Source organism: Centroberyx gerrardi, chromosome 16 (assembly GCF_048128805.1).
Source record: "Centroberyx gerrardi isolate f3 chromosome 16, fCenGer3.hap1.cur.20231027, whole genome shotgun sequence".
NCBI lineage: Eukaryota > Metazoa > Chordata > Actinopteri > Beryciformes > Berycidae > Centroberyx > Centroberyx gerrardi.
In genome coordinates, this window is record NC_136012.1 from 19,907,751 (window position 1) to 20,050,174 (window position 142,424).

At 42.1% G+C, this 142,424-nt stretch overlaps 9 protein-coding genes across 15 annotated transcripts in view; 4 read left to right on the forward strand and 5 right to left on the reverse strand.

The window, feature by feature from the left end:
- Nucleotides 1–15,985: 15,985 nt before the first annotated feature.
- Nucleotides 15,986–20,927, forward strand: gla (galactosidase, alpha). The gene is made up of 7 exons (XM_071908902.2): nt 15,986–16,230; nt 17,130–17,304; nt 18,353–18,527; nt 18,903–18,994; nt 19,192–19,353; nt 19,850–20,047; nt 20,362–20,927. Exons 1-7 carry the CDS (start codon nt 16,070–16,072, stop codon nt 20,692–20,694), a joined length of 1,296 nt encoding a protein of 431 aa, XP_071765003.2. The 5' UTR covers nt 15,986–16,069; the 3' UTR covers nt 20,695–20,927.
- Nucleotides 20,928–21,115: 188 nt separating this feature from the next.
- rpl36a (ribosomal protein L36A) lies at nt 21,116–24,560 on the reverse strand. The gene is made up of 5 exons (XM_071908894.2): nt 24,441–24,560; nt 23,568–23,673; nt 23,412–23,479; nt 23,195–23,317; nt 21,116–21,193 (listed from the first exon to the last, which is right to left on the reverse strand). The coding sequence occupies exons 1-5, from the start codon at nt 24,441–24,443 to the stop codon at nt 21,173–21,175; spliced, it is 321 nt and encodes a 106-aa protein (XP_071764995.1). The 5' UTR covers nt 24,444–24,560; the 3' UTR covers nt 21,116–21,172.
- A 434-nt stretch (nt 24,561–24,994) lies between these two features.
- On the forward strand, nt 24,995–36,670 carry btk (Bruton agammaglobulinemia tyrosine kinase). 3 transcript variants are annotated; one of them, XM_071908892.2, is made up of 19 exons: nt 24,995–25,083; nt 29,146–29,197; nt 29,537–29,696; nt 29,898–30,002; nt 30,970–31,051; nt 31,318–31,443; nt 31,557–31,621; nt 31,711–31,898; nt 32,703–32,765; nt 33,050–33,104; nt 33,278–33,357; nt 33,712–33,839; nt 34,064–34,135; nt 34,478–34,649; nt 35,087–35,306; nt 35,471–35,535; nt 35,629–35,747; nt 35,863–36,020; nt 36,240–36,670. In XM_071908892.2, exons 3-19 carry the CDS (start codon nt 29,556–29,558, stop codon nt 36,309–36,311), a joined length of 1,911 nt encoding a protein of 636 aa, XP_071764993.2. In that variant the 5' UTR covers nt 24,995–25,083; nt 29,146–29,197; nt 29,537–29,555; the 3' UTR covers nt 36,312–36,670. The 3 variants fall into 3 exon arrangements, with proteins under 3 accessions (XP_071764993.2, XP_071764994.2, XP_078145077.1); XM_071908893.2 differs by having other exon boundaries at nt 31,318–31,434; XM_078288951.1 differs by lacking the exon at nt 24,995–25,083 and adding an exon at nt 27,603–27,684.
- A 410-nt stretch (nt 36,671–37,080) lies between these two features.
- Nucleotides 37,081–38,442, forward strand: timm8a (translocase of inner mitochondrial membrane 8 homolog A (yeast)). The gene is made up of 2 exons (XM_071908900.2): nt 37,081–37,275; nt 37,697–38,442. Exons 1-2 carry the CDS (start codon nt 37,165–37,167, stop codon nt 37,856–37,858), a joined length of 273 nt encoding a protein of 90 aa, XP_071765001.1. The 5' UTR covers nt 37,081–37,164; the 3' UTR covers nt 37,859–38,442.
- A 14-nt stretch (nt 38,443–38,456) lies between these two features.
- Nucleotides 38,457–41,977, reverse strand: LOC139919231 (magnesium transporter NIPA2). 2 transcript variants are annotated; one of them, XM_071908898.2, is made up of 6 exons: nt 41,724–41,977; nt 41,314–41,446; nt 40,883–40,939; nt 40,425–40,515; nt 40,054–40,214; nt 38,457–39,933 (listed from the first exon to the last, which is right to left on the reverse strand). In XM_071908898.2, the coding sequence occupies exons 2-6, from the start codon at nt 41,444–41,446 to the stop codon at nt 39,275–39,277; spliced, it is 1,101 nt and encodes a 366-aa protein (XP_071764999.1). In that variant the 5' UTR covers nt 41,724–41,977; the 3' UTR covers nt 38,457–39,274. The 2 variants fall into 2 exon arrangements, with proteins under 2 accessions (XP_071764999.1, XP_071765000.1); XM_071908899.2 differs by lacking the exon at nt 41,724–41,977 and adding an exon at nt 41,547–41,564.
- A 268-nt stretch (nt 41,978–42,245) lies between these two features.
- Nucleotides 42,246–45,899, forward strand: mars2 (methionyl-tRNA synthetase 2, mitochondrial). Its single transcript, XM_071908896.2, has 3 exons — nt 42,246–42,646; nt 43,253–43,587; nt 44,273–45,899. The coding sequence occupies exons 1-3, from the start codon at nt 42,361–42,363 to the stop codon at nt 45,449–45,451; spliced, it is 1,800 nt and encodes a 599-aa protein (XP_071764997.2). The 5' UTR covers nt 42,246–42,360; the 3' UTR covers nt 45,452–45,899.
- A 652-nt stretch (nt 45,900–46,551) lies between these two features.
- med12 (mediator complex subunit 12) lies at nt 46,552–73,463 on the reverse strand. 2 transcript variants are annotated; one of them, XM_078289121.1, is made up of 43 exons: nt 73,332–73,463; nt 72,377–72,481; nt 72,060–72,251; nt 69,931–70,090; nt 69,544–69,719; nt 69,176–69,286; nt 68,224–68,496; nt 67,873–68,019; nt 67,594–67,693; nt 67,303–67,439; nt 66,761–66,892; nt 65,192–65,318; nt 64,500–64,729; nt 64,116–64,175; nt 63,740–63,913; nt 62,822–62,966; nt 61,715–61,833; nt 60,258–60,401; nt 59,895–60,058; nt 58,882–59,013; nt 58,177–58,404; nt 57,883–58,027; nt 56,794–56,914; nt 55,914–56,024; nt 55,696–55,809; nt 55,236–55,372; nt 54,248–54,427; nt 53,779–53,850; nt 53,442–53,611; nt 52,842–53,003; nt 52,461–52,662; nt 51,913–52,022; nt 51,632–51,767; nt 51,206–51,355; nt 50,646–51,011; nt 50,347–50,497; nt 49,961–50,166; nt 49,644–49,718; nt 49,035–49,264; nt 48,597–48,777; nt 47,450–47,659; nt 47,124–47,205; nt 46,552–47,000 (listed from the first exon to the last, which is right to left on the reverse strand). In XM_078289121.1, the coding sequence occupies exons 1-43, from the start codon at nt 73,431–73,433 to the stop codon at nt 46,963–46,965; spliced, it is 6,507 nt and encodes a 2,168-aa protein (XP_078145247.1). In that variant the 5' UTR covers nt 73,434–73,463; the 3' UTR covers nt 46,552–46,962. The 2 variants fall into 2 exon arrangements, with proteins under 2 accessions (XP_078145247.1, XP_078145246.1); XM_078289120.1 differs by having other exon boundaries at nt 49,952–50,166.
- Nucleotides 73,464–74,989: 1,526 nt separating this feature from the next.
- LOC139912556 (ATP-binding cassette sub-family C member 5) lies at nt 74,990–104,837 on the reverse strand. Of its 2 annotated transcripts, none has more exons than XM_071900392.2 (29): nt 104,687–104,837; nt 102,719–102,907; nt 101,664–101,819; nt 97,721–97,868; nt 96,364–96,597; nt 95,858–96,031; nt 94,880–95,027; nt 93,559–93,707; nt 92,527–92,634; nt 91,952–92,314; nt 91,520–91,591; nt 90,916–91,040; nt 90,754–90,826; nt 90,368–90,571; nt 89,915–90,040; nt 89,483–89,597; nt 89,128–89,312; nt 88,578–88,724; nt 86,625–86,754; nt 85,982–86,135; nt 82,779–82,907; nt 82,025–82,211; nt 80,628–80,717; nt 79,941–80,133; nt 79,430–79,589; nt 78,473–78,551; nt 78,233–78,346; nt 77,514–77,678; nt 74,990–76,334 (listed from the first exon to the last, which is right to left on the reverse strand). In XM_071900392.2, coding segments are annotated over exons 1-29 (4,218 nt in total). In that variant the 5' UTR covers nt 104,689–104,837; the 3' UTR covers nt 74,990–76,235. The 2 variants fall into 2 exon arrangements, with proteins under 2 accessions (XP_071756493.1, XP_071756494.1); XM_071900393.2 differs by having other exon boundaries at nt 102,719–102,910; nt 104,687–104,831.
- A 13,537-nt stretch (nt 104,838–118,374) lies between these two features.
- Nucleotides 118,375–142,424, reverse strand: part of enox2 (ecto-NOX disulfide-thiol exchanger 2) — a 168,888-nt gene continuing 144,838 nt past the window's right edge. For both annotated transcript variants that reach the window (XM_071900279.2, XM_071900280.2), the window contains 10 exons: nt 141,720–141,953; nt 139,586–139,798; nt 135,775–135,881; nt 131,990–132,110; nt 129,461–129,648; nt 127,228–127,368; nt 124,438–124,494; nt 123,414–123,519; nt 121,950–122,035; nt 118,375–119,214 (listed from right to left, as the gene is read on the reverse strand). In XM_071900279.2, coding sequence (XP_071756380.1) covers nt 119,083–119,214; nt 121,950–122,035; nt 123,414–123,519; nt 124,438–124,494; nt 127,228–127,368; nt 129,461–129,648; nt 131,990–132,110; nt 135,775–135,881; nt 139,586–139,798; nt 141,720–141,953 — 1,385 coding nt within the window. In that variant the 3' untranslated portion in view covers nt 118,375–119,082. The remainder of the gene's footprint in view (nt 119,215–121,949; nt 122,036–123,413; nt 123,520–124,437; nt 124,495–127,227; nt 127,369–129,460; nt 129,649–131,989; nt 132,111–135,774; nt 135,882–139,585; nt 139,799–141,719; nt 141,954–142,424) is intronic.

The window sequence follows — 142,424 nt, forward strand, 5'->3', positions numbered from 1 at the left end:
TTGTCAGAGACTAGGCAATCCTAATCAACTCCTCTGTAGTCTATGGTTCCCCAGGTAATGAAGTGTGTGTGTGTGTGTGTGTGTGTGTGTGTGGGGGGGGGGGGGGGGTGGGGGGTGGGGGGGTGGGGTGGTCACGCCTATGTCTCCATTCTTTCCGTCATTCTCTCTGTTGCTCTCTCGTACATTTTTAAAACTTGTCCAGTATTGTTTATTGGTTTAGAATAAAAAACTCAGTGGGGGAAAAAAGCTGAAATAAGAGATATCTGTTGTTGGAGAGCTCTATAAAGGCTGATGACATTTGTATCTTTAGGGCATGAACACAGGCAAACAAGAGGAGACGGCACATTGCTTCAGATAGCTGATGGTTTCTCAACACGAGTAAGGATAGAGTGGGTTGACATATTCACATAAGTCCTTCATATTTGCCCCTGACAGCTTAAGTAGACTTCTGAAAAAGAATCTGAGGGCAATAGACAAATGTCAAAAAGATTGGCTATTGCGTGTCACTGGAGCTGCTTTCCTCAGAAAGGCCTCATAGTTTAAAGTCCCAATCCTTAATAAAAACATAAACAAAAAGGTAGCGCTGCTCCAGAAATCCAAAATTGGGTTAGATGTTTTTTTATTCTGAAAATTAATAAAAGAGCCCTTAATAAAAGGACTGACCATATGTACCAGTTAAACATGAGTTCACATTGAATTTTAAAGCTCCAAAAGGTGTGTTTACCTTTGTGTTGCTTGTGAAACTTTCTATCCACAGGTAACTCTTCTACAAGAATCTATAGATGTAAATGTATAATTATAATATACTCCAGTATACAGTGTTAACAGTAATATCAAGATATCTCTCCTCCAGTTTCTCTACAGCTATTATTTGTAAAGGCAACTGCAACACAAAAAACATCCCTAACCCAAAGCTAAAAAAGGTATAATTTTCCTTAACTACTCGCCCTTTACTCTAGCGCTAGCATGTTATAACATGAGATGGTATTGTTTCATTTATGGTGGAGAAAACCAGCACGTTTGTGTCAATGTAAGAGGCTTTTCTAAATCTTCAATCCCTGACTGACACATGCAAAATAGGCCCATGAGGCCCATGATTTCTGGCACATTGCTCACACTGCGCTCCATCTCCACCTCCAGAAAGAAGCGCATGTCTCCTCAGAACGTATCATGGTACGAAGACATGTGAAGACTGATGGACTCCCAACATGGCAGAATCTCTCAGATGCCCCGATAGCGGCTCTGTGTGGACCGGCCGCTTGACAAGCCGTCGGGACTCATGAGCTATTGCGCAGTAAATCCCAAGAGTGTGACAACTTCACCCAAATTCACCCCCACACCCATCGCATGCCACCAACTCTTTCCTGCTCAAGAAAAAGAGAACCATAACTATCAAACTGTCTGATCTATAAAGTAATCTTCCACTGCAATGGTGGAGCCGAATGAGAACATTAAATATTCATTATTCCAGCAGCCTTTTAACACCTCTGATGCAGCGTTAGTCAAGTCAAGTTTATTTTTTATATCTCTTAATCACTGCTACAGTCTCAAAGGGCTTCACAATGGGCGCATTATGAAAACAATGAATGAAAACAACACTCCCACCCTCAGACTCTCAACAGAGGACAAGGCAAAACTCCCACGAAAACCTCATTAAGAAAATAAAATGGGAGAAGCCTTTGATTAGGGCTATTTAGAGAGGGATGCTCCCTACCAGGACAGCCAGGTGTGCAATGGGTGCAGAGAGTAGGCAAAGTGTTGTGCTTTTTTCCCTTATATTCATCCTCAAGAAATGTTTGACGCTGATCGATTGTACATACATGTTTAAGTCATGCGATTGTCTACGAATGAATACACAATATGGCAAGGAGAGAGGGAGCGTGCATTTGGTATAGCTGTTGTTCATCATGTCCATGGCATGCCCTTGCTGTCTCCCTTGGGGATAATCAACATGCTTTCCCCCTCCTCATCTCAGCTGAATGTCAATGGTGCCAAAGCTAAAACTGATGTGTGAGCTTTGAGAGAGCAGCCTAGGACCGGCAATCAATACTGCTGTCCCTTTGAGCACCAGCCTTTCACCCTCTCACACACATAAAAACAGAAAACAGAAACACATGGCGTAGACACAAAATTAATGATGCTATGTGTAGCATTTTCACTGCAAGTATCACAATTAATGAAATCTTATAACAACAATCAGCACTATGTTCTATGAGCTGCTTTCTGTCAGCAGTTTTGTTTTTCTCCCCCTCTGTTGCTTTTGAAACATTTTTCTTACCAGTCTTCAGTAAAAGGGATTATTATGATTTTTTTGTGGAAAGGTTGACCCAAAACGCCCCTTATTGTCTTAATTAAAAGTAAGACACTCATCATTAGGGCTGCTGCTGTAATAGCAACAGTCAAGTTTTTGTTGGAATATATTTTCACCTCTAATTTAAATTTACATTTTAGGCATTTAAATGACTGAATGTCTTATCCAGAGCAACTTAGTAGAATTATCTTAAGTCTTTAGATCAGCATCATTAGAAGCTGCCAGTGGTAAGGAGTACAAGCAAAGCCTTAGCGCCCAGACATTAGATCTAAGAAATATTCCTGCATCTCTAGGAAATCTGTGTATAATAGAGAAGTGCTAGGCGAAGAAATAACAGCCGGGGAGAAAATATTGGTTTCTTGTGACAGTGATATATTAATGAGAAAATGCTACACATGTCACCTTTAAATATATGAGTGTAAACAGAAGGAACTGCTTGCTCCACACAGTATTATGAATGCGAACCTTGAGACTGTCACCCAGTGCATGGATACAGATATCCCTGCATGGTAAATGTACCGTTCCTATGTGGCCACATCAGTATAGACTGTACTGCTGAGTGGAGCGATCCAGGTTTTCCTTAGAAGTCCCTTGACCAGCTTTTAAAGGAGCATACTATGTCTCCCTCAAAACAATCACATTTACATAAAAAATGTTGGTGACCCCTCTGCTCTGTACGTTGCCTCTTGAGCCATTGAAAGGCCAAAGACTTAAAGAATCTGATGTTAGCGAAAATGGTAATGATCTAATGATCTAATTTCATAATGATGGGACAAAACATATAGCAGTCTCTTTGTGTTTGTGTGTAGTTTCCAGTAATATCATGGAACTTCAAGCGAAGATCTGTTAAATAAAATGCAGCTTTTTGCAGGATTTTGGAATTTTTAATGTACATTTTCAACAAGTAAAGTTTTTCTTGGTCTTAGGTCACTTTGCTTGATTAGACTGTAATCTGCTGATTCTTTATTCTTCACATATTTTCTAATGGCTGTGCTCTCAGTTGCCATTAAATTTTTTAGATAATTATCTTTGAGTTGATTTGTTCATTAGTTGATTGTTTTTGTTTGTTTACCTTTGAGCATACGGTTGCAGCCATATTTAAGAGATACTGTACTTTCAAATTGAATATGATGGGTCAGTTTACCATTAAAACTGAGCAAAACAACAAAAGAGTGTATTGTGTTATGGATATATTAAGGGTTGATACACATATTTCTTATACTTGTTGTTAAGTATCCATATTATTGCTGTTACTAGATGTTTTATTAGAAAATAAGGAAGCCTAATGTAAAGAAAAACACCTTGGATGTCAAAGTATGGCTCCTTCCTTTTTTCTCCATTCTCTTTCACTGCCTATGGTTTCCTTCAGCACAAAAACTCAATATGCCACAACACGTAACCGATACAGAGGCAGAAACTTCTTTTGGACAGCTCCGTGTGCGCTACAGGTTCTTTCCGGAATATTTTAAAACGGAGAGGAGAAGCCATTTCCCTGGTGTCAACCGCCTCATCTGTCAAACCCGAAACCCCAAGGTTGGTGGCTCAAAAGCCCAGATAATGGATGGTGCCTTGAGGTAATGAAGAAACAATATTTGTAACCGGATTCCTGAAGCTCACTGCAGCGGGTTGAGAGAGACAGTAGAAAGGCGGGGAGAGGATGTTGTGGCTATAGTGAGTAATGCAAGGAAGACAGCCATCAGCAATCATTTCTCCTGTTCCTCTCACACCTATACTGCAGAGGTTTAAATTATTCCACTAGATTTACTCTCCGGATTGAAGCTCTGTTGACACCCAGCTCCCATACAACGCACCTCTCACAGACAACCTTTTAACATCAGCCAGGTACAAATGTAAACAAACACGTGATGCTGAGAAGAGTCGACAAGTTGCTCGCTGTCCGCCTTCTCTGCATGAGTCAAAGGGAAGGTTGATGCAAAGACACACTGGCTGTTCGATATTTTTATAACCTTTTTTCCAATTTGAACGATGAAATTAATAAAATATGTATCTTCCAGTGACATGCTTTCAAGGATACATAGGGGGAAAACATACATTTCCAGGCAGCGCTGCAAAACTCTCCATTCTCTCTATGCCTATACAGAAAATCCAATGTGGATTAATTTCCATTAATCTCCTGCTGCGCTTCCACATTTCCACAACTCCAACATCTGAGCGAAGCCCCTACAGCGTGGTGTTTACGTAGATAATGGTTATAGACATGCACACACGCTGCACTTTCTTTTGTGTGCGAACAGGAGAAACAAGGAATTAGCACCAATCCCTCCGCATAGTGAATAGGCAGCAACAGGAATTCTGTCAACCCCCTTTTCAAAATTCCCTCGCTCTATAAGATTTTCTGAATTCCTTGGGGAGAGCTTAGACCAAAATTGAATTAAGTATGACAGCAATTTTTCATACAAGATAATACCATGGAATCTGTAATGGCTCCACTCCAGTGCGATAGCAACTACGTTAAGAACAGTGTCAAGAGCAAACACCCTTTAATTAAACACGTGCGTAACACCTTCAAGTCGTTCGCAGGTTTGGAAGAGCATGGAAAATCACAAGTCTAACGTCTTAATCTCGCCTCAAACCGAGCTACATTCGGCTCACACCTCTCTTCCAACCAAAACTTTCCACTTTCTCAGGAAAGCAGGAGATGAATGCGGTGCTGCAATTTTAAAAGAAAGAGAGAGATATACTCTTTTAGTAATAACAAACGTCTGGGGGTCTGCCCGCGCTGACCTGTGCTGGCACGGCTTGAGCAGCACTCCGTTATTCCCTCCTTCCTTGGCACCTTCACTTCACCCTTGACTTCATTGCCTTTCTCTTCTTCACTCCCTCTGTCCAGACTGAGCAGAAGGGAGAAGCCTTTAGGTAAGTAGCTATAGACCTAGGGACTGACATCTTGCGGAGGAGAGGAGATAGCTGCTACGGTACTCTGTGTGTGTGTGTGCGTGTGTGTGTGTGCGTCTCTGTATGGGTGGGCATGTTCGTTGCTCGCTGCCTTGCTGACTTCCTCAACAGTGTGTCCATCCCTCATCCGCCCTGTTCTGAGGCCTCTGCTCCTCTCTCTCTCCTGCTGCTATTTAAGTAAACAGAGGATTTTCTCCACCTCCCTTTCTCCCCTGTCCATCAGACAGCACTCACACTGGTGTTAATGCCCAAGAGAGCAGGCGAGTGAGACAGCTCACTGCCGTTTTCCACCGTTGCTCTGACACTGATTCAGTGCTGTAGGTTGGCTGGGAGAGGCGAGCCAAGAGGGAAATAATTATTTCCCTGGGAGACGGTGTGTGTGTGTGCTTGCGTGCGTGTGTGTGTGTGTGTGTGTGCGTGTCTCAGTCAGTGCTCCCAGTGCTCATACACACAGGGTTAAGTTGAGACAGTTAAATGTCTCCTTGCATTCCTGCAGAAGAGAGAAGGAAAAGAGCAAAGCAGAGGGAGAGAGAGAAATGTTGTTTTTACTGCTCTAGACAACTGTCTCCAAGTCAGAGTGATGACCAACTTTGCTTCCCTTTTGACTGTCAGTCAGCCTCATACCACACACTTCTGTACTTCATTCTGATTGGTAATGCTTCTAATTCCATTTTTATAGACTGGACACAGCAAACACACACATATAGTTGCTGGTTGATGCTTTTATATATAAGTTTGTGCATTTCTGTTACTGAAAGAAAATCTCACCATTTGACAATAAAGACTTTGAGATGAATTTCAGAAGAAAAGAAAACAGACTCTGAGGTCTTGCATGGAGTAGCTGTGTATGTGGAGCTTATCAGCCTGGATGATGCAACTCTTAAAACTATTCTTCCCTCTTAGAAACACTCTTAACTGAGTGCTGAGTTCACTCTAGCTCAGTAGTGCATCAGAGATGTAAAAAGCCGGAGCCAAAGGCTACGGTTACATTTTTCATTACAACGTGATTTTTAGATCCAATTCTAAAGACTGGATCACCTGAAAATGGATTTTACTTTTCACTGCTCTCCCTCTCCATGTCTTTACATTGAGCGTATGCACATTATGTCCTAACTATGTAGAATTCCAATCACAATGTGAGCCTGACCCCTTCCATATCTGGCAGAGCTGGACCGACCCATTACAGTAAGCAATACTAGAAGGAACTCAGTTTACTCTGCAGCCTCCATAATGGCCTGCGTTTGTTGTTATTGTTTGTCTTCTGGGTTTGATTTTCTGAGAAAGTAGCATGTGAATACAGTGCTGTTTAGCAGCCAACTTGGAAGACCCAGATGTCTGACTTTCCCACCAGAACACAAACGCAGCATAATAGTTATGGCTTAAAAGAGTAATCGCCTAATGGTGGAAGTCCCAGATCCAGATCATCACAAAAATCGAATCAGCTGATCGTTGGGCCAAGGGCTATCTGTCCACCAAATTTCAACCAAATCCATTTCTTACTTTTTGAGATATCTTGCTGACAGACAGACAGACAGACAGACAGACAGACAGCTGAAAAAAATTCCCTTCAGCTTTACAGTGGAATACCACTCAATGTAAGTGTTTTTTCTGTGGTCAAGGACGCAGCTCAATTAATATTTTTGAACATGAATAACTCTCCTGGAGTTAGAAACCAGAGAGCTAAAACTCTAAGCTGCAATGCTCAGCTTGAATCTGCCCCATAGACAACAAATACAGGGCTGACAGTGTAAACTCATTGTCAGTGGACCCCTTATCAAAATCCCCCAAAAAGTGCAGCAACTGATTTCTGGGTTTGACAATCCCTTAGCAATGTCAGCAAAATGTGATTTTTATGCATCTACGGCACTTAATGTGTCCAGGCATGATCAGGTGAAAAAAGTCACAGTCGCTATCAGATCCTCAAAATCAGATATTGAAGTAGTCAGACTCGCAGTGTGATCAGAATTCAACGTACTGTAATCTGAACACAATCCAGCCACAGTGGCACAAAACAGATGTAATTCCGATGACCCCAAACGTCTTCCACGGTGACAGAGGCTGTGACAATTCAAAAAGGTCATTTCTTCTGTGCTAATTAAAAGTGGGGTAAAAAAGTCCCTTCGTTAAATATCACGTATCCCTGAGAATGCCAAAGCCAGCATGATAATGAATGCTTGTGATGTCTCTTAAGGTTAGCCTTTCCATCTTCATTGCTTGTTTTCCCTGGCAGGTCAAAGGCAACAATGAGCCAGCAGGATCCTGTCAGTCTCCTCATTCTTCTGCCTCTGTTTTTGCTCAAAATCAATATGCAAGAAAGATGCGATAGGTAAAAGTCATCCAAACGAACTAAAAATATCTTTGCATGATATTAAGAAGTTGAGAAATATGATGGGACACACACACACACACACACACACACACACAACCAATATGACACAGTTTGACCTCATCCGTCCCAAGAGATTTTTATCAGAAATTAAGGTTTTAATTCAAAAATGCTGGAACAATTTAGAAAAAAATTGATACCTGAAATTCATTTATTTAACAAACGTTTCATAAATGAAGTTTAAGTCCTCAAAAGTGTTACAATTTTTTGTAATCAAAGGTCTCTGGCTAATAACTTCAATAGTTTTCAATGAGTTGTTGATGATGGATATTTCATTTAGGAATGTCACTCAGATAGATAGATAGATAGATAGATAGATAGATAGATAGATTGATAGATCAAGCGCCTACTAAAATGTCCAGTGTGGAATCTTAAAGTCCTAAATTTCAGACATGACGGGAGGATTTTTAAGAGGAAAATAGTTTGACAGGTGATGTCTTATCACATTGACCTGAAATTAATCATTTATCAAACTTCTCTGTAAGTCAGCCACACACACTGGGATGTTTTTTTTTTTTGTGTCTGTACCGAGGAAGTGTGAAACATTTCCCAGCCACTGTCAGGTACTATAGTGCTTTTATGTTGTTGTCACGCTGTTCAAGATACTGTACTTTGCTATCAATAATAGACACAAGGCATTAATTACAAAAGGCAATTAAAAGGATTCTTACTTTCTCTCAGAGATGATAGAAGCCATGTGTTAGTTTGCTCTGTCAGTTAGAAATAATATAAAAAAATTGTTCTTTCTAATAAACATTTTACCATTAATTTCTTCCCATCAAGCTGTGGAACCATAATAATGATGATTGTCTAGACTAGAGTGAATCCAACACACCCAGCAAGTCTTGTTGCCTTGGAAACAAGGGCATGCTGAGAAGCCAAGAGCTAATAATTCTGTGTGAGGTGGAGATGGGATGGGAGGGGAGGGGAGGGGAGGCAACCAGCCTGCGAGGGTTAGAGCATGAAGGTGTGTATGTGTGTTTGTTTTTGTTTGTGTGTGTGTGTGTGTGTGTGTGTGTGTGTGTGTGTGTGTGTGTGTGTGAGTGAGCACGATGCATGCTTGTGTTGGAGGGTAGGGACTTTGGTGTTTGAAGAAGGTGCGCTAGGAGCAGCGCCGGTGAGTTGATTTCTTATACCGTTTTCTCACCTTTCCCTCTCCCTATCTACTCTAAAACTCCCAACGCTCTCATCGCAATGAACAAGCTCTGCAGGAGACTCCCATAATAAAACTCAATAAAACAACATCTTTCTTTATTACCTTCGTGTTGAGCTTTGCATCACTACACTTGGTGTGTAGTGGAGTGTTTTGGGTGCAAAACTATTCAACGTGCTGATATGTGAAAGACGAGACCCAGGAGGAAAAGCTCTGCAGGTGCTCATGTTGTCCTACACCCCTTTATTTACTGTCCACTGCCTGCTGAGTGCTGTTCTGTCCCATCCAGTTACCCCCCACTACACACACCTCATCCAGTAATGTGTCATTTTAACTACATGGGCATAAAAACTGCTGCACAAACTCAAATTTTCCTGAGGCCTGCCATTGTTCATGATATATATATATATATATATATATATATATAAATAGAAATAAATGTGTAGTTGATACATAAAATGTCCCCTCCCAATGCCATTTGTCAAGCACTCAACCCTGCTGTGAGTGCTGAAAGCTACAACTTTTCCCCATTGTCACCTACACATCTTGTTTTATTTTGGAGAAGTCGAGCTAAACAAAAAGCAACACATTTGAGAAAGCCACAATTCAGAGTAAGTAGTTGATGCTGACATACTTCATTTAACAAGACATGAATATTTCAGCGACCTCACAAAAGAATAACAATCTCTTTCAAAACTACTTGTGATTTAATTAATTCATGTCAAGACCTGAGGCATCAGCCTCAGATAGCTGTCCTTGATTTTTAGTAAAACTTGTAGAAAATTGGTTAATTTTTCACTGACTTCCAGGTACAACTCGCATAGGCATTTCAGTTTCTTTAGTAAACATTTCATAAAAACAGTCTGCTAGCAGAAAATGATTTGCTGAATGAAAAAATATTCAGTAAAATGTAAAATGTATCTGTAACCGGAGGGTCTCTTACCAGAAGAAAGCAGGACTATAAATTACTTGTAAGGATAATACATTTTAAACTCCTTTTCTGTTTCACCTTCAATGTTATAAAATGTAGGTTTTGATTCATGAAATTCATTTTGAAATCCAGATGGAGAAAGTGTTGTGAAGCAATGCAGATGGGTTTTTCAACCTTAAAGAAGGCCAACATCTTTGTGCATGTCTTTTCCCTGTATTGAAAAATAATTTAAAGGCATTAAATGAAATATGATGTTGCACTGGTTCTACACACCGAAACAGTCTCCCAATCTTCAAAACCAGGTCGGAATGTTAATTCTTCTCCCAATTTTTAAAATGACATTTTGCTGCAAGTAATAGCAGTCACAACCTTTAAACTCTGTATCAGATAATTAAAGACCTGTGAATAGGCTTGCTCTGACCAATCTATTCCTCATTAGCATTTACTGAAAAACTGAGCATTAAAATTTTGGAACATCTTCCAGCACACAGAAAATATGTTTTTTTAATGGGTTGAAAACAAAGGTAAAGGCATGAATCCAATCATGCCTCTGCCTTTTGATTCAAGTGTAACAAAGCTTTCCAGTCAAGTGTAACATAATGAATTGAACCCTCCATTTTAGCACGATAGAGATTTCATAGCTCGGTAAACAATGGGGGGATGTTTTGAGACTGGAAATTGAATCTCTTGGTACTTGGACATGGAATTGCAACCACGGGATCTCCTAGTGATAGTGATCCCGTCTTGTTGCCATGGTGATACTGTTTATAAACCAATCGTGTAGCCTTCTCATCGACCATGATTTCTTGTGTAGGTCTTGTTCCATTATAAATTCATGAGGAACCTACGTCTTCTTGCTCACACACAAAAGATAATGCAGCTCATTAAACAAAGACAATAAATAGGATCTCACTGCTTTCCCTTAAACCTTTTCTTTTGGCTCTTCTGCATTCTACGTAACCAGGGGGGATTTGGCTTGATAACCTGCTCCCCTTAGGCTATCACCTGTTTCCATCACCAAATAGAGCAATATAAACCATACATTTGATGTGATAACAAAGAAGTAGAACAGCATGCCTGACATTATTTGTTTTCCTCTCAGAGCAAAGAGAATAAAAAAACCTGCTCCAGGCTGCATACCCACCCAGAGAAATCAATTTGCAGGTTGGTAGTAACCTGAGACATATTGAACTTCTTTACAGAATAATCTCTTCAGGTAATACAGAGGCAACGTCTCCAGGAGCTGAATTTATTTTTCAACCTCAAACGAAAAAAATTTAACAGAAAGTACAGCTCAAAAAAAGGCTAAATTGATTCTATTCTTTTGACATCAGTGGGAGGTACTTGACTACAAAACAGAACATATTAAGAGCTTTAGGGTTCAGGTACAATGTAAAGCGTCATCTTTTCAAGGTCTAGGTACAAGCTTTCAAGCTGCAAACTGCTTGGTACATGGTTGATTTCTCTTATCAAAACTTCGGGGGCCATTTCTGGCATCACAGTTTATCTCTACGTGAAAAGGTCAGTCCTGCATCCATTACACGGATGCAACATGTGAACCATGAAAAATGAGTTTGAACTGGTAAAAAGGTTGACTTCATCCTGACTTTATGTATGGGAAGAAGCCTTGCTGTGTACAGTCCAGGTTTGTCATTCTGTTTAGGTGTTTGCTTGCTTACAGAGTCATTAATATCTGCCCAAGTATAAAAATGACCTGCAATCAAAAATAACCTGCAGATATTAATGACTCTGTAAGCAAGCAAACACCTAAACAAAGGTCAGTCTGGGACTTACGCAGCAAAACTGGTGAAGAACAGTGAGTGGCATTGATGGAGGGCTAAAAGCCTTTCCTCAGCTGTCCAGTTCAGTTGAGCAAACAATCCTCTAATAGTCTGGAATAACAGCTCTTGACAAGATCGATGTGTTGTCAAATCAGATTTTTAAAATTGAATGTGTAGGTTCCCAGTAACATCCACTAATGAACTGTAATTCATCCCAGTAAACAATTAAGTGGTACACTGCAAAACATGTCTGTCTTAACAAGTCATTTAGTCTAGTACTGAGCCAGAAAAGCTTGTTTTCCTTACAAAGTGAAAATGGGATGGGATAATATCACTTGTTTCAAAAGCAGTTTAATCTATTTCAAGAATTTTCAACAATGTCAGTATGTTTAAATAAGTTGCATCACTGTACTAGTAGCAACAAAATTCTTGAAACAACTTGATATGCAATGGAAATAAGTTAAATGATCTCACCCCATTGAGACATTTTTTCACTTGCTTTAAGAAAAATCAATGAATACTATACTCAATCAATACGATAATCAATAAAATATTACTCCATACTAAATTACTAAATTAAATTACTAAATTACTTTAGCTTACTTTAGCTAAATTACTTTAGCTGCTACATTAGGTGAAAAACTTTCAGATGAGTTCCAATCGGAAGCTCTCAAAAGAGGTTTTTAAATAAATGAAAGACGACTTTGAGCAAAAACGGGAAAAATATTATTTGAAGCACTGTACTGTCCATCTGCTTTGCTTCAAATATAATAGACATGACAAACAAGACTGAAACAGAAACCAAGTAGACAGACTGAAAATATCCTTGAGTAAATCTCCTGCATACTGAGCAGGAAAAATCATAGATTTTATTAAAAATGCACTGCCTTCTCTTTGCCTGTTATTGATTTTGCAATGCACTTAGTTTACCAGCTCCGCCACACCAACAGGCAATGCACTGTTCTATCTAATTATTATAGGGAACATGGGATCGTCAAGTCTGCACAAAGGCAGGATTAGTCGTGGCAGGCCGGGCCCACAGAGCTTTTGTAATAACAGCCAGAGCGAAGGTCAGTCTTTGTGTACTCCCTGACTTCTTAAAGGACTACAAACTGAATCATGTATCGATTACACTATTAAAATTGATTTTCTCAAAATATACTGCACTACCCTCTGCTGAGGCCCTGTAACTCTCCCTGCTGGGGTACTTGGCCCTAAGATCATTACTAATAACATTTTCCATGTAATCACCAGGAAACCATTATTGAACACCATTTTCGCATTGGCGACAGAGTAAAATTGTAATTAGGGACATCATTTCCAGGTTAGAAATGACTGTTTGATGCAGTGTCTGGGCACCAGTTCTTATTGCCTCTTTTCGGATGTGGCATCAAAAAAAAAATCACTCTACAATATGACAGTGCTGAAATAGAGAGCATGTTTGAAAAGAACAAACAGGAGGGAAGGGCTTGCTTCTGTCTATTAAACCCTTTATCTAGGGGGCGGTGAATAATGTATTTGGTGAATAATTTATAAAGGTTTATTGATAAAAATGACTTGCCTCCAGTGCAGCGCCTAAACATCTGCAGGGCAGCTGCAGAGACGCACAGACCGAAGTGACGCCGATTCCTACATCAGAAAGCTAATTAATTCCCTGCATGTTTATGTGTCCGATATAAAGTTGATGAATGAATTCATCACTCAGACAGAGCATCATTATTGAGAAAAAATATTCAACTCTCTAAAGAGCTGGCTAAATATATTATAAAGAATTCATATCTTTATAATATGATGCATGTTCCTCTTCATTGCCCAGAATGTCTTCATCTGTTGGAATGGGTGGCTGCTCTTGCTACATGAACACTGGTGTCGATGCAACACATTGTGGTCCCCATCTGTGAGATGAAATGTAATCTATCTCACAAACAAACACGTTAAAACTGGCTTAGCATTAGTTACATGCTTCCCAACTGTTAGCATCTTGGCAAATGAAGATATACCAATTAAAAATTAAATCACATCACCAATAACAACCCTAACCCTAACCTTAACCCTAACCCTACTACAACTACTACTAACCCTAACCCAAACTATAACTAACGTCACCCCTTAGCAAGGCCTACTATGGTAATTTTACATCCTCAACAAAGGATTAATCCTGCTGAGAATGAAGAGGTCCAACAAACAACATGCAAAACCCAAATCAACAATCTAACATTGTAAAGTAACATCAGGAAACGAGATAAATTAATCTTCTACTAGTTAGCAAAATGCTTCACAAGCAATTTGAATTGTAGAGAAATGTGAAATGGAAAAAGCAATCTTTCAATGCAACTGCACTGAAAAAATTGCCATAGAAGAAGTAACTTACAGGTCATCAGTTGGCCTATAAAGGCCAAAGACATTTCAGATGTGCAGTTCAACAAGGACTAAATGAAAATGCTACAGTCTATTAGCAACATCAGCACATGGAGGCACCTTCCCCTCTGCCAATCATACAAACAACGTATATAGCTAATCACAAGACACTAAATGATTTACCATTGGGGTATGTGTGCCATATTGTGTTAGATACTGTATTAAAAGAGGCAGATCTGTTTGATGACATTTGATGGTGTGGCCACCTGTCCCTATAGATCAATACAATAATGTAACTCCTTGGCAAGAAGGCACACCATATCACAGCTTTCTTTTTCATTTCGTCCCTGTCCACTTCATAACAAAGTTGCCAGCATAAGTCAGCCATGACAGTCTCTTCAATTATGTGACACTGGCGAAGAAAGGAAGATGATGGATTGGTGTCAAAGCTCTGGGGAGCAAGGAGCCAGACAGCAACCATCGGCTGCCCATCTGTCAACAATCCCAATTAACCACTGTTCAGATAGAGGTGCACCCCTCTTTCATGTTCTGCTGCAAAAAACAAAACAGGAGTATCTATCACGATGGTGAGCGAGATCCCATTTTTACAATGAGGAAACTAGATTTGTATCCAAGTGAGTTGGATTGGTCCATCCATCAGGAGGGGGGGTGAGTCAAATTGAAATCTGACATTTAGAGCCTCAACGCCTTTGCTCACTGGCACCGATATGAACTACAGCAAGTGACAAATTGTTTGTATCAGGCCTGTCCCTGGGTGAAGCCTCTGATAATGTTTAGGGTTGAAATACACACCCTTGACATTTGCTGAAAGGTCAGTTTTTGTGTTCATTAATGCTCCCTTTTTATATACAGGCAGCAGTGGAGATGAGGATTATTGTCATAATCTGGGGTTATGCCAAGTCACGATGAATGCTCCCTCATTTGTCTAGTCTCAATATCGGGACAGTCAGGTCTTGGTAAGGCGGTCTGCTTATTCAAATATGAGGTGTCACCTTGGATAAAGCTTCAGGTCTTTTGTACTTTAACCTAGCTCTGCACAAATTCTCAGAGTTGACTTAATAACCAAATAAGCATTTTGCAACTGTGTCCTCCCTGCAATGTCTGCAAAAACAGTAAAGCATTTCATAGCATCACAATACATGCAGAATTCAACTCTTTTAATTCTCACTCTCCTTGTGTGAGAAGATCTCTGACAAGGGGAAAAAGTCCAGGGTTATTTTGGTTCAATAGCAGGGTGTCCCTTTATGACTGGATTAAGAAATGGATCTTTAATTCATATAATGTCTGCACCAAACAAATTAGTGGCTTGGATCCGGAGCCAATAAACAGCTTGAAGCTGGTTCGATATGCACGTAGTCCTACATTGTTGCTGACAGCGTGTGTGGCATTTTTGATTAGCTAGTCTCCTCAGGGATGAGTGGGGTAACTTGGGCCACTTCCTGCATTGTGAGTTTCTGTGGAAAAGGAAATACAAACAATGCAGGCTGTCTACCAAGGTTTCTACTTATAGTTTATGCTCTTGTATACATACGAAAACCTTGCTTTCTTTTGGACACTGTCCCAACAAACAGAGGATGGTGCACTGGCTCAATTTACCCTAGGTAAATTCACCACAATATTCCCATAAGGATTTATAGTGTATCTCAATAGCAGCCTAAGTTTAAAGTGATTTTATGGTAATTTATGGTTGCTTTGGTATCACTATAATATTCCTATAATATTCCAGCAGCAACTTGTAGTTTTGCTGTGATGTGATGTTTATGCAGTATCTTATAAAATGTATGACAGGATTACTTTTTTTTTTTTTGCCCTAGGGGTGAATATGCCAGAATCTTTATGAATATCACCAACAACAAAAAAAACCCCAGCTTTTTGTTGTTGTTGTTTTTGTCGTCAGTTTCGATGGAGGCATAATAAAGGGTTAATTATTGTGTCATGTCATGTGCTTGACTTCCTCCTCTCGTAATTATTCACCTGCCTGAACCTTGGCGCTTCCTTGTTTATATGGGAAAGCAGTTGGCACGCTATTGGACAGTTGCAGACGCGCTTTGACTTTAGTGGTCCAGATTTACGTCAATCATCCAGGGGGGCGGGCTGCTCGCGTTTTGCACGAGGAAATAGATCATCCCTCTCAAAAACACAGTCGTTAACTGTCCCAGTGTGCGCGAAAAGAGTTGAATAAGACCGTGTTTGCTAAAGTGTTCCTGCTAAAATGTACACAGCTGTGTTTGTGCTCACGCTTGTCGTTTTAGTCAGTCATGTTGCGCAAGGCTTGGACAATGGTCTAGCGCTAAATCCCACTATGGGCTGGCTGCACTGGGAGAGATTTATGTGTAATATCGACTGTGACACGGACCCCGACAATTGCATAAGGTAAGACATCACTGCTCTGTTCAGATGATAATGACCCAGGACAGTCCGACGTCTCTGTGAGTAAAACACAAGAGAAACAGTCCTAGTCTACTACCCATGGCCTTTATGAGAAATAACTGAAGCCCTGGAGACTTAAAGTAATAATCCGCGTCAGTCTCATATAAATAAACGTCTGTTTTGCTAATGTATATCACAGATTGATAAAAGACAATAGTGATTCAACCTGTACTCAGCTCTTTTACATTTGCTGTTATAAACATCCAGTGTCAGGTCTTCCTGCATCCACCATGCACAGGAAGTGATGCATTATACAAAAAAAAACAATATCTTGCAGATAACAAGTATTTTTATTTTATTGTATTTTGGCTACCAAGTGCTATACGCTCATTGCTGTGGTGTTTTTGCACCGCCCTTCCCAGAAATCACCTGTCAATCAAACAGTGTTTCCAGTACTGTTTTTCCTTGGATTGTTTCTGTTGATGAAGTTTGAGTTTCTGTAGGTGGCGCTCTCTTCTTTATCTGTTCAGCCATGATGGCTATCGCTGCTCATTATAATAATCCAGTTCTTCTATTGAATATCAAACAAACCGCTGCTGCTGCTGTTGAAACATAAAACATCACTTACTGTGCGCAGTGGATTTTTCCCGGGAAAGACCTACCAGACACTGAGAGTTTAAAACAGCAAATGCAAAAGGTTTCATGCACTGGGTATAGGTTGAATCATATTGTGTTATATTAATCGGCGATGTAGAGTAGCAAAACAGACATTTATTTGTAAGAGAATGTTGCAGATTATCCTACTTTAACATGTATTTGGTCCTGCAGTCTTGGCATGACACTGAAGACTGGCATCTAACTGATACTATCGCCCCCGTCTGTCTCCTCCTGCGCGCTGGCAGTGAGCGTTTGTACATGCAGATGGCAGATGTGATGGTGAAGGAGGGCTGGCAAGACGCTGGCTATGAGTACGTCTGCATCGATGACTGCTGGCCCTCCCACCAGCGCGACACCCAGGGCCGCCTGCAGGCCGACCCCAAGAGATTCCCAGGAGGCATCAAGAAACTGGCCGACTATGTGAGTAGGTAGAAGAGCCGCATGAAAACTCTGCAACTCTCTTACATACACTAAGAATGCACTTATACGCCTCCGTAGACATCAAACCAATCTGAGGTTTGAGGTATTGCGTTTATCATTGAAGCACCTTTTAGTTGGTACTGTGTTGCATCACCTGGATTTTGTATGCTCTTTTATTTTATTTATATTGTTTGTTTTTATCATGTGAAGTTTTTGACTGAAATTTTTTTTTTTTTTTACTTATTTACTTAGTTTTAAGTAACAATTTAACATTCCCAAAGTGGGGTCTTTGGATAAACAGGGTCCTCGGAAAAAAGAGTAATAGTTTAATTTCATGATTATTTCACTCCCTGGAAGATAGCAAAATGACAGTATGCATTAAGGATGACCGTTTTGATCATTGTTTCCAATCTTACCACTTATCTACAGTAAAGATAGTTATATAATTCTGCACCTAACAACGAACGTCTTGACAGAATATGTTAGGGGGTCCTTGACAAAAAAAAAAAACTTTAGGAAACCCCTGGTCTAATAACTCTAGAAGGAAATGTGATTACACAGACAGGTTTTGCATTCATTATAAATCCATCTAAACAGACCTGCAACTATTTGCATAATGAAGTGAAAAGGACCAGCTGTGGAACCCAGGTCTCAGATTACACACCCGCAGAAATCCTGCACCCCCCGGCCCAGGGAGATATTTTGGCATATATTGTCTCAGGCAGGAGTATGCTGCCATCCAACCACCCTACACACACACAACCCTTTGACTTCCTCAGTGAAGAGGCCATTCTGAGTTGAACACCAGTACGACAGGCTGACTTCAAACCCAGGTTTCACATACAGGAGGCACACATCAGGCAGGGATATATTTAGGCCTATAAGGTCTAAGGCAGAGACTGTCTCCTGTGACAGAAGCACCGTTAAGTTTTCAGCTGTGTAACACCGCCATCTACTGGTAAAAGTGTGTCACTTGCCCAGCAAAACACTATAAGTGAGTTAATACTTCACTAAATTAATATTTGACGAATGAATTTGCTATGTTTAGATCCATTCTAAGGGTTTGAAGCTGGGTATCTATGGTGATGTCGGGACAAATACCTGTGCTGGATACCCCGGCAGTCTGGGCCACTATGAGACAGATGCTCAGACCTTTGCTGACTGGGGTGTGGATCTGCTCAAATTTGACGGCTGCTACATGAACTGGACCTTACTGGGAGAAGGTGAGCTTTTAAAATCGGAATGGTTAGAATAATCATAGCCAGGGATTTGTCATAACAAGATAAGCAGAGGGTGAGCTGTAAGTTTTCTAACAGAGGAATGCCATTCCCTTCATAAGCTGGTAACTTACCCCCTGGTTACTGCTAGGTAGTTGAAGGAAATCTTTGTATAGTGCAACCTGTGGTAAAAGAAAATGTGAATTCATGTTAATAGTCTTGGAAACATGATTTTGGCTGGATCAAACCTTTTAAAGACATCCTCATCCATGTTCTATGTCCATTTTCTGGTTCTCATCATCAGTGAGAACCCTTGTGGACTCAATAGACCTGTTCTAATGTGGGCCTTATTCTAACACCTTCTGATTTGTTCTGGTCAAGGCTATGTGAATATGTCAAACGCACTGAACAGAACAGGAAGAAGTATCCTGTACTCCTGTGAGTGGCCATTATATGAGTGGCCCTTCCATAAGGTAAGAGGGAAGTTATCATGCGTATATATATGACTTTGACCCACTTTAAAAATCAGCACATAACACATTATCAGTGTGTGATTTATAATCCAAGATATACTACAGCACATAACACAATAAACAAGAAATAGAAAGTGATCAATTGCATAATGACACCATAGACCATCTGTTATAATATAGTAATTCTGCACCTCCAGCCTAACTACACAGCCATCCGTGAGACGTGTAACCACTGGCGCAACTTTGCTGACGTATACGACTCCTGGAGCAGTGTCAAGTCCATCTTGGACTGGACCGCTTCTCATCAGGACATCATTGTCCCCTCGGCCGGACCTGGGGGCTGGAACGACCCCGATATGGTACTCTGCTCTACTCAGATACTCCTCTCTTCTTCACTGTGACCGCAAACCGAACCCAGTACCAGTAACCTTTGTTACCCACTACTGTGGGTTTTCTATTAGTCATGGGAAGCTCACTGAATAGAAATGTTGAAGACAATACAGAGCTGAGAGGTTTCTGAACTGGAGGTCCACAGGCACTGCACACATTTTCAACACCTTACATCAGGCTTTTGTGATGACACCATCCTATTTTTCCTTATAGCTTAGAGGTTTAAAATATCACAACTCTGAGTTGTCTGAATTCTGAATTATTAATTCCCTTAAGGTTCTTCTGAGGTAGTGTTAGCAAATGTATGTGTGAGTAAAGTATGAACAGCAACACAGAGATTAAAAATAGCCAAGACTTCAGTCAAGGATGTTGATAAAATATCTATGAGGCAACTGTCTGTAAACCTAAATGGTACTCTGTTACTCACATGCCTTTGTATGAAATTGGCTCGATTCTGCCCTCCAGCTGGTGATTGGGAACTTTGGCCTGAGTCATGATCAGCAGGAGTCTCAGATGGCCTTTTGGGCCATCATGGCTGCCCCTTTGCTCATGTCTAATGACCTGAGGGACATATGCCCCCGCTCCAAGGAGCTGCTGCAGAACAGACACATCATAGCCATCAGCCAGGACCCACTGGGCAAGCAGGGATACCGCACTGCCAAGGTAGGCTTGAGGTTACTGGGTTGTACACATAAAGTATGATTGTTTCCAGGATTGGCAATTGGCAAAGCAACACCAAGCATTTGTGGTGCAGTCATTTTGTCTGATTTGGAAATGCTGGATACTGTGGGATGGGCTTGGGAGGGTTTACATGAACTTTAGTCCAGTAATTTTGGATAAAACATGTGCACCTTAATGAAATGGATAAATGTACTTGTTACGATGCAAACAAAGCATGGGCTACATCGACTTGATTATGGCTGTAATGTACTAAGCATTTTATGACCGATTGTGGTGAACCATTTGTTGTCCCACAGGTGAATAGTTTTGAAGTGTGGGAGAGGCCGCTGTCCAAGAAAAGGCTGGCTGTTGCCGTGCTGAACAAGCAGGAGATAGGTGGCCCACGAGGGCTGGCTATCAGCTCAGTACCTGGCTGGAAGTTCTGCGACCCCCAGTGTAATGTCACCCAGATCCTGCCTCAATACAAAGAGATGGGTGTTCAGCCTCTACACAGCAAACTGGTTGTACGAGTGAACCCTTCAGGCACCGTTCTGTTGACGGTCAGTCCCATCAGTAGTAACTTCAAGAGCCATCACAACCTGCACTGGCAGGACACATCTATCAAAGACAAGCACAGCACCATTTTGTAGTCCATGGGTGGTTGACAAAAATGGTGGTTACGCACTTTATTTCCCTGTATTGGTTCTGTCTTGCCTGAAAGGGCAGCTACTGTGACTGGTATGATTTTTTAAAATTATTTTAACTAAGGATCTTGTTGGCATTAAATGCTTGGATTTTAAAAGAATTGTAAAATACAATGCTCATGTGTCAACTGGGACCCAAAAAGGTTTACAGTACCTCTGTTATGGTTGATCATTGAGTAAATTGCTACTGAATCTTGTTTGCAGTTTTGAATTTTTGAAGTGATTATCCACACCATGCAGTGAATTGAGCACACAAAGTGAAAACATCATCTCAAAATAAGTAAAACTAGCATAACCATCAAGCTCTAGTCTTGTTCATCTAAAAAGCAGGGTGACAATTAAGGTGAAAGAAGGACTGAACTCAGAGTATATTTCAATCAATTTATTGAAAACAGTGACAACATCCAGAAGACTGGGCCACAGTTTAGAACTGGATGACCTGGCCCTGAAAGAGAACAGATGAAAAGCATGGTTAAAAAAATAATTCAACTCAATGAGAACTACAAAGCATACAATGTGAGATGTCTTAATAGAAATACAGTTCATTTTAAATCCTGTTGACAACAACCATGCATTTATAATCCACAATGAGGTCAATTATTAATCAAGGCATTCAAGCGCTGTTACTGAAATGGAATGTCACTTTCTGAACCAGTAAGAAATGCTTTATAAATCAACGTTTCCTGCACATTGACTAAACCCCACAGCTATTGAATGGCATAGAGTGAAATTGCCATAATGTAGAGCATCTGTATTGAAATGTTGATTTTATTTACCCCCTTGAACAGCCAATTCTAACATCCCAAATAATGTTTTGGCTAGCTACAACTACCACTTTGGACTTAAAAAATTCATTAGCTCTACCAACAGCAAAGCAAGACATTTAACACTTGAACAGTGTAAGTTGAGACAATTTTCAAATTGTGACTGACCACGGGAAAAGGGAAAAAAAAACATTTCAACCTCTTGGGTTGACAGTCTATTGAACCCACCCACTGTGCAACACACCTAGCATGTATTTCAACCTTCTTACTCTGACCCATTGATTTAGAGCGAGTGTTGCACTGTGAGATGGGCAGAAAGGAATGAATGATGTAAACCATGAGGCTGACAAGCTACTGTATTTACACACGGCCCATTCACCCTGAAACAGATGAACCGAAACTGACAAGCACTAATTTGATTAGATTGTTTTACTGAGTTATACGGCATTGAACAATTTGTTTGTGGTCAGTGGATCAAGGCACACAATTTTGTGTTTAGGGATTAAATGTAGCATCTTTTGTTTCTCACAACTAAGACCACATTTCCCAAAAAATGTGTTGCTTCCTGTTGTAAAGAGGATGTTGCTACTTGACCCTCTCTCCCTCCCAGGCGTTGCTCCCCATATGTTTATTTTGAAGAGCAAGGAGAAGGATAAGAGCTGATAAAAGCCCTTGATAACACCAAACATGCCTTGCGACGAGGTAAGCCAACGTGCAGTAGAAGCTACGCTGTTAGAATAGTGGAATTGGAATAAAGTTGTGCTTTACTTATTAAGTAAAAATGCCCCATTTTGTGTCATAAAGCAAAACAGCAGATTTCCTTCCAAATCTGGCCTGGTGGCACAGAACGTAAAATGAAGCATCGGGCAGGAAGAGGAAGCAAATCTCAGCAGTGGTTTTTCATTTATGGCAATAACACTCATGTTTAGGAATTAACGTGGTACTGCTTTATTGATGTTAAAATGTTACCATTACTACATCCCTATTTTGAAGTATCAAAACCTCATGTGCACAACAAAGAGTTTAAAAAGGGTAAGCAGATCATTTTAGCTACCTCCACTATATACAGTAGACTAAACACTAATTGGACCATGCAATTAGTTCCAGAAAAATTGTATGTGTGATTTGAGCGCAATCCAACTTCTGAATACAAATCTTAACTATGTGCCACAACATGTTCACTTTTGATTCAGCCTAAATATGTTGAAAAACTGAGAATAGGATAATTTCTTGGGTCTTTATCCTTTAATTACGATTAAAGGCCAACCCAGATCATGTTCTCGGGACACGTTTTGGACAAGCGAGAATTTTTCAGGGTGCCAATGCATTTTAATTTAAGAACTGCATAGACTTTATAGCCTTTTGGCACTTCCTGCACAATATACGTCGCTTTTGCCTCCATGTCTGTTATCAAGATTGCCACTCTGACCTCAACAGTGCTTCATCATTTCAGTTGATCTTTGAGTGTTATTTTGTGTTGCTTAAATGAGATCCATCTAAGCTTTTACTGGGTGACGTCTTTTGGGAAAATATTTTAATCTGGAGATGCCAATTCCCCAGTAAGTGCCGTGATAGCGCTAAATCTACTGTACAACTACCAGAGGACTCCCACAAAATACCCACTTAACTGTGGACCACATGGTGGGAATGCACACACAGACATTAAGTTTGATGACTCTTACCTTTCTCTTCTTGTCCCCACCCAACTCAAAGTGCTTGCATCTCTTGATGGCCAGCATTCTCTTGGATCTGCAGTTGGGCTCCACACACTCTAGCCTCAACACAATCTTCTTTGTAGTCTTAGCCTGTGGAGAGTGTGCATTGGTGTACGATTACATACACTATACCAGTACAATATTGGACAGCCCAAGTCAGAAACCATCAGAAGGTGATGCTTACCTTTTTACGGAAAATAGGCTTTGTCTGTCCACCGTACCCACTCTGCTTTCTGTCGTATCTCCTCTTACCTGCAGAACATTAGTAGTTTAGCCACAGTTCATGGCACACCTCATTTACACCCAATATCAAGTTAGCAGTGAACCAGACTTAGCTTACCCTGTGCGTAAAGAGAATCCTTTCCCTTCTTGTACTGGGTAACTTTGTGGGGCTGGTGCTTTTTGCACTTTTTGCAGTAGGTCCTGCGGGTCTTCGGGACGTTCACCTTAACACCACACAAGAGAAACGTTTAGGCCGATATAACATGAACCTGGCAGCAGGCTATATAAGTAACTTATACCCAGTCTGACTGGCAGTTCAGAGAACATAGGATGCAGTGAATGAGAATTGCAAGCATCTTTCACCAGGTGACAGTGGCAAGCTGCTTTGGCTAATGTGTTACAGCTAGCAAGCTAGCTAGCCAACAAGTGACCAAGCCGAGAACTGACACAAACACTAAAGTTCCCTTATGTATGCCATTTCGCAGAGTAATTAAAAGGCAGGCGTTTAAACAACTAAAATCAAAGAACCAAAACACAACCGTCCTTCCGTACCTGACTTTGAGAATTAGCTAATGGACAGAAAGCTAACGTTAAGCAGCACGGTGAGAGACGTGTGCATGTAGCAACAAGCTAACATTTGGCATGGAAAACATTAAGGTCCTTTCAGTGCGGATGTATGGTATTTAATGATACGCTAAAAGGCAGTTATTTGTCATAATGTCTAATGTGAATGACATTTATTTAATCTTAAAACATGGGCCAGGTAGGGTGGAACCATGACTAGCAACGGCCATTTGATAGGAACATTTACTAGAGTAGTGTTTATGGACAATTAAATGGCATAAACTGAACAAATGACGGCTAATAATACCCTGAATGTGTGTATCGAAAGAAGGTTTACACAGATGGATTAACAAAATGAAATAAAATGTCTCAAATCGCTAGGATTGAGGTTGATTTTGCAAAGTGTATTCGAGTAATTATTTCATACCATGGCTGCGTCCCGATGCAGAGGAAAAGAGGGAGGCTGAAGCCGGAACCAGTTTAATAAAGACCTCGGCGGACGACTTTTGTGGTGCACAGTTTTTTATAGTCTGCCCCCTAGTGGCTTGTCGAAATAAAAACTGTAATCATAAGAGAGGGCAAAAACTGTACACATCTCTTGTATTTAACAATTACCAGACAGCAGAGGTCTCTTTAAATTTTTAATTCACATGCACTCACTAGTCTGCTTAAAAACACAATAAAGACCTACTTATACCTGTAAGTCATAGTAAAGAAAATAGATTATTAATGCCTTGCCCCTGCAAAATTCAATTTGGCAGTAGATTGAATAGAATTCCCCCAAGAAAAGTAGAATAGTGGAACTACATTCAGTAACTGACTGTGTTAATGTTTAGCCCTCTTTCACTTATCACCAAAACTGTCCAGAGAGCTGATATGAAAATGAGCAGGAAGAAAAAGGGGAAGTAAGTGGAGTCAATTCCTCTCTATGGGTGGGGTTTAGTTTCTTGCATCACAGACTAACACACATTTTATGGAAGACAAGCCACTAAGGCAGAGGTCCATGCCATCGCCTGAACCCTCAGCATCTGTGGTCATTCGTCTGATGCTTGACTGTTTTTGGTGTCTGGGTAAGTAGTGAGGCTGTTGGATTGAAGGCTATTAAAGGTCAAGAAGTATTTTTGGAGTAAATACTTTGTTCACTTGAATCTATATGATGGAAGCAGTTTCATAACTAAAATACATTTGGAAGACAAAGCATTTAGCTGAATAGTCACCATTGGCTTATTTCTACCACTCAAAATATATTAATTCAAAGTAATTTCTATAGCTCTGTAAGTTTGGTGGAGACACTGAAGTGTGATGGAAGTCCATCAATATGCATAGAGTTTGCATGCAAATACTAAGTTTGGTGGGACCCCTCCCCCACTGAAAAACAGAAAGATAGATAAATGATATAAGCCAAATTGATGTGGCATTACCCACTAAAAGGCAATGATGTTATATTTGTTACAGTATGTTTTGATAATTGTTATGCACTATGATTTGTTATGCTGTGCCATGCAATGATGGAGAGTTGTTACAAGCACTTGTATAACTATGTCCTGCAGTAGTACAGTGGTTTAGATTTATGGTGGATATAAATTCAAATATTAATAGTTTTATGTGGTTAACTATTTTTAACTTTGGCATTACAAACTACATGTTTTTGCATGTTTTACATTATTTCAGTGTCCTATTCCTCCCCTAACTCTCACTTCATTTTCCTGTCAAATTATAGGGCTGTAAGCCTATGGGTAATTCATTGTCCTCATGTAAAATAGACTTTCTAAACTGGACATTAGTGTTTGGTGTTTTGTTCTCAGTCAGTAAAAAACACTTTCATTTGATGTTGAGGCACACCTTGACGGGATGCAAAGACAAAGAAATAATTTGGTGGTAACCTGGATATGGCTTCATTGTATTCCCCTTATCCAAATCCAAATAGTATGTTGTGGAACTAACTGTACAGGCCTGTAGAACAGGCTTAACAGACTTTTAACAAACAGGAAAAGAAAAGATGCATAATAATGCGGAAAGGATTAATCATATTTGATGTTAGTATCCCATGTGCCATAATCCAAGGTGAGCATTCATATAGAGGCCCAATTCAGAGTTTAACAGAATGATACACTACCATACAAATGAGTACCATAGAAAACATCATGCTATACTGCCATGAATCTACAGCACCGTATGTTTTTAACTTCACATTTAATTGTGAAGTAGTTTCCCCAAAACTGGCTTCACGTGCACGCGGTAGCTCTCTGAAAATGATCGGCACGTGTTTTATCCTGTTTGTGTATTCTGAAGTGAATAAGTGAATAGTAGAAAGCTTAATTGATGTGGTATCTTAATATGGATAGAGAGTATTCCTGTGTGGTTAGATAACCTTTGAAGACTTGTGACCCTTTCAGCATTGAACATCTCCATAACTTTGCTCTCTCTCTTTCTCTCTCTCTCTCACTCTCTCTCGTTCACTCACCCACACACACACACACACTTGCACACACGCCGCACACTTATCTGTCAGGAAACGTCCAAAGAGAGCATCTTACGAGTTTCCTGTTAGACTAGTATTAGTACTAAGTATTTCATCGGACATGCTGAGCTTTGCTGTGTCATACATAGTGGACAAAGTGCAACGCAAGACACAATTGCATTCCAACTTAAAACACACTTTCATTAGACTTTTGGACTTTTAAATTTAAACATGTCGTGTTTTGACACAATAGGCAGTTTTTTGGGGGGGCATATAGATGGGGAACACGCTGAGCGACAGGCAACCAAATGAGGCAAAAATATATTCAGATGTTCTCCTGCAAAAAGATGTTCCTGTGAGATTAAAGCAGCAATGTTGAGGATACTCTCTGGGCGTTGTTGCCCAACCGAGTTGCCTTAAAGATTGCCCTGCGTAATTTCCCTCGAAAGGCACATCAAATGACACATTGTAGCTAGATGTTTGTTGTTGTGGAATTAAGTTGTTAAATGCCACTAGTAAATCCATACATTTTGCCATGCAAATGCTAGATAACCAAATACACATAACAGTGTCAGGCTGAAGTGCTGCAGGGCCGCTGAGTTTCTTCTCCCTTCATGTTGCAGTACAACACTGATGCAACTTCCCTATGAGAGTGTCCGTGTCAGCCGCCGTGAGTCACAACCCTTCAAATAAAAAAGCAGTCCTTCTGGTAGCCATGATAAAATGGAATATGGAAATACATGCAGTTATAGATAGTGGACAGATAAGGCATTTGCACCACCAGGTCAAGGAGACAGAGAGGGAGACAGACAGAGAGACAGAGAGAGAGAAAGAGAGAAGGGGAATGGCACGACGATGTTCATTATCCTCAGGGTTAGTTCTACTCCACTAATGACCGCTAATGTGAAAAAACGACGTGTTTGTTTTGTTTAACCTTTCGGCGAATGAGAAATGAGTAAACAAGTGTTTCAGGGAATGGGGAACATTGGTGTCTGTATGTGACAGTACAAAACAAAAACCAAATAACCATTGTCACTCTAGTGTGAAGAAATGTCACAGTCCTGGTTAGCGGGGAGTGACTGAAGCCTCTGGTGGTGTTACAGTTCAGATGATAGAAGGAAGTGCTCACAAGCTGAAAATAGGCCGAGCTGAACTACAAACACTTCTGACAGAGAGTAATAGACAATAAGGATTCAGCTGCGTGACCAGGGTGAGTTTGAGCCACTGACTTACAGTCCTTGTTTGAACCGGCACTGCGGCCTTCAGTGCACTATGCATCTTTATTGTATCTTAGAGTCATATTCCATGTATGCAAAGCGTTATTTAGATGTTAAAGCGTTGTTGTATTTGATGGAAGTGTGTCTGATTCTATATGTAGCAGTGCTTCCTCTACAAATGTTGGTAGGAGAGGTGGTTATGACTGATCCTGGTTTTAGTTCTACATCTGTCTTCTGTTTGGCCCAGGTTTTGGCTCTAGTGCAGGTTGCAGTGCTAAAGCTGTTCTTGTTTGTCCATTTTACTCACATAAAAAGTTAAAGTAAAAAATTCTACACACTGGCCCTTTACTGGTGTATCTTGTGAGATTAAAATGTGATAAACTATAATACATCACTCTGAATTTTTCATTTTCTCTAGCAGTGGTGATATTTTTTTTTTCCTGTGGTGGCCCCATTCCTGCTGGATGTACAAAGGCAAAACACTGATCTGATCCAAAATGACAAGATACTGAGAGTTTCTGTTTTTGTTGTTGTTTCTGTTTTTTGATGCTCAGCAGTAAACAATGGTTTTAGCCCTTTGGGTGCTGTTAAGGTGACACCACAGAGGGTATATTATCCTCATCCCTAAATATATAACAGACATGAATAATTCTCTGCCAAACTCTCTCACACTCCCACCTATCTGTGGTATCAATAGAGGCCTCTATTGACTCATGTGGTTGGCAGGTACTGAAACCATGGTACAATAAGCCTGTCATAAAAGTCAAAGGAGATAGAGGGTTATTCATTTGCCTCTGTATCTTATAATGCAGGTAAAATGCAATTGAGTGTGTGTGTGTGTGTGTGTGTGTGTGTGTGTGTGTGTGTGTGTGTGTGTGTGTGTGTGTGTGTGTGGCATGTGATGACGAAGTGGTCTGATATTCCATATGATGTGTTTTCCAATGTACCCAACACCTTTTTTAAACAAAGGCCTATGAGAAGCCCTGATTCTGGAAAAAGCCTGCAAAAGCGTGTTCATATAAAGTATTTCAAGTGTGTGTGTGTGTGTGTGTGTGTGTGTGTAACTGTGCTGTCATTAATTACTGTGATGAAATTAACTGCTGTGATGGGGGCTACATACATACATATGGAATTTGGTGAATACTTTTATCCGAATCTCCTTACACCCAAATCATCTAATACAAATGCATACTTTTCCAGTATGGGCGGCCCCAGGGGGAATTGACTTCCTAACCCTGGCAGTGTTAGTGCCATGCTCGGCCCATTGTGCAGGACCACAGGACCTCTGGGTCACTGAGCAGGGTGCAGACAGAAGATATAGCTGAAGGAAACAGATGTGCCAAGGGAGGAAACTCTGGAAACAAAGGGTGTTATTGACGTGAAAAGGAGGGCTTATGCAAACCACTGTTAATCTCACACTGATACCTGTTCACACTCTCTTCATCTCTTTCCAGATCTACACTCGCACCTGTTGTAGTGGCATCGCTCCGAGTCTATGAAGAGTGGGTAAGTAAAGACAACTAGTAACTGACCTGAATTCAGTCAAAGAACCCCTTAAATCCACACTTAACTTTTGCAAAGGAAATGAATAAACTGATTAATTCAGTGTGAAGGGCAACATAACCCAAGGCTGCCTAATTTGCCAGGCTAAGCATTGTGTTATTGGCTGAGTCAGTCACTGCTCTGAGCAATGTGAATACTGCCTGGGCAGAGGTGAAACGATCCGTTTATGTGTGAATGGGTTGACTAATGTAGCTCTAAACAGCAGGGCAGGCTCTGTTGCTGTTTGCTTTAATTTTACCGTTATGCTTTACAAAATATTCATTATGCCTTGTTCCCACGTAGGATTCACACGGACTGAATCATGTCAGACAATATACTGGAAGAAATCTTCATAAAACGATCTCAGCAGAAGAAGAAGACCTCCCCCTTGAACTACAAGGAGAGATTGTTTGTTCTCACGCAGGAGAAAATAGCCTACTATGATTACGATCCCGACAAAGGGGTACGTATATGTAACTGCAGAATTCATGTACATTCTAACGGCATGTAATAGATCTTTTACACAAAATCATCACACACTTTCAATTTACCTGCGAAGCGCTTAGTCTTGGACTAATGTCTGCTGGCAATTTTCAAGAACAATGCAGCCCCATGCATCTGTTTACCCCCGAGGTACTTGATTGTTTTCTCCTCTGTTGAGCAGAAAAGGAAAGGACTGAGGGGAACAGTTGACCTAGAGAAGATCAAGTGTGTGGAGTTGGTCCAGCCAGAGCCCACCGCTCCACCAGAGCGCCTGTATGCATTCCAGGTAGACGCCATTTAATTTACTTCTTTAACCTTGTAAAGTCCCACTGAGATTAAAAATATCTTTTTAAAGGGAGACAATTATATAATGATTATAAAAGTTGTGGACAGACTTGCATCAATGTACTTCAAAAAGTAATGCATTCTGGGACTGTATCACCTATCGAAGTGTGACTTACAAACACCTCACAGTGAAACCACTTCCTCACGTGTTTGTGATCTATAATCTAGATGTTCTTTTTGGTGCTTTCACTCCCACCTCCTTCCTGGTGTTCATGAGGTGTTTTTGAGGTAGCAAGCACAAAATATTGTTACTGTAGTTACTGTAACTCAGAGTCTGTGACAGCAAGATTTTCATACTGTATTGCATTTTCAATTTAGGCCACTATAGATGAATAATGCAGCACGTGAAATGTGTTTCTTCTTTGACAGTGTCTCACTTTTTCAGAATTTTGTAGAAGTTGCGAGAAGCAACATGGGGGAGGCTTTTACTGAGAAGTACTGAGGCAATTTTTCTCCCGGCAGACAAAACAGTTCAGTCGTTCAATAGTTAATGTTGTGAAAGTCCATTGTAAGAAGTGAAACCATCTCTCACACCCAGATGAACATGGGGCTTTCATTGACTATGCAGGTGTTGCCACTGCAGACACGGCAATTCACAAGTCAAAGACAAGGTGGCATGACAGAAGGTGTCTGGCAGACATAAACCATCTGAAAATACCCCGAGTAACAGCTTGAAGAGTTTCTATCTTGAGCTGCACTGAATACCATCGCACACCGCCATTTGCTTCATTTTGTTTTGGTTTTTCTCACACTTACGATATGTTCAGGTATAGGTGTAGAGTAAGAGGTACCACATGTATCCATACTGAACCAATAATTTGAAAAAAAGCGTCAATTAATGTCTTGAAATGACACATAACTATAACAAAAACAACTGATGGGTGTCTTTTTTTCCATTTTTGTTATAGATAATTTATGATGAAGGGCCGCTGTACATCTTTGCAAAGAATGAAGATGTTCGGGCTGAGTGGATAAAGAAGTTGAAAGAAAGTTAGTATATGCATATTTATGTTTATGTAAGATCTAGTTTTTATGCTATAGTCACAGTATGAAATATGCAGAATTAGATATTGACATAAACACATCAGGTAGACATCATGGAATATATCACAAATATTTCACGCTGACCATCCAGTGCCTGCTGCACAGCGGAAGATCTGGGTGGCTATGCAAATGTGAATGTTGATTTAATGTAAATGTCCGCCCACGTCTGTGTGTGTGTGTGTGTGTGTGTGTGTGCCCATACTTGTGTATAGTGGTGCGCTTCAACAAGGATCTGATGCAGAAGTACCACCCTTGCTTCTGGGTGGATGGGATGTGGCTCTGTTGCCAGCAAGAAGTTAAACAAGCTATGGGATGCAAGGTTCTGGATGGTAAGAACGGTGAGAGAGCCATCCTCTTTGAAACAACGGTTTGAAATCTGCAACAATCAACAAATTAACATCACCCTGTCACTAAATTAGTCCATTCATGAATCAAATTATATCCTTAATAGGCTTTGCATCCAAACAGTCTCGGAGAAGGGGATCCAGGAAACCTCTTCCTCCGACCCCACAAGAGGTATTCACACAGTCCGTTAAGAACAATATCTATTGATCAGAAACAGATAGAAATTTTATAACACAGCCCCTGAACTCATGTTGTTTCAGGAGAAGCCAGCCAGGCCTTTACCTCCACAGCCTCCTGAGCAGCCCGCCCACTCCGTGGGTATGACAGTCATAGCCGAGTACGAATACTCACCCGTGACGCCCCAGGACCTGGAGCTGAGGAAGGACGAAGAGTACACCATCCTCGAGATGTCCGACGCAAACTGGTGGAGGGCCCGGGACAAATATGGGTGAGACGTGTGGTTGCGAGGAAGGGCAGCAGCATTGCCTGTGGCTTTGTGTATGTGTGTGCATGTGTGTTTGTGGTACAAAAATGAACACGAGAGCGGCCCAACCCATGACCTATAGCAATAACAGTCTACTAAGTTTAGACATGAACAGCCCATGAGACCAGCAGATCTGAGTCAAGAGGCTTCAGTGACAAATAGCGTCCATTTGCTGCTTTCAAAATGGCAAACATGGGTGTCACTCAAGTATCAATGCAGGTGGTAGGCGATGACATTTTTCGAAGAAGTACATGTCCTAAATTTGAAGCTGTTGTATTCTAGGGTTTTATCTGTATGTCCTGTTTTTACTGCATCTGACCAAAACAATTTTGCTGTAGGGATAATAAAGCCTACCTCATACTTTGTGCCATGTAAACAAGGAAAAATAGGAGCATAGTAGTGACATTTAAGATTTCTTGATGTGTGAAAATAGTTGAAACTGCCCATCCCTACTTTGAATGAATTACAGTTGCACATGTTCAGAGATCTAGGCTGAATTCTGTTGCTGTTGGGTGAAAACCTGTAAATGTAAACCTTTGTTTCTAGCTTGACTACCGTGTATTTTTTAGTTTATCCAATGGGTTTTTAAAGGATTTGAAAGGTTTTTTTTCATAGGCCCAATTTTCTCAACCCACAGAGAACCGTGTGATCCTTCAAGTGAAGTTAACAACAAAATTCATGCACATTGGTATGGGTGTGTGTGTGTGTGTGTGTGTGTGTGTGTGTGTGGACATTTTTAAACTTTTTTTGTCCTGTTCTCCTTTGCAGAAAAGAAGGATATATACCAAGTAATTATGTTGTGGAGGCAGTAAACGGGCTAGAAAGATTTGAGTGAGTATGGGTTCTGTTGTACTTGTCTGCAAATCAGTTATAACATTCATTAGACAGTATCTTATATTATATCAGTGTTTATAAGGTGTAAGTGTTTTGTAAGCATCTTAATCCTTAGCTCCCAGTGAATCAAATACAGTTGTAATAAATAACTGTGTCTTTGATTGCTGAAGCAGTAAATACTGCCGAAAGAGTTATGTGATTTCCAGTAAAAATCTGTTGCTGCTGCTTCCCCTCCCACCATGTACTCTGAAACAAAATGATAATTCCACTTATTTTAACAGCTGGTACTGCAAGAACATGAATCGCAGCCAGGCAGAAAACTTGTTGAAGACTGAGGTAAATTCAATGAGTGACATCAACAATTTTACGCCTTACAACTTTAGGAAAACATCTTCGATATATTTGTGTTAGCTGCAAAATGGCATACTCTACTGAATCTACTCTTCTCTTATACCTCTGGTACAAAAGTCTTCTTGTTTTAAAGCTTGTGCATTGTTTCCCATTCTTAGAACAAAGATGGAGGGTTCTTGGTACGGGATTCAAGCAAGGCTGGGAAGTACACTGTCTCTCTGTTCAGCAAGGGCGGCGGGTGAGTAAGGCTCACTGATGTTAAACTGTACTGCATGGCGCACCGCCTATACTGTATCCACCAGCCCCAGTCATGTGTGGACACATCAAAAGAAAAACTGTTTGTAATGAAAGCGGAAACTGTAGCCTGCAGAGAAAGATGTAAATCATTCATGCAAAACCAGGGTTAATCTACAGAGCTTTCAATAGCATGGGTGTGAGAGCGAGCTATTACGGATAACACTGAGGGCACATTCACTTTCTTATACATATTGGATCCATGATAGAAGACTGTGTTGATCAAAGTCTAAACTTGTTGACTAATCTACTGTAAGTCACTCTTTCTGTTGCTCTCTCTCTCTCTCTCTCTACATAGGGAGACTGGTGGAAGCTGCAGGCATTACAACATCTGCACTACCCAGCAAGGCCAGTTTTACCTGGCAGAGAAGCATTTCTTCAGCAGCATCCCAGATCTCATCAACTACCACCAGCACAATGCAGCAGGTTTATCACTGAGAATATATACATACATCTAAAATAAATATCCCCACATAACTCTCTGCTAATTGTCATAAGTAAAGATATCTCTATCTATCTATCTATCTATCTATCTATCTATCTATCTATCTATCTATCTATCTATCTATCTACACCTTATCAAATATATTCACTTTACAGATAATAATGTGGTCAAAAAAAAGATATGACTTGTTTATCTCCTACACTAGGTATGGTCAGCAGGCTGAAATACATTGTGTCAAACCGGGCGCAGCCTCCATCGACAGTGGGGCTTGGCTATGGTAAGAGGATGACTATGCCAATATTATGACTTCGAGTAATGGCTCAGACTTGCTCGCGTCCCTTAGGATCTGGATGTGTTTATGACTTGCACAGAAAAATTCTCTTGGCTAATTATCACCAGAGGCTATGAGCATAGACGAGGTACTTCTGGAAAAAAAGGACAGTGGTGGTGGTGGTGGGGCTGTTCATTTGTTTGTTCACGCGTAACATTTTTTTGCTGAGGGGAATTATGGTATGTCCTCTTTAAGCCGCACACACTTGTTAAACTTCACTAGGCTGATTTCCTGTCTCTTGGATACAAGTTATAAAAGTGCCTCTCTGTTCTCTGCTGTATGCTCCAGGCGTGTGGGAGATCGACCCCCGCCACCTCACCTTCATCAAGGAGCTGGGCAACGGTCAGTTCGGAGTGGTGAAGTACGGGAAGTGGCAGGGCCAGCATGACGTGGCCATTAAGATGATTAAAGAGGGCTCCATGTCAGAGGATGATTTCATAGAAGAAGCCAAAATCATGATGTAAGCCAAACCTTTCTCTGTCACGCAGTGCTAGAAGAGCAAAGTCATTTTTACATGTCACAATGTCACAGACTATAGTGAAAAGTGGCAGTGCGCACAGCTCCAAATCTTGAACACTGTATCGGGTGCACGGTTGTGGCAAGGATCAAAACAAACAGAACACCGGCACTCACCGAACAATAGTCTTCTTATTTATTATGGGCAAAAACGAACTCGTTTCAGCTAGAAGCCATCATCAGCGTAATCAAAACAGCAGAAATGGCAATTTATATAGACAGGCGAGGTTCAAACACCAACCAGAAAAGAGAATACCTAATAGCATAGTAGGATCCATCTGTGAATGAACCGCCCAGATACGGTCTCTCCTAATGAAGGAGGTATGACCACAATAATCAGAAAAATGTCACAGACTCCCTTCTCTTTTCGATTCAAACCAGGAAGCTCCGCCATGAGAACCTGGTTCAGCTGTACGGTGTCTGCACCAAACAAAGGCCCATTTACATAGTGACGGAGTTCCTCGCCAACGGCTGCCTGCTGACCTACCTGAGGGAGGGCCTGAGGCAGCACCCGACCGCCGTCCAGCTCCTGGAGATGTGTAAGGACGTGTCAGAGGGCATGGCCTACCTAGAGTCGCAGCAGTACATCCACAGAGACCTGGTGAGAGACAGTGATGGTGCAACACATGCTCCACTACACTCCTATAATACTGCATCATGTTATGTTGAGATACACTGGGGTAAGGTCTTTCACAATAGGATGAACTGCTGCAAGATGTTCAATAATTATACATAAACCAAGAGTCTTGTTTATTTTGTCCTCAGGCTGCCAGAAACTGCTTAGTAGATTCCAATGGCACCGTCAAAGTGACTGACTTTGGACTATCTAGGTAAAAATACCTAATTAAAGGACACATAATACACATCAGTTACTCCAAAACAGTGTGATACGAAAAAAGAAAAACCTCTCCCTATGGTCTCAGGTATGTCTTGGATGACGAGTACACAAGCTCAGCAGGTTCCAAATTCCCAGTCCGCTGGTCGCCTCCTGAGGTCCTGCTCTACTGTAAATTCAGCAGCAAGTCAGACATCTGGGCGTACGGTGAGTAATGGGTTCTATTTCTCTACAAACTCTATCACTTTATAGCTGTGTTTACACATCGTAAATCATGCATGTGTGTTTTTTTATAGCATTACCTCCTCATGTACTTTATTAGGGGTTCTAATGTGGGAGGTGTACACCTTGGGACGACTTCCGTACGAACGGCTGAACAACACGGAGATAGTGGAACAGGTGTCCCGGGGCCTGCGCCTCTACCGCCCCCAGCTGGCCAATGACAAGGTCTACAACATTATGACAAGCTGTTGGATTGATGTGAGTAAGAAACCTGTGGCTGTTGTGTTTTGGGTTTCGTTGGAGGTTGCATTTAAAGATCCGTAAGAAGAGAAATTCATAATCGCACGTGAGAGACAGCATGAGCAGCAAAAGTCACTGGCCTAAATACATACTAAGTGCAAGTGTATATACGCTGATGATGGGTGTTTACTGAGTGCTTCTCTCACAGCTCCTCTTTTCGTGTTTCTGCTTTTCTAGAAGGCAGAGGAGAGACCCACCTTCCAGGAGCTGGCATTGACCGTTCAGGATTTGCTGTATGAGCTCCAGTAGATCTCAAAATACATGCACACACACACACACACACACACACACACACAAACAGTTGACTCTCATCCCCAAAAGTATCATCGCTGTGTGCCCTTGGAAAAGTTAATACAATCATTAAACCAGTTCCAGGAAGCTCACTCTACATGCTGAACATGGGACTGAATGGCCATTTTGAGATCCTCTGTAATGTGAATGCATAAACTGTTCTGTATGTGTAATGTGAATGTTATGCTACTTCTCACGTTTTACTAATTGATTAGAATAATCTATCACATTATTAGAAGTACAATTATTGCCCTGTTGACCAGCATTTTAAAAATGTGTATATTTTATTGAAGAAGTTTGAATTAAAAGTTTATTGTGTCTGTATACTGGCTCTGCTGTTGAATCATTGGGGAAAATACTGACTGCATGGGGAATAGAGAATTGTTCTTGCAGTAAGTAGCCTATACCAGGCTTTTCCAAGCTTGGGGACTTGGAAAGTTCAAAGAGAAACTATGATGACTGTAAAAACATCTGATAGTTGTTTTGAAATGCAAATCTATTCACAACGGATTTTTGGACGTGAACATGACTTTTGCACATGTGTTATCTTATATTTTATGGTTTAAACAAGTATATATTATATGATCACATGGACGGGTGTTATAAAAGTCTTGAAATTGCACAGAAATTACAAAAATCCTATGAGAAACACGTCACAAAAAGCGTGTATACTGGATAGTGCCAGCGCGCACTCTGATTGGTCGAAGTACTTCCTGTTTCCCGTCGTATCTACCCATCCATACACGTGAAGGTCAGCTATCAGTCATTCATAATTACAATTCTGCATTTTACAGTCTGTTTATATTGAAATATGGACGGCCAGGGAGCGACAGCGGACCCGCAGCTTCAGCAGTTCATCGAAATTGAGTCTCAAAAACAAAGATTTCAGCAGCTGGTGCATCAGATGACTGAGGTTTGCTGGGTAAGATAAGCCTGCAGTTAGCTCTCCAGCTAGCATTATATGTAATGTTAGCTAGCAGCAGCTTGTAGATTAACTTTTTACTTGTCATTACCTGTATAGTCCTGCATATAGGTATAATTGCAGAAACGTGTTTAGACCTTGTTATTGTAGTAGCCACATAAAACAGGTTTATTATGATGGGCAAGTGTGTAACTTGGACCACCAGGCCGGCGTAAGCAAAGTTAGCTAGCTAACGTTACTGTAGTTACTGTAGCGCTGTGGGTATCCGTTTTCCTTTGCTTATGATACATTAGTACAGAGTTTATGAACATTTACTGCTTGTGTTAAATACATGTTGCTAAATGAGTAACATGTATTGCTTGCAATACCTTTCATGATCATTGTATTTAGCTTAACTTGTGGATCTGTGATCTCTCTCCAGGAGAAATGCATGGATAAACCCGGGCCAAAGCTGGACTCCAGGACAGAAGTGTGCTTTGTTAACTGTGTAGAGCGGTTTATTGACACCAGCCAGTTCATCCTGAACAGGCTGGAGCAGACCCAGAGGAGTAGGGGCTCGTTCTCAGAGACGATGTCAGACTAAACTCTTGTCACTGAAAGGACTGACAAGACAGGAGCACACAGCCACTGATCCAAGACAAGGCCCTTTGGTCCTGCCAGCTTTCTGTATGGTGCAATATGAGAACTGTCCATTAATCTGGAAATAGGAACAAGAAGTGTTACTTTTGATACAAGTGCCTCAGGTTAACACCATGTATCTTGTCGCCGCGACTCATGCAAGTCTTGGGTTTGATTTGTCCTTCACTCTGTTGGATGCGAGTTGTAAGAAGTTTTAATTGTGGTCAGTTGCTAGTAATGACTTCATGTTGGTTTCGTTTTAAGTCGGGTCATACACATGGAATTCAACTCTATTCCCTGGTCATATTGTGAAACTGCATTGGGGTGTCTTGATATCCGCTGCAGTAACTAGTGGGTAAAGTGTGGGAGCCTGCAAGGGGTCTGCGGCAAGATCCAAATATCTGGGACATTCAGTTTGCCTCCTGTGTTTGACAGCCACAAGGAGTTCACCACATTGTTCCAAGAGGACAATGTCTTGATTGAAAAGAGGCATGATCTATGGCTAAAGGCTTTGAAATGTACATATGCAATAAAGAAAATGCCAACTAACCCAGTCTATTTTTTGGCACGGTGTAGTCAGGTAATATTGTAGTTAGGCTTTAATTAACATTACATCAAACAAAAAAATACCATTACATCATGGAGGAATGTTACAGCTTGGCACATCATGGGAATGCATTTACATGAGGAAAGAAAGTTCTTCAGTGAGGCGTGTAAATAATACTGAGGTATTACAGTAACATGTCAGAGGACTTATTCAAACTTTGTCATCAACAACAAATGATTGAAACACATTCAGGGAAATTAAAGCTTTTGCCTTATCATTGGTCATAAAAAGTTCATAAAGCACATTTGTACAATATATGATGCAGGTTAAAAAAAAGTGCAAAAATATGCATAGGTAATAGCCTTGAGTAACATAAGGCACAATTTGGCTTAAGTACTATTCAATCTTGAATTTGACAGTCAGTATGATCATATTTTTAAAAGATTGTGTGTATTTGTATAAGCTTTAAAATTTATAACACTATACACATAACACTGCAACAGCAGACATTCATGCTGACATTCAGATAAATTCTAATAAATTATACTACAGATTATAATCCTGTACCATCTTTCTTTAACCACAGTAAAATGATTTGGCTCTACCAATGTGACAAAGTACAAAGATGATGATAAAATACCCTTTTGTTGTAATAAAATCCCACGGGCTCATAGCAACAGTATGCTCATTTCAAAGCAACTTTGCTCATCATCCAGTGCATATATACATTGTGTATGGCAGACTCGAAATTCAGATTTAGTAAACTGTCTTAACTTGTCACATTGTAAAGCTTGTCAGTGAAATAAAGCTTCATAATGGTCAGTGGCAACATTGCTAAGTAGTGACAAAGCTGTTGTTCCTCCTCACGGAGCTTTCTGGTGGGTATCCCCCCTTCGAGCCCCCGTCTCTGGGCATCTTAATCTCATCCTCTGCTTGGCTGTCGTGGTTGGGAAGGGCCACATAGGGCTGGTGGCCCCATGGGAAGCCCTGAGGACCCTTCCGCAGGTACAGTGGAAGGGAATCCAAGGTAAAGGTAATGTCCTTGAAGGCATGGAGGAGGAAGATCCCCAAGATGATGGTGAGGAACCCACTGATAGTTCCCACCACTCCATCGGTGGTCATGCTCAGCCATTCCTTGAAGAGGATGGCTGAGCAGGCCATGACCGACGTGGTGAAGAAGACATAGTAGATAGGCGTGACTATGGAGGTGTTATAGATGTCGAGGGCTTTGTTCAGGTAACTGATCTGAATGCTGACACAGACTACCAGGCAGATGACTAGGGACCAGAACAGGGGTTCCTTCAGCACTGCTGTCCCAGCGAACAGCTCCTTAATGCCAATGCCCAGGCCCTTGACACAAGACACAGACAGGGAGCCAATCACAGAGCAGATCAGGATGTAGACCAGCACATTCTTCTGTCCATACCGTGGGGCCACAGCAAAGATAAGAACCAGGCTGCTTGCCACAATGCACGCAGCAAACACAATGAAACCTAAGTGGGAGTATTCGACAGTAAGTTAGTGTCCTTAAAAACGGTTCCAGCTCTTATCTGGGAATCATTTTCCGGAGCATTTTCAATCAAATCACACAAGTAAATACCCACTGTCCCTACCTGGGTCTTTCAGCTTCTCAGCCATGGCACTGAGGGAGGCCACCTCCTCCTCCTGCGGGGCATGGATCACCATCACTGTGGAGCCCAAGACGCACAGCAAGCAACCAATCTTCCCATGCACATTCAACCTCTCATTCAGGAAGTAGGCGGAGAGCACAGCACTGGAAGAAGAAACAAACCTGTCAGATGCTGCATGCTATCACAAATGCTACTGCAGATTTAAACTATCAAAAAAAACCTAGAAGTTTGATGTGCTATTGGTATTCACACATCTCTGTATCACACCAAGAGAATGACACACAACAGCCTGAGAAGTGTGAAAAACTGCAGCCGACACATCAACTGTCAAAACCAACCTGTGAGACAATTACCTTACAAGTACGCTCATTGCACCGAGTGGAGTCACAAGTGTGGCGGGTGCAAATGCATATGCAGCAAAGTTAGCAGCCTCTCCAGCTCCCACTGAAACACAGACCATAAACATTAGGACACACTGCCACCACAAGGGGAAATTCACAGCTGTAAATGTTGCAGTTGGTGAGTTTTGACAAATGATTCTCTTCCAACCCACATGTGCAAATGTGCTCTTTTGAGGAATGTGTACTTCAAAGAAATATTGTGGGCGCTGCATCTACTGAAAAGACCAGCAGCAAAAAATACCAAACCCACAAGAGCCTCGTTTTCCCTTTGAAAACAAAGACCTCAATGTTATAGGGATGGCTGGTAAGCGGGGCGACCGAATCAAACACAGTTGACCATGTCACACAGTTCAGCAGCAGAATAAGGTATTCTGTTTTAGTGCAACTGAGATCGCAAATCATTCACTTACTTGAAATAAGTCCTGCCCACCATAGCCATTCCTTGAGGTAAGCATACCCGCCTTGACCTGTGAGACACAGAAACAAAATTGCACAAGAAGTACATGGCACAGTTTTCCCGTAACTCCATATTTCCTCACAGATTTTAAGTGAGAAAGTCAGTAGCTTCTTTCACAAACTCTCTTCTTACCACAACTTCATGTCTGCTTCACTGCTGTTATGGAATTTCCCTATTGAAGTCACCAATATATTCCTATAAGTAGTTCTAATGTGTATGATGTGTGTGTATGTACTTTTACCATATGGTATTTTATCTCCTATGGTATCACTATAATATTCCTATTATGTCCCAACATATACTCAAAGTTGTTCTGTGATATTTGTATAGTTCAACTGTAAAATTTAGGATTACTGTAGTTTTATTTTTTCTGTAAAAGGCTACCTGCTCGCATCGAACCCTTGCTGGCCAATCGCAGAAGGCCTTTCTTCTTCAAGATGAAGCTTGCGCCGATAAAAACACTGGAGCTCACAGCCAGAGAAAGACCAATGTAGAAATCCACACGGTTCATATCCATCTGAAACAAAATTACACAAAATGTGCTGTATTCATCTCAAATCGTATAAGCAACAAAGCTTGTTTGTGAACTTTTCATGTTCGAGCAACAAGTAGCCTACATTTCGAATCACATGACATGCTGCTGCTTGAAACCGCTATGTTAAAACCACAGACACTGAGATATAAAAAGTAACATTTTTCAAGCTCGATGATGACTTCAGCTAAATTAGTTTAATTTATTTAAATTCAATAAGCTATTTTTTGCCTACAATTTTACAAGAAAGCTATGTTTTTACCTTAGTTGTCACGCCAACGTTTTCGTTGCTGGGAGTGGAGCAACTGATTGGCTGTTAGTCACCGCGGCACTTCCTGGTTACTGTCTGAGTTGAGGAAAGGAAGAGGACTGCGGCGGATAATATAACTTCTATTTAATATATATTTGCTGCTTAACTGTTTCCACACTGCATATCAGGCTGCCATGAACTCCCCACAAAATACACCTGCCTAACTTTGACAGCACTGAGCAGAAGGAAGTCCTCGTAATCTGATTTGTTCTTAGTACTCGTAAAACCTCCCCGAAAAGGCGGGTTTATTCACGGTTCAGCGTTTTGATTGGGCGAATAAACGTTGCGTGTTGAAACCGGAAGAAGACCTAACCTTGACAAGGAAACAAATCGCACATGTTACTGTTTTAGAACAAATTCGTACAATTCAATAACACATACTATGTTTATCGATAACGAATGCCCGGACTATTCTAGGATATTGGTAGTATTTTTCTGCTTACCTGTTTGTCTGCAAAACACAATCTCTTGGAAATGAGTGACTGGATTACCAAATCTTTACTGCACTCCTTGGACTAAACATTGTCTGGGATTAAAATCCTTTTCTTAATCTACGATTGGACTTCATGTGAACATCACCTGCTATCCAATGATGAGGATTCCATATCTATGCATTGTCAGAAACTGTAAGGCTGTGCAAAGAGTGCAACAAAGTGCATTTTCGACACCAATTTCACCTCAGTGGAATCAACAAAGGATAAAGCTGAGATGCATGTGCACACATCTGTCCAAAAACGACAGGAATTACTACATCACCACTCCCATCTTCTATGTCAACGCTTCCCCTCATTTGGGACATTTGTATTCAGCTGTGATAGCTGACTGCCTACACAGGTACAAGCTGCTGCAGGGCTTCAACTCAAAGTTTGCCACAGGTAAATCTCCCATTGACACAAATACATGCTGTGGGATGAATGTTGACCTTTTCACTTCTTACATTTGGTTGCATGTCTCTAGGAACCAGTAATCCCTTAAAATACCTTTACATTTACATTAATTCACCCCTTCATGCAAAATCCCCTTAAAATGAGTTAAGGGAGTTATTAATGGAGGAGACCCCATCAAAACCACTTTAAACACCCCTTAATGTTTGACTGCTTACTTTATAATTTAATGTAAAATCCAGGGAGACAGGAACTTTCCATTAATAACCATGGAAACCATGCACAAAAGGCATAAAAAAATCTCTCCCCTATGTCCCTATCCCTTAAACGCCCATGGCAGGCTACTAGCCTTACTTTTTTAAGCTATGTTATTTTTAATGGATAATTAATGTTTATTTAATGAGAAATTAAGGACATTTCAGGGATAAAATTAAGGGGTTTGGTTTCGTAGTGTGTAGTATTGTCAATCTAGGAATTTAACCCCATTCTACTGTTGTTTTAAATGTAAATCTCTACAGTGAGAGAGTCGGCTTTATGCCTAAAATGCAAATCTATGCAGTGAGAATTTTTAATAATACATGAGATCTTGTATTTCAGGCACAGACGAACACGGCCTGAAAATCCAACAAGCTGCTGATGCTGCGGGGAAAGATCCCCTGAGCTTCTGCACCGAAGTGTCTGAGAGATTCAGACATCTCTTCAGGAGCTGCAGCATCTCACACACAGACTTTATAAGAACCACCGAGCAGAGACACCGGCTTGCCGTGCAGCATTTCTGGTCAGTGCTGCAGAACAGAGGGCTCATCTACAAGGGAAGTTATGAAGGCTGGTACTCCACGCAGGATGAAAGCTTCCTCACTCCGACACAGGTGGGCGATGCTTTGGACTCATCGGGGAAGGAGATCAAGATTTCTCTGGAGAGTGGCCACAGGGTGAGTGAGAGACATGGAGGTGTGATGTCCAGTGGTGGAAAGAGTACTAGAATGTCCTACTCCAAGTAGAAGTAGTAAAAATCTACTTGAGTAAAAGTAAAAAAGTAGCTCATTTAAAATGTTCTCAGAGTAAAAGTTACTGAGTTATTTTTTAGAAAAGAAACATTGTTATGTGATCTTTCCCATACCAGTCCAAACGTTTGAGAGGACAGAGTTCAAACTAGTTTCTTTTAATTAGAAAGTTTGGAAATTACAAAATAAAGTGCACAAAGTAAAGCCAGATTTCTCTTCACTGTGAATGGCTCCACAATTGACCAATTTCGATTGGTCCAGTTTCTGATGCTTACGGAGAGCCACAAAATCTGTACTCTAATGGATGTGATTTAAAATCTAGCTAAGTACAATACTTCAGCAAAAACCAAGTAAAATTACTGACTTACAGTACTCAATTACAGTAACGTGAGTAAATGTAATTAGTTACTTCCACCCTTGGTGATTTCCATTTGAGATGAATGAATGCAAAACTGTCTAAGCAGGCACCAAATGAGATCCAAAGACATATCATGTGGTCAAACATGTTCTTTATTAGTTATGCACAAAATTCACAGTTTCTGCAATCTATCCTCACTCCTCTGACAAAACCTAGGCTTGTAGCACCCTAATCTAATCCATGCTGTTTTCGCAGGTGGAGTGGATGAAGGAGGAGAACTATATGTTCCGTCTGTCTGAGTTTCGGTCCCAGCTGCTCGACTGGCTGAGAGGAAATCCCGAGGCTGTACAGCCTGAGCGTTTCTACCAGGCGGTTCTCCAGTGGCTCCAGGAGGACCTTCCTGACCTCTCAGTGTCCCGTCAGAGAAGCCGTCTTCAGTGGGGCGTCCCGGTCCCAGACGACCCTGAACAAACAATCTATGTGTGGCTGGATGCTCTGGTCAACTACCTCACAGTGGCTGGTTATCCAGATAAATACGACCAATGGTGGAATGAGGCCCATCATGTTGTAGGAAAGGACATCTTAAAATTTCATGCCATCTATTGGCCATCTTTTCTTCTAGGGGCCGGACTGCCGCTGCCACAGGCGATACATGTGCACTCTCATTGGACAGTAGGGGGCAAGAAGATGTCCAAAAGTTTGGGGAACGTGGTTGATCCCCTCGAACGTTCTCAGAGGTTCACAACTGATGGTATGAGGTACTTCCTTCTACGTCAGGGTGTCCCAGACTCGGACTGCGACTACAACGATGACAAAGTGGTCAAGCTGCTCAATGCAGAGCTGGCTGACACTCTGGGAGGTCTTCTGAACCGCTGCACAGCTCCCTCTCTCAACCCAGCCCAGGTCTACCCCTCCTTCTGCCCCGACTCGTTCCCCAGTGACCAGAGTGGCAGGGCCGTGGCCGAAGACTACCGCATGCTGGATGCTGTGAAAAGCCTCCCGGCTGTGGTGGCGCAGCACTACGAGAGCATGCATGTATACAAAGCTCTGGAGGCCGTCGGCGGGTGTGTGAGGCAGACAAATGGGTTTGTTCAGCGTCACACACCTTGGAAGTTGGACAGAGGGGACAGTAAAGACCAGCGCTGGTTGGACACCATCATCCATGTGTCCCTCGAATGCTTGAGGATTTATGGCACCCTCCTCCAGCCCATAGTGCCAGAGACGTCTAACAAGCTCCTGTCCAGATTAGGGGTGCAACGAGGCGAGAGGAGCTGGGCTGCTCTGAACTTCCTGCCAAGGTATCAGGGAATGGACTGTCCCTTTGAAGGGAGAGCGCTAGGGTCCGACTCTGGAGTGCTTTTTAGTCGTCTGGAGAGTCCAAACGCAGGTAAAGGAAAACCTATAAAAACAAAAAAGGCTGCAAAATTGAGATAAAAGAATTATGTGCTATGCTCCCTGTGCAGTGACTGTGTTTTAGTGAATAAAGACATTGAATGTTGGTGTTAATGCTTTCTCTTGTTTTTTGAGTGTGATAATGATTTGGTATTTATATTTGTAGACAAAATATTCATAATGATCTAGCTTTCTATGAATGGTTCTGAGCCTGCCACACCATACATTAGTTTCTGTTATAGAAAACAATGCTTTCCAAATAGTTTGGCACACAGGTAATAGTCTCATTTGGTGAACCTGATGATGTTTTTTGTCAAAACGTCTCTTAATACAGACTCAAAACATTACTTGCATCAAGGCTACAGGAGTGTGGCAACGTGTTATGCCCTTGTCAGCACCACAACAATCCAGAAGTTATTTCCACTTTTCTGTAATTGTTTCATGACAAGTACGGGATTAATTCTGAGCCACTTCCTGATATAGCTGCTGAAATAGTTTCTACCATGTAATTACCATTTAGTCTTTGAGGAACTGACTCTTCCAGAATGAGACAATACATCTCAAGTTACTTTGTGACAGAACCACACTTCTGTTCTGCAGGAAATAATTATTTGCTCTAAAACTCCTGGTGTAACCAACTTTTGGAACACTATTTACAAACTAGGTGGTGACTACTGCTATGCATCCTGCTGGGACGTAACGCTGTAACTTAGACATTAAGTTATTGCTGTTGTTAGATGAATAACTTGTATTTAGCTAAGGGGAGATCCCAGTGTCTCTGAAAAATAGACTGTGGGATTTACATGCACATCTAGATTAAGTTAAAGTGTTGTCATTGCTATCTACACAGGCTGAATTGGATACTTATGGGATCAGATATGAAAGTGGCCACAAACTTGTGTCTGGGTTAGGACTATGAAACTTACTCAGCACACAAAGGACTGTGTAAACTTTGCATTTAAATGAGATAATGAACTTTAACCCTGCGATTAAAACTGAAGTTAGGGAGTTTTCATGTGACAGCGTTATGCAATGCAACCCATAACAAAGCTGTAAATTCATTTGATTGCCCTTTTTCCATGGAGGGTTTCATTGAAAGTTTTAAAAGATAATATACAGGCAACCAACACAAATACAAGACATAAAAACTGACATGATTTTTTAATGAGAAATACACGAAACTGAAAAAATTGTACAAATTGAAATAAAATAAAAAATTGCATTATTCTTATAATTTCTGGTACTTTTTTACATAAACTTCCATTATTCTCCATGATCTGTTTATTTCACAGCACAATCCCTCCTCGGATATTCCGTAATTACATGACTGAAGAGATATTTTCTGAACATGTTGCCTCGGTGGTCAAGTTGGGGTTTGGTTCGCCCATTTGGTCGCCCTTTGTGCCTTGAACAGTCGTCCCTCCTAACAGCCTAAACCTCTACAAACAGGGCCTGCACGGCATTGGACACATTCACCTGCCAATCTACAGATTGGGGACACTCCCACACACTGAGGGTCTCTATTCTCCGCACACTACTATAAACAAGCAGTATCAGTAATATGAATTGGTGCTCTGTCCTGGTTGTGTATCTGAAAAAGGGAAAAAATCAAGGATCATGTGTCAATATAGAATCTGTTGTTCATCAATATACAGTGACAACTGTACACACACATATACACACAAATGAAAACATGACAAGTTTGTCGTCTTACTTGAAAGTTGCTGTTGGAGCTGCCTGACCAGAGCTGCAGTCTGCTGCTGCTGCTGAGTCTGCTGCATACCTTGTCGTGGGAACTGAAATCAAGACACACAAGTCGTTATTAACTTTACAGGTGTTTAATAGATAGCCTACATTAATTAGTACTTCAATAACACATTGACATGAAAAAAATGTAAAAATCAACCATATATTCAACTCATATTATTGGTTCACTCTTTCCTCACGTACACTGAGTTCTTGCCTTGTGCTATATCGCATATTGTCATATGAAACTTTTGACAATATGATAATGCCGATGCTCCACCGGACGGGACCTACCATAGGTTGCTGCGGGGGCAGTGGCTGCATGCCCAGGGCCTGGTTCTGTGCCTGGGCTGGTGGCTGCGCCGCTGCTACCTGCTGCTGCTGCTGCTGCTGCTGCTGCTGCTGCTGAACCTGTTGTTGGGGTGTGACCTGCTGTGGCTGGACCTGCTGCTGCTGTTGCTGCTGCTGCTGCTGCTGTTGAACTTGTTGTTGGGCCTGCTGCTGCTGTTGGGCGTACATAGGGAAGAGATGAAGGTGAATATCTGAAGGTGAAGACTTAGGAATTTTTAATATTTTACTGATTATGTTTAAAGCGCAGGGATCCTACACTGTGGAACGGCCTGCCTGAGGAACCTAGCCTCACTAATTCAGTATCATCTTTTAAATCACTTAAGACACTTTTAGAGACTTACTTTTATGTAACGATTTTGATTCTGACCACTTGTAATGTTGTTTATTTGTCTTAATTTATTATTTTGTTAAATGACTTTTTTCATTACTTATTTTAAAGCTACACTAGGCAACTTTGCACATTGGCTGCTCGAAATTGCAGCAAGATACAACTTCCAATACCCAGTAATCTAATGTGTCAGTAAACTACACACAGCACACTCATGTGTAGCAACTCTGCCAGTCTGTGATCAATTTATACCAAAGAAGGGACGAGAGGCAAAATATGTTGGTGAGTCCAGATTTCTCTGGATGGGGCACTCACTGCTGTTCAGAAGACATTTTGTATTTCGCTCATAACTTTAAATTTGTTACCTGTGGTCAGAGAAGTGTCCAAACTCAACAACAGAATTTCATTTGGGCAAACAGAGCAAATCTATGGGGTCAAATTATGGGGCATGGGACACTCTTGTCTATTGTAACCCCACTTTATGATTTAGCCCGAGACAGATGTATTTTTACATTAAAATCTTGCCTAACTTTTTTATGAATTTCAGAATTCCTTCTGTTTATGCCACTTTGTAAACTCTGCTTTTAGATGAGCACTATATAAATAACATACAGTATAATAAATGTTATTTTGATTAAAAGGCGCAAATGAAAACTAAAACTATTAAAACTATCAGTGCATCTAAACAGTCAGTTACTGATGAAACTGAAGTAATAGCAAGGAATCGGATAAATGGATAGCGAGAGTGGTAAAATGACATACTCTGAGTGCTTGTTGTCTGAGGTACTGCTGCTGTTGCTGTGCTTGTTGTTGCTGCTGCTGCTGCTGCTGCTGTTCTGCCAGCATCTGATTGGGCCTCATGCCCGGGTGAACCCCCTGGCCTCCCATGTGGCCAAGACCACCATGCATGATAGGATTCTGCTGGATGGGCTGGTGGGCAAACCTAATGTTTATAGGAGTTGAAGACAGATAGGGAGACACAGAGGGGCAGCAATGTGATTAATATGAAATCAAGCACAAAAACTCCACAGCATAAACTGGAATGAAGCAAAATTTACGAGACACTTGAGCTTGGTGCTACAGGAGCATTATATTATACTTTCAAAGTGCTACTGAGTAACAACATATTCAAATGCAATACTAACCTTCAGCATTATTATAAAAAAAAAAAAAGCATGACAAAGCAGCAGCCTTGCATACCTCTGTGTGTTCTGCATATTGTGTGCGTAGCCTGGGGCCTGCTGGTGGACGTAGCCACTGGGCCTCGGCTGCATTTGCCTCAGAGGGTCCACCACGGCCGGGTTGGTTCCAGGATGGGCGGCCTGAAAGTTTTGGTTCCCATAGGAGGAAGGAACTATACCACCACCTTGGGACGGATGCTGCTGCATCCCCATGTGCGTGTGTGTGTGGGTATAGCCCTGAGATATGTTCTGAAGAAACAGAGAGAGGATGCTGATAAGACAAACTGAGACAGAGGAGGAAACCATCATTGATATAGTGATAGTGCCTGAGTGTAGTTTACTCATTGAGCCATTTTAACAAGGAAATTAAAAACAAGACACAAAAACAAGAGCCAGAGCTTGTGTGTGTGTTCGTGCCCATCCGCATGTGTGTGAGTGGATATGAGAGTACTGGGCAATCCTGGGCAGTCCAAAGGAGAAGTGACAGACTGCAGCAGAGAGTTAAGGTAGCTTTGTAGGCTGTGCTGAAAAAAGGAGTTCTTGAGTCTGGACTTAAAGAGAGGTGTCAGATAACACATGCATTTTCTAAGACTTCAAAAAAACATACAAATAAAAAAAGACCTCTTACCTGAGATGGCTGCATGGAAGTATATGGTTGGTTGGGTGCCATTTGTCTCATCTGCTGCCCCAGCATGCTCTGATTCTGAAAACAAGAAGAAGTCAGTAAAGCAGTGAGTCACTGTCCTCCACGGGAAGGTAAAGATGACACTTTTTCTAGACAAGTACATTACTTACAACAGTCATCTCATGCTTATCTTAGACACTCAAAACCAAAAACTAGGCATCAAACAGACTCGCCACTATCCTGAGTCAAGCTCTGATCCAGCTCACTAGCTACCCCTTCTGGTCAAGTCTACTCAGTGCAGACTGACTCACCAGTCTGACCTGTAGCTGCTGGCGCAGTATCTGGCCTTGTGGTATGCTAGGCTGGGGCTTGTAACCCATTGGGTATTGCTTGTCCAGTCCCATCATGCCGGGCATGTTGCCCTGCATGCCGGGCATCATGGCCGGGTAGCTGGGCCGTGTGGGCATCATTTTGTTCATTTGGGGGTTCCGGGCCGGTCTATATGGAGGATCTAAACCTGGACCTCCTGTGGAAAGGGAAAAGATGTAAAACACAATCCAAATCTGTTAGTTCATTGAAGATATTTTTTTCCCCAACCAAACGGGGAAACTCTTGATTCCAAGTCTTAATGATTCCTGGACTCGTATGTCATACTGCTAGTGATGACGGTGATGATGATGATGAAAAAGATATTGTGGAAACTGACCTGGAGGTAGAGGCTGGTTCTGTGCGTATATGCCTATGGGCTGCTGGCCGTAGCTTATCCTGCCATATGGGTGGTTCTGCTGTCCCATGATCAGCTCAGGTGGCATACCTGTCCCATAGGGCACGCCGCTTGGTGTACGGTTCACATAGTCCTAGTAAGAACAGGAAAAACAAAATATTTCATTGCTTTCTTCTGATCTGATAGTAGCAATTTCTAATCAGGAAATAAAGTGCATAGAGAATGCCAGTCAGTCAAATCATACTAATCCGAAATCATCAGATGTGGACCAAATAACTGACCTCAGTCTTGGTAGAGGGAGTTTTCTTCTTCTTGTTGGATTTCTTCTTGTTTGAATCAGTCGGCACAGTGGGCACATTCTTCTCTGGCTTAACTGCCTCCACCATCTTCTTTTCTGGTTCCTGGGAAACGGGCGTCGGGGGCTCCTCCTCTTCCGGGGGCAGGGGGAGGGGCTCCAGGTAATAGCTACGAGGTTTGGGCTTCAGGTGGGTGTGATAAAGCAGGAAGCGCTGCTGTTCCTCAAATTTGGTGACCTTGCGGTCCACACGCACCGTGCCAAACCAGCCCCAGGAGAGAGGGGCAGAGTGTTTCAGACCCTCAAACACATCCCAGGGAGAGATCTTCTGTTTGGTTGAAACTTGAAGGCCCTGGTGGAACAGAGACATGGTTTTATATTAAAGGCTATGTTTAAACTGTGAAATCAGCATGTGTTGTTTTTTTTTTTTTTAACTGTAATTTATCCAAAGTTTGTGGAGCAAGTACGCACTTTTTCGCACTGAAACAAGTATAGCCTTACAACATGTAGACGTCATGGAACATGACCATGTGAGAAAGTCCTTACCTCCTTCTCAAAGCCAGCGATCTTGTTACCCTTGGTGTCTATTAGTGAGCCCTGGGGTTCACAGGTTATGACATCTCGGGTCTGCTTGGGCAGTGGCAGTAGCTGGCGAACTTTCTCCAAACTTTCTGACTGCCGGTCGCCGAGCTCTTTCTGTGAAGCAAAAACGGCACTTGACTGTGACTATTTTTCTCATATTTTTATGCCTCAACATAAATTTTACACATTTTCACAGACAATTTTGGCAGGTGAGGTTCTAACTGGAACACACAACTGGTTGCTTGTGTCATTTCATTCTGACTGTGTATTTTCCAGATGATGCTACAACCTTGCTAATTTGAACTCATTTCTTACCGATTTCATTGAGGCAGAAAATAAAAATAAAAAAATGTCTAAAATTAGGAGCACATCTACATGTACTGTTCTTACCCTGAGCTTCTTGACCAGGTTCATGTAGGCCCTCTTATTCTCTTCCATGCTGCCCTGAGAGATGCTGGACATGTCAGCAGCCAGTGTGCCATTAATCAGCACACTCAGCATGTCCAGGACTGTGGTGAATAGCTCACTGTTGGAAAGACACAAACATTAATCAAAGAGGCTGATCGTGTGATTGATACCTGTTGACTGTGACGATTAGAAACTGTCCAAGGTTACTGCGACTAATGCAGACTGCACTTTAGAATGGATTTTTCCCTTGAACTGACACTTACTTATTGGACTGCATGTCCACTGTGCCGCTGCTGATGATGTCGAGGAGTAGTACCGCCCACTCAGTGGTCTGCTGGGTGCTGCGCTGCACCGTGTCAAACATCCCACCCACCTTGTTAGCAGAGGCAAAAAAACACTGTCAATCCTCAGAACATGTCTGATCCAATCGAATATATAACTGGCATTAGTAGATGAGTAATAAGAGGAAGGGTTGTCATTACAAGGGCTGTCTTATTCGATGTCAGCCATTCAGTTGTTAGAAATTTTTAGTCAAACAAGTCAGTTTAAAAATTATTTTTTTTTGGAAATATAGATACACTGGCTACTTTCTGAAATTAATAACATTTCCGGCCTCAGAACAATATTCATCAATAAACACTAGTTCTCTTTGACAGATGGTAGATCTAAAGGTCAATATGCATTACTGGGTGTATCTACAATTTAGCAAATTTGTCAATTTAAATGGTTAGTCAATAAATCTATTATTATAAGTGGAGTTTCTGTAGTCAGGGGCACTTGAAGGTGATCATGGCGATCAAGAGGCTCTTACAAGATTCAGTCGTAGTTTCAGAGCCTCATGCATCATCTGCTTCGCCTTGCAGTCATCCTGGTATTGGTCTTCTCTCCAGTTGGTGACAATCTGCTGCACTTGGCTGTAGAGCGAGGTGAGCAGGCCCTCCCTCTGTTCATCCTGGCCCTTCAGACAGGTCAGCACCAGAGACAGGAATGGCTGCTGGCTCAGCAGAGACATACTGGGGGAGAACAAATAGAATTGATGAAAAAACAGATCACGCTCAGTAGGCTGGAAGGTTGATTTTTGTTTTCTGTAGCTTCTATAAATGGATTATCTTGATGGAACGACCCGGTTAAATAAAGTGTAAATAAAATATGATCTGTTCTAGCATGGAAGAGGTATGGGCTTGCCACTTACCTTTTCTGTTTCTGCCTGTCTCTCTCCTTGCGTGAGGAAGAGCCCAAGTGCTGTCCCTTCTCCAGCTCCTCCCCTGCTGCCTTCAGTACATGGCCCTGTACTGAGGTGGGCAGCTTGGCTATCAGTGGAGCCACCAGCCACACACCCGACCGCTCTGATGAGCTGGGGCACACCGCAAAAACAGAAATGTTAAGTCTCAACTGCAGTGACAGCAAACCAAACAGGCAAGGATTGTAAATTTTATGTTGATAAAAGGGTGTAAGTGTTTAGCATTTGGCCCTTAAAATATCTTAAATGAAATTTTACAGTTTATATTTTAGGCATTTAGCTGATGTTCTTATCCAAAGCAACTTACAATGAATGCGACAACAGAATGCAACAGTAGAATAAGTTTCAAGATCACCAAAATTACACCTAACCAACAGTAAGGAGTGCAAGGGTTGGAGCCATAATAACCTGACAATATGCAGATGAGCGCAGAATGTGTGAGAATATGTGAGAATAAAATGTTTGAATATGTTGCTATGACAATCAATGTAAGGGACAAGTGCAGGGAAAAGAAGTAACATGAGCGCTAAGGAGAGATACAAAGACACACACCTCAAAATAGGTTTCATCTTGCTGGCGGTGTTGTTGTTGTTGTTGTTGGATGCAGAGCCGCCTGGGACCGTTGCTCCATTCCCTGAGGGGTTACTGGAGTTCATCTCAGCTGATTTCTGGAACACCTCGATGGTGGCCTTGGCTATGTTCTCTAGCAGAGAGTAGAGCTCCTATTGGAAAAGACATAAGGGGTAATCAAGGGATGATCAGATTCATTCAAACGCATTCAAAGCTGTGTTGATGCAGTCCATAATACCGTAAAATTACAGATCTAAAAATGTCTTACGCCAAAAAATATTGTTAGATGCTCTGAAAAACAAGTAGTGATGTAACTTACATTGTTGGTGCTCTGCTTGATCATCAGCTGCAGCTCCAGGGACGACTGTCTCATCGTCCATTGGTCCATGTTCTACAACAGGGACAGGATTACTGTTAGTCACATACATTCATTCCTTGTGTGTATTATCCAAAAGACAGTTGTCACCATGCACATTTGATGGGACTGGTAATACATGTCCTATACCCCTGCTTCAACCAGCAGAGGGCAGCAATACTTCACAGTCCCGGTCCAATAAAGAAATCTCCATAACAGAAGGTATGTACTGATCAAAATGTTTCAAAACAAGTATGATCACAAATGGCTATGGCTTAACCACTTCTTAAATCCACCTGTTTCATCTGTTTGAGCCACAAATTCTTCAGTAAGCCAAAGGAAAAGATTCTTCTCAAGCTCAAACGGACAAAAAAGTACTTTGTACTTCTCAGGCTCCATTTAAACACCATGTGAGTTTGTGAGTATTCTGGACCTGTAGTATGCGTTTGATGCGCTGCCTCTGGGGGTTGTCGCCATCATCACTGTCCAGCTGGCGGTGTGGATAGCAAATGAGCTGTAGAAGCCGCTGGGCCTGAATGTTGACCAGTACCGGGTCCTGGAGGGCACTGCTGTCCTCAGACAGAGACTTAAGACAGCGCTCTCCGACCCATTCCTGTAGCACAGATGGAGGGGAACACAGTTGGGGTGAGAAGGGAACAAGGAAAAGGCAAAAGTAGCAGAGGGGGAAATGTGAAAGTAGTCGGGAAATGACAGTTCCTAACGTGAGGGATTGAGTTACGGAATCTTGTTTGAAGTAACAGGGCTCCAGTGATACTGAAGCTTAAGCCCAAGTATCATGGAAACTCATGAGTCATGCAAAACAAGCTTAACCAAAGCCGGGCGGTGATGAAAACAGGGCAAGGGGTCACTTTTCCTCTCTCAGGAATAACAGCACATGCCACAGCAACACATTCTAAGGAGAAAATGTTTTTGAAGTCTCTTGAGACCCGAGGCCACGTCCAGCCATCTGGGCTACTGGCAACTCTCCTACTGGCCTTGGTGTCTGTGTGACATAAGCGGCATCTGCCGCTGAAAATGATCTCATTCACACTTCTTTTGCATCTTTGGCTGCATCCACAAGTATGTCAGAAAAGCAATCCTGCTTTTCTGACATAGGAAAGTGAGTAAAAAAGGAAGAGTGAAGGTTGTTCCTGTGTGCATTCCCATGCAAGCTCCTGACAGAGAAGACAACCATGTTAATAATACTTAACATGGAAAGGTAGCATGCAAGCATATCTCTAAGCAGTAGAAAGCAATTTCTGTCGGACTCTAACAGTTAGCTCACCACCTTCATTTTCAACCTTTTCCATTTCACACTAACAAACAAAGTCAAATCCTATAATGGTGGCTGTGATGGTGGACAACTTTACATTTAATTTCTTCTTTCATCTCATTCACCTCATTTCACATTATAGCCTCACCTGCTGGCAGATGCTCTTCAGCACATACTTTGCATATACATCCAAGCTGGCTGTTTCTATGGAGACAGTGCGCCCCCCAGATATGTCATCGAGGCCAGCAGGGTGCGACAGTCCTGAGCCCCTTAGCTCCGCATCACCTAAAATAACATGGAGAGAGGGAAGACAGTCATTTCTGTCCTCGACATGATGGAGTATTTTACGGTATGCTAATCTGCATCCATCTCATGTAGGAGGCAACTGACACCGAGGTTCATACAGGGGAATATCCTTTGGGCCGTCACCTTATCACATTATAAAAATCAGATGTGTATACATTCCGTGTTTAAAACAAGGGATTAAATAATACTCCAGACAGGGAGTGACATGATTTAAGGACTGAACATTCATACCAGGCAGAGCAGAGTTCGATCCAGCTCTCATCTTGAGCTCATTGATATGATAGCACTGCAAAAAGGCTTACCAAGCATAAAGACAGCCTTGAGGACAGCAAATACTGCTCCCACGACTATGCTGTTTTGAGAGGCAGCAAGAAGATGGCGATCACACGATGACCGGATACCAACTGAGGATTTATCTGCACAAAATCATACCATATCATCAGTATAAGACAAAAAGTGACAAATCTGCCAATTAGACAAGAGATACATGGACATGTATAGGAAGGTTTGTGTATGCTACCTGATTTAGCGCCGTCTTGGGGGACAGGGTTGCGCTGGGGCGTCTTGAAAAGGTGCAACAGAATCCTGCAGGTGAGTCTGGCTCCTGGCTCAGAGTCCTGCTCACTGCAGGCTGGAAGTGAGTTTGGATACATATACAACGGTCAAAGTTGAGTGTCCTCAGATCACACAACTGAGCTTCACATTTTTTTGCACAAGCTACACAATCTACAACATCAAAGTGACATCTAAATTTAAACCTTGTCCTAGATAGACTTCTAGACAGCCAGAATGAAGTGGCATTTTCATAGAGCTGATGTGAAAGAGGGAATGAGAACAAAGCATTTGCCACATAAGAGTGCTGTTGGCATTTGGCATGTGTAGTAGCGTAATAAAACGAGCCAAACTCAACCAAACAGCATGGCTGAATGGGGCTTTGTCTCCAAGCTGGGAGAAACAGATTAACAGTGGGGAGAGAGAGGCACTTCTCTGGCCAGTGCACAAAGCACACACAGGCTTCATGGACCCAGATCAAATGTGCTCTGTTTACTCCCCTCTCCTCCCCTCTCTGATAGAAGTAATGCATTATACAGCTTGGTATTCCTTCAAAGACCTACGAGACAAGCTGCAATATACTGCTAACTCATTTATAACAAGCCTAGGGCTGTGAGATTATATATAGATGCTTTGAAGGGGGCTGGCGTGGAAAACCATGGTACAGCCATATCACAGCGAGAAACAACTCAAATGAGGGCGTTACTGGAGAGGTTTAAAGGGGCAAGTCAGTCACAGCACTGTACGAGGATGGCAATGTGAGAACTGTTCTTCATTTTGAAATGGCTTCATTAATCTGCATAATTTGCAGATTAGGTTGCAGGATGCTTGAGAGAGTGAACACTTACCAGCGTTGAGGAGGGAGGGGATGGCCACACAGCGAACTAGGTCCTCTAGGAGTAGGCACTGTCTAGCAATGAGAATGGCTACGAAGGTTGCCAGGGAATCATGGAAGGACAAATCACTCACCTAAGGGATAGCAGTGCACAGAGATCAATTTTAGGATTTATTACTGTGAGACAAGAACACTAAGTCCACAAATGAGATAATGACTGAATATCAGAATTCACAAAAGATGGAGCTTTGGCAGGCAGGTAGGTGAGAGTAAACACATTTGGCTGATATTGTTATCCAGAGTGACAAACAATGAGTGCAACAGCAGAATAGCTTAAATCCTTCAACCCACACAAGCGACCAATAGTAACTAGAAATAACCGCCTCGCGGTTGTATGCCTCCGCCAATAAACTTTGTTTTATCATTGAAGGACAGTCTTTATTTATTGAACATATATAATTAATGTGATTATTAGGTCAACTTAGAGGATTTTGGTGTCTGCAAAAGTAAGTGACAGCACTTCCACCGTTTTTGTAGAATAACGCAAGATCGTTTTCTCAGCTACAGTTGTAAGCAAAACATTATGATGTCACAGTGAAGTTGACCTTTGAACTTTTGGATATAAAATGTCATCACTTCATCATTTTATCCTATTAGACATTTGTGTGAAATCTCGTCATAATTAGCGTATGAATTCTTGAGTTATGGCCAAAAACGTCTTTTGTGAGGTCACAGCGACCTTGACCTTTGACCACCAAATTCTAATCAGTTCATCCTTGAGTCCAAGTGGACGTTTGTGCCAGATGTAATTAAATTCCCTCCAGGCGTTCCTGAGATATCGCGTTCATGAGAATGGGACGGACGTGAGGTCACAGTGACCTTGACCTTTGACCACCAAAATCGAATCAGTTCATCCTTGAGTCCAAGTGGACGGACGTACGTACGTACGGACGGACAACCCGAAAAAATAATGCCTCCGGCCACGGCTGTCGCCGGCACGGAGGCATAAAAATCAATGCCACAGTGCTTAGAGAGAAGATGTAATAAATATTACTGTATGTGCAAAAGAGAAGTGCTAGATAAAGAATGTAAAAGCACTTACATCTACATTACACAGCAAGTCATTGAAGCCACAGTTGCCATTGTTGGAGGAGCAGCAGAGGGCCTTGAGGATGCCGAGCCACTCAGCACTCAGGGAACGACAGTAGGCTGTCAACTCTGCACACAGGATCCCGATGTCGTTCACCCTGAAAACACACATTTAATCACATGAGACAATAGTCTAAAAAAGAGCACAAAATGGTAGTACTCTGAGCCATAAATTGATGGTGCCTTTTGATGGAGAGGAAAGAAAGAAACACAATTGACCGACACAGATATAACAAAACTAACACACCTCTCAGGGTCTCGGTGGTCCACGCACACGTCCATGAGCACGTTGCAGACAAAGCTGTAGCGGTTGGCCGCGCTGTCGTTAAGGATCTTGCCCACCATGGAGTGGTTGAAGTTGTGGGCCGAAGGGTTGGCGATGGCCTCCATCATGAACACAGGATCCCACAGCATGTTGGAGTCTGACGGATCGATGTTGCAGTAGATGGAGTTCTTCACTTTGGAGCAGAACTCACTGAGAGAGAACGCAAAAGGGGAAAGGGAGCATTTCTCAGAGCTCAGTATGTGAGGACAAGGGGACGTGATCCTGATACACGAAAGGGAAAGACCATGAACTGCATACCTTGTTTATTCAAACCTCACACCAGGCATAATAGGCAACAAAACCTGCTTAGGTAGATCTGGTATAATGTGCAAAATGAAATTTCATTGAGCGCATAATTGTTGGATTTTTCTACTTAATATATGCAAGTAAAAGCACTTTTACAGCAAAAACATCTGTATTCAAATGTTATGAATGTGTATGAATGTCCAATGTATATTTTAAATATGTTAGATTTGGTATTTCAATACAGTAATAATATCATTATTCTACACATTCCTTCCTCCCAAAAAAGATTTGGATAAAGAAGATTCTACTGCAGCTATTAATGTGCTTTTCCATGTGATTTTGTCATGGCATAGTGAAGCATTGATTTTCAATTTTTTCTACCTGAAGATCTCTCCAAACTTGCTCTTGAGGTGACTGCAGGAGGTGTAGAGGTCGTACAGGTAGGCCAGGATACAGCGTTCTGCGGAGGAACAGTCTGCCGGGTTCACGCCCGATTTCACCACGATACGCAACCTGAGAACACGTTTACACACAGTCAGGATTCAACAACAACAATTCCCTCCTTACTCAGCTATCTAGATAGGGTTTTTTAATGTATAACCATCATTTAAATATTTTATTAAGCATATTTAAATTAGAAGCTTTATATAAGATATCTTTAGATACGACATTTCGCTGATGCTTTCATCCAGAACGACTTTCAATGAGTGCAACAGTAGAAGAAGCTTAAATTCCTAGATCACCCGCATAACAAAAAAACACTCGTAGGGAGTACAAGGGTCAGGGCCATAGTGCCCCGACAACATTCCTGTGACTACAGGGATCAGCATTTAAGAGAAAAGAACTGGGAAAAACAAGAAAACTGAAAGGCTCTGAGAGCACGATCCTCCACCAACGCTCAACAATTCTCCAACTTACAATTACACCCAAACACATCATTCCTGTCACTTACATTTTAAGTGAAATTGCTTTCTTGACTAAGCAAATATCCCCATAAAATTTGGAATCAACTCTCTATCTCCATTAGTTTAATAGTTACGGCTATGAAACGATAATCGTCTAATGGTGGAAATCCCAGATCTGGATCACCACCAAAATCTAAGCAATTGTTCCTTGGCCCAAGGCCTATCTGTCCACCACATTTCATGGAAACTTGTTCACAAGTTTTTGAGATATCCAGCTGACAGACAGACAAACAAACTAACAGGAGCAAAAACACAATCTCCTTGGTGGAGGTCATAGGAGTTAAGGAGAGAGAGAAGGGATTTTGTGAGAGTAAACAGAGTAAAGGAGAGTGGGCAGGATTCAGTGGGGGAACGGTGACGCAAGGTACTAATTAGCTAATAATTTTTGCATGTATTACATAAAATATTAGAGGTTTCTAAATGACATACCCATCAAAAACCTGTGCCGTCTGCTCAGGATTGAGGATGAGGCAGGAGTGGTACCTCCTCAGCACTGCAACAATACACAGACACAGGCCGGTGGTGTAGCTGCCGACCAGGCTGGACGACTTCAGCAGCAGCTCGGCTTCCACCAGGCTCAACTCATTCAGCAGCTGCAAAACACAATGCATCTTTCAAAAACAATAAATAAAAATCTGATTTGAAAGGCTGATTGGGAAAAATCTAGTGCCATAACAGCGAGAGAAAGAAAGTCAGGACTGCAAAATAGACAGATTAATCATGGAATGGGATTCTAGAAAAAAATATTGATGAGATGCCCACATTAAATGGCAACTGTGGTAAAGATCATACCTGAATAGCAAAGTCTATGAGGCCACTAATATTGAGGGAGTACTCCATGAGGTCAAAGATGAACTGTATGTGCTGGACAAGGGGCAGGTGATAGGACATCCCTAAGGCAAAGCTGGTGATCTGTTCCAGCACATTCCTGGACACCTGCACACACAAAATATCAGACATCAATAATATCATAATAAAATAGCAATGATTTTTGGTCTTGGTTATGACTCTACAAACACCTCTTTTGTGTATGGGCTGCAACAGAACATCATGCTGCCAAGCAGCAGAGCTCCAACACAGCCGGTCTACATTTATAATGAGCAGAAACATGCAGCAATGCCAGAATATTCAGCTTGCCAGCCACTGGAATTTTCTTGTTAGAGGGGGACAAACTGGACAGATGGAGGCATTACAATCAAAAGGTCATTTTAAAGGCCGTATCTTCCGCACCATTTACAGATTTTGGGGTATTCAAATTTTGTCCTTCAGTCAGGAAACTGGGTCCACATACCCCTCTTTTTTTCTTCTGTAAATCTATGCCATCAATCATCAGAATGGGCAATGATTTTCACCATTTCAATTTTTTGTTTAAGTTATTTTCCCAAGGCTTTTTCAATTTTGACCCATCAACACCAAACTTGTACACACCATTCCTACACCAAGATAGACAACTGTTCCATTAACCAGCCTTATTGAGTAAACAAAATGGCTTCCATTAACCAATGAACTTACAAGTGGGTGTGGCATATTAAAAACCATATATACATATTTACTACCATGACAGTCTGGTTATCAAATTTCTACAAATTAATCAAAAGCACAGTGAATATCAGCGCTTTCAATGTTTAGCCTTTCACAGTAATGTTAATATGAAGACAGATGCAAGCACCACCACAATGTCATTGGATAGATGTTCCTATCAGTGAAACTAGACTCAAATTCCTGAACACTCTCACATAGCTCTTGTCCTGTTTAGAGTCTTAAATCTTTAACAGTCCCACATAGCCTTGAACCCTGGACTCACTACTTGCAGCTATATTTAATTAAAAGCATTTCAACTGAAAATGAAATTGCACAGAGCTTTGAAATGCAAAGTGAATGCACGTTTCATATTTCAAATAAGCTATGGGCCAATATTTGAGTGTATTTCAGTTAAGCGCTATTTCATTCTCCTGAACAACCTCCATTACAGAGAAATCTAGATAAATAAGGCTCTACTGTATTTTACAAGGTACTGCCACTTGAGTGCATTATCCATTCAAATAGTATTCAAACACTGCAGAGCAGCAATCAATTTGCGTTGAAATTCCATTTAGATTCAAATGAGTCACCCTGGGAGGTAGCTGCTTCTAGGGTGCTAAAGTATTTCCATTAATAAACCCTATGGCCAGTCCCCAAACAATCAACTGATTCCTACATGCTCTGAAATGAGAAATAGGACATTTAAGCCTCAGGTTGTGTGGTCTAACCTGAGAGGTGACCTGGTGCTGGTCAAAGTGGGAGAGGTGCTGGAATTTGGAGAAGATATCCTCTGCAGTGGGAAAGGCCTCAGGCTTACTCCTCTTCCTCTTCTGTCCTTCCTCTCCTCCTACGTATGTGGGAATAGAGAGGGCAAGATAAAGAGAGGGAGCAACATCTCATAACTGGTCAGGGGTTTTTTTCCAGTCTGCTGAACAGGCCAGCCGTGAAATCGAGTTAAGCCAATGGTCTGTTATCTTTTTTCCAGGCTCCTTCGATTTGAAGCTTCAGTGCAAAGGACACTGCTATAAAGGCACTGAAAGGAAAGGGAAACAGTACTTTCCATTTAGGTGAAACACAATTGAGACTTGAAGGTCATGAGCTCACAGGAATGTGCTAAGGTGACACAAAACCACTTCAATCTATGTAATTATAACTTAAGTTATAACTTATCACCTTAGTTCACCTTAATAAGGTCACATGCATCCGAGATAAAATGGCTGTGAATAGATGACAGCTATTAGCATAGAAATTGGGTGCAATGAATATTGAGTGATGCAACCCCCTAGGGTCGATAAAGAAAGGAAAAGAAGCTTGTTCTCTAAAGAAGGGCAAAAGAAGTAAAGGGGGAAATAAATGAGGACTATTAATGACTATTGAACTTAGGAGAGTTATTATGAGGATCAGATAACAGCTGGAATAGCCACAGTGGGAAAGCAAGTAGTCGGCTTGCATCTGAACAATGTTTCACACATGCCAGCATGACAAAGCTTCTGCTTTCCAAACTGCTCTCTGGCAAAACATTATCTCTTGTGTATGATATATAAAGATTATTCTGCAAAGAGATGTCGGAAAATAACCACAGTCAATCCATTTGGGGACACATCAAGGCTTCACTCAAAGCCATTTCAAAGGCTCCATTCTCCACAAAAACCAGTCATCCCTAAAAATGAAAAGTAGCTGAAATAAAAGTTAAAGTATAATTTATTCTAAAATGGCAGTTGGCTGCCAGACAAACTGCAAGCCTGTAGTTAAGATAATGCAAAACAGAAGTAAATGGCAAATGTAGGATGTTAAGCCATCAGTCAAAAGGTGATAGAACGGAGGAACATGATTACCTGTCTCTGCTGTGCTTTTGCGGTTGAGCACCTTCAAGATGTCTTTGGTAATTTTCTTGATGGCGTGTCGTGCTTCGTCTCTCTGCTTTCCTACGCCATAGAGGACCACTAAGCGCTGGTTGCACTCGTGGCTGGCACTCTCCTCCTAGGAAAAGATAAGGAGGCCATCCTCATAAACTGGATGTATCCGACAAACTAGGCACTGTTCACAGAGTAAAGCTACACAAACAAAAATAAAAAACAGATCTGACTTTGCTAGGCTTCAGGGGGAAATCCAACAAAATGGACTAGATTATCCTACAATAATTTTCCCAAATGTGTTTTGAGTTCCGAGTTCTCAAGAGCAACGCAAAAGACATCTAACTGCATCGTCTGTGAGGGTTGGAAAAAGAATCCAAACATCAAGAGAACAAATCAATATTAACAACAAAACAAAAGAAATGGGAGATGTTTAATACTGGTAGGAGTGCATTATTGAAATTTGCTTTCAGCCATCTCAAATAATGCAATTTGTCATGGGAATGCCATGGATGTATTGTATTTTAAAACTCCAGACTATAGGCAATCTCACTCTAAAACTGAAGATTATTCTGCACAAAGATATTATGTGTCTTTTTATAGTGTATTAGTCATACGCTATATATGTATGAAGACTGAACAATCTTTCATTCTTTTCCAGACTTTTTGTCCAAATAGCAAACTTTTCCAGACTTGCCAATGACCTAATTAATCTTTTAGACTTTTCCAGACTTTCAACACATGTGTAGGACACCTGGATTGCATTCCCTTTTGATTTGAACTCATAAAATAAGCAAGAACATGGTAAATTCTAGGAACAGGTCTACTCTTGCAGGTAACAACCTGAAAGTGAATTGTGGTGGAATTCCTTTTTAAATGCTAAGCTGTGAGCGTGCTTACCTGAGGGATAGGGAAGTGAGTGGCATACTGAATGTGGCGGGGTTGCTCATACACTTGTGGGAAGGCAGGGTCCATGCCCTTGTCTTTACAAGCGGCCTTGCTGTCCTGCTCTGGGGCTGGCTTCTCAGGAGAGGGGCTCCCCTTGGACTCACAGTGCATTGGGGGAGAGAACATCTGCAAGGCAACAGGTGGCTAAAATGACTGAGGGCAACGGCACAAGAACAATGCAGGAATTTTCAAGAAAGTAGTGCTGCATACTGTTGGAGAGTACTTATGGAAGTGCTGCTCATTAAAGATACCTCTTGACTCCACACAATATTTGTGTGTGCATCATGAAAGACAAAAAAAAAGAAAAGAAGATAAATAGTGTGTCTACCTCGTCGAAATTAGCACTGGAATTGTGATCGATCTCCATTGACTCCGACAGGCCGGTATCCTGTTGAACAAACAATATTACATATATTATATCATATTACCTTTTTAAACCAAGCGGTTACATTGTACATTTCTTAAAAATGAAGAGTTGCTGCACACTCCTGCTCTGATAAAGGAAGTATCTTATTTCTTCGTTAAAAACCAACATTTCAACAAGAAATCATCAGAGTACCGTGGTCTTTAACTAATAAATAATTCCTCTGCTGTCCTTGGCCAGCACCTCACCAACACTGGCGTGCGTTTTCACAGTTGTTTGAAACATTGTATATTTCCACATATGACTCATCATAATCTACAAAAACAGTAACAGATGCCTCCAACATGCCTCCATCTTGACACTGCTGCCTGCGTCCTGCTCCTTGCGCTCTGACTCATCGGAGGGCTCGTCGCTGGGGGAGCGCGGGCGGGGCAGGTGGGAGTCGGAGGCCAGGTCGCCGCGGGAAATGAGTGTGCACATGTAGATGTTGTGGGAAAAGACGTCATGGCGGATGAGCTCACAAAAGAGTAGCACGAGGTTGGAGAACTCCACTCTTTCGCTCTCGTTCCCTGGCTCGGCTACAGAGGGAACAAAGGGATTTAATAACCTTGTGTCTAAATCCATCTGCCCTGATATCTAATCTGCACATCTGCCGTCCGTCATCCTTATATTTCAATTTGGTGGAGCGAACAATTACAAGTTTGTCTCGCCTACATTTAGCTACTTCTGTCAACCAGAGCACCTTGTAACAGGTACTGTACAATAAGCGTTATTTCCTAAATTGACAACATTACAAGCAACCAACGGGAAGTACAAGGGTTAGTACAACAGTGTCCAATAGAACATCTGAAGAAAATATTCCAGTGTTCCTGGCAAATTCATGTACAATAAAGAAGTACTGGGTAAAGAAATAACAGCCAGGCAGAGGGAGGATTTAGCTTAACTTCAATATAAGCTCAAGAAAAGTTTGACACTTTTGAGAATCACATAAGTGATACAAGAGAAACGGAGCCCCAGTAAATGTAAAGAAAGAGACTCACTCAGTATAGGGGCCTGAGTGTCTAGAAACTGTAGCAGAACATCCTGAAAGACTGGTAGTGTGGCTGCTGAGAGGGAGCCGGATGACACAGAGCCCTTCTCATCCACCACCTCCGACTCGCCACACCTCTGCAAACAAATACACACACACATATATATATATACTGTATATATACACCCACACATACCCACAAATACAGTGTGTGAAACACTTAGAGCAAGCAAACAGGCTTTGAGTGATAACTGTATAACACTGATTTACAACCTTCCATTATTTGAAATGTTAATTTGATTTTACAGCTAGAATGCAGAAGTCACAAAAGATGACAAAAAAGCCTTATAAATCATGCAGTGGGAATATTTCAAACGTTATCACAATGTTGAGGGGCACAATGGGTCTTTAGCAGCATCACAGCAGTGGCAGAGCAATTCATGCATGCCAATAGGTCATGTGGTAGAAAGGAAAATGAGCGAGCAGGCGACAGAGAGGGAGTGAGCACAAGAGAATACAGCGCTCTAGAGTGTGTCCACTTGGTCACTTTTAAATATTTTCCCCCCACATTTGTGCCAGTACAAAAAGAAAAAACAGTCAAGTCTCTGGAATTTTGACTCCTAATTTTCCTTCAGAAAAAGAGTAACTAAAGTAGTGTGTGGCAGCATGTGGGGGTTGAGCGTTGGTCAGGACGAGCAGAGAGCCAGCAGCTGTCCCGGCCGGCCAATGAGAGGCACCTACGCCTAAGCAACTACCGCGTATATGTGGATGTGTTTCAGTAGGCTGGTGGCCTGGCTGTGTCGAACTTTCCACTACTGCCTGAAAAGGCTATTCAGTTACAAAGACTGTTGGGACTTAACCCCAAGAGGGGGAAAAGTAATTCTAGTAATTCTGTGGCACGCATATTGAGCTATATGAAGTTTGTTTGTTGCCAAAGTAAAATATGGAAAAGGACTGGAAATCTCCAGTGTGCTTCCTGTCCTTCCTCCAGTTCAGAGACTTCACCAACTGTCACGCAATGATTTGTGTTTTCTAAGCTATTAAAGAATGTAGGCCATTTCTGGTCAATGTCTGGTCAGAAGTGGTGTCATTCTGCCCTCACCTAAAACCCAAAGTCTCTCTCTAGGTGATCAGATTTTTTGGAAACTGTCCGATGGATGCAATTTGGCCAGATAATGGATTCAAACTAGTATTTGTTAGGAAAATCATTGGATCAAAGATGTTTTACTTTGTCACGGTTCAGATAAAGCCTATACACGAAGGGCCTGAATGTAATAATCACAAAGTAGGAAAAAACAGGACCAGCTAGAAGAGACATGTGGATAGCTTGCTTTAGTATTTAAGAAATATTTCCTGGCTCTCACTGACAGCGGTAGCCATCTGTGTCCAGTAGCCTATCATTTTGTTTTACACTCAAGTACTTCTGACTCAATTGCTGATTCAGTTCATGCACACATTGACCTGTTGATTTGTAAAATATACACTAAAGTGCTATGCAATACACTGAGCCTGATTTCATTAGTGTGTGTGTGTGTGTGTGTGTGTGTGTGTGTGTGTGGAGGGGGGGTGGGTCTCTCACCTCTGCCTCTATTTCAGCCTGTCTCTTCTCCAGTAGCTTGGCAACCACCATGGCCCTGTGTCTGCCAGAACGCTTACAGCACACTGCCCATTCACAAAGCAGGGTCACCACCGCATCATCATCTGGTGACATCTGGACACAAGCATGAGTTATGAGACAATATGGCTAAAAATACAATCTGCGTGTCTCCACCTTTTGTAATTTGATAATAGGAAATCATCATGTGGCATTCAGCAAAGGAGCTAGCATCTAAATTACCACGTATTACAGTAAGGAAAGTTTTTCTCTTGGTCCACTTTTCAGTCAAAGGTTGCTAAGACATTAAAATAAAACACACTAACGATTCAGTCTGGTTCCGGCAAAAAAAAGGTCATCTTCAGTGCTGACAGTATGTGTTTGACCTTTGTAAGCCTCTTGTTCACTTTTAACATTTGGCCATATCATATCTTATTTAAAAGCTTTAAAGTTTTCGCCCTTTTAAGCATGATAAAATGAGAGACACTAGAGGGAAAGGGCGAGAACCCACTTTGATCAACCCTTACCTCATGGCCGTCTTTACTCTGGCCTGAGCCAAATATTCGGTTGTAGAGAGAGTCCAGTGAGTTGCTGAAGTCAGACTTCTCAAAGCTGTGGTTGTCTAAAACCTCCAGGGTGTGGAGAACCCTCCCGATAGTGAATCCTGCGGACAGATCACAGAGAACAATTGTCTCAGAGATACAAACATCGATCCAATTATGCATACAAAAACCTGTTCACAAAGAGCTGAGAATGTTACTTGATAGCTTGTGAGGGCGTCTGCAGCAGATGAAGTTTTTTTTGATTCGTTTTCTTACCAGCTGTGGTCTCCTGGCACTTATCAAACGACCACCTGAACTCCACAGCCTGCCCTCTCTCCTTGATTTGCTCCTCAATTTCTCGCACCTTTGCACGGACCTGAAGTGGAGGAACAAGTGAAAAGGTACTTTTATCATCTGGCAAGAAAACAAAAACTAAAGAAACATCCAACAACAAATGAGAAAACATCCAAGATCTTTTCTAGGCTGTGCTCACACATTTACAGGAAGTCTTGGAATAAATTAAGAAGAAAACTATATGAACACCGATAGCAGTACCTGCTGTGTAAAGGCAGTGTTGCCCCCTGGCATTGGTAAGTTGGAAGGGGCGATGGGCAGGAGGTCCAGAGGGGAGCCGGTCTTGTTCCTGCTGTCTGTTAGAGAGTAGTGCCACACCAAAGCACTGGGGCAGCACAACACTATGCTCTGAAGCAGCAATAACAATGACAAAGATAAGAGGGGAAAGAAATGTCAGAATTAATGAGCGAAACACTCTACTTCTATCTTGACATTTTCAAAAGCTGATCATTTATCAAAGCATGGAGAGTTCTGACTTAAGAGATATTCCACATATCAGTCAGTGAATCTCAATAATATCTAAAAAAGCATTTTCTACAGCGTGTGTAATACCTGTAACATGCAGCTGAGCCCAAACACCAGAGGCCTGTGCTGGGGACAGATGTAGAAGTCTGTGAACGGTGTCTGGGGCTGGTTTCCTCCTGCGGGCTGGGAGGTCGGTGTGGGGGGCAGGGCGTTCCCCGGCTGTGCCAAGATACCGTGGGCCGGGTGCCCTCCTGTGCCAGGGCCCAGGCTCCCGTCGCTTAGCAGCAAGTTGAGGCGGCGTGTGCAGAAGTAAGCCAGTCTCCGAGACAAGTAAGCCGACTGCACAAACTCCCCTGAGTACTGTGGGACGGGCAAGATTGACAAGATTACAACCAGTTAGCTTCACAGCTAGGTACACAATGATGGACTGCTCTAATTGACCTGCTCAACTGTTGTTAACTGTGGTCAACTGTAAAAGACTATGAGCAGGGCAGCAGCCAGACATGAATATGTATAACTGTGTGCAGCTGAATGAATGTTAAGCAGGACATTGCTGAAAAACAGCATGCACATTCACCAAACCTGATACATCAGTGTGTGAGCAGCGATGTGAGACAGGTAGAGAGATGCTGAAGTGATAGTGGATGGTAGGGATGGGACAATATGCTTATCTCACGATACGATTCTATACACGAGCTGGGGTTCAGGATTCGATAGAACCACGATACGAAATAAATAAAAGTTCAATGACTTGTGCAGTATTATGTTTATTTCCGAGCCACAAATCTTTCTAGCAATGGCATCGTCTTGCTAGAATGTCAACAACAATTTAAAAATGTCATTATGAAGTGCAAATAGTGTAATTTCACGGTAGAGCTTGTGAAATTGTGATGGGCAAGCCATCTCATTTGTGATTACTACAGCAGAGTAGTTCATTTTTCTGCCCCACGATATGTATTGGCACATTTTTGTACTGTGATATATTGAATTTCGATATACTGTCCCATCCCTAGTGGATGGATAGATGGATATAGCCTACCTGTAGTAAAAGGGGCAGCAGCAGTCTGAGAAGTTCATCTTCCCCAGGTCGGACCTTCTCAAAGCACTCCAGCACCCATGTCAGGAACTCGTGTCTGTCAAGCATGCCGTCCTGAACACACAAACAATACACAATCACATCTTTATATCATGTTGGTCTTCAACAAAGTGACCACTGTAATTGTGGTATTCTAGGATTTTAACATACAGTGATTTCCATTTCAGAACTTGTTTCGCATTACACATGTAAAAATGAGCTTCCTCCCACTGGCAAGAACAGCACAGCAGCACTTTTATGAGAAGCAAAGCGGAGGACCAGGAATCAAGTGAGTCAAGCAGCCAGAAGTGTACTTTAGAGACTGAACTGACCTGAAACATGAACATGGCTAGCTTCTCGTTGTATTCCCACTGCTTCATGGCTGTCTCCACCTCAGCAGGGGTGGCTGGCAGGGGCGAGCCGCAGCCTTGGCTGGAAGACTGCCTGTAAAACTCAGCCACCTTCTGGAGCTGCTCCCACAGGTACTTAGTGATGATCTGGGTCCACTCTACACACACAGACACACACAAATGCATTTTCAAGGCACGGAGTGCTCTGATGAATGGCTGCACATTCTAGTGAAAGCAATCGCATCGCTTCCCATGGCAGTGAACATATTCATTTTTTTGTTCATCATACAAAAAATAGGAAACAGGCTTCAAAACAAATCAATGAAGGTTTCCTTAAAGTGGCTGCTAATAATTACGTTGTTTGCTTACCTATACAGGGATCAATCACATGTCTCTTTTTAACTTTAGTTTCTGTAATGGCAGCATGATATGCACAGGTCATCTTGATCATCCATGCTGAACGCATGACGGGGACTGAGTACTTGGCCAAGTATCCAAAAACCTCTTCCTTTTTGCTGAAGATTGGAACCTGTAACAAAGATTTTAATAGCATCAGTGATGAGTGAAACAATGCATACATTACGTGCACATAGAATATTTTTCAGAACAGCACAAAAACCATGAACCAAAATAAATGAAATGGAGATTACACCCTTGTTTCTCATCATGACAAACTATAAATTACTAATGCTCTGAGACTGAAAATGTGTAAAGAAGAGTGAGACTGAAGGTGGCAACATAATTAGCAAGTAATTTGCAGGGAAATGTGTTTTTATTAAGTTATGGTAAACAGTTAAAAACACAGAAACAGTACATTTAACTCAAAGTAATTTATTCAGAATTCGTTCTGATGAACATGACAAGAACAGTATAACATGGTACTCTTAAAACACTCCTTTCCAACCAGTTGACTATTTAGTGTACAAATAAGATAGGAATAGTGCTGAAATGTGCAAAATAAAAAATAAAAAGGTGAACTTAATGCATACAAGTCCAAAAATAATGTAAACACCAGCTCCAGAAATTCCTGTTTTGCAAAGTAGGTTACAGGAAAACACACACATTTTAGCTTGATGTGGATTTGCTTGCCAACACTGCCTGCTCTGTTTCAAACATTCATTTTTGGATGTTAAACTTGCAGCAATGCTCTGGAGGCAGCATGCGCATGAAGCCAGCTATATGCTGCACATAACAATCAAACAGATCTACTGGTTTTAACTCTATTCTCCGCTTATCAGGGGCCGCAAAAATGTAGACTATGTCAGAATCCTTTGTATTTTCCTGGTGTTTTCTTTTTCTTCCCTGGTCTGGCCAATTGGCAGAAGGAGATGGAGAAGAAGAGCCTTTGCAAAACTGAGCTAACAAAGTCATCAGCACAGACAGGTGGAAACGTGATGTCAACAGATATGGTAGATGCAGATGAAGAATCTGAGATTTGGCTTTGAGAAAGGCTCAGCGGTGTCATCCCCCTGTATAATGAGAAGAAGAAATTGGTTATGGCAGTCAGAAACAAAACAGAAATACTAAACACACACTACAATGTAAAAGTAAATGTTAAAGGATTGACACAGTTAAGAATAGAAAGCGAGCCTGAGTATATAGCCTTATGTAGCCTGTTGTATTCAAAATTCAAGAGTCATTTACTGGCACTTGTTAGAAGAGATTTGTTGTGTGAGAGCATAATAACTCACCAGACAAACAATCTACAGCCAATGTGTTTAGGTCAATATTACACAGGCCTAAACAAGACAAGCAATAGAGCTGATCTATGCACAAGCGCCACTTGGTTATAGTACTGGGTGAAAAAAAAGAGCTTAACTTACCTCTTCAAAATTGTCTCCATGTTGCAATGTTGAACAAATGGAGTCATCCGGTAGAGTACTATGTACAATTTAGGGACTGTTTCATCACCACTTCCATCCCCACTGTTGCCCTTCATTCTCTTCTTGGCTTTCACAAAACCGGCACATACATTTTGCCAAGTGGTCTTGCACAATTTGGGATCATCCACAACTTGTTGGAGACTTCTCCCCAGGAATTTTATACAATCTCGCCGTCTTTACAATCCCTTCTTGATCGGTCATAAACGTGCAGATGTCCTCTTAACAACCTCAGCAAGCCTAGCCTCAAAACGGTTTATTAATCATTAAGAGTTGACGACGAGATGTTAGCATGGAGATGTAAACAACGGCAATCAACCGGGGGAAAAAATGGAAGCGCTTTCCCACAAGGTAACACAACCAATTATGTGATATTTTAGACCAACTGTAGACAATCACACACTGGGGACTCGCAAGCGAAGAATTCCTCTAGCTTGGCCAGCAAGCCTGTGAAAACTGTGGAGGCCAAAGCCAATGCGGCGCTTCGTTTTCTCCACAAACGTGTCCTTTTGTTCGTACAAACCAGGTGAATTTTGTTTGTGCGATAAATATACTGCCAGCTTGACTAATGTGAAGAGAATTTGCATGAGTAAAGAAGGAGCTGTTCCACAGTCTTACCTTTTTTGCCAGCTGTGTTAGGGGTTTAGTCCCAGCTAAATCGGTGAACCAGTTGTTGATGGAGCTCTGTGACCTTGCCGTGACGAGCCAGAAGTTATCCTTCTGGTTGACCTGTGGCTTACGCTTCCCTGTGTCTGGGAATGTGTTGTAACGCAGCTTCTCAGCGATGATGCTGCTGAAATTTGAACTGATCTGTGAAGCATTGAGGGAAACATTGCGGTGAAACATCTATCATGGCCAAATCAAACAAAACCATTCATACAAAAATGCAAAACATATGGTGTTAAGAGGAAACTGATTTAAAAGGGACTAATTACCTTTGAAGGGTTGAAGTTGACATTTTTTGCACTGCCATGTTCGTCACCAGACACAGCGGGTTGATTATTGAATCCTTGCTTCACGTTCAATGCAGTCAATTCATCCTGAAATGAAAATGATTTTCATTACATATGGATAGCATATTAAAACATGCATGAGAATTTCTTATTGCTAAACTATAAAACCCAGCCAATCTGTTTCCAAACCAAATAAAAAAAAAGAGGTGGTGAATAAAAGAGGTGAAAATAAGTAGTTTGAGAAAGCCGAGTGATGTGCTATCCCACTGTTAATGTGCATTTTGATAATGGCACAGCAACTTTGACAGAAAAGCCCTTCAGGTATGCAGCTGCAGTCAGTTTTCCATCAAAGCTAGGCAACCGCATCAACTCAATAACAGATTATCTGAAGTTAATAATAGATCAGGGGCCAACAGTAATACTCAACTGGGCCAAGCTACAGTTAAATGACATTAGAATGCTAGAATAGAGATCATGTGAAAATTGCGACACAGGTAGTTTAGCTAAAATTATGGCTCGCAACCCATGTAGGTTAGCTGTGCCAGTTTAGCTAACGTTAACTAGGTACGCCGGATCAAAACATCAAGCTAACTAACGTTAACTAGTCACGCACTACCAGGCACGGCAGAGCGAACCAAAGAGGCAACGCATATTATTTTCCATCACGAACACAAAACGATGCAGCTTATACCAAACTAGCATTCAGCAGCCGATGAGCTAGCTAACTCTGGTTGCTAGCTAACCGGTTGTTTTCGAAGTAAGCTGGCGAGATGGCTAACAAACTGACAACTAGGTGCTGTTCATTGTTATTGCTAGGCCCCAATCGTCTGGAGGGCTTGCTAAACAGGCTAGCTAGCTTGCATAGCAACTTGGCTTGGAGATTCCTTCCCCAAAAAGATATTATTGTCGTTTTAGGTTACACATTCCAAAACCTGACCTCTTTTTGCTTTGGATCTTGCGGATAAACGTCCGGAGGACCAAGCCGGGGCCGCTTTAGGGGCCGGTGTTCGTAACTTAGGATCCCGAAAGCAGCCATCATCCAGCGGCATCACAGCCAAGGCTTTCCTCTCCAGCAGCTTGAACCTAGCTACAACAACGAAACACACTTCCGGTCAAATTTTGCTCTCGAACTTCAAACTAAAAGCCCTCAAGTCCTAAATGTTAAAATGTATAAACTTTGTCTTTCTAGAAAACATCTGAAAATGTATATGACATGGGAAAACTCCATCAGCATAAAATGCAATGTTTCGGCAAAAGAATGAAAAACAGTAACATTAACAAATAATGAATAATATTGTAATAACACTGTAATAATAATAAGTGGTATTAGTGTTTCACAGCAAACTATAAATTGTGAAATTGATATTAAGTTGAATGAGCCGTAAAAAAAAAAATGTTTTGTATAGTTGTCAAAGCCTGGAACACTTTATTTTTTCCTGGGTTAATGGGTTGGTCTAGAAATGCTCTGTTATGGGTATATATTTAGCATTGTGTGCAGCATCCATACAGAGCCCAGAGGAAGAGAATTACCACTCTTCTCTCCAGAAAACAACAAATCACACCCCCTTGATATGTGGGAGAAACTGAATGATTCCAGTCCCATACTTTGGCTCCTATGGAGAAGGAAGGAAGGAAGCAAGGAAAGAAGGGGGGAAGGAAGGAAAGAAGGAAATGAGTCCCAGAATATTTGTAAATGTTAACACCACTGCTTCCAATTCAGACACAAATCGAACAAGACCGGTAGATAGGAAATATAGTTGATACATGTTTGTGACAAACAAATGAGCAGACAAACAAATTCAAACAGTCAAAATGAAAGCAACACACACACCTCTCACAAACACACGCACAATCACATGCGTACAAGGTCCACTATCTGTGCTTGCAATTACTAATCAATACTTGATAAGAGTAGGCTAAGTATTGATTTCTAAGTGCAAAACGTCCAGTTACAGTTGTTTTTTTTATGTAGCCTACACAACAATTGTTTTGCATTCACCCCCACCCTCCCTCCGTCCCTCCCTCACACACACACACACACACACACACACACAAAGATAATTTCTGTTTGTGCAGTACTTTGATTTGTAGAATAATAAGCTGACCAGTTTCCACACACAGTATACATAATGGCCTGGTAGCAGTACAGTGTCAACTGTAGAGTGGGTGTCATCGGGAGCTCGTTATCAATATTCAGTCCACAGTCAGGATCCAGCTGAGCTTCAGTCACATCATGGACGTTGTGGTGTTTCTCCTTTGCATTGCAGTTGATCTCAGTGATGAAACCAGCAAACTTCTTGGCCTTCTGCTTTACTCACATATTACAGTGCAGGGGGGTATGTTGTCTGCATAGTATTGCTGGCCTATTTCACTTAGTTTGATTAGACTATGTTGACAAGTCTGTAAGTATGTTAGACTAGACTGAGTCTACTGGAAGGGCTAGCCTGCTTATAAATTATTCCAAATGATTATCAATCGACGACTTCTCATGCAAGATCTCAGACAACTGAGCATCAGCTTGTATAAAAATATCTTTATTGAAAAAGATTTTTTATAACAAAAATCAAACATTTACAAATAAAATATATTGCAAAATTACAATCTCAAGTGTTGTACAAAGGCAATCTTGACAAGTCATTGCAATATCATTGCAAAAGAAAGATATTGCACTCCTCATGATCGATCAACATGCGTGTGATTATAAGGCAGATGTTTACAATCCCCAGCTTTGTAAAAACACAGATTTTGAAAACAGCTGTTGATGTTGATCAATTTTAGCTTTTTGTTGAAATGATCTACTGTAACATTTGTTTTACAGCCTCAACGTAGGCTACCTGATCTTCCATTTCACCTATATCACCTGTTATAACATACACCCAAAATTACATAGATACTACAGACATTGCTGTAATATAAAATGTGCAGATTTCAAACTCCAGCATTTGGATTTAGAGGGAACATTTGTTCATTCTAAAATAAAATACTTGCATGCCATCTAAAAAAAAAAAGAATGCAAACACCACTACGTCCATTATATGACCTGTAAATGTTGAGGGCTGGAGGCACATACTGCATCTGCAATAATTCACTGAAATTATTGAACCATAAAAGTGAATGAACTAGGTATATCAAGCAGAAAATTCAATGATAAAATTGAACGACTCTGCATTTTTCAAACAGTGCCTCAGTGGAATGGTTACTAAGTTGTTGTTTTTTTGAGGTACGGTGTATTGACTGATTAATACTTACAATCAAACGTATCAATAATGTTATAAAATATAAACCTTAGTCATTAATCTGGTCAACACTGTCATGGGGGCAGTAAGCCACCATTCTCTACTTATCTGTACATTTCTACACTGTGCAGTTCTTGGTTAATGAAATAAAATGTTTATACAAATTCTGACAGTCTCATTGTCATTAGCCTACCTCCTGGAGATAGGGGAAAAAGAAACACCACATACACTTCCATGCATCTCCATGAAATATAAAGTGCCATTGTTAGAGTCGTTGCTCCATTTTGCTTGCAGATAATTCTTTGGCCTCCAAGAAATGAACTCCTGCGACACAGCAGCAAAGAAAAGGAGGCTATTGTGTCTTTCTTTGCATAGTTAGATTTTTCCATTTTAGTTGGGTCCCTCAGAAACGTGGTCACCAAGTCTTTGGTTTTGAAATGAACAGACATTGTTTGTTACACATAGCAGCCTCTGCATCAGCCTCTGTATTTGTTAACAGAACACTTTCACTCCGTGGCAGGATTGGGTTGATTTTGTTTTCTTTTTTTGTGCAACTCAGGTATTCTGCTGTATTTTTGCATCGTGTCACGGTACACATCATGAGTTCAGCTCTGATCCAGTTTGGTGTCTGATGCTTCTATCATGGCTCTGAATCTGGAGTTTTCATCTGCCAGCAAGGCAGCGGGACTGTCAAACTCCAAAATCTGTGAGGATGAAAAGGATGAAACAAATGATGAATAAATGCATTCAATAGCATGCCAGCTACAATATCAGAAGTACCATGTGCTCGGTCAATGAGTTTGTGTGAGGAAAAGAATCATCAAGGCGTATTCTATTATGTGCCACATCAATATTGCAACTTAAGTTTATTCCCTTGGGAAGCATATGAAAAGCATTTAAACGTCTCGTTACACCTTGGTGAATGACAAAAGTTTATGTAACCGATGGTCACTGGTCGCTAATAAACATTTACTGTTGACCTGGCTCGAAATGTGAACCTTTTTTTGGGGGCATTTCTGCTTTATCGGACAGCTTACTGTGGAGAGAGACTAAGAGACGAGAGAGAGAGAGAGAGAGAGAGGGAGAGAGAGAGAGAGAGAGAGAGAGAGAGAGAGAGCGAGAGAGAGAGAGAGAGAGGGAGACAATAGAATAGGAGAGAGAGAGAGAGAGAGAGAGAGAGAGAGAGAGAGAGAGAGAGAGAGAGGAGACGAGAATAGAAGAAAGAGAGAGAGAGAGAGAGAGAGAGAGAGAGAGAGACATGCAACAAAAGTCCTGAGCTGCATTCAAACCCAGGGTGTTGCAGGTACACGGTCTGTGCCAGCTAAGCCACCAGGACGCCCCTGACCATGAAAGATTAATATTTGCTGTCTAACACAATCCATCACTAGCACAGGACCCAATTAAAATGGGAAAGCTGGGTATATTTAATAATAATATAATGTAATACTGTATTGATCCCTATATGGAAATTCTCTTTTTACTTGCCCCCTTCTACAAAGGTCAGGATCAGATACAGAACAGCTACAACTTAGGAGTAAGTTGGAGTAAGTTCACACCATGGAGCCATATTTTGATGTATCTACCAAGTTACACTTACCCCTCTACACTCCACATATCACTGCATCCCCAGCTGGAGAGGAGGACTCAACTATATTATCAGGGCTAATAGGAACCACTATTACTGACAATCACTGGTAGGCACTTCATGTTCTTGCCTGAGCGGTCAGCCTGACCACAAGACCTCCAAAGTTAAGTGTGCACTGTCTTATCCAATCTGTCACTGGAAAAGGACCCAATTGAAATGGCGAAGCAGGGGTATTTCAACTCAGGAGTGGGTTTACACCCAGGGGCCAAATCCTGCAGCATGTTACACTAACACCCACCTGGCCGCTGTCCAGGACCATGACCCTGCTGCAGCTCATCACTGTGTTGAGACGGTGGGCAATGATGAGAGTGGTGCAGCTGCCAAACGCGTTGCGAATGGTCTCCTGGATCAGACGGTCTGTCTCAGTGTCAATGGCGGCCGTTGCCTCGTCCAATAGAAGAATCTATAAAACAGCAGATTTTACAGAAAGTCAACTATAAAGTCAAATATAAAAAGCCAAATATAAATAAAATATAAATAATATCACAATTTGCATACTAGATAATGTAAGACAACAAAGGGCAAGATGAGAGAATTAACTGTCACAAAGAAAATTTGTCTTGAGTTTATAGTGCCTGTGCCTGCTGTATACTATATATTGATGTCTTTAATATTATTCTAAAATGTGGAAAATAGTAAAAAATATAGCAAAATGTGGTGTATCCAAACTTTTGACTGGTAGTGTAAAGTACTTGATCAAAAGCATACACACATCATGTGCTGTTGATCCACAGTTGACACCAAACAGTTCATGAGATGAAGTTACAATGTAAGCCACTGGGTGGCAATGTTATGCCATACAGTCAGCACACACTTATAAGTGAATGATATGGAAAAGCTCTGTATTCCCATTCTAAAATTAAAGACAAACTCTTGCGCGAGCAGCTATCATCACCCATCCAAAAACAATGTTCCACGGACTGTAAATGTGAAATAGCGGTATTATACAATCAGTACCTTGCTGTGCCTCAGCAGGGCTCTGGCCACACAGAGTAGCTGTCGCTCTCCCACTGAGAAGTTCTCACCGTTCTCCGTTACCTCTGAGTGGAGGGAGTGAGGCAGCTGGCTGACCTGAGGAAAGTCAACGAGGTGCATAGAGTTATGAGAAACAGCTGTAATGGGCTTATTCTATTAAAGTAATGAATTATTTATCACAACTATGTAGTATTGACAATGTTTAACCAACTTTCCACCTACCATCTCTTTTATATGAGTCTTCTCAAGTGCTTCCCATATCTGGGAATCAGAGTATTGATCCCATGGGTCTAAATTGGTCCTATTGGGAAAGAAACCATAATCATGATCTTTTTCAAACTGCATTAAAAGCTACATTATGCAACTTTTTCGCCTTAAGACAAGAAGTGTATTGTTAGTCCTGCCCTCCTCCCCCTCTGTTGGTCAAGTTCACGCCCTAAAACTTGTCACTCATCTTGATGAGCTGTCTGCTTCCTTGCCTGAGGCTGAGGTAACCGGCATCTGTAAAGCTATTACAGCCATTGAAGAGGCAGACGGTGAATGCAGGCAATCTGCAATTTAAATAAAATCAATGCCCACCCATGTTTATCTGCCACACATTTAGCTTAGCTGTTCTTTTGTTTCTTACTGCATTCCACCATTGTTGTTGTTGCTATGATTTCCCTCCCTGAGGCCGCTAGCCTCACATTGATAGCCACAACCAGCTCACTGCTGACCACGCCCATCAGACACTCGACCATAGCATCATATATACTGTATATGCCCCAAAGCATCTCAAACATCAATGTACAAACAGGGTCACAGACACAGACTGCTAATGTATATTATATCCTATTTATTTATTGTTATTGAAAAAAGTTGCACATTGTAGCTTAAAACAGGCAAGTGGGCTGGGAGCACATCCCTATTTGCAGCATTGACCTGGGGAGTAATTGCATTAGAAGGGAGGGTTACACACATACAAACGTTTATACACCTGGGAGCTGCCCACTTCAACCACATTCCTGTACTGCTGAACTCTGAGCATCTCCACCGGAGCGGTCGCTTAAGTGCACTTAAACGGTAATTGCTGAGGGACGGGGGTTCTAATTTTCTAAAGCCAGAAGAGTACATACGTTACTGTTCTGCAATGCCTGTTAAATACATGCATTAGTTAAATACTAATTATCAGTGGATTACCTGATGGTGCCTATGAAGAGTACAGGCTCTTGGGGGATGATGGCTAGCTTGCTCCGCAGGTCATCCAGACCAATCTGGGCAATATTGATTCCGTCAATGGTAATGGAGCCTCCTGTCAGCTCCACAAGCCTGAACAGAGCTACGCCTAGAGACGACTTTCCTGTAAACACGTGGGAAAAAAGATGCTGTGTGAATGAATATAGTAAGATTACTTAAAAGAAACTAAGCAAACGGAAAGAACAAATAGAGTCTTCTCTGACAGTCTGTGCTGAAAATCTGGAATTCATGCAAAACTGTAATTTCATGTGATTAATTTACAATGACTTGACAGAGTGAACTGTTGAGGCATCCATTCTTGGTAGAGGAGACAGCAGATGAATTGTATTGTATTGTATTGTATTGTATTGTATTGTATTGTATTGTATTGTATTGTATTAGATGTACCAGTTGAAAGAGAGATGTAAAGGGAGACTGAAAAAGCTACCAGCTGGGGTGAAAAAAAGGTTCGTACCTGACCCTGTACGCCCGACAATACCGATGGTCTCTTCAGGCAGGATGTTGAAGGACAGCTTCTTGAGCACCAGTGGCAGATCGTCACGGTAACGCATCTCCACATCCTGGAAGGTGATCCTTCCCTGCTGAGGCCAGGCGAGGGCAGGAGCGGATGTCCCGGGACTTCGTCTGGGCGCTTCGCTCTCCAGACGCTGAGATAAGGAGTGGTGATGGAATCTGGTATTAATCTCTGTATCTCTGCGGAGGTGTAAGCCCCCTGCCTCACTTGTGGTGTAATTCATAGATTTTTCTCTCTAGGAGCTTTTCTTGGCACTTGAGACAGAGCGAAAAAAGTTGAGTTGGTATTCGCATCTTTATGGTTTGATGGCTGTTGTGTGAAACAAGCCCTGCCATGTGCTGTGAAGTGTGTAGAGGCCTCACACTGGGTTCCATCTGCTTCCTGCTGTGCTTATCTCACACACCCACACACCCACACCCACACACACACACACACTGCTGTCTGTACAAGAGACGGCCCTGAATCCAACTGCTCTGTCATATTGGGCTGGTCTGTGTCTGATGTTGTGTGTGTTTCCAGACTTTGTGAGAGCGTGTGTGTGTGTACATCATCGACTTAGTGCCACATGATCCACCTTCCCAATGTGCATCTGGTACAGATTGATGTCATTAGCTGTGGTGCTCTTACCTTTATATAATGATTGATCCTCTCTACTGACGTAAACCGAGCCTCAGTCTCTGCCAGCAGCCTCACCGTAAACTGAAACAAGCCAGTCAGCTGAAGGTGAAAAAGAGAAAGAAAGAAAGAGAGGTGGAAGGTTAATGATAAACACCCTCACGCCCAATTACTATAAAATGCGCTCAATAAAATGCTCTCAATCCAAGTGTGCTGTGATTCCCTAGAATGAACGAGCAGTAAAACCTATAAAAATTTACAACCCAGTACACAGATTTGCTGATATGGCTCCTTTCACTGTCTAGTCAATCAATTTCAATTCATATTTCTCTGTCATGACCGCACTAAGAGCAATTCAACAGGGATTAAAGTATTGAGCATTTAAACAACAATAAAACCCAACCTCCGAGAGTTTAACAAAGAGCAAACAAACACTCCTATAGGACAAGGTCTGGGCGTGCCCTTGCACGTGTGCAGCAATATGATGCAACCTCCACCAAGGAAGAGAAAGACTGTATTTGAATTTGTGTATGACATGTTGGAGAAACCCGCACACTGATATAAAATAAGGAGAAAGTCCAAAGTGAGGTTTATCGATGCAAAAATGTATATATATTTACAACACAACAGCATCGGTAAACCTCAGTTTGGACTTTCTCCTTATTTTATATCAGTGTGCGGGTTTCTTTCATTTTTCCTATGTTTTCTTTGGCAACCAAAGCACCTGTATTATACCTCCTCAGGATAATGTGGAGAGCACAAACTACTCATACAAAACTTTCGCAACACTGTTAAAAAAAACATCTTGAATTTCTGGGCCTATTTTGTTGTGTCATGGTGTATTTTTCTCATTCCCATAGATGATTGAACAAATATAGACGACGTAGGGTCGAGATATTTCCGGCACAGATACAATGTAGTTTGATAGCAGAAAATGTTTCAGCTATCTAGAAAATTATCAGGTTTTGCTGTCAGTCCTTCAAAATCAAAAAGCAAGTGCTTAGTTCAACAATCATACAGGGAGAAATCCATCGTAGAAGAGGCAGAGAGACCAAGAAGTAGAAGTAGGCAAGGTAGGATGAGGGAAAGTGTGTACACCAAAAAAGTAATTTACAACACTTCATCACAAAACAGCTTCTAAAATGAATTGAACATCATAAATCAATGATATCTAAAAGTAAAAGCATCCAAGTGTGAATTTTTCCTGTAAGTGCTTTATTCAAGGGCACCTTGATGTTAGCAGTTGAGGAACAGGAGACTGTTCACTTTGCCCATCCACATTTTCCTATCCTGTCTGGGGATTCAAACAGGTGACCATGTGATTGCAAGCCCTCCTATCACCCCTTTAGGCTACCAGTCAGTGCCCCCCATGTTGGTATATGCAAATGTACATATGTATGTGTACAAACCTGCACTGCGTATGATATGGCGAGGCCTGCATAGGCTGGAGGAATCTGCTTGTGCATGAAGACAATGAGAAGTGCTACAGTAGTGATGAGAGCGATGCTGATGAGGTCGAGTCGGACAGCCAGCCAACGCATAGCGCAGCTGAAGAGGTAGTGGGAGGCCTGGTTGGTGTCCAACAATTCCTGATATCTGGACAGAAAGATAAACTCTTCTCAGCTGAAGCAAAAGCAAGCAGAACTCAATCGTCCCATACTTGCTGACTGCAAAATTTCTGGTTTAAAGTTTGGTATGTTTACTAATGTAGGAGTGAACTATAAATAAGATAAGATAAGATAAGATGAGATGAGATGAGATGAGATGAAACTTTAATGATCCCCGCGGGGAAACTGGGTCATTGCACCAGCAAACAGTTATAGGATACGACAAAGAAAAATGTTTAAATAAGAATATAGCAATATAGCAATATAGCAATATAACAATATAGCAATATAAGAATGTAGCGACAGGGTTATATAAACATATGCAACTGGCAATTTCAACACTAGAATGTGTTGAAAAGTAGAAATGAATGAAAAAAATGAAAAAAGTGTGAATTATAGCATAGGTGTGTGCAAAATAGCAGCAACAGGACTTACTGGGACAAAGAAAACACACAAAAAAAAACACCTCTGTACTTAAGCTGTCAAACTGGGACAACCAAGAGGTAAGGATGCAGTAAGGACACAGTGCCTCTCTGATAGAAACAGCTTTTCTCACCTGCCCAGGAAGTCGTGTCCTCTTCCATAGGCGTGGATGGTGGAGAGGCCCTGCAGACTGCTGGTGATGTGAGAGGTGAATGGTGATTGGCTGATGTTCTCCAGGCGCTTCAGCTCGCGAATCAGAACCCTGGAAATGCAGGAGGAGGATGTTGTGTGTTTAACTTATTATAGGAATTCATACTTTCCTCTACTTTTATTTTATATGATCAAATGTTTAAAGCAGAGATTACTAAAATTGTACTTTGAGTAGTTAAAAGCAAAGAATACCATGTCATTTAGAGTTATAGAACATTTACTACTGTCAACATCTAAACTGTCTAGTTTACATTTTCCTCCATCATTTTGCAATGCACGCCGCATGTAATTACATTTTTTAACATTTACAGTACTCGTTTTTCAGTGTTTTTAAATTATAAACTTTACGGTGTCAAACCCAACTTGAAATTAACTGTTGTGCAGGCAAGACATGAATGTGAAAATAAGGTTTGTAGGGTGACATGTTTTTAAGGTATTATTTCCAGGTGGAGACTTCCATTTCTTCCCGTGGGTGTCAGGTGATTGACAGTAAGCACAGCGTAACGTAATGGGTGCACTTATATGAAAACACTCAGCTCAGGCACAATGGTAATCATGACAAAACAGAAACTTTGACAAAACCAAATTAAGGCTTCATGTCAACCGGGATGGATTATCTAGCTTGGGCAATTTTCACATCAGTGGAAGTTGTTTTTCATACTGTACAAGAATGAATGGCTGCAAATGGCTTCTTGTGAAGGTAGGCACACACTTAAAAAAAAAAACACCAGCATTATCCTTTAAAGTTATTGCTTTTTCAAAAATCCATCCTTGTTTACAGGCAGTTTTGGACGAACTCCAGTCAACACATCACAACTGAAGTTGGTCTTGATTGGCTCCCCTCACAGAACAATTGCTCAAATCTCTCTAATCAGACAAGTTTGCCGCAGTTGAACTGGAAAACCTTTTCTCAGCAGGTTTGCCTCATTTGAATTAGAGGAGCTGGTATTGTCTGCCAATCAAACTCCAGTACTGACTGTTCTGCCTGTGAGGACTTTTGAGGCTTTTAACTAAACTAGTTTTATTTGCAAATTTCTTTTTCTGAGCCACAGTAGGTATGAAAACAAAATCGTGACAAGAGAATATGGGAACTTTAAAAATAATCGGTGGGCGTTTAGCTTTAAGATATTAGGGCAGCGTAGACCTGGGTTCAAGCCCCCATATTGTTTATAAACTTGCATTACTATTAGTAGTAGTACTTTTTTTATATACCTGTATGAAATGTGAAGAGTGTACTTTTGTTAAGGTGACTTTGGTCTTTTTTTAGGGCCAATGTCCCTGTATGCACTTCACATTTTAGTTATAGAACTGATATTGCCGCCTTCCTCGCCTTATCTACTTTGTGAGATCCTGGAAGGAGTATAGACGTTACAACTGAAAAGTGAGGCACCACCGAGGAATGATGGAATGGAAAAAGCATTAACTCCAATGACGGTGCAGTCGCGTGACAGACAGGCGGACAACGATGACAGCAGAGCCCAGGTGGGACGGAGAGAGAGCAACCGCTTTTCCTAACAGGGCTCTGGTCATTTTCCCACTATCTGATTTATGTGCGATATTATGAGCAGCGTCACACGCAGACGGCGATGCGCTGGGCAGCCGGAGGAACACCAGACTCCCAGTCCACGGGGATGTGTGAGAGAGAGGGGTTTATTGACAAAGGTGGGGCGTCTTTCTACTTTTAGACGCAAAGAAAGGATGGATGGCGCATGTGAATAACAAGTCTCCAATGAATCATTTCGGTTTTCTCATAAAAGCGGGGAAGAGAGAGGGAAAGAACATGACACTTCCTCGCTCCGAGGCTGTGTTCCAGACAAACATGTTTATGCCCTGGGCAGTTTCATTTCACAATTCAATAAAGCCGTTTTAGAAGTGGGTAATTTCAATGGGCGATCCAGTTTGATGTAACATACATGAGTTATTCAAATCCAGGGACGTTGTGACTTTGTAAGATATTTCATCTTTTACCAAATGTTTGATGCCATGGGTGATCATTGCCTTTTGGGAATACTCAGGGAATATTACTTAATACTCTCTGTATCAAAGATTAACATTAATTTAATTTGCGTTGCACACACCAAGTGCCTTTTAAAATATTAATATGAATATTTTGAATCAATTTAACTGTATACTGTACTGGCATTTGGGACCTTAATGCATCTTGTTTTTCTACTTTCTAACGTTGCACCAGCATAACACTAAGACGGAGAGTCATGTTTTTCTTGACCTTTCTGATGCAGGAAATAAGATACTGTGCTTATTTCCCCCGGTGCCAGTAAGTTGTTCTTCTCCTTGGTGGGCCATTTTTATTACACAATTGCTACAAAACCCTAAATAATGGCTACAGCTGAGTCATCAAATGATCCAGGGGTATTCCAGCAACATTTACAACAAACCACGGGCGAGAAAAATCAAATCCATGACCGCTAACAGCCTACATGCTCTGAGACAGAAAAATTCTGCTGTCGCTTTATTACACAGTTACTCTTTATTAAAAGTAACTTGTTAGAGTACCTACATGCTGTAGCAATATGGCTTGGCTACCAAGCGTATTGTCGATCATTGTTTTAGATTTCAGTGCAAGACTGTTTTTTTTGTTAATTTTTCAATTAGCAGCATGCTGTCTGCACGCGATGCTGCGAGATGTTCACTTTATTCTACTTTTGTTTTAAAATTTGCGCTAACAAAAATGAAACAATATGAAAGTAAAATAAAAGTAACAGCATTCTAATTTAAAAAAGTAGCTAATAACTGCAAAAAAGGAATAAAAAGGATTGTCCTGACGAAGGCCTAGCAGGCTGAAATGCGTCGGCATTCCACATTTTGAACTATTATCAAACTATTTGACTATTGACTTGACTTGATACTTTTTCCTCCTCACACAAGTGTGCCTTTTTCTCCGAGGGACGTCAGCCCTTTTCACCTCAAGTAATGGGGCTTTACCCTTCCCCTTTCATTACTTAACTAATAGCTAACAAGTTACCAGTTATCACAAAAAAGTAATCTGAGTGCTCGTTACTCAGATTAGGGTGATGTAATGTGATTGCAAACTGTCACCTAGAGGATCAACATCATCACCAACATCATCAACAGCCATGGTAACGACAGCGCTGATGCAAGTCTGACCTGGAGACGCGGTTGACAATGCAGAGGAAGGCTCCCAGGGGCAAGATGGAGAGCAGGAACCAGGGGAAGACGACGCCCACCATGGCCAGGCAAAACAGCACCAGGGTCAGGTTCTGCAGCAGCATTTCAGCTTGCATGGTCAGACGCACGTCCACTTTGGGGAGGAGAGACAAACTGTATCAGACACACTGCGCAGCCCTGGATCTATCCATATGTGTTTTTTTCCCCCTGACTGTGTCCTATCATGGTCTGCTTATATGGGGACATTTTATTTATTTGCACAGTGTACAGAGGAGAGAGGAGTAAAATGCAAATTTGTGCAGGTAAGATAAAAAAAAAACAACAACAACTAAGCACCCTATAAAAACATCATGCCTTGAAACAAAACCAACCATCCAAACAAACAAACAACCCCCCCCCCCCCCCCACCTACCCCCCAACCCACCCCACCCCCCACCCACAAATCAAGATGTCAAACAAAGACACAAGTGAAGTGGATAACAGAGAGCGACTCACTAGGGAAAAGACTCTTTGTCAAATCACACTGTGTCTTGGCACTACACTATGTCAACTACGGTGACTTCACTGACTGAGCGCTCTCGAGGGAGAGGGGGGTTCGCAGTCAAGACAAATCAGGCCTCACCCTCATCCATGTCCCTGGAGAAGCGGGTCAGGATGCGACCCAGGGGTGTTGTATCAAAAAAGTGCATGGGGCTGAGGAGGAGCCTGCGGAACAGCTTGTCATGGAGCGCGGAGGCAGCCTTCACCGTGCACTGTCATCAGACACAACAGCAGTGTGTGAGCGTGGAGCGTGACACAGTGTAAACAAACAACCTTAAGAAACATACGGAAACAGTCACAGCTCGGGTAAACAGACAGTTGGACGGAAGCGGTTTCCAAATGTGCACAGACGCAACAAATGATGGGAAGATACAGTAGCAGCGCTCATATGTTGTTAGCCATGTTACCAGCGCTGCCTCACCATATGCTGCTATGGGTAGTCAAGGCCTTGTTACATGTTAAAGGGCCTTACCGGTTTTATTGCATGTTGTAGCCCATTTACTGCACTGCATGCATACTTAACATTACTACCAACCATTTTCCAAAGCATATATACTTTTTTAGCTGTTTGGATGTGTTTTTTTTGTACCTTCCAGGCTTCCATTTGTTTCCATTCATTTCAGTTCGGTACAAATATCAACTAGCAGAGACTTGAAACTCGCTTAAGACAGGCAATCCATCACAGTGAGCATCTTGCCTGGGTTTATTTTTGTCCAAGTTTGTTTAGTTGAACGCGCACATTGATTGAAAAGTCTGCAGATCTTCAAGTGCGTTCACATACCGATGATAAGCAAACATGGTCGTCCTAAAAAGGACTGGCTGCTTCTTGCTTTTAAAAAAGTTAGGATAGTTAGTCACTAACAAATAGGAAATTAGTTTTTCAGATTTATCCGATAGCACGTGAATGCACAATTCCTCTCTGGAGAACTTCAAAATGCTTTCTATGCAGAGACGCCTAGACAAACGAATGTATGTCTCCCCAGAAAATAGTCCCTGAAGACAAATTGTGAAAACTAAATTCAAACGTCCATGACTTCTAAACCCACGCACGAATGTTAGCCGGAGCAGCAGAGAATTTTAAGCTAGGTGCATCACCTGAATGTTTGACTCGGGTAAATATTCAAAAATCTACAAAAGTATGGTATGCTTGGTAATGGTTGGTAGTAATGTGAAGTATGTGTGCAGTATAGTAAATGGGCTAGAACATGCAAAAAAAACCAAAAAAAAAAACAAAACGGTATGGTCCTTTAAAGGATTTTCCTTGTGCAAGGCAAGCTGTCAAACCTTCACACATAATGAGTTTCTGGGAGGCTGACGTGTAAAGGTCATAACCTACTGCATGAGAGACATCACACCAATTGGACAGAAATTACTTTTGGCAGCAGAGAACACATTAATTCTATTAATGGAATATTCAACACTCCCAAAGATCTCATCACAGCTAGGGGTAAAAAAAGATTAGCCATCTTTGAAAAATTAGCAATTTCAAGTGGCACACAATAACGTGGGGACCTAACCTCTGCAATGCACTGTCAGGAAGGGTTAGCTGGAAAAAGGGGACACACACCCGAAGGGAAAGTGACATGCACGTACCATTGAGCACACACACACACACACATACACCCACAATCATACACATACTCTCTTTCTCTCTCTTGTACACATACACATACACACTCACACATCCACACTCATACACATACTCTCTCTCTCTCTCTCTCTCTCTCTCTCTCTCTCTCTCTCTCTCTCACACACACACACACACACACACGCAGCCCTTCTAAAGCTGTGAGTCATGGCAGCGGACAGATAAATGGATTTGGCCCACAGGCACTTTCAATTATAGCGCTGGAACTATGAGAGCGCGAACAAATGACAATATAGACAATTAGGGAGGAGTGCTGCAAAGTTGTACAACAATAGTGTATCAAGTTTTCATGTTCCCTTCAAAGTTCATCAGTGGTTAAGTGGACAAAGCACAAGACAGATAAAGACAAATAGGGGACCCGCTGAGGAAAATGTTTGGGGAGCTTACCTTTACAAACACCAGCCCTCTCATTGTCTTCAGAATTAAAGCAGCTCCCATGGATAAGACGTAAACAGTTGAATAGTACTGAATGTGTGGGTTGAGCCTCATACTGTTGCTTGCCACCGTTTCATTCACCAAGATTAATGATGTGTTCTGAGGGCAGATGGAGCAACAAATTACTATGAATGGGAAAAAAATACACCGCTTTCCAAGTAGGATTTTTGTCTCTAATGAATTAGAGAAAACCACACTACCACACTACAGCATACAAAAAGCACACGAAAAGCAGTCAGTCCAATGATGTTTTCTATGCCAAGCACATTTCTCAATAGCAGACACCGGCAGCTTTGCTGCACATCTGTTTCTTCACTGCTCGTGCTTGTTTTTAATTAAGTTTACCGTGGTGCTGTTACTTTTTTAATCAGGCACATTCAGATTAATGTTCAGTCGGCTGCCACAATTCAGTGAAGCATAGTAGTTATTTTTCTTGTGGGAGCCACTTACAGAATAAAGAGAGGCCTCTTTTATAGTGAAGCAGGAAGCTAGCCAAACTCACCCCGCTGCCCTGCCTGATCCAGTAGCTCAGCCACCAGTTACTGAAGGCTATGCTGCCTGTGGTGGAGAGGAAGAAGAAGATGTTGACGATGAACGCTATCGGACCTCCAGCTGCTCTGATGTAGGCACCATACACAGACCAGGCCACTGCACCAGAACCCTTCTCTTCAGCTTTCATCAGTTGTTCTGAGTGAAGAGAAAGTAGGAAGGAAGAAAGGAAGGAAGGAAGGAAGAAAGTAAGGAAGAAAGAAACAAAGTGAGAAAAGGCACAAAGTTCCTTGTGAGCCATTCTCGGGCAAACAGGCATTCAGAGAACACTTTACATCTGGAGCATGGGGGGTAGCAGGGTCTCTCACCTCCTTTCTTCTTCTGCACCTTTGGTCTTGTGACCTTGGCAACAACAACAGCAGTCTCAGTCTTTTCCTCTCTTGCTCTCTGCTGCTTGTTTTTCAAATTCTTTTTCACCAGATTCTGAGAGACGGAGAGGGAGGGGGAGAAAGCGAGCTTTGAAAACAGCCCTCCCACAAATCATGGCAGCCGTAACAATACCCAGTAAGTCATTTAAACAGAGATATCGGTGACAGGGTCTTTAGCAGCTCACCAGTAAATCAATGCACGCATAAATAATGAAAGGCCCTGTATGCATTAACATTTCCCAGCCACCGGGCCTGCCTCTCTGGGCTTATGAATTATTCAGCTTGTAATGTACAATGTTATTGTGTAGGGGGGCAAAGCCGCTCTTATTCACAAAAGAGCTGGCCTGGTGCCTCATGTGCCCCTGGCCTTACCTCCTGTTGCACGCTGTTGAATAGGGTGGCATAGTCACGCTCTTTGCCCATTAGCTGAGCATGGGTGCCATGCTCGGCAATCTGCCCGTCCTTCATCAGAATTACGTCGTCACACTCTGACAGATACTAGGAATAAAAAACATTGGCGGGACAGCAGTGATTTAATGCTACAGGCACTGCAGAGACATTTGGTGCTGTATATTTTCAAATGGCTCTTATCTACTCATGGTTGCTTTTAGAACTGCCAGGACAGGAGGAACTGACAGGAGAGGAAAAACAGATTGGGAGCGAAACAAGGAAATGCAACTGTTTTTATGCAGCTGAAACTAGAGCAAGTGGTAACGGCAGTGTTTGTTTATGGAGAGCTTACACAAAAGAAGCATTTGGTAACCATTTGAGTAACTATTAGGGACGGTTCCTGTACTTATTAGTAATCCACAGACATTCCCTTACCTGCAGCTGGTGTGTTACAAAGAGCACAGTCTTGCCCTTGGCAGCGCCGCGGATGGCATTGTAGAAGAGGTGGGAACCCACATGAGCATCGACAGCACTGAGAGGGTCGTCCAGGAGCAGTATGGGCCGCTCGCTGTAGAGGGCTCGCGCCAGGCTCACCCTCTGCCGCTGCCCGCCACTCAGGTTGGCACCTCTCTCCCCAATCTGGAAGGAGAAGGCAAGAAAAGTGTTCAGAAAGCACCCATCTCTTGTTGCGGTTGCACTGAATTTGCGAACCGGCATTTGCATGAACTGGCTTTTGCAAATGCACGTTTGCTGCACTGAGGAAGAGTACAGACATACTGAAGTACCAAGCATTTGATGAAAAATCAGTTTTCTACAGATACCTCAGTCATGTCTCCATATGGCAGTTCTACCAGATCTGGGATGAGACAGCAGGCCTCCAGGACGGCGTTGTATCTGATGAGGAAACAAGGACGCAACATTAGGGATAAATCACAACCCCCTTTGGCTCTCGTTCACTGCAGAGTCATCGCGGTTGAGCTTACTTGTCTTGGTCATACTCGTTCCCGAACAGGATGTTCTCCTTCAGTGAGTCATTGAGGATCCAGGCCTGCTGGGATACGTAAGCAAAACCACCGCTGACTGCTACGTTACCCTCTAGCAGAGTCATCTGCAACACAAACAGAGAAGGTTGGAAGCAGAGAGACAACTTGATACATTTCTTTCCAAACAGTTGATCGTTACATTGCCATTGTGCGAGAATTAAGTCTAAACCCAGTGAGCATTAGACGTCATTTCTAAGTCGCAACTATGCTTTAAGCTCCCATACAACCCAGGATCTATTTGGCTATGTCCAGTTTTAGACTAAGCAGTAAATACATTACATATTTGAACAATGCATAAACAGCTGTAAATATCAAAAATAAGAACCAGAGAAGTCCATATGAACAAAATAATGCTTTATTGTTGTCATATACCCCAGAAGATGTAGTCGAAGATGTAGAGGTTTACTAAACTTTTCACTTTTAAACTCCATGTAGCCTAATTTTAGTCTATAGCCATCTATGCAGTTCTCCATGTCTGCACTGTCTCATGAGGAAACTTACACTGAATAAAATAAATCTAGTTGAATGTCCAGTAGAATCTCACCTGGCCCAGTAGAGCAGACAGTAGAGAGCTCTTTCCACTCCCCACACTTCCACAGATTCCCACCAGCGCCCCCTACAGAAGGAAACAACAACAGCATTACGGGAATGAGATGGAACAGTAATATCCTATAAAACGTGAGTCCAACTATGGAAATGACTGAGAAAGTCCAGAATGCTGGGTAAGAAAATGTTCAAAAAAATATGGCTTCTGTGGTGCGTCGATTTCAAATAGGCAATTCAAGAATAAAAAAAAGGGAAATCAAATAAAGAATATGCAGCTTGGCAAACTAACAAGAAAAGACAATGTTTCGCCCGTAGGCTTCGTCAGGTCACAGGTGAAACGTTGCAGATTTCCCTTTTTTTGATTCCAACTATGGAAATAAAACTGTGCTTAATCCACTTGGTGTGTGTGTGTGTGTGTGTGTGTTTTTACCCTCTTAATACGCAGGTCAATGCGGTGCAGGGTCTTGTGCAGCGGCGGCCGTATGCTCTGGGTGGAGGAGATGGTGCTTTGCGGACTCTCCTGCTCCATATTTGTGAGGAGACTTTGCCCGTTGGGACCCTCGCCGTTTCCTTTGCCCTCCTCTGTGATAATATACAGGCTGAGCTTCTCCCTGCGCAGCACCCGCTTCATGCCCCCTCTCTTAAACGGTTTCTTGGGTGGTGCGTTGGGTTTGAGAGCGGCTGGAGAGCGGGCCTTCTCCCATGCCAGCGTGGCGTCCCGAAATTCCACCGAATTGCTGGGATCCTCCATTTTGGCCAAAACGACCTCTCTGTCGTCCATCATGAAGAGCCTCTGTGGAGATAGAAATGATGGGTTATTGTTTATTATGCATTATACACAGATTCCAGAGAGTATTTTGGTTCAGCCTTGGCAGAAAGGCCTGCTGACTTCGCTCTCTCTGACTCTGTGAAACAATCTCCCACTAACGTGCGACTTTTACCATGTGTCTAAAATTTGAGCCATACGTTGAAAACATAATGTCAGCACTTGTCCACATTTCCTACCTGAAATCTTTTGACTGCCACAGCACCCTCCGACAGCGACCTCACAGCCAAAGGTGTGACTTTCAGGGCAAAAGTCATGGAGTTGAAAACGGCAACCACAGTGAAAGCCTGGGGTAGGTAGGGGGTGTAGAAACAGAGACAGTTATTTAGTTACTTGAAGTTACTGAAAGAGCTCTCAGTTCTAACACACAACAAGAAGTGCATGAAACGCTTTGTAAAATACACAGAAAACCTAGAAACACACACATCACAGCTGGAGACGGCCTCTTCTTTCATCAAGTTTGTAACAGCTGCTTGTTGAAAAATTATCCGTTTGGTTAGCTCTCAAATGTGATCACCTCCACAGATATTATCTTTCTGTTAACTCTGTCTTTAACAAACAAGGAAACGTGGGAAATAGAACACCGAGCATGTTCCCAGTGATGAAGTGTTGGGCAGTAACGAGTTACAGTAATGTGATTACTTTTTTCAGTAACGCGTAGCGTAAGGGATTACAATTTCAAATCTAGTAATTACAGTACAGTTACCAATCCCAGTAACACTCTGTTACTGCATTACTTAAACCTTAATCATCTGCCCATGAACCTTTTCTTTTCTCTCCTTTGAAATTTTCAAAGTTTTTTTTTTCCAAATCTCTGTTTGGTTGTTAGCTTGAAGTATTCCCATTACTTTGAATTTATCTCAGTCAAGGATGCAAAGAATTTTATCGTCCCTTGTAAACTTTGTGTGGGCAGCAAAGCACTTTCCACAGCGAAAAACATAACATCCAATTTATCAGCACTGTGAAACTCGGGGAAAAACAAGGAGCCTTTACTGCCAATGAAGTAAAGTAACAAGTAATGCAACTAATTACTGCTCCTGTTGAGTAATTAGTAAGGTAATGTGATTACCTTTTAAATGAGTAATAGGTAAAGAGTAATTGATTACATTTTACAAGTAACTTGCCCAACACTGGTCATGACAGGTGTATCCAAAATGGGGAAATATGTAGGTGACATGGCGACTAACGGTTCCTCATATAAAAAACAATACCTCAGCTGCAGTGAGGTCATAGCCCAAGGTCATGTGCAGGGTGAATGTGCACACGCAGGCTATCACCACGACGATGGGAGCCACGCCCACTGTGAGGCTCTGGACAACCCCAGCCCGCTCCAGGATCCCCCTCTCTTCTGATCGCACCTCTGGTGAGGAGAAAGAGAGAGACGGAGAGACAGACAGAGGGAGAGAGAGAGAGAGAGAGAGAGAGAGACTTTTAAGTGACTCCCCAAAGGATCCCCACTGAACATTCAACCAACAACACCATAAGAGCCACTAACAACACACACACACAGGGGACAGAAATAGACGCACGAGCCTCGAGGGAACAGAAGGGCCCCACATCCATACATGGCGTGAAAAGGACTTTAAAACCTGCGGGACCTTGACAACCGTCCAAGTCTAGTGCGCTCATCCTGCCCTCCCTGTTCCATGTTTGTGTATATCTCCCAAATGCATGTGCTGGCTGCTTTGTTCACCCAGTTCATTGGGTGCAATCACTGAACCCAAAAGCCTGTGCATCTTGTATTCAGCCCAGGCAGCAATGTGTGTGAAATATGAGCCTCCCTCCTCCTAACACATTTCATTCCCCGTGGGGATTCCCCTTTGGATGCTATGTGTTTTCCTGCATGGATGACAAAGCAAAAGCCTCACAGCCCAATCAGCAGAAACACCGTGATCATCCATTTAACAACAATGGAAATTGAAAGGAGAGACACTGTAACTCTTAAGACTCACTGGCCGTTAAGACGAATGCCAATTAATTATCATTATAATAGGTAATCACAGAACAGCGGTGTAAAACGAGCCCCACCTGGCTAATTTGGAGCATGATTAAAGGGGAAAATTATCCTTACCCACATACAGCCAAGAGCCTCGTGAGAAACGGCCATCTCTAATTCGTGGCTAAGTAGAGCAGTGTTGACAGGTCTTCAAGGTATCAAACGGCTCTAAACACCTTGCAAATTAACCTTGAAGCCAAGAGATTCAAACTGGCCTTGATTATAGTGGATGGCATAGGGAGAGGCTTAACCGGAGGAAGCTAATGAAAATGGATTTAGGGTCAGGGGTATCTTGCCAGTTCACTCAGAGGATAAGTCTAATTTCAGGTGATAAACTGATGATTTAGTTACTAATTTAGGTCCAAATGAGCTCACCCTTTCCTCAGAGAAAGTCGTCAATAAAAAGCCTAGTAAAAGCAGCAATAAATGGCATTAGGTATGGATTCCCAGGAACTGCTTGGTCCCGACCGAAAGCAGGAAATGAGCGGTGCAGTTACGATATCGCTGAGTCACCAGCCGACACGACAGTCACTCACTGTGGATGTTCTGAGCAAAGGCATCCTCCCAGCAATACATCTTGATGAACTTTATACAGCCCAAGATCTCGTTCATCAGCCGCACGCGCCGGTCGGTCACCACCACACACTTCTTGCGGAAATACGCCGTCAGCCGCGATGCAAGCATCTGTCCAGACAGGAACGGAGGGAAATGATGACAAGAGAAATAAGTGGCAGGAGGGGAAATGAAAGCAGACACAATCACATCAGCGATGCCGCGGGCCTGTCTAGGGGACCAGAGTGATAAATGTCTTTCACATCAATATCAAGGTCTCCAACTGTCAGACTCCGGCTTAGACTGAACATAATTTAAAAGGAACAGCAACAAAGTTGACAGCAGATTGATGGCCTGAGAGTTATGGTGCTGCTAAAAACACTGGTTGTGTTCTGCAGCAACTTGAATTAACTTGCAGATTTGTCGTGTTTAAAAAGCTGACTGGCAATGATTAACCAAATTCAACACACCCAAAGTTCAATAATGAGTCATTACTTTTTGGGAGAACTTTTAGAAAATGCTGTAATGAAAACGCTCTTCACTGCTGCACTGTCGATGATCATTATTTTTGGTAAAAACTTTAGAACATGCTGTAATGAAAATACTTTTTATTGCTGTATTGTCTCTGATCATTACTTTTGGTAGAACTTTCTGTAACGTAATGAACATTCTGTAATGAAAATGCTTTTTTTTACCGCTGTACTGACAACAACACAGTATATTAAAAACACTGGAAATACTGACAGTTGCCTGTGTGTGTGTGTGTGTGTGTGTGTGTGTGTGTGTGTGTGTGTGTTTGTGTTGTTTATCTATTCTACTCTGTGTGCCTGTGCAAACATATCTTGTATTTTGTCTTTATCTAGTGTTATAGCAGCATTACACAAAAGCCCTAAAACTCCATCTGAACAAGGTTTTCATGCCCTCTCTGATTGAACTCATTGTTACAGATGTTCTAGTCATACCATGGTTGGGTAGAAGATGATGAAAATGGCCGACCCCACCAGTGCAGTGGGTCCCAGGAAGTAGGCAGTGTAGGACAGACCCAGTATCCCCACCAGCGGCCCCCCGGCCAGCAGGCAGCCCACTGACACTGCCTCATACAGCCGCTGGCCATCACTGGTGCAGATGTTGATCAACTGGAAACACACACAGTGACACACACCATTTACCTCACATAACAAAGGAAAATCTACCCTGAACAAGACCTATTAAGACATCAGCACTTAATATCATCAGCACAGATGTCATTCCCACGTTTACTTGTTGGACAACGATTCCTCCTAAGCCGCTCAATGACTAATCTTAGACAACCTCCCTTCCCTCAGGCTATGGGATTTGGGGAGATCTAGGCAGAAACGGTGTGATAGTACAAATTAAATCCATTTCAATCATGTGAATGCGCTGCCCTGAGGCGACGGATGGTTTAGTTAATTTGGAGCGGAGTCCCCTCCAGGGTTACACCACCTACCTCTCCTGGACTGATGTCTTTAGTGCTGCGCAGGCGGAGGATCTTGTGGAAGGCGAAAGTGAGCGCTGCCCCTCGGAGGCGTGCTGCAGTGCGGTAGTTGACGGCCCACATGAGGGCCAGAGACCAGGAGCGCATCAGCTCCATGAGGAAGATCCCGGCTACCAGAGACAGGCCGTAGGGCAGCCAGCCCTCGGAGCTCTGGGAATATTCCAGCAAAGCCCGAACCAGGAGAGCCTGGGGATGAGCAGGAAGAAGGGGAAGGAAATGAAGTGGAAAGGACGGGGAAGGGAAACAGCAGAGGAATAGTAATGGGATAAAGATGAGCAGGAAAGGAACGCAGAGGAATAGCCGGAAAATGGAGGAGGAGGAAAAAAAAAGTGGGACAGGAGTAGGGGGAGAAGAAGAATGAGCAGATAGACGGGGGAAAGGATTCAGGAAAATGCCACAGATAAGAGATAAGCAGGGCAGTGGACAAGAAGATGATGAAAGAGAAAAGGAAAAGGAACATTTTGAATCAACAGATTAGAGATCATATCAATAAAATGAGCATCAAAAAGTGGATAGAAGAAGGGCTGGTAGCCGGAAACAGCCAATTTAAAGGCCTAACTGGGATGACTTTGAAAATGCAGAGAGAGTTGTGTGATTAAAAAAGACACACTGACAATAAAAAAGATGGAAAGGGAAGTCAATTATGTACAGTAAGATTGCAATCTATAAATTGCAGAGCAATATATACCACTCACTGCACAGTCAGTGAGTGTACTAAAGAAACCAGATAGGAATGTGAGACAAATGTGTCACTGTGTAACAACTAAATCCAGTTAATGCTATTAGTTGCGGGTAGTTGCTAGCACATAGTGTGCACATAGCATGACATCAAAATAAACAGCTTAGGATGCAGGGAACAATGGGACCCACTCAATAATATCACAGACAGGGAACTCCAGACATAATTACCCTTCAGTTTAAAATCAATTATTAAAAATGTCTCATAAACATTGTTCTGCAATATCTGCACTTTGAATTTCTCTATTGTCTGAGGCTGGTGTAAGGGCATTTTAGGAGGGGAACATGAAGCCAAAAGTGTGGCAGATGGAAAAAAACAGCGCATTTCTGGGCCAAAGCGTGACTGGGTACAAACCAGCTAATCTGTGGTATTAATATGGGTTTCACTATCTAAGGCTTTGTAATCTCCCAGTATGTTTTCATTTCAATTTCCAGACCAGCGTGAAACGGGATAAAGCGATTTTCAGAAAATACACCCGGACTTGGGACTCCGAGCCAGCGACCATGCTGAAAGGCGCATTAGCCGAATCAGCAGAATAAAAAAAGAGAGGAGGATTTGGAGGGTACTCACGGGCCCCACGAAGCCTGCCACCATTGTGAGGAGGATGGCAAAGATGGCCACCAGCATGCGCGTCTGGCAGAACCTCCAGAAGACTCTTGTCAGGGACGCCCCCTCTCGCCCTCGTCTCTTCAGCTCGTCGTGCCACAGAGACTCCAGCCTGACCAGGAGCACACAGAAAATGACGACTTCATGAACTATTCAACTCAACTGAAAGTCATTATACTGTTATTTAACTTAATTTACCTGAATGATGAGACTCAACAGTTAGTATTTGTTTTTCCTCTTTCAGGCATTACTGCTATGCAAAGTGCTGTCATGGTACCGATTAACTGTACATGAAAATTAGCATTTGTGAGAGGCAAAATTATGATAAGTTAAAAGAATACTTTTTGTACTGTTATTTTTCCCTAAATTAGGTTAATTAAACACTACAGCGCTCCACAGAAACTGCCAATTAATCAGCCTGTCTTCAAGTCCAAAGGGAAGTGAAGATGATACAAGAACAGTGGGAGAAAAACAGGCTGGCAATCAAGGCAGCTGAAAAGCACAAAAGAAAATGAAGGCAGCCAGTAGGCTGATAATGCAGATACACGATGTAATGAGCCTATAGTGTAGTTTAAAGGTGACCTACAATGTGCAATCCTTTTTTAACGAATGATGCATTACCTAATTAGAAAACTACCAAACATGTTAAAGATCTGCTAACATATTCTTATCGCTGTATAATGCCCCTTGAAGAGGGTAAAATATCTTGTTGGCCAAATGCATCATTGCTAATGACTCGATAAAGCAGCAGCAGAGCAGCTGCAGAAACTAATTTACGCCTTAATGGCTTTATTAAAAATGTATCAGAGATAGAAAGAACATTAAACCAACTAGAATCTCACATAGCCTGATAATTACTACTTGAAGTGAAATGGTCCTGAATCCAACTGAGAAGTTACAATTAATTGCTCCCAAATAGCTGCACAGTACACAGCTTGATTGACTGGAAATGAGACTTCAAATGTGAGCAATAAATGGAAGTCTTTCTGACGTGTTGCTGAAGTCTGTGAATGCGGAAAACAGTGAGCAATTTACTGAAAGTAGAGCAAGAACTAAATAAGAATCTCCCATATTAACATGCGCCTGAACTACAGTACATATTAATACACGGCATGTCCAGTCAAGGTAACTGTATTTATAGGACACACTTATCCTAATGTCCTTTACAGAGAACAGAGGACACATATACCATTAACGACAATACACAAAAACAAAAAACTGCAAGATGTGGGGGCTGGAGGTTTGTGTGTGCGTGTGTGTGTGTGTGTGTGTGTGTGTGTATCAGAGCACCAGGCAACACCACAGCAGTCCACAGGAGAAATGATATGCCTGAAATATTCATAACAGCCATCTTCTGAGTTTGATAGATGGCAAAAGAAGGTGATGTTTCAAGAGTGTGTTAGCCAGCCAGGACATCACATTCAAGGTTCGCACCTCACTGAGCACCGTCAAGTGTCAACTCTCCCAGGGCGCTTTTCCCATTCCCCGCTCGCTATCATCTCGGCTTTGCATCGGGGTTGCATAACTGTTCTTGCTATGTAAACACAAAGTAAAGCCCCTCCCCTCCGCCCCAGCTACTCAGCAGCTCACGCATACCATCAGTCAGCCAACTTCAGAGTTTTGAGCCCCTTTGCTGCTTTCCTTCTATGTGCTTCTCCACACAGGACATTTTTTAATTGTTGTTTACATTCTAGCAAGCCAATGCCATTGCTAGAAAGATTTGTGCCTCAGAAATAAACATAATTCTGCACAGTCATATTGAAATTTTCTATATTACATCGTATCGTAGATTTATTGAATCGTGAACCCCATATCCCGTATCGCATCGTGAGATGAGCATATCGTCCCACATCCCTACAACCCTACCATCTGACCCCGTGCCAAAGCCATCAAACAGAGTCATTTACAACACACACAGTTGTCACTAGATAGATGTGAGAGTAGACTCTCTCACATGCCCCTCCTCTATACTGTAAAGTCATGGGGTCATAATTTGCAGCACGAGTAATGGAAAAAGCATTGGTTCTATTTTGAGCATGCCGTAAAAACTCAAAAACGCAAAGCTCCAGCTTCTTGCCAATCATTAATGCCCATTCATGAAAGCCACTTCCAGAAGGGGTTTTGAGTTACAACTGGGCATTTCTCTAGGTGTAGAGTAGCAGGCACTTCAAGGACTTTTAGCTTGTGGTCTGGTCTAACCTGTCCCGAGCCAAAGACAGCTAATGAGTGTGTGACTGAGAGAGACACAGTGTGTCCTGGGTAGGAGGGTTAATGACATAACCGCTCACAAGTCAGGCACTAACTCTCACTGTAATCTCTAAATCCTGCTATTCTTAGCCGCCTCCCGTCCCGCCACAACTCTCCTGTCCTGCTAAATAAAGACAGGATGTTCATCAATCAACACACACACAGGCAGACCACATGAAACACGATGCAAAAAACGTGTTCAGAGAAAGCACAAACACACAAAAGCCTAGGCAGAGGGGAATCACACCCTTAGCATTGCAAACTCCCACACTAGGATTACCCAGAATGCAACCTGTTTGGCCTTGGCCTGGCACCTGTCTCCCTGCTGCTGTCTGTGTTTGAACAGTGTTCTCGCCACATTCATCTCGCTCGCTTGCAGGGCAGGGAAAGTAAAGTAGGTTCCTCAATATTTGTTTATGGGTAGAAAACAATCCCAGTGAACCCGCAGAGCGAGATTAAAGTAGGTTAGCGCTAGATATGATAGCAGCTTCACCTCGGCCCAAACACAACAAGCACGGCTGGGCATTTGCACCTGGAGCTAAAATCGCAAGGAAATGAAAAATGACTTTTTCACCTTTTTAACAAATTCTCTGTACTATAGCATACAGCTATTTAACAAGACATGCCAAAGAAATGTACAAAATCACAGCCTATTTTTAGTCATTACTTCATCATGGCATACCAGTAGGCGTACATAAAAATTCTAACCAATAATACCATCACAGATTTAAACAATCTTCCCCTCTTGTCATATAAAGTCTGCAACTTTAATAACTTTAAATTAACATTTTTTGCCCCTGGGACCAATCTGATCATCCAGGGCAACAATGGTACATGTGTTATTTTACCAATTTTTCCTCCTACCTCCCATTCATCCCATTCTTCAGCTATCAGGCAAGTGGAGACATGCGGGAGTCAAATCTTGTCATTTGAAGGATATGCTAACTGACCACTATATAGATCGCAGGCCTCTCTCAGTACGGGGAGAGACTAACATCACTGACTTTGTTCATGTCGTTTCTCTCCACTGACGCATCATTAAACCTCTAACTGATCAGATCGACTGCTGTCTGTTCCTGTGCTCCAGTATCAATATCACCATACAACACCACCCCAACGTCCCGCTTCCACCAGGAAGACACTGTCGAAATGCTGTTTCCTTGTGACTTTAAAGTGATGTTGAACTTTGGCAGTACAAAGAAAAGAATCTGCTTTGTCAAAGTCCTGTCTCCCACCTTTTTTTTTAGCCTTTTTACAATTACTGATAAACATACTATTTTCTTCGTTCCATAAGTTTCCTCCGACTGAATTTCAGTGTTACACTTCTTCAAACTGAAAAGTTTAATAAACAGGAACAAAGCGATTCACTTAAAAACAATTCAGCAGCAGGACTCGTGTTTTTATATATTGTCAGAATCTGCTTTGTTCGCGTTCGTTTATGTGCTAGAAAGTGTGATTTTCAGACCTGTTCCTCCACACAATGAATGGAGAGAGAAAAAATGCAATTCTCCAATCTCCTCTACTGGAGCAACAGCTAACAGAGCATCGCCGATTTTGGGGTTATATCACGGTCAGGAAGCTACACAACCCAAGGCACTACAACCTAACAACGCAGGTCACTTTCACCAGGTAAACCTTATTAGCGCCTCAGTGGCCTCACCTCTGGCAGTTGATTTCGGAGGCTTCGTGGCAGGACAGCCCCCAGACATCATCTATAGACAGACTGGATGCCTTGTAGGCCTTCAGTGCCAGCGGGGAGAGCCAGTGCAGAGTCATAAAGGAGAAGAGGCCAGCGTTATCGACTGGGTGCTGGTGCCTGGAACGGGGAAGAGCACAGAGAAATAAGGTGAGACGCCTAAAAAAAAATGCAGGTGCACACACACACACAGAGGTGCTATGTTGGGAGAGCCGGCACACACAGGCCCCTGCAGGGAGCCGGCGCCTTTGCTCGCCACAGTCGATGAAAAGGTGAATCATGGCCACGATGTTTGAACAGCAATTTGCACGACCTTCACAAAAATCTGAGGGAGCAGCGAAAAAAAAGAAAAAAAAAAGAAAAAGAAAAAGTTCAGGGGCCGTTTATCAGTCGGTGTGTGTTCAAACACGGAGCCGTCTGCTGCCGGGGGATAAGTTCCCTTCCCTTATCATGGCCTCCTGCTACAGTCAGGACATTAGACAGGCAGCAAACACAACTAATGTGGCTATGTGTGTATCTTTTCACGTCTACCTGTGTATCTTTGAGTGTGTATCTGTTTGTCCATCTGTCTGCACACTGCAAAAATCTCCATCTTAACAAGTCATTCAGTCTTATTATTGAGTCCTAAAATCCTCATTTTCTTAAAACAAGTGAAAAAATATGCCAGTGTTAGATAATTTCACTCGTTTCCAATGCAAATCCAACTTGTTTCAAGTATTTTGTAGAATCAAGTGTCATTTTCTTGACAGAAGTGCAGTGATCTGCCTTATTCCAATGTGTTTCAAGATACTGACACTCATTTCTAGAAAATTCCTTAAACAAATGAAACTGCATTGGAAACAAGTGGAGTTATCTCACCCCATTTGCATAATTTTCACAAGATTTGAAGACTGAATATGAGACTAAATGACTTGTTAAGACGGACGTTTTTTGCAGTGTGAGTCTGCCTGTGTTTGGCTGACCGTCAGTCGCCCCATGAAGCCGAACAGATGAACAGGTGACATTGTTTTATTGTTTACTTGTGTGTTATCCTGAAGGGCTTCAGTAGCTGCAGGCTGTGCCGGTAGCGGCCTTTCCTCTTCGGCCCTCTCTCCGCTCCTGTTTCCGCCTCCTCTTCCTCAGGTTCTGGCAGGTCCGGCTGCGGGGCGGACAGAGTCAGGCCCTCCACCCGACCAGCTGCTTCCAGGGCGTCGGGGAACATGGCTGCCCTTCTGCGGAGAGACCAACCCAACCGTATTAGTACCAAAATAAGTTTCAGTTCTGTGCATAGAGCAACCCGTCACAGGTCTAAACAGAGCTTACATGTTTACTCTTTGCTACTCTGTATCGTCGCGGTCGGGTGAAAACCTTGCATCTGCTTTTCAGGAACTAAGAAAAGCAGTTTTTAGCAGGATGACAATGCAGTTTTTGACATTATCCAATGGGTTTTGACAGGGTATAGTTATAATTCTATATCCTATAGTTATAAAACATGAAAACCTCCAAAATTGGGAGTTATGAGGTTTGCGCACAATAAAAAAAGGTAGGTTGGAAAGGTGAGAATGTTATATGCAGTAGGCTATGATTCAGTTTTCTCTTTTCAATATATTTTTTTTTTTTTCTTCATTGGAAAACCCAGTCTGACCTGACCAGCTGACCCTCACAGCGGGAAGAGGAAGACAGTCAATAAAATCCTATGATCTGTCTGTTCCTTCCTCCTCTACCCAGAGACCGGTTGGACAAGCCTTGTGTTTCTGCTGAATCACCCTCTGAGACTCAGATAGACTTGAGAGATCACCTTGCTCAGAGGTCGCTGCCACTCTCTGGCATTCAACTCAAGTGCTTATCTATTTAAAGACGACCCGCCGGCAGCCTCAGGAGCTTGGGAGCATTTAGAGGCAGCAGACATTTGAGCTACCAGTACGTCCTCGCACTGTCACTGATCCCTTCTGTGGCAAAGCTCCATGACAAGGTCAGCCAGACTCAGTGTGTGGTGCGGATCCACTGTCCAGAGAACGTGGCCGGTGACGAGATTCAATACAGACGGCCCAGTAGGGTCAGGGACAGAATAACATAACAGAGAAGGATACACTCTTCTGATAAAAACACATTGCAAACAAGCAGGTGCTGTTGGAGTGCTATGGGAACCAAATGCAGATTTGGACAGAATGCAAAGAAACATCTTGTGTTTTCTGCTCCAACCCTCTCTGCCTTTATCGTATGAAGTTTAGCATACGGCTGTGAGCTTTTCAGAGCCCAAAACTTTGTAATACTGCATTCCAGTGGTGCCTGGGGTGTTGATTTAACCTGCTGGCCAGGTTTGGACCTGTTAAGCACACTGCCAAAAACTGCCAAAACAGTAGGTCACTGTTCACTGGCAACTGTTGTGAGTCCAGAATTCAATGGAAATATTTACATACCAACTGATACCAAGAAATGTAAAAACAAAATGAGAAATTAGGGCAGAGCAAGTTAATAAGTTTAACTATTGTACACAAAGAAATGACCTGCTCAGGAAACATGGACTTGCCAAAGATAAAGATGTAATGGTTTTTGCTTTCCCCATCATTTTTGGCTGACCTTGTCATTGTGTCAGTGTTTCCGAATGGGGAAAAAAACATGATCAATATTCCCACTGCAAATAGACCAATTTTGAAAAGGTCATTGAGCACACAACATATAGGGGCATTTATTAATTTATTTTCCATCATTTCTGTCTTCCAGTTCAAGGTAATTTAAACGAATCAGAGGGATAGGCTAGTTATATGCACATCTTGAAAAGCAGAACTTTTAACTGTACAAAAGAAAACTTTTTATTGCTTACTTTTCATACCACTATTGGTTAATAATGCTTAATTACCTGAGCTTAATATGCATTTCCTTTATGTAATATTCATCAATGTGAATTTACTTAATCAATATCACCGTCATTACTATGTCATCACCATGATACTAATCAACAACAAGTGGTAGCCTAGGGATAAAGTTTTCATTCAAAATTCACTTACATGCAGTTCGGCTCCTGCTGTGCTCGTGTCACCTTAGCAGTTCACTTCTTTAGATCTTGGGTTTATGAGGAATAATTGCAGACGCAGATGCAGTTACGCATGACACCTCTTTCTAAGTTTTGCCATGAAACCCGGGTCACTTTCTCACATCTTCCTCCGCGGTGCAGCGGCAGAGCGTCGCTCCGGTGCGCTCAGCTGAACACTCTGGCACACAACATAGTAAAGTTGACGTCTCACGTGTATATAGTACGTGCTGTTTCCCCCCAGCAGTCTGAAGCTGCAGCTCGTCCACGGGCAGCCTGTAGGGGACGGAATTCCCGTTATCACTCTGACGTCATCCAACCGGTGACGTGACCAACCGGTGACCGTTGCTAGAACGGTCACCGTAGTAACGTCAATACTAATAAGGAAGTACTGTTAACATAGAGCCTCCTTCGGGGTCGGGACCGATACAAACTTCACTGGCGCTGGGCCAGAGACCAAGGAGGTTTTATCGTAAGAAGAAGTAAAGAGCTCTCACTCTGCCCCTACTTCCGCGTACCACGAAGGTGCCAGACATCAATGTCGAGGCTTTCATGGAGTGATAAATAAGGCCTACTGTTGGAGATATTGTCAGCTAAAGTTAAATAATATCTTAGCCTTTTTTGGGGGGGGCCAAATTACTTTTATTTGGACCAAATTATTTTGACAGAGAGCAGTGGCGTGCGGGGGGTGGGGGGGTGGGGTAGGTACTGCCCCTGCCCCTGCATTTGATTTAAATGTGAGTTTTTATTTGGTTTTTATTAGTCAACCCTGTTATTTTAACCTATTCACTGGTGTTCATGTGATGTGTTAGGGTTAACCTGGAAAGGAGGGAAGGTTTGGTTTGTTCATCAAATGGAGTGCAGAGAAACTCCAAAGAAATACATGTGTCTTTGTATATTTATCAGACTATATAAAGTCACATATGAGGCCGGCCCTAACAACACTAAGAAAAAATGCAAAAGTGCCTTTTCAGAAAGTGTCCATGCCACTGAAAGACACACTCTTGTGTAAGGTGTGTGTGTGTGTGTGTGTGTGTGTGAGTGAGAGAGTGCACTTATGCCCCCCAAACCCAGGTGGCTTCAGGTTGGTGCGGGCGGAAGAGGTGCCCCTTCTTTCTTTTTTGCCCCTCAGAGAGTCTGTGCACGCTGCTGACAGAGAGTACGGTTAAAAGACAACTAGGCAAAGTGAGAGGTTTCACTTCTGCCCACTTGTTTTTGGTTGGGAGTCATAATGAGAACATCTCACTTTCAGACCAATACATTTCCTTATGTGAGAGGCTTAGCACGGTATGACCAAAAAATCACCATCAATTATCAATACATTTCATCCTGTACCGTTTTCATTGAAGTTTCTCATAAATTAACTTTCCTCCATCTGTCTTTTTTTTAAAGTTAAATATCGCTTTTACTTTAACTTGTAATTGATTTTCTACCAGTCCCTGCAAATGGATGATAGCGCACCTATTTTTGAGCTTCAAAAGGCACATCCAATTCGGACACTTACTTATATTCATTCATTCATATACTTGATATTAACCCTTCCTGAACCTTCACAATGTTACAGATACATATAAGAAGTGCAGGCTATGTACTCAAGGCTCTTATTTTTCCATTTATCAGCCAATACTGATTCTCTACATGAAGTAGGCCTAACCGTCGCCCAAAGTGGGATTTAAGGCTTCCCGCTTCTTGTTCGTGACTAAGTTCATAACTTCATGTTTTTATATGCTTAAATGTGTATAGATATTTATGAAATTTGACTTGTATTACACTGATCTGATGTCAGTAATGGACATTCAAAAAGGTTCTTTCTTTGAATTCTGTCCTACCAGTCTGCACTCAATATATTGCTGTTAAGGGAAAAGCTTTAACATATGGCCTAATGTTGCAGATATTCCATTAATAACATCAAAAAAGGTTTATCTGGACCAATTTACGTGCAAACCAAAAGTTTCCAGAGCTAAAATGTATGTTTTGTACGGAGCCACTAAAGTCCCGAAAGGTGATATTTTTTTATCTTGGCTCCGTAGTTTTGTGATGAGTCCTTTTTGAGAAAAACAACTGTGTGAAGGTTTACGCCCACTTTTGCAGACTGGAAGGTGGGACAGTTTTTTTTTTTTTTTTTTAAACTGTTGACTTATCTTCTAAAGCATAGACAATTTTTGCATGAGGTTTCTGCAGAGCTACATATGGTTGGTGTTAGGTCCGGAAGTAAACACAAGCCTTCCTTAACCACCTCACCACAAGAACAAGCACACTGCTGTGTTTGATAGATGGGTGCACTATACCAGATGCACTTTTGAAAAAGAAGGGCCTGCAGCCTTTTATAAGCTATTTAACTTGCCTGCACTGCTGGCTAAGTGCCTGGCTCAACCTCCTAAAGAGTTTAGTTATGTCACTGCAGGGACAATTTGTTTACAAGCATGTCAGTTGAGGTTGGTTGAGATTATGACTTAAGGCATGTTATATCACTATAGCAGATTTTATTGTATAATTTACATTATAATTCAGAACGTCACCTGTTTCCTTCCAGGCAGTCACATGGAGATGTTTGTGATTGACAGTGTGGGTGTATTTGTTATTGTGCTCAGCCATGCATCTAAAACCACACATATTGCCACTGTTTACATGTCACCCAATAAAATAAAGTAAGCTGGAAAAAACAAGACATCTTCTTGTGGATTTTAATGGATTCACCACAGTCACTACAACCCTTATAACCAGCAGTATCTAATGAAACACATTTTAAAATAATAAAGAAAATGTGTTCATGTTGAATTATATTTATCTCTAAATGCTCTTTGTAAGCTGGCAATTAAATCACAATTGGCTCCAATCACAGAGGAAGAGAAATCAAAAGCTGGAGACAAAAAAAACATTAAAAAATAGAGATAGAAACATTGGCGCAGACAGAGGGGCTTTGGATGTTGCCTACCGTTATCAAGCTTTGCTGCTGGTGCTAATAGATAGGCTGTCAGTTGCCGTGAGAGTTTCAACCTCCTAACCGTGCTTTGTTTACTCTGTTGACAGCAGAGTGGGCGAGCCAGACTGAAGCAATATCTTAAAAATAAATAGTAGACCCTCTCTGTTAGGTGACATGAAGTTGTCGTTACTTAAAAGATAAAGACCTTAAGCTCAGCTGGCTGTGTGAATAACAACGACACCGAGGCCTCCTCATGGGTCAGTGCAGTCAAGCAGTGGCATTTTAAAGGCCTTGGCTGTGCACAACAGTATAGGGCATAAAGTAGAGCTGAACAATATGAACTTCTGCAATTTCCAAATCGCAGACAAATTAATGCAATGAATTTCTTAAGAACACAGTGTTTCAGAGTTGTGATGATATGAATCGTAGTTTAAATCGCAATTGCAATATTCTGTCAAATAATCGCAATTCGATTTTTTGCCAATATCTTTCAGCCCCAGTACAAAGCAAATTCAAAACGATAAAGGAAAAATAGTAAATGCTAAGTTGGGTCTCTCTCTCTCTCTCTCTCTCTCTCTCTCTCTCTCTCTCTCTCTCTCTCTCTCTCTCTCTCTCTCTCTCTCTCTCTCTCTCTCTCTCTCTCTCTCATGCATGATTGTCTTGACCTGTGGCCTAAACAGAGCACATACATACATATCTGATAAGCACTTATCATTAGGAATGGTCATGGTTACTATTTTGGTTCATTGTTCTTATTAATCTTAGTTGCATTTTCCGTGATCTCAGGTAATATTTGGTTTTTGCCCCTCTGTCTGGCTTACTTTTCAATGTCTCTTACTGTTGGTTGTTTCTTTATTGTGGTTTTTATTGTTTTTCTAATGTGTTGGTTGTGTTGTTGTTGTCTGGTCCTGACTGTACCCAAATTTCCCCTTGTGGGATAATAAAGCCCTTGACTTGACTTGAATTGGACTACACTGACCCCTGTTGATGCACCAAACTCTTGATTCAAGAGCAGCTGAACCTCTGATTCAAACGAACTGCTCTAGCTTGTTTAAAACCATGATCCTCAGCATTTTCAACAGTTTACAAACTTAGTGAAGCTAGCTGCCCACTCCCTGTACTAGCAAATGACAGGTTGCACAAAACATCCACGTTCCAACAATTAAGTGAACCACTTAATTAAATGCCACGTCTGTAGTACTTCTAATGATGTTTAGTCATACTTCTTCAATCATTATATTTACCTGTTGAAAGCATTATCAGCACTGGACTATCCAAATAAAGTGTGGCCAACATGGGTTTTTCCCACAGACGAGCCTGCTGGGGGTTTGATAGGATTCCAACACGCTGTGATATTTACTATGAGCCAACATGGACGACATACCGCCTCACCGAGCAGCTAGAGTGTTATTGATAGGTCATTATGTCGGCCTGCAGGCTGATCAAGTGTCTTACAGAGGTCGGGTTTCTGCTCCTAATCAAATATACAGAGGGTGTATATCCATAGTGTCCCTCCCTCCGCTAGAACAGAATCATTTATTAATGACAAAGGACACTGCAGAGCTATTTATGTTGAAGTATAGCTAAAGCAAATTCATTCTATACAAGATGATAATGCATGCCATTTGGTTGAGGCTTTTGTACAAACAGCTTTACTGCACCATGAATGCATAGCTTTTTGTCGCATGTGGTAATTGAACCGCTGCACCTGGCAGTGTTGTTGCCACGCTACACCCATTGAGTTACACAAGACTATTTGTTTGATAAGAGAGACGGCAGACTAATTCGGTTATATCCAATAATTACTGCATAGTGGAGCGCAGTGGCATCAGCAAATATAAAAAAGTATTTAAACTGTTCTCTGACTCTGCCACTACTTTTCTTACAGTATCTGTATTCTGTATGGCATTGACTTAATACAGTGATGCAATCTCACTGGCTGATTTCTCTGCATCACTGGCAGACAGAAGAAAGCAATACATAATCTACTGGAGAAAATCATCGAAAGGGTCTCACTTTACTGAGCTGGGAAATTTGCTGAACGTCTGCAATCAATGAACTGAATCTGGAGTTCCCTATCAATTTCCCCGGAGATTTATGATAAGGGCCAACCCATGACTGAGTTTGGAGCACGGTGCTATCATACAACTGGGGGTTTCTTCCATGGAGAATTTTAAGCTTTTAGCTTTTACCTTACAAAGGCTATTGATGGATATATCCAGAGAATAGTTTACTCAAAGAGGAAGCTTCAAAGGACTCTCCAAAGTGTTCATACATCAAATGAGATCCAAAGTATGCGAACAACAGATTTTGTAAAAAATAAATTCTGCAGTGTATAAGGTGTTGTATTCCAACCTCAATCTACAAATTCATAAACGCATGGGCTTGATTCAGACTGCATAAATTCACACGGAACTTGAGCAGATTGACATCCACACGTTTGAGCTGTTTCTATTCAGACTTGCTCTATAAATGTGCACACTAAGGATTTTGGGCGTGTCTCTTCTTATGGAAAGCTTTATTCAAAACCTTTTTCTTTGTTGGTTTCTTTGTCCTTCCCATCAGTATGGTGGAGAATCGCTCCACTGTCTTTTCTCCTATTCATGTCTTTCTGCTGAGACATTGACTTTAAATACTGTGCACCTTCAATTCCATTACTTTTTTCCAAGATTGAACTGGCAACATGCCCTTGGGCGATTAATTCGATAAAAACATAATCAAATATACTTTACAAAATCTGAAAAAAAATGAGGCTAGTCCACATTTTTGCCAATGACAAATCACTGAAACATATTTTATATTAAAGTTTTATTATTTTCTAATCAACTCACCAACAAGCTGCTCTGCAACTGTATCACTCATTGCACTGAAACTTTGCGAAAGGCTTTGACATGCATGTTATGGCCACATTTGCATCACATATGAATATTATCTCTTCCTATGCATATAAAGTGGTTCTTGTTGCCCGATGTTTCATATGCATACATTTGATGGTGCTGATGACATTTGGAAAGCCACACAATGGAATCTGTCCTTTGGCTGTTTGGGCATCGGTGTCTGTCTGACATATTCCTTGGTGTATCTACTCATCTACTCATCGCCATTAAGAACTGCGCCAGACAACGGCAGACAGAGGACTGAGATATTCCCACAACAGCCTGCGACATCCTGCCAGCTGACACAGCACCTGTCTGCAGGGTGGAAAGGGCGCTCGGTACCTGAAGTAGCACATAAGGGATGTCAGCGAGGGCGACCTGACCCGGCTGCTTGACACTTGAAAACGTTTGCTGGTATTGGGCCAATTCCTGAATAAATTCTCAATTGAATGCCACATAGCTCATGCATTGCATTCTGATCTATTGAGGCTGCTGTTGAGGAGAAATTGAAATCTCTGCTGCTTCTCTTGTCCCTGTATGATGTGTTTCAATCAAAAGCCCTCGCTCTCTGATTCTGCGGGACTGACACCAAAGCTGACATTTACCGTTGATAGTTGAAAAATGTTCTGCTATTAAACTCCATTACATCTGCACTGGAAATATCTTGATGTGACGTCAAGTTGTCTGCGTTTGGCCAATTATCTGTAGGAATAATAATAATAATAATAATATGTTTTCTTGACGCATCAATTCATATCCTATTCGATATCTCTGGCATTTATTAGTATGCCGATTTCTTGTTTGAAATCATGCAACTGATGCTGCTGTGACAATTGAATTTCCTTTCTTCCTTCCTTTCTTTCTTCCTTTCTTTCTTTCTTGTTTCTATTTGAGTGGTTGATTTGAATGTACCAGGGCAACTAAATAACTCTTACTTGGGGCTCATGTAATCAGGAAATATGTTATTTGGGTTATCATTCCTTCAAAGGCCTACTTGAGCAGCTGAGTATCATATTGAAGCTGTAAGTGGTTGAAAATGAAAGATTCTGAACAAAATTTCTATTACACTGGCATAACCTTTTAGGGATATATCATTTTCAATAACCTTCCAGCTTAGAAAATAACATTTTTAAATTCCATGACTTTTCTAGGCTTGCCATGACCATAATAACCCTGATACATGCACACAGCTTAGAGAAGTACTGGACTGGAGCAAATAGAGGCACTTCACTGCTCTAGTACTTGGAGGGTAATCCTCCTTTTCCCTTCTGCAAGACGGGCAAAGCAAGCTACAACAGTAAATTAAAGGTTGAAAAAAGTTATCCTGTGCAACGACGACATCAATTTCCAATCAATAATTTTAAGCTGATTTCCACTAAAGTTTTGTAGTCACACATGATCCGAGAAACAAGAAATGCCCAAGCCACAACTCACTGATCTGTCATGATGTCTGAGAGCCCAACCTTGGCAGTTCTTTGGGGAGCACGGCTTACAAGTTGACTATCAATCAGGTTTAATAAGGGGTCAGTCATGCATTGAGTGAAAGCTTGCGGGCTGTCACTGTTGGTTTTGTTGGAGTGTATCCTTGGGATCTTGATCAAGCTGCGCAGCAAGGAATCAAAAGGCATTAAGGGAAGACCGGTGCCGATGCACTTTTAATGACACTGACACACTCAACTCCAGGCTTCTCTCTGGGTTTGTACAGAGTGCTGCGCTCAGAAAGCTTCTTTAAGTTTTGTGGGAACTATAAATTAATGATTATTACCAAGGGCATTGTAAATGATCATTATCACGAGCAATGAAATATATATGATGGGAGTAAGGAGATTTAAAGGACAATGTACTACAAAAACAGCCATAAAACAATTCAAACTGTCTCAAAGCTAATTTCAGAGCCTCAATATGCATTTACCCACATGCAGTACAAGTACAATTACACTCCAAAGTGTGTGAACCCCTTAATGTTTTGCACATTTTGTTAAGCAATAATATAATTTAAAGCCCTTATGTGTAGCATATTTACCAAATATATAATTTCTCAAATTAATCTTGATAGCATAATAATGGCTTATGCTGAAATGGCTTCAGAAGAATTTGTCATTAGGCCCTTTTCACATCGTCATGGTAACAGCTTCCATATTGAGAAACTCACCTTCATAATCAAAGAGGTAACTTTAGGTGAAGAACTTGTAGCCTTTAGTTTAGATCCAGGAGTCAACAAAAATAGTCTTTGTACTTCACCAATGGTATTTTTGGGCCGGTTGTGGAGCGATTTAGTGAAGGTCAGAGCTGGCAACAAGAAGTTGTAATGCACCTGTTCAATCAATGCAGAAGCTGTTACCATGACAATGTGAAAAGGGCCTGTTAAGTAATTCTAAGTGTTGCTCTCTATGTGTTTATTCTATGTGTCCTAACTAAAGCAGGAGACTACTTAAGCATCCAAGCATTATATTATACTATCCTGGAATAATCAGGATAACCACATCATTAACCCAATGTACTGTCAAGAGGAAAAGATTCACTTTACTATACAGCTACGCTCCCATAGGTTAGCTGTCATTCAGTATCATAACATAGTAGTAGCAAACCCTCTGTTTACTATCACATTGGACTTTGATGCAAATAATTCTGATGTTGAAGTTAATGTAACTGTGTGATTTCATTTTATTTTTAATGTTCTTTACTTTTGATTTAATTTGTTATTTTCTAGAGGCCTTTCCCTGCCAGAGAACATCCTCTCTCCAGGTTTTAAGCTCCAGATCGCAACGGATGGTCTGTACAGATGAATGTATACCGTTGTTCCTTATGGTGCATCATGTATCATCATGTGCTCAACAGTGTGTGTTGCATGTGAAAGAGAAGAACCAGTTCTAACAAGGAACGATAAACAAAAGTAACTACAAGTGTTATACAATAGTGTTATCCTCCGGCGCTGTGTTTTATAAGCTTTGTTAGAGTGTCTCCCTTTTGGAGAACTGCATATCTGCTTGTATTTTCCTTCTCTCCATTCATGAATGCATAAATAAACCCTGTAAAATGTTCCATGTTGCACCTTGGGGGATGAGGAGAAGACTCAAGGTGCTCTGTAGCTTCATCAGTTTACCATAGATAGTTTGATTGGTCGGGCATAGAGAGTAACAAATAACCTGATTCACTATGATGCAATTAAAATGTAATGATTATTGTAAATAAGTTTATTAAAAAAGTATGTTGATGTGATAATCTCGTGTGCTTGACAAGTTCTATGGGTCAACCTTCATTATAAGAATTCTAATAACTGATTATGAAACTGGTTGAGATTTGATGAAGTTGTAACAAGTTTGAGTCGTAATTGTTTTGATTAGCATTTCATTTGATAGGGTATTTATAATTCTGTGCTTTTTAAATGGTTTACTAGGAAATTGTATTTTTTCTAACTGTTTTCAGATGTGAAGCAACTCATGGACCTGTAAAACCACTCGCTCACTCGCGCTATCTGACCTCTTATGGCCATTAGGATGCACAGACGCACTGAACCAACACACTGAACCAGCATCGTTCACTCGCCTCCTCTCTGCAATACGGCTGAACTGCTTCACATCTATGTCACTGTGTGTCCTTGTTCATTGTGGTAGTAGTACATTAAGCATGATTTCATCATTTGTGTGAACAAATGAAAGGAACGTTTACTCAAAGGAAAATCCCATCATTATCTACTCACCCCAATGTCAGTCGAACTCGTACTTGTACAACCAGTAAACTCACAGCGACTGCAGTTCCATCTCAGCCTTCTTCTCAACAATAGAGGTGAACAGGGTCTGGGTTTTTAGAGTTCCAATAGAGGCATAAAATGATGATGAAATCTCTCTGCAGCATCATCCAAGGTTTTTACAGCCAAACGACTGCAATGTGAGACCAAAAGGCCTATATTTGCCTCATTATCTCCTATATTTACTTCACGGACACCGGCTTGTTTGTTGAAGCGTGAATAGACTCTCCCTATAGGGCTCGGGGTTAGAGCTGGCTGGGCTAGTGCACACCGCCACCAGCCTCCTCTATTAGAGGCACCAGCCGCCTCCCCGAGCATTTCAGACCTATGCAGTTCAACGATGACTTCATGAAAATCCTACAGTCACTTAACTGAAAACACCATGAGGATGCTTGCCAGCACTGCTGCCAAGCATAGAAAACAAACACTTAAGAGCAGCTTTTTAAGACAGAAAATACTACAATAGGGAACATGTCCAAGAACTGATGCCAGCCAAATCACTCATCTAAAAATAAACTTTTTCTAAAAAGTTTCCACTGTGCAGATAATTGCTGCCTGTGCAAAGCATCTCTTCTTTGATAAAGGTCACTCGATTCATTCAGCATGAGGAGTGGCCATCGCTCATTAGAAGTTGCGCTACTCCATCTAACCTGGCATGAGCAGCGCTGCGCTGGCATTTCAGATCAAACACACTGATCAGGCCCACTGATTTCACAAACTAATGGGCCAAAAATACCACCGGTGGACCTGACTGCAGGAGAATCTCTTGCCAAGACATTTCCTCACCAATGAACAGCATAAAATGCCAAAGGGTTTTGGAAGAATCCCATGAATACATCTCCCAAAGTACAAAGAGACTTCCCTTTACTTTCTGTTCCCCCTCCATACCCTTCCTCTCACCTGTAGGCTCCTGATGTTAGATGTGGCAAAGCTCGCTTATTATGTGCAAACACCTTATGGGCTTTCACTGCTGTGCTTTCAACTATTTGCTGCTTTCTATGATGATCTATGTATAGGAGAGACAGAGGGAAGGAGGGAGGGAGAGAGAGACAGAGACATAGAGAGAGAGATGGGGAAGGGGGGTGATAGAAAGAGTGAGAAGCAGTGTGTCATACTCGACTGCTGGGATGCACAGCGTAATATCCTGCGCCCAGACACCCCAGAGAGCACAGTGGAGAGCAATTATTCCAACACTTGTCATTCATTCAGCCTAAAAGTGCATGTAATTCTCTGAGCACATTGAAACAGAGTAAACAAAAAACATTGTATAAAACATGATTTGTCACCCTCCCAACTAATAATCCTCAAAGAAATCTCTTTAGTTCTAGCTTTAATATTCCATAGTCCTTTGGTTTCTAAGATGTCATTCCAAGTGCCTGCAGGCAAGAGTTTCTGGAGCTGTGCTCCGTCTCTGCAGCACTGGCACCTTGGGAAATGAAGTGATTTTTTGGGCTTTTTAGTTTTACGCATGCATAAATTAATGAGCCGCGCGCAGCATTTATTGAGACATAAGCGCGCGTGAGCCAGTCCCCTAATGCTGCGGCCATACACCCGCTGTCAAAGCAAATCATTACTGGTGCAGGACCATTGGCTGAGGAATGTTATTCTAAGATGTAGCTTCCATTCTGCTCAATAGGAGGAGCTGTTGACTCACCACCTCATGTCAATGGGCTTTCTGAGCTTTATCAAGTTAAGATCTAGATATCTAGTGATTTATCTAGTGATAGCCGAAATAGTGGCGTGCCGTTCTGTGAGATGCTGGTCTGCCAGACTGTCCATACTCTTGTTTCCCACTGCAAACCTGATGATCTGTGACCAGTGTGTTGTATGTAATGACCCAACTTTGAACTGGTGCCCCTCTGGATGCTGTCAGTGTCTCTCTAATCCACTTTCTGAGGTGATAGTTAATCTTATTTTGGAGCTCACATGCAATGCCTTGCACACACACATACACACACAACCAGCATCCTCTCACCTGCGTACTCAAGGGAGGCCATAATTATAATTAAGCAGATCAGGATGCCTTCAGGAAGCAACATGAGAGGAAAAGGTAATTAAGGGTATCTCAAGCATCATGATATCACCCAAAAGAACCTTGTTATCTCCTTACGTCCAATTATGCCTATCTCGAACGTGACAAGAGTACGTAGAAATGGATTTAGGAACTCCAAGAAATCCCCCTGCCAGAATGACACTAATGCCCTTAAATGTAAAATTCAGGCTCAGTATTTGCTCAAGCTTAACAGCGCCGGATGCCCAAGGACATCCTCCAACATCTCTCCTAGAAACTGTACAAGGTGAGAGTCCTCCTATGGCATCGTTTTCCACTTGAATCCACCTTGAACTGAATTAATGAAGAGGCTCCTCACTGTGGCATGGTGATGAGAAGACAACAATGAATGGAGAGCAGCATTCACTAGGGACCGCTGGTGGATTTAATTAGTCTGTGTTTACCTCCTCGTGCGACGCCTGAGATCCTGATGCACAATCACAAGCACGCCCGCACGCGCACGCACACACACACAAACAAAAGAACAGCTGTAAAACAGTTGAATTGTGAACGCCTCCGATCTATCAGCTCGTAGGAATGGCAACTCTGTTGGGAGGAAACGCTAGACAGAAAGCGGCTTCTGAAAGAAAAGAATGTGCCATATTAGTGTTTTGTTTATGTCGGAGACAGCGAGAGGGAAAAACTAACAAGCAAGAGAGAAGAGTGCGGTGTAGGTGCAGTGGAGTTTGTCATCAGGGCGGCTCTGCCGAGATCAAATCTTTGTGTGGAGAGGAAGTCTAGTGATGCACAGCTCAGTAGAGACGGCATCTCTCACCATCCCAAGTGCATCAGGCATCAAGCAGACAGATGCTGAAAACTATGGATTTGCAGTTCCTTTCAATAACATCATCTGTATATCTTTGAGTGAAAGCAAAGCATGAAATTTACTGTCCGTACCACTGGTAGTTACTGTAAGTACCGGGAAAAAACAAAACGTAGCTGGCGAGAGAGGAGCAGGCATGACCTCGGTACTTACACACTGCCATGACTAGATATAAAAAAAGGAATGCACCTACAGAACGAGCATTTGCTCTCCTCTAGTCATGCTTGACAGAGCCTACACAAGTGGGTTGAAGGTTAAGTGGGAGTGGAGGCAACTTCACTCCCAGATAACAGATAGATAGTTTACTTTTCACCCATGCAACCCATCTTCCCTTTCAAACCACTCCTGTTAATAATAAATACTAAGACGAACACATACGCACAGAAGGAAAGCCTTGTAGGGGCAAAGCATACTCATTACCCATTATTAATTCAGGTACAAGCATGCTGACAAGTGCGTGAACGTTTATGTTTCAAACTCAATGCCTCGGGAGATGGAGGAGGCCGATGAGAGCAAATCATGTGTAATAAACCTTTGTTTCCCAGAGCAGCAGTGGAAGAGAGCGCGCCGCCAAATAGCCCAGTGGAGGCGCATTAGGAATGCTTGACTAGGCTTTTGGGAGGAACCTCCAGTCCTGGCGGCAAGAGCTCTCCATCCTGCGAAGGTGGAGGAGAAAGAAAGAAACTTCCCTCTGGAGTGTTGTGTAACCACTTAATGTATGGATCCAGGCAAGCAGCACACACACACACACACAGAGAAAAACAATGCACTTACCACGAACATATCGGCACACACCAACTGCCTCAACAATTAAGCATCATTAACATGGTCCCATAGGTGTGTTTCCCAGTTAAGTGTGATGCGGCTGCACTATGCCTTTAGCCAGGCTGAGAGCCAGACATTATGGGCTTTTAGAGGACAGACATGCCCTTATGTAAGGTTTTAAACCCAGCCTTGGGCACAGCTAAGAGGAACAACAGCAGGCATCACAAAAAATGGCCTTCAGGCACAAATGAACACAGACTTAGAAGTGGACCGTTTGTCCTTCTGGGTGTGTGTGTGTGTGTGTGTGTGCATGCCTCTCACGATTGATGATAGGGGTTGGCAGGCTCAAGGATGTTTACACAGCTACAGACCACACTTGACTCTCTCTCACACACACACACACACACACACACACTTAATCTCACATTCAGCCACTCCAAGCGCCTGTACATAAAAAGCATATACATAAAATTCTCTCTCTTCTTTTTAACATTTTGTTTTTATAATCAAAAATATCATCCAAGCATTTACAGTGTATAACAACAAATGATTCTATGCAACTGTTAACAGCCTTTACAGAAAATGAAGAAATATATCCATTTTGATCTATGTTACAAACTGGGAACAGAAAAAAGAGAAGAGAGGGAGTTAGGCCAGGGGGTTAGGAGGCTCAAAGTGTTCAGTTAGACCCTGATAACCTCCCTGGGAAGCCCTGTAGTCCTGGCTCACATTGACAGCACACTGAGCCAATCACAGGCCAGGACAATCCCGCCCATGTGAGCTGTAACTAAATAACAATCCAGTGAATGTAGGAATCAGTGCTCCTTGGCGACTCCCAGAGAGTCGTTATATCTAAAAATATTTTGCAGACAGGGAAAACAAGAGTTCAAGTTTCTGAAGTCTCCGTCACCATGGTGATGTGTCAACATTTCTGTAACCATGGAGATGCTGTGTATTTACCTCTCTGCCACCTACACAGAGTCCCTGAAATGTTCATTTAGCATTCCTCCCTGATCTGAGATCTATGTTGAAACATCTGTGCCCTCGTTCGGTCGAGTACAGTCCACCGTCTCCAATAGTTGTGGGCTTCATCCCGTCCCCTCCATGTCTCTCTGCTGTCCTCCGTGTCTCCTGTGTCGTCCCGTGTGCCTGCGGTCTCTTCCTCGTCCCAGCGGCCTCATGTAGAGTCTATGTGCTCTTGATGCCCTGGAAGCCACAGAAGTTCCAGCGTTTCTCCAGACTGGCTCCCACCCCCGTCAGCTCCTGTCTGAAGGTGCAGGGCAGCCGGGACAGCAGGGCCTCCACCTCACCAGGGTTAATCTGGACACACACACACACACACACACACACAGGCAACAATTAGACACAACACAAAGGGGAAGTCCACACGCATTAACACAGATACATTTGCACATACTCATACGCAGAGTCTGAAAAAAAAACATCCGCCATGCGTCAAATGCGGTTAAACTTTGTCTTTGTCGGACAAATCAATAAAGGTCACCCACCTCACAGGACGATGACTTTTTGAGATGATAACATCTGAATGCCTCAGTTATAAACTTTGTCCCTCCTGGCCACCATACGCTCTCTCTGACTGAGCAAGTGGTAGCATCTAAACTTCTGTTTAACTTAACTTATTCTTTACTTCTGCAGCCTGGATGGTTAACTAGCCTAATGTTAGTTGATGATTAATATCAAAACATGAAACATTCTAACTTCAACAGTATGTCTCTTCATGCTGAATTGATCCAGTCGTGATCCTTGATGTATAAGTTAGTGAGTTTTAAATTAACACACAGAACCTGATTCTGTACACGAAACAGTATTGAAAACGGGTAGGGAGACATACTTCTATGAATAATACATTATTTTGGGCGGTAAAAAATATTCTTGGCAGGTAAATTCTTTTGTATTTTACCTTGTTTAAAGGATATTGCAGTGGGAACTCTTTCATTCCCACTGCAATATCATTTTTAAACAAGGCCAAATAGACTGTCAGACACTACTCTTTAATGAAACTTTGCACACCTGCTCCTATTTATGTATGGAATTGTTTGTGTTTTTAATGTAATTTTATGTGAGCCTTTCATGGGTATATGTTTTTATGTTGTTTGTGAGACAATTTTCTGTCATTATGTGATAGACAATAAAGTTTTTTGAATCAGGTGAGCCAAAAAGTCAACTTTGACCTCCGCACTTCATTCCGTTTCGTTTCTACTTGCACACTCCCAGATTCTCACACTTCCACTATCATCACGACTCCTCTCTCTGTTCCAGTCACCCTCGCACAACATTCACTCACAACACTCACTCCTCCAATGCAATCAGACAATCATACAGTAAGTGAATTTGAAGAAAAAGGGTGACAGCGTAGCAGCCACTTGACAACGCGTAAGCCGGCTCACCCCCCCCCCCCCCCCCCCGGGTGGGCTGAGAAAAGTCAGTCCATTGAAAGCCTTGGGTGACGGCGGAGAGCGAGATCCACTGTATAAGCCGGTGTAGACAGTGTCTTGCATTAATAACTAGATTGTTCAAGCCCTGCGCTGATGTCAGGACGCATTAAGGTCCATCATGGAGATATGACGGGTGTGTCATCGCTGACAATGGAGCCGTGTGTGTGGAGCCGCTAGATAAGCAGAGAGGATTGGGCTTGCTGTTGGGGAGTCTAGCCGGTACTATTGACAAAACTCTGTGGGCTGTTTGATGTGTTTTTGTGGAGAGTCAGTGTGGGAACAACAGACGCACCGGCAAACTCACGCAGGTAGACACACGTGGGCGCACACACACACACACACACACACAAACACACACACAAATAAACACACACACCAGACAAGAAACCCAAAAGGCGTGAGAGAAGACAGTCACGCTCTATTCTTTGCATGTGTGAGATTGTGAGAATGAGTCAGGGTGGTGACAAGCATATTCAACGAGTTGGTACAGAGAACAGTAATTTCTTTGGGCTACCTTGTGGATCTGGTAGTTACAGATTTTTTATTTTTTTGTTTTTACAGATGACAACAAAGTCTTCCAGTGTGTAAGGGGATGTGTAAAGTGGAGTAATCTGAAGTCTGAGGGTCGTGGATGTGTCATGTGTCTGCTGTGTGGTCAGTGGGTGTGACTGCGGAGGGGGCGGCGAGATCTGCCATCTTTTTGAAAGCCTCCTTGTTGGCGTTACCTTGGGAAAGTGACATTGAGAGTTGCCTTTTTCAAAGAGCCTCCTCATGGAAGTGGCAGTAGAATGCCTCCTCACATAGATGGAGATAAAATAACCGTACTCCACCGGACAGAGTGGAAACTAAGGGGCGTCTGAGGGTGTCTGAGGACTCAGGATAGTGTTTGGCTTAAAGTGTCGGAATGAAGGATCTAGTTTTAATATGTCCCACCATCAAGGGAAATCACACTGCTAGCCAGATATAGCTAGATAGCTAGATATAGAGCTATGACATTTTAGGAGAGAAAAGGGAGAACAGGACAGTCTCCAAAGTTTAACTTTCTCCCCATTTGTTTTTAGAATATTTCAACTGTGTTACTTACAATATATTTTAGGTTAATTACTTGGCTCCCAAGGACCCTCCCTAATTTAAATTGGTATTGCATTCTACTCCCAATAAAGGATTGACCAAATAACATTTCAGCCTTTAGTGAACTGTTAGAATACAGTGAAAATTAAAACAATCTACATTCAGGTTATTTAAAGTGCTTGGGCTTCACCTAAGGAGCCCTCCTGCAAAATGGATCCATTTTTGTGGAAGGGTTGTAAATGCATTAGGGAGTTCTGCCTGCATCAAGGGGCTGTGTGTGTGCCAGGAGTCTAAAACTGCACAGCGGGACCCTGGCACACAGCAGGCCCATATGTCAGCCCTGTAGGGGGGACTGACAGGATGTGTGTGCGTGCGAGTGTGTTTGTCTCCATGAATTTGGGGTGGCAGGGTACTGCAAGGAACTGTGTGTGCTTGCGAGCGTGTGCGCACAATCTAGAGTGATATTGGAGGCAAACTCTTGCTGTTCCACTTAAAAGAGTGGACGTTTCAGTTTCTGTGTGCCTTTACCTTGGTGTCCAAACGCTGCAGGTAGGAACAGATGTACTCGATGCTGGCTCCAAACGGATGGACGTGGAGGAACGTTGAAATGATTCCTGCGGTAGAACAAACAGGCCATGCAGAGATGTTAATTAAACTGTCAAAACATAAAGACATATCCTGGCACATAGCTCCAGCCTATGAGTTTCTGTCTTCTGTCAAACACGACATCAAACCACAACATAATATTCAAGAGCCCAGTATATCTAACTCCTCCTCTTCTCCCCTGGCTGAGTGTAAAACGAGTGAGGATGCTTCAAGTGTCTTTCCCCAGACTCCCAGTACTGTTAAGAGCCTCTTGTATATTGTGGCTCCAGATTAGAGGGAGTGTTTAATGATGGCTTTGATGCTGTTGTCTCTCATCAAAGCCATGTGCGACTGAAACTCTCCTCCAGCTAAACCGAACCATCTGCTGTCTATCAGCTCACTGATAGGGCCATCCAGGAGAGAGATAATCCTCCACCTCTGGTCACTAAGAGCCTTTAGAGCACCAAGGGGCAAAAAGAGGAAACAAACACACGCGCTGTTAAAGTCCAACTTCCAACTGGCTGAAACACTGGAGCAGGAAAACCTCCGCCGCTTAATAGACTACCAGGAGAAAAATGCTACTTTAACACTCCATGTGTATGACCTGCAGGAGTTCAGTCGATACTTGAAGACAAACAACTTGGTAGCCTGGAGCTGCTCCACTGACAATGAAGGAGAGACTGACTTGGTGGAGTCTGAGAACGGTTGCTTGAGCTTTTACAGCTTTTACACCTAAATAAGCATCATTTTATGGTTTTGAACAACAAAACACACCGGCATCCCCAGAATGCCACTCCCACTCACCAACTTTTTTCTTCTTTCTGTAGCTGCACAATGCATGATGCATGTGTGTGCTTGTTTGTACTTGGTTCATATCGCAGCTAGGCCTGTGAATACTTTATAAACAGTCCTGCAATTTGCTTCAATTACTTAAAAGCTAATTTATCATCTCAATCACAAGACATTTGACAGAAAAATTATAAAATGCTGGTTTAGCTTATAGAAACTGTAAAGATAGTTTTAAACGACACAAATAAAATCCAAATAAATAAAGTCAAATGCATCTCAAGTAAAGTGCTACTGGCCTGCATCAACTTTAGCTCAGTCAGCGACATGAATATAACAATTTATTAGAGCAGTCCCCCTTTTGTGGAAAATAAAATATCGATGACAGACGAGAGCTGCGGTTATCACGGTGGTCACGATAATAAAAATTAGTGGCGGTGTCATAACCGTTATTGTTTTTTACCGCGATATATAGCAATACCGGTCATTGTCCCATCCCCAATCGCAACTAACTGACTAGTAAATATCATAAAATCTACTGAAGCAAATCAGAACTGAATGGTATTAGTAGTGCAAGATAGGGATATGTCACATTGATGCCATGGAAATGTGTGAGCGTACCAACTAGCAGGGCTTCCCTCTCAGAGTGGACGGGACTGGGGGGATTCTTCTCTGGGAGACCTTCCTTCTCCTGACTGCAGGACACCACTGATGACGCTGTGGCCTCCTACACACACACACACACACACACACACACACACACACAGAAATAAACCTCAAACGGAATTGTTGACAGCCATTGGCACATGTTGACTCTGATTGAGGTGAAATAAACAAGCTTGAATTTAAGATGATGCGTGGAATACAATCCAAATGAAAAAACCCCCAAAAACAATCAGACACAAATAAGTGAAATAAACACATCCAACACTTCCACCACCAACAGAACAACAGGCAGAGACAAAGGGGAAAAGGATAATGAGGATAGAGAGAGCAAATTCAGCCAGAAGCTATATTTCTGATAGAAGGATGAAACACACGTCACGCACACCCACACACACAAAAAAAGGGAACAAATAGAGAGGGAGAGAGAGGGAGACTTGGAAAGGCTAATGATCAAGCTGTTCACTAGAGATCTCTGACAGGTGGCAGAAAAAAGGAGGAATGACAGAGTTTTTGTTTTGTTTGTGTTTGTTGCCCTACATAGTGTGTGTACAATTTGTGATTATGGTGTGGCATGCCTAGTGGCCTTTTCTGTTTTTTTTTAATTTCATTATAACACCCTATGAAGTTGCGTGTGTGTGTATGTGTATATGCATGCTCATGTGCAAGTGTATCTGATGTTCGTGTCTTGAGGGCCACTCCAGGGTATGTATTGGTCAATACTGTGTGTGTGTGTGTGTGTGTGTGTGTGATGCTGGCATTCATCCGTGATGGGAGTCAGTTCCTTGATTTCCTAACCCAGTTGTGTCTGGGTGATTTATTCAATGACAAATAAAGTCCCAGTGAATTGGATTGGCCTGTAATGATCTGTCATGTCACTGGAGGAGGTGAGAGAGGAGCAGAGGACAGACAGAGGAAGGGAGAATGAAGAAAAAAAAACATTTGGAGAGGAATGGAGAGGGCTCAGCCCTTTTCCACTTACACTGGCTTGATTAGCGTTCTCCTCGCTGCCTCTATCATCTCTCTTTGACGTCTCCAGCTGCGGTACATTAGAAACATGTGAGGAAAAGTCAATGCGAAACAAGTCACCCGCTAATGTAGTCAGACGCGCATATACTCATAAACACACATAATCACAAAGCACAGTTTCTTTTTAGAAGAATAATGGCTGGAAAAAATTCAGATTTTGAATAAACTAAACAAAGAGCAGAGACAATCAACTCCGTATGAACTGACTCATAGGTACAAAACAGTCAGCTCATGAATCTGTGACAATGCACTGGCTTTTTCTGAGTGTAGCCTGATTTCTGGGAAATGCATATGAAAAAAAAAACTGAGCGACACTAGTTTGTCATGTTAATAATAACAACAACAAGGTTAATAGTCACAGTGACCTGCACTGACAGCTTGGTGACAGCAGGGACAGAGATGGACCAGTGAGGGTGAACTGATGGCAGATCTGTTCAACATGGCAAATCACCCCACAATAACCACTAATCTACAGAGAAACTCCCCCTGCAAAATTGATTTCTCTTTCCCCTTTAATGACACTGCCTCTCATGATTCATGTGTGCACCTATGCGTGGATTAAATAACCATATTTCCCATGGATCAGTCTTGCGGGGAGACATTTCAGCGCGGCGCGACATTCTAATCAAAGTCGTCGTCGCCATTAAAGCGCGTATTGACAACTCTGTCACTCTGGAGGATCTGAAGGAAGAGGTCTGGTCCGGAATGACTAATTCACCTCTGTGTTGCATGAAACCATGTCGTCTGCTCATACAACTCTGAGCAATAACATAAGTCTGGCGTGGAAAACAAGCCATCACGCACGGAGCGGCTCCCTGCACGGTTTGAGAGCCTCATATTAGTATTATCATTATCCAATTAAATAGGTGATTGAACCTCATTTTAATGACAGCCCTCCCGCTTATCATACTGAGCCAGAAGGAACATTAACAAACATTAGCAGTGGAATACTGGGGATACGGGGACAACACCCGAAACATTAGTAAACTGACGATATGTCTAATGGAGAAAAATGACCCATGAAACTTGGCTGATTTGAAATGGTTTAATAAGATTGTAGATCCTGTGGGAACTGTACAGTTATGTAGCGGCGTGCCCTTGTAGTACTACAGCCACTAAACAATTACAGCCAATATTAGCTGGTGTTTTGTTGGAAAAACATGTCTAAATGTAAAACAGGCAAGCAGCACATTCAGACAAATGACAAATGTGATATTGTGATTGATGACTAATGTAGCAAGACTGGCTATAGCTGGTGATGTGGCCATTCATACCAGGTGTGAGACAGCAGCATTAGTTTACATTAGTGCCATTCCTGCTGCAGGTAACATCTCTATATCTGGTGAGACGTTCACACTGCTAGCAACCAGATTTCTTAGTTACTGCCTGTTTGTAAATTTTACCAAACTGACTGCTTCTTGTAATGCCAATTCTGCTGTAACCATAGGATATTCAGTAATGAGAGCATGCGATTGGCCGCTGGTGGTCGATGGCACATAAAAGTTGCAGACAACTAGTCATTGCTGACAAACGAGGAAACAATTTGAATGTGGTGAACCTTGCTCAACATGTTTCTAGTTGGGAAATGAATCAATTTCCTCTGAATTTTTTTTTTTTTTTTTTTTTTTTTGCGGCAGTGGGAATGCACCGTTCAAGCCAGACAGAATAACAGAATACACAATAACGAAACAGACTAAACAGAATAAGAAGATGAAAAACACATGCTGTCTGGTAGAGGAGCACACACTGGTAGTTACCTGCATTTAGTTTGTATGGCAAGCTATCAATGGTAGGCCCATGCAATTTTGGATCTGAATAGCCTCTTCTTCACAGACGTGACTAATCTCTCTCCTTGTATGGTACAGCCAACAAAGCAGCAATGTAATAGCTCTATTTATGTGACATTGATGGGATCTTGCTATTGGCAAATATGAACAATGTATCATGTTTTTCCCCCCCCCCAACAATGCAGAGAAAATTGTTAAAGAAACTGAAGAACTGTGAAAAAACCCAGCTGCTTTACTAGATACAAACGATGGCAAAAAGTCCTTGAAATGACAATTTGGTAAAATGGCTGTAAAATGTTTCCTACGATACACACTGCTGTAAAATAATAAAAGTGGAATTAAGCAGAAATCATTATCATTATCATTTTGGAGAGCCACTTAAAACTTAAAAGCTGTAATATCTACTTTTGGAGGGAAAATTAGAAATTTAAAGAGTGTATTATACTGTGTGTTAGAGCTAAGCTCCCGGAGAGGAAAATGGGAACAATGATTCAAGTCAGAAATTAGCTTTCACTGCGGTGGGCCTTCTCTCCCACAATATTTATACTATAAAAATGCTTCCAAATATACCAGTTATTTTGGGATATCTGCTTAGAAATAAGTTCTAGACAATTTCAAAGGATTATTATTTGAGTCATTTTTCTCTACCCAAAACTACATATTACAGCTACCTCATTCTCTCCTCTGGTTTACGATGAGATATTTCTCCGATATTTTTCATGCGTTGAAACTCATTTTGAACTAATTTCTTTCTGATTAAAGTGTAAATCAGATAGCATACTTCACTCTCAAACAAAGAGAGTTAACAACAAACTTTCCAAAAACGAAAACACACTCATGAACAAAATGGTCTTTGGTGGAGTCTTCCTCTTTCCTCCTCATAATAGAGCTGACAGAAGTGTGTGTGTGTGTGTGTGTGTGTGTGTGTGTGTGTGTGTGTGTTTCCTCCAACTAACCTGTAGAGTGTGTGTGGTTTGGAGGTTCTGCAGTCCTTCCTTGAGGTTCTGGACTTGGTTCTTCAGCTGCTGTTTGTCCTCCATACTCTTCTCAAGCTCCGCCTCCCGCTGCTTTAACTCTTCCCTCATTTTCAACAGTTGCTACAAAAAGGAGCACAGTAAGCCACTAATGTTATTATGTACTAGCTAATCATTACTATTCTACCCTCATATTCAACAATTGCTCCAAACGGACTAGAAGTTATTAATATTCAGCATCTAACCCTTATGGGTAATTTGAACCTCAGCAGTTGCTACAAAAGAGCAGTTAGTCACTGATGCCAATGAAATCTCAAATGACTGCCACAGACTCGAATGGTGGCATGCAAAGGTGCTACTGAAAACATTTTATAGAGTGAAAAGAGATATTGCTAGTTCTTCTAACATTTTCTTCACTACCAGTCAAAAGTTTCAGTCAAAACGTAAAGACATCAAAACTATGAAATAACACAAATGGAATTATTCAGTGACTAACCCTAACCCTCAAATCAAAACTATCTTCTTAGATTATTTAAAGTATCCGCCCTTTGCCTTGATGGAAAGGCAAAGGCTTTGGAAAGAAATTCATACATAGGATCAACTTCACTATTCATATTTGTCTGAGAAACTAATTTCAAGCAAAACATAGTACATTCAATCAGGTGTGTCCAAACTTTTGACTGGTAGTGCATGTGTCTAACAAAGAGTAGTTCGCCAAATCTTGCAAGATAATATACCCACAAAAGTCTGCCAAAATCATAAGAAAATTAACACTCAATGGGATATTAGCTTTTCTTTGGGTAAAACAAGAAATGTTTTTTGGCAGTGCTTTGATAACTAGTAAACTATATTTATCCTCATTTATCCTTTGAAGTTGTCTGTTGCTTTACTCTGATGAAAAGGTTCATCTCCTACTGTGTTAATTATAATACAGAGCAGCTTTGTGAGTCGTAGGGGGGTTTTTGTGCGCAACACAGGAGCAACACATCCCGAGTACTTTTATGCTACAATAGTCACGTACACTGTAATTCACAAAGAGGAAACAGGCTGGAATTACATGCTGATAATATTTCACGGTAATTTGTGTGGCTGCGTGATACAACATGTGGACCTCGGCAATGAGAGGTATCTAATTTTAGTATCTTCCAATTCATTTAATCCATCCAGCTAATCTTTTCATAAACACACCATGAGAGACATACTGTATGTTGGAAAGGTAATCATTTTCTGCTGGCAAATATGAACAGCGGGGCCTTAATGGATTCTCTTCTTGTGAAGATGAATCGATCATAATTTCCATTACCTGTGACAGCTACCTAAGTGAGGACACTTGACAAATGCAAGATGGAATCGGTCCAGTAGTTCTTTAGAATTCAAAAGGTAAAATTTCAAGCTGTCTGAACAGTGCAGGGGTTGTTCTTTTGAATGTGGAAATTTCATTAGACAACCTGAAACTAGAGATAGAGGAGATTAAGACAGCCGGTACAACAAATAAGGTTTAAAAATATCAGAACACCTTGATTAATAAACTCCTGCCTGTGCTGAGTAAGCTTCATCTTGATTCCTAAATTGTCTCTAGCTCCTCTTCCCCTCCTTGTTTTTCATGTCTGTGTATACATACATACACACACACACCACAGTTGTAACAACCATAGGGGTGTGCTTAACATGGCTGAAGACGGTCTATAACATTTAGGAGCAAATATATGAAATTTAGGACTTTACAACGGAAACAATCCAATATCCAATACTTTCAATATTATTTTTCCTTGAATAAGAGCTCTGAAAGGGTTATAATAGCCTGGTGTTTGTTTCAAAAGGTAGCTGTATGCTCTGAGAGTCAGAACACACAACCCTCCGATCCCAAGTAACACCTAACCCACTGGTGACGTTGGCGCCTAAGCCTCTCTAAAACCAGTGTAAACCTGGAAATATTATTTTCGAGCTGCTCTTTAGAAAAGACTAACAGCTGCACCAGACAGCTGTACTATTTTACTTGCTCCCAGATAACTCTTGGGTTTCCTTTAAAGTGCTGGCTCATGAATAAATGACAGTGGAAGCATGGAAAATTCAACAGGGTGACCTGGGCGACCTTGTTCTTAGAGAGAACTGGGTGCAGAGCAGTAAAGAAGAGGAGATTAAACTCATTGTCCGCCAGTTGATTGAAAAAAGAAGTGTCTGTATGGCTGTGTGTGTGTGTGTGTGTGTGTGTTACCTTCTGCATGCCCTGTAGAGCCTGCTGTAGGAAGCTGAGCTGCTGAGAGTGTGTGTTGTCCTCCTCGCTCCTCATTGGCTGGTTCTTGCCCTGCTCCTGCTTCAGCAGCTCCACCTCGTTCCTGTAGGCGTCCAGCTGGCAGCGCAGGGAGTCGTTCTCCTCCTTTAAGGCCTCTGCTTGGGACACACCTACAGACAGATACATATACTTATTAGCAAATTGAGTTTATTAGGGCTTATTATCTGTGCCACTCTGCAATTTTGGTGACTCGATTTACACTTCATTACCAGAGATCATTAGCCAGCCTGGCCTTAGTTTCAAATTAATAAGGGATCCAGTGTTCTCAGGATTTAAAAGTTATTCCTGACCCTGGTTAGCTTGACGTGGCCCTGCTGTGTGAAAAGTGTCTATTCCAAATTAAATATCCCTTCGGGTGAATGTCCATTTAGCAGCGAAGTTTGCAGCCGTGTTAAATTTTCTCCCTAATTATTTGAATGAGAGCAGGCATGTGGATAGTGGGAAGGTGAGCGTTGAAAAATTCTAAGCGTAGCAGCCAGAGGATGTCACCAAAAGTAGAGCTCAAGTCTACTTCATGCAAATTCGATTTGATTGATCCGCCTGTCCTACCAGAGAGAGTATTTAAGAAAAACAACTTGTATGTATTAAGAGAGCTAAGTAGCATTCAACTGAGAATTTACTTAGGAAAAGCCCCTATATATATCATCCATTTCTACACCCAAAATGTTCAAGCGCTGCGTTGTCAAGCAGCAGGGGGCGTGGCCAGCGGACACTCTCTCTCCTGCCTCCACATCTGATGATCAAAACGCCTTAGTGCAGCAGTTTGGTCTAACTGAAACCTGTGATAATCCAAGGGTCTATTGTCCCGTGCCTCTCTACTGGAGAACTGACCTGACCTATTGAGCAGAGAGGAGACAGTGGGTATTATTACAGTATAAGACCTACTCAGCTCCATAGATGTCCTGTTTTATCAGCTCTGCTCTCCTGTGGGCCTTGAGGGGAAGCTCTTTGGGAAAGTGCAATACACTGACTGGGCTGGGGAGATAAGGCCTGTCCTGTGTGTGTGTGTGTGTGTGCGTGTGTGTGTGCGTGTGTGCATGCATACGTGGCTGGTTAAGTTTTGTATGGGTGTTCATGAGTGCTGCCTGCAGTCTATCATGGAGGACCATTGGCAGCGTTAATGAACTCTTGCTGTGTGTGTGTGTGTGTGTGTGTATGTTCTTCTCCCAGCAGGATGGAGGTTTGAGGTGAGGAGAGTTATTGATCAGAAAGCCTCATCAACTGGATATGAGGGGATGACCAAGTCCCTTACTGCCTGTTACATAACAGGCAGTGCTATCAACCTTACAGATATCACGTGTGTGCCTACGCTCACGCACACACACACACACACACACACACACACACACACACACACACACAAGCTGTTCTTTCGGTTTCTGTACAGCAGTCACTAGTCAGAAGACACTTAGTTAGCATCGATTCACGTTTTTTAAGAGGCTGCAGTCATAACAGGTGTTTTCGGCAGGAATGGCTGAGGTGTAAACATGCCCCTTTGCTTAGAGGTTAGTTAGTAAAGGGGTGTAACAATAAGCCTGTTAACACAAATACAAAGAAGTGTCATATTAACACCTGTCACCTCAGCCAATCCTATGACATCCAGCGAAATGACAGTTTTGTGACAGCAATACTAATTACTGATATCTAATAGGCAAGGTTGCAAAAGAGAGGAGGCTGTGCTGATGACTACATTTACATACATTTGCATGCTGATTAGAGAGGCTGTCAAATTAGCAAATGGCAGAGATCAGAATGATTAAAAAGCAAGGAGAGAGAAACAGAGGCGAGGGAAGGGAGCATAACAAGTAACGAGCAGAGAGTAGCGAGAGAGAGAATGAGAGGCAATCCTAAATGTTTTGGTGACTATTACTGCGTGTTGCCCTGGTGACTACTCCGACTGTTACGGGTTATTGTAATGGTGGTTGAGATCAGTGCCACCGTTAGTTTTTGTTGCTTCAGCAGACACAAACAGACTCCTTTGAGCAAAAACCAGGAGTTTATGGCCCTTCAGTGGTACCCCAAACAGTCTGAAATGAGCTGGCAGCTGGCAAGCGTGCACAGATGCACACACACACACACACACACACACACACACATACACGAACACACAGAGTTATACACCCATGTGCAGCTGTGCACATCCACTTGGGTGGACTAGGGTGGATGTCGTTCAGCAGTTATGTTCAACATCAACTCAATAAACCGTGCATGGTCTCAGCATCCTGATGTACTTGGAATGTGTTTTTTATTCATGCGGAGTTGTCAGATGGTCGTCAGATGCTAGCGGGATGATTACCGTCATTTCAGTCAAACACAGATGTCTCCCTCGGTTACTTAACGCTTTCTGTGTTCATCCTCTAGGAGATCTAGATCAATCTATGTCCTGCGGTTCTGAGGTATTAAAAATGTATTTCCCTCCCTCGCTGTGAATCTATGCGTGCATGTGCGTACCTGAGTCCTCGGAGTCCTTGCTGTCGGCAGCGGGGGCGTCCTCCATGTCATCGTCAGACATCTCCATCTCCTCCTCCCGTCTGATGCCCATCAGCTGCTCGTTGTGCATGTTTCTAATCTCCTGGAAAACACAACGGGATGAGTGGCGGGTCAATATCCATCAAACTGCAAACACTCATGGGCGATGCACATTTCAGCGGGTCTTGCTGAGCTACAGAGCCGGATCGCTCCTAAAAGAAAACATTCTGTGTTCAGCATGGCACCTCTTGTTTTCATGGTCGAGGTTGTAGTTTGTGGCAGTAAAGCGGGTCTAGGCTTTAGCGGTAAGGGATACTTGAAACAGATCGAGACAGAGTGTAAATGAGTAAAGAGGAAATGGATGGTCTGGGGGCTGGAGCTTAATTTTCCCTCTGGCACAGCGATAGGGCAGATGGTAGCAGAAACACAGCCAGAAACAACAGTTCTCTACTTCACTCTTCTTTTGTACTTGGGGAAAATAGCAGATTTAATGCAGCCACAATGCACATAAGGTGTGTAACACCCATGACCACAGCCCCAGTCAAAACCGTCACAGGACCATGACTTCAGAAGGTCATGTCTGCCCCTGATACGTATCGATTCAGAACAACAAAACACAGGATGTGTCTCTGTATGCGTATCATGATTACTGTTGGTTATCCATGCTTATGCCTTGATCTGACAGAGTGCACAGATGGAAAACCCAGCAGTAATACTGTGAAATACCAATCTTCTCTGCTTCCTCTCACCCTCACTGACAGACGGACTGACTACTACAGTGTTATTACTGGTTTGAGACCAGTAGCAGGACCAAATGTGTGTGTAAGATTCAAAAGGTTGGGTTTGGGCTAACCCAGCTTATAGGATTGATTGTAAATGAAACCAAACTTCTGAGTAGAGGAAAAACAAAACACCTTGTTTTAATTTTTTCATGTTTAGACCAAACCATTGACATAATGTCTATGGGAATCTGTGCTAGCATGGGTAATCTAATATACTGTTAGCCTTCAGCTTTTCTTCCCCACTGGGGGCAGATGATTGGGCTGCAGTATTACACTGTGCGTCTTCTAGCACAACAGGACTGCTCTGCAGCTAATGGAGCAAGAGAATTGAGAGTATAGCCAACTGTGCTGCAAAGAGACACACACTACGAGTGCATGCCCTACACTTCCCATACACAAGTATGTCTTCACACACACACACACACACACGTGCGCTCCATCAATAAAAATTACGCAGCAACAAACCGAACTATTCCTAAAAAGCTAAAGGGAGCGATAGGCTGCCCAACAGTAAACAAGCTTACCACCATCTGTCAGCTGACTTTATCACCCTGAGCCCATGGCAGAGGTCAAACAGGTAGTCCACACACACAAGCACATGCACATACACAACCATCTGGTGTGTGTGGAGCTCATATATCCACTGCACATACACACACACACACACACACTCACCACGTAAAAACACTGAAGCAGCGAGGCAGCTGTTGTCTGATTCTGCCTCAGAGCTGCGGCTAGTTGACCCCCCTGCTCGTTCCTCCATATTTCACCTCCAGGCCAGAGAATCACACTGAATATACAATACGACTGAGTATGAAACTGGCTGCCTGTTTGATGATAAACTGCCCCTGGGCAAGCGTGCTTACTTACCTATGCTCTTTATAGTGGCCAGTGGTGGACGTCGATCCTCTATACAACCCCTGAGGCGAGGCTCTCTGGTTCACATGCAAAATTTAATTTAAATTACATGTAAATTTAATGGAGTTAATTTTAGGAGCATGATCTGTAAAATGACTAAATGCCCATTGCTAGCTTGAATCTCAAGTTGCACATGTGATCCTTTTGGACTTTTCCAGGTGGCATGAATTTATTTTTGGGAGCATAATGCAAAATGGCAGAACCCTGGTGTGTTTGACCTTACCAATGCACAGACTATTCACCGGTTTCATTCCACGTCGACTCCTGCTGGACTGATTCCCTACTGTGTGTAAACTTGCAAATTAAAGAGCAGCAGAGAGCTAGAGACTCAGCTGAGGCTAATACTGAATCAAGAGCTCCACTGACTCCATCTGTCTGTCCGCCTCTCTCTCTTACACACACACACACACACACACACACACACACACACAGTGCATCTGGTATCACTCTGAATGACAAAAAGTGTATTCTCACCAGCTAATGTGATGTTAGAGTGTAAAACGGCTTGAGAGAAAAACTAGAACAGAATGTCTGAACCAACACTTCAGACGGAAAAGGATAATCTTTCATGACAATACGTTCCTGTTATCTGACTAAGAACCTATTCATTAGCTTTACCATCCACAGTATTCTCTTTTCTTTAATCTACTGGTCATGCTGCACTCCCCAGAGTATTCGGTGTGTATACCACACCGTCTACACTTATAGAAGGTAATGATTATGAGTCAGAGAAAGAATGGACAGGTATAGATCCTCCTATCTTAATAGCTCCTGCTATGTAGAGGAGAGAGAAGAATCTCTAATGATTAGATCCCCTCAAGGTCTGAGTGACAGAGAACAACAATACAACATTAATCTTACTGACGTCACACCCATGCAGGCATTTACACAAGCATCAACAGATAAGCATGTATCATCTTAACACTCATCGATTGTGTGTGAATCACACTCAATCTCACACAAGCTACTATCATTGGCATAGCATCTGAGCAGCATTATTTAAATTAGCATTTAAAATGACTAGTGCGTGTAGTGTGTGTAAAGACACTAGCATGTTGAGTTCTCACAATCAGCTCCTGTTATTTTAGTGTGTTCATTTTACCATTTTCACGATTCTGCAGGGAATTGGAGCAACATTGGAGTAACAATTTTACTTGCCTTCCAGCACCTACCTTTAAAAGAGAAGTTTTTCATAGCATACATGTTAATTGCTGCTTCTGCTGTGTGTATTTGTCATTGTTGTGCGTGCATGACAGAGATTAGACTGTTAATTAGACCATAAATCAGCTGTTTTCATACCGAGGTGCTGGGAAACTCCCAGAAAATGAAACTTACCGATTAGATCTGATCATATCAGCTCCCCTAGACCGAGGACTGTGCCGCACTCCAGCACCCTCCATTACATACAACACATCCTCATGCTAATTAAAGCACCATTTGGCAGATAGAAAATAATGAGGAAATAACGGACAACAAAAATGCTGTCAGATTCGGAAATGAATACGCCCTCGTGTCTCGAGATGTCCAACCTCAATTTTCCACCCAAACAAAACTAGAGATCAGTAATTTGTTCTGTCTACTGGGTGAAAATAGACAGCGAGTAATGAGAGAGTACATAGTCGTTTGACGCAAGGAGAGGAGACTTGTATAGATTTACCTGTGTTCTGGACACCCTTAGCGATGGAAAACTCACCCAGCAGCTTGTATCCCTTCACGGGGGGGGGGGGGGGGGGGGGGGCAGAGGTGGAAGGAGGGGAGGAGGAAGAGACAGAGGCCTGGGCCTGGGAACTGGCTGGATCTCACACTTAGTCCTGTAGCCTGGTTTTTATTCAAACTCCTTAGTCTGTTCACTTCTGAAGTTATCTACTTTTTAATACCTCCTGTTGTTGTTTAACCTTGTCTGTTACACTGTAGCTCGAAGGTAACTGTTTTCACTTAAGGTATTGATACAAACATCAAGAACTCCTCAGGAGGGGGATGGGTGTGCTCAAATTAAGAACAAAAAGGGATAAAGCCTAATTTCCCATGATTCAAGTGAACAACAGGATAAAACGAGAGTGTACCAACCTCTGCTTGTTTGCGCCACATGTCCAGGTTCTTGCGCTGAGCTTTGGAGAAATGGTCCCATGCCTTTTGTTTGGAAGCAGCTTGGAATACAGACACAATCTGTTCAACTGTGGCAGGACGCAGGGAAGGGCCAGAGACCGTCCAGAGACAGAGAGAGAAAGAGAGACAGACAGAGGGCGGGTGGGAAGGAGCAGAGGAGTGAGAAAGTGGAGTCAACTAGGGATGTAAAGAACTGTATGTGTGTGGTGTGGTGTGTGTGTGTGTGTGTCTGTGTGTGTGTCTGTGTGTGTGAACGCGTGTGTGTGATCTACTTACCAGCTGATGCCAATGCATCATCTTGTGATGGTTGGTCAGATCCATACACAGACCCTCATAAATCACACATAATTCCAACATACTTAAATACACAAAATATACTGTTTGACAGAACAGTGCCTTTTCGCACATTAACATTGCAGCCCTGCTACTACTGTTTTTTTTTTTTTTTAACCTTTGCTTAACCAGGGAAGGTTTGCTGAGCATGGTCATAATAGGGGGCTGCCAAGAATAACCTCGGTCTCCTGCTGTTAGCCACTGAGCAGCTCCACTGGAGCAGTGGGCAGTTAAGTACCTGCTCAAGGACACCTCAATGAAGTTGGAGAGTGTTACTCATTCCCCCACGCAGATTTTACAGATTGGTGTGGGAACAGCAGCAAGCTCCTAGCCTCGCTAGTAAGACCTCCCATCCAGCTGTACCTGCAGGTGACGGTCTACAAACCTGAAACGGAGCTGAAGAATGAGCTCTGATCGGAACGCGCTAGCTAAGTATTATTCGTATGTCAGTCAAATGAGGGTAGGCAGCCATCAAGTTATTAAGGACCCAGAATTTGTCTGATGTGAACACGGTGAAGGTAAATATTGATGCCCAGGGTTTGGCCCCAGCAGGGGATGCAGCCGTAAGCAAGGTTGGCCTTGTTTTAAAAGCTGAGCAGACTGTTCATGTTACCTAAAAAAAATGTTTTTTACATGTGCCATTTATTTTCAAGTTCTGGCTGCACAGTCTACATAAACTTTTGCAAATTGAATCAGCTGTAATGTTCGTACCTGATGACATTTTCTCTCTCTCTACAATGACAAGACGGATCCGATACTCCAATCACAATACCCGGCTCCTCAATAGCGATGCTATCGCTGCAGGCAACATCAAACAAAGTCCCCAGACTCTTTGGGTCAATGAGTCAATGAGTCAAAGAGTCAGGTTTGAACTAGGCAAGCGAGTTTCTGATCTCAAGCCTCAATCTTTAACCTTGAGGTTGCCACCTCCCCTACATGTGATGTGTATGACAGCAGCCGCTCTGGGTGTAGACAGTCTGTCAGATTCTAGCTTAGTTATAACGTACTGATAGAACTATTCCCCTCTCAGCTATCTGTCTGTTGTCTTGTGGGTGGTCACAGAGGACTGTATAGGAGCCCTGTGTATCCCAGAGGTCCTAATGTACACACAGGGAGTCAATAAGACCACCAGCTAAGTGTGTGTGTGTGTGTGTTTGCTGAGTGGTGAGAGAGAACAGTACAGGGATCAATAGTGTCTTCCCAGAACCCTGTAATTTGATGGAGCAGATCGATGGTGAAGGCAGAGAAGAGAGGAAACTGTGCAAGGTTGTGGACAGGCTTTTAGGGATGTGAGTGTATACGCAAGTGTGTGTCTGCTATGACCAGATGAGAATACTCCCTTCATTATTAAAATATGTCATGAACTCAGTAACTAGTAGCCTGAAACAAGTTGGCCTTCAAGAATAAAGGTGCAGAGGGGAACAGAGACAGACAGCCGGCAAACAGGATTGATTTGATACCACAGCCTTCAAGGCTCCAAGTCTCATTCCCATATTTCATCAATATAGCTTCATTTAATTGTACGATACTCATTATTCTAAACAACCAAAACAGGGTCATTGTCAAGATGACTTTAAATGGGAGAACAGCATTTCAACGGCATTTCTATTTAAGGTGACATGGAGAACGCCTATAATGAGGGATGATATTCCATCAGAGACGGATCTCCATGGATGCCAAACCTAGAGAGCTGACAGGCAGAGTTTATTTGATATGGACAGATCTTTGTTTCAAAGTGAGACAAGTAAAACCTCCTCGCAGGAGCCCATTCTCTGTGTTAACATTAGTATGGCCAGCAATACACCAAGAGGAAGACAAACTCATGAATAGAAATAAGTGTTTGTATGGATTGTGATGATGGAGGATGGCTATTAGGAGGAACAGAAGCTCTTTCTCTCTCTTGCTTTCACACACACAACCTTTCTACCCTTCTGCATTTACTTGCCGCCTACCTAATAAACAATAAACAAAAACAAAAAAAATTGGCCATTTCAATATGTGCTCAAGGATGTTTGCATTCTACTTAACATGCATGCTACAACGCATGTTGGTGGGATATCTGGACACAAAGCGCCGCGGGCAGTGGCATAAACTGTGAGCTGCAACGCCAAAGCTATCAAAGGTAGATAAGAGCAGTAGATTTCGCCTTTGGCCTTTCATCTAATGAGCTAAGCATGCATTTATATCTTTGGCCTCACTTGTTTCCATGCAATGAATTTGCTAGGCTACTTACTATTATTGCTCTTTCTACCGAAGGCACACAGACTAATATTCCACTCCAATGTGCTCTTCAGCCATCAGTGCAATCATCAGTACCACCATTTTTCCCCTCATGTTTTCAAGATAGTCTTGCAATATCTTGGAAGAAATGAAAAAAGGAGCAGGACGCTGAATCCCTCGTGAACAGTGACAACCGCACAGACTGACTGCTTAGCCACTTAGCACTTCCGTTCCTGCGATGACCAGACCGTCACTCTATCTGGACTCCACTTCACTCTTTTACCTCTTGGCTCCGCAGCGGTGCATTGACCTTCTCACTCCAGTCAGGACAGCAAAGTCACTCCACATCTTCCGTCGTTGGGTTGAAAACTAATCTCTTCTCTCCAAGTACCTCACGGCTCCGTCTCCCCACTGAATCATATACCCTCTCCCATATCCTCTACTTCATCTAAGTTAGGCTCATCAGAAAAAAAAAAAAAGAAAAAGCGTACAGTTTATTCTACTGCACTTAAGTACTGCACTGAACTCATTGTAATTCGCTCCGAATAAGAACATCAGCTAATGTAAATGCCTAGAATGTAAAATGCAGCAGTGAAAAGGTAAAGGCCACCAAAGCAATTAACTTACCTTTAACCCACCTCCCCAACAACAAATAAACAAAAGGGAATAAACAAAAAGCCTTCCCTCCTTAAGGATATTAAAGTCACCTCCTCTTGACTCCAATTTTATATTGAACGTGCATGTGTATTGCTTGTGTATTTATTGTACTCACATGCTCTCTGCATCGTGTGAGAGTGTATGGGGGGGTCGTGAACAACATTGTACTTACGTTTCATTAGTATTCAACACTCCAGGCAGAACAGTCTTGACCACGTTTTTGTATCTTCTTCAGCTGTAAATGTCTATGGCTGTATATTGTACTGTAACCTACAGTATGTCTGTGTTGTATGTATGGTTCTACCATAGGAAACACACTGAGGAAACCCAGCCAAGACAGGCTTGAACTCATCTTTAGCTTCCTCCTGTAGATGTGCATGTACTGCACAACAATGACTATGCTAAGTCATTTTTATTACAGTAAACTTGAACGGAGTTACTCTCTAAGCCAGGGCGATCCTGAACTTGTCTTTGGCCTTCTCTTCTACAAAGATGAGGCTATATATATACAGTACTATACATCAAAGTCTATAGTGTGTGTATTGGAGTACAGTAAACTCACATTGAGCCAGTATGCCGGACAGGGCGGTCTTGAACTTGTCTTTGGCCTCTTCCATCTCCTTCTCATGCTGAGCCTTCTCGCTCATCAGCCGGCGGATGTGGCTGTTGGACGACTGGATCATGGAGTAGAAGTTGTTGGCGTTCCTGCGGCTGACTTCGCCTCGTTCCACCCAGGTCAACAGGACGCGCACCGCTTCGGCAAACTTACCGTCGTCTGGCCGAGAGGGGAGGACAGGAACAGTTGGGGTCAATACAGGCAAGTCAAAATAAACAATTGCAGATTCTGCAAAGTCCCACGACACTTTTTTGCAAGCTACAGCTAGCTAGCTGAAAATTATTTCAAAACACATCGTCAAAGTGAAAGTCCTTTCCTCCTCCTACCTCCTTGACATGAGTAGTCAAAGACAGAGCAGACTAATTCTGTCTCAATACAAGAAGAGGATTGTTGGAGTTATGTCAAGATTTGCAGCATAAAGATTCATATTTAAGGTTACATTTTCAAAATTAGAAATATCACTTCCTCTTATGAGTTAGATACTGCTCAATCAACAGACATGTTTTTGTAGGAAATTATTTCCTCAAGTGCTGTAATCCAAGATGAAGTTTGCACATAGGTATAGAGGAGTGAAGTGTCTGACACCTGACTTTCCTGAATTGATTAATGCCCATAGCGCCTCAATAACTTTCTCTGGCCAAGGAGAGAGAAAAGGAGGAAGGGAAAAAGCAAAAGAAGAGTCAGAGTGAATATGAGAAACTGGTAAACTGAAAGAAATGTCACCGAAAGCTTACTATTCTCTTGCCGAGGGGAAAGGAAAGGAGACAGAGAAAAGAAGCGTCAGGGTTAATATGAGCAAGACGAGATTGAAAAGAAAAGAGGGAAACAATAAAGCCTCAGTAAACTGAAGAGAACGAGGACAGAGGGATAGTTATACCGGTGGATGAAAGAGAAAAAGATAAAACAGTTGTGACAAACTGTCACATGTACTTGCTAACATACAACCACCTCAAAGAACTTGCTGACACCTGAGGGAGATGGGGGGAAAGGTAAAGAAACAGAGACAAAGAGAGAGAGAGAGAGAGAGAGAGAGAGAAAGATGATGAAACCAGTCAATAGGTAGACTGGGTAAAAAGTTCCTCTGTATGCTTCTTATCATGAGAAGGAGGGTGGGGGTTGTGGTGCGAAAATACAACTAGCTTTGGAAGGGCTAAAAACATGTTTTTACCAGGGTGGAAGACTCAGAGAGAGTGTGTGTGGTTTCTCAGCACTAGCCTAGAGTGATCAGAAACAACTCCACGGCTAAAAAAGCACCAAGCTGGAGTTTTTTTACACCATGGCCAGAAAGGGAGAACTGAAAAAGACATATACGCAGATGGCAAAGAGGCAGGAAGTCGCAGCCATTTTGTTAGCAGGCAATTGTGACTGAGACCTGGAAGTCCCATTTCTAATTAGCGAAACAAGTTTATTCAGCCAGAAGCTGGACAGAAAGCTGAGAACAGAGAAGAGAAGACAGGAAAGGAGAGGAGGAGAGAGAATATGGAAAGGATGAGCAGAGAAGAGTAGAGAGGGCGCAGTAGAGGATAATGGAGAGGTGAGGAGAGGGAGAGCAAATTTCTTTAACACCTTTGGCAAACAAATTCATGATTTAGTATATCAGAGAATGGTATTGTCAGTTTCACCAGGTACTGTTTATGAATATTTAGAACAAACTTTGCCTGGTCCTGCAGTTGGTGCCTTCTGGAGGCATGTGCACATGGTCTCACACACTCACACATACTGTACATACACACACATTGAAAAGGAGTTGCACAGATAACCACACACAGCCCCCCCCCCCCCCCCAACTATTCCGCTTCATTATTCCCCACCTTGTTAGTTTGTGGTTTGCATGAATAATGATAGCCTCATGAATGCATCCAGCTTGATTTTCACTTTCACTTGTACTTGCTCATTAACTGTGTGACCATTTGAATTTATGCTCTATTTGAAAATGCCCTTAGCTTGATTACAGAAAGACTTTTCTAACACATCTCTTGAGCTCATCTCTTTACCAAGCATTATTCCTTCTTTCTCTGCTATTATGAACATATGGTGTTGTATGTGCTTTGTGCGTGTACTTTACAAGCACACTACCAACCTTTGATCTTGTCTCCCAGCTGGCTGCACTCGTGCTCGGAGTAGTGGACGATGGGAGGAGGGGAGGGCGGCCGGAGGCGATCCTCCTCCATCTTGCGTCGGTGTCTCTCCTCTCTGGCCAGCATGCGCTGGCGACACTCCCACTCATACAGGTCGTCTCTGGCCTGGGCAAAGTCCACATGGAGACGACCGGTGTCCTTCTTGTCTGTGCTGGAGCCCAAACGGATACGGTAGCCTAGGGAGGCGACAGTGGTAGAATTAAGGATGAGAAGAAAGAGGAGATGGGAGGAGGTGGAGAAAGAAGAAAGAAAAAGTAAATATGAAGTGGAGAAACGGAAGGGACAGCAGGGAATTCACTGATTAAAAGGAGGTAATTCATCTGTTTGGGTAGTTTGATAAGTCATTTTCACAGTGCGCTGTGCGTTGAGTTTACACAACATGTTCGTCTACCTGCTGGCAGGTAAAATGCTCCTAATTTTTGATGATTGTCCACTTCACACGTCCCATTCATATCTATGCGGGTCATTCTATTCCTGAACTGTGCCCATGATTTGCAAACATATAATTGGCCGAGTCTCACATCTTGTGGACTGCTCACAAAATCAACCCACAAAGGAAAAAAACATAAACAGCAGAAATGAGCAAATCGTGCATGTTTTTAGGGCCAATGATATGCTGGGAAGCATTAATTTGCTTCAATTGGGTC

Coding starts and splice junctions, on each gene's coding strand:
- gla (XM_071908902.2), top strand. CDS start 16,070: ATGTACACAGCTGTGTTTGTGCTCACGCTTGTCGTTTTAGTCAGTCAT. Junction 16,231..17,129: donor GACCCCGACAATTGCATAAG/GTAAGACATCAC, acceptor GCGCGCTGGCAG/TGAGCGTTTGTACATGCAGA. Junction 19,354..19,849: donor GCTGGAACGACCCCGATATG/GTACTCTGCTCT, acceptor TCTGCCCTCCAG/CTGGTGATTGGGAACTTTGG.
- LOC139912556 (XM_071900392.2), bottom strand. Junction 82,212..82,778: donor GGACACGACTTCCTGGGCAG/GTGAGAAAAGCT, acceptor CTTTCTGTCCAG/ATATCAGGAATTGTTGGACA. Junction 80,134..80,627: donor GGATCAATCATTATATAAAG/GTAAGAGCACCA, acceptor TCCTTATCTCAG/CGTCTGGAGAGCGAAGCGCC.
- LOC139919231 (XM_071908898.2), bottom strand. CDS start 41,446: ATGGATATGAACCGTGTGGATTTCTACATTGGTCTTTCTCTGGCTGTG. Junction 40,940..41,313: donor CAAGGGTTCGATGCGAGCAG/GTAGCCTTTTAC, acceptor TGTGTCTCACAG/GTCAAGGCGGGTATGCTTAC. Junction 39,934..40,053: donor TGAGAAGCTGAAAGACCCAG/GTAGGGACAGTG, acceptor ACTCCCACTTAG/GTTTCATTGTGTTTGCTGCG.
- btk (XM_071908892.2), top strand. CDS start 29,556: ATGTCAGACAATATACTGGAAGAAATCTTCATAAAACGATCTCAGCAG. Junction 29,697..29,897: donor ATTACGATCCCGACAAAGGG/GTACGTATATGT, acceptor TCTGTTGAGCAG/AAAAGGAAAGGACTGAGGGG. Junction 31,052..31,317: donor GATAAAGAAGTTGAAAGAAA/GTTAGTATATGC, acceptor ACTTGTGTATAG/TGGTGCGCTTCAACAAGGAT.
- mars2 (XM_071908896.2), top strand. CDS start 42,361: ATGATGAGGATTCCATATCTATGCATTGTCAGAAACTGTAAGGCTGTG. Junction 42,647..43,252: donor CAACTCAAAGTTTGCCACAG/GTAAATCTCCCA, acceptor CTTGTATTTCAG/GCACAGACGAACACGGCCTG. Junction 43,588..44,272: donor CTCTGGAGAGTGGCCACAGG/GTGAGTGAGAGA, acceptor CTGTTTTCGCAG/GTGGAGTGGATGAAGGAGGA.
- med12 (XM_078289120.1), bottom strand. CDS start 73,433: ATGATGGCTGCTTTCGGGATCCTAAGTTACGAACACCGGCCCCTAAAG. Junction 68,020..68,223: donor GGCTCAGCTGCATGTTACAG/GTATTACACACG, acceptor TTGCTGCTTCAG/AGCATAGTGTTGTGCTGCCC. Junction 55,810..55,913: donor CCAAGACGGCGCTAAATCAG/GTAGCATACACA, acceptor GATTTTGTGCAG/ATAAATCCTCAGTTGGTATC.
- rpl36a (XM_071908894.2), bottom strand. Junction 23,480..23,567: donor GGATTCTCTTTACGCACAGG/GTAAGCTAAGTC, acceptor AATGTTCTGCAG/GTAAGAGGAGATACGACAGA. Junction 21,194..23,194: donor GTGGGGACAAGAAGAGAAAG/GTAAGAGTCATC, acceptor GTTCTCTTTCAG/GGCCAGGTCATCCAGTTCTA.
- timm8a (XM_071908900.2), top strand. CDS start 37,165: ATGGACGGCCAGGGAGCGACAGCGGACCCGCAGCTTCAGCAGTTCATC. Junction 37,276..37,696: donor AGATGACTGAGGTTTGCTGG/GTAAGATAAGCC, acceptor ATCTCTCTCCAG/GAGAAATGCATGGATAAACC.